This window comes from Vulpes lagopus, chromosome 6, assembly GCF_018345385.1.
Source record: "Vulpes lagopus strain Blue_001 chromosome 6, ASM1834538v1, whole genome shotgun sequence".
Lineage (NCBI taxonomy): Eukaryota > Metazoa > Chordata > Mammalia > Carnivora > Canidae > Vulpes > Vulpes lagopus.
The window spans coordinates 115,360,000-115,485,188 of NC_054829.1; the positions used below are offsets into that span (position 1 = coordinate 115,360,000).

General features: G+C 37.1%; 1 protein-coding gene and 1 non-coding gene across 3 annotated transcripts; one reads left to right on the top strand and one right to left on the bottom strand.

The window, feature by feature from the left end:
- Positions 1 to 8,519: 8,519 nt before the first annotated feature.
- On the top strand, positions 8,520 to 8,625 carry LOC121494008. The gene has a single exon (XR_005988656.1). It is a non-coding gene; the product is annotated as a U6 spliceosomal RNA (small nuclear RNA).
- A 1,895-nt stretch (positions 8,626 to 10,520) lies between these two features.
- Positions 10,521 to 61,813, bottom strand: TNIP3 (TNFAIP3 interacting protein 3). 2 transcript variants are annotated; one of them, XM_041760130.1, is made up of 12 exons: positions 61,697 to 61,813; positions 44,820 to 44,906; positions 41,079 to 41,159; positions 39,165 to 39,230; positions 37,675 to 37,806; positions 34,876 to 35,004; positions 29,838 to 29,957; positions 26,847 to 26,972; positions 23,063 to 23,113; positions 22,068 to 22,157; positions 19,135 to 19,195; positions 10,521 to 11,128 (listed from the first exon to the last, which is right to left on the bottom strand). In XM_041760130.1, exons 1-12 carry the CDS (start codon positions 61,805 to 61,807, stop codon positions 11,097 to 11,099), a joined length of 1,086 nt encoding a protein of 361 aa, XP_041616064.1. In that variant the 5' UTR covers positions 61,808 to 61,813; the 3' UTR covers positions 10,521 to 11,096. The 2 variants fall into 2 exon arrangements, with proteins under 2 accessions (XP_041616064.1, XP_041616065.1); XM_041760131.1 differs by lacking the exon at positions 61,697 to 61,813 and adding an exon at positions 45,010 to 45,122.
- Positions 61,814 to 125,189: the final 63,376 nt, after the last annotated feature.

The following is a 125,189-nucleotide window of genomic DNA, read 5'->3' on the forward strand; positions in this document are numbered from 1 at the left end:
TCTTTTTTTTCCTACCTGCACTTTTTCCTCTTCTCTCCTTCCCCTCCCTTTTTCCTTCCTTCCATCTATCCATCTAGATAGAATGAAAAATAAAATAAAAATAAGGGGATCCCTGAGTGGCTTGGGGATCCCTGGGTGGCTCAGCAGTTTAGCGCCTGCCTTCAGCCTAGGGCGTGATCCTGGAGACCAGGGATCGAGTCCCATGTCGAGCTCCCTGCATGGAGCCTGCTTCTTCCTCTGCCTGTGTCTGTGCCCCCCACGCCCCGTGTCTCTCATGAATGAATAAATAAATAAAATTTAAAAAAGAAAGAAAAAGAAAATAAAAATAAATATACAGTTTATAAGTTTTTTAAATTGAGACTGCATAAATCTTCAATTCCTTACCTATAACTTTTGTAACCACAATATGCTTAGGAACTGAGAATTGATTAGCTATGAAAAGCTAATATGTCATAAACTGTATATTATATAACACCCCTGGTGTGGTCTGGGGCAGGACCCTTTGGTTAAATACATTAATGTCGAAATGTGGGATCTTGGGTGGCTCAGTGGTTTAGTGCCTGACTTCAGCCCAGGGCATGATCCTGGAGACCTGGGATGGAGTCCCACATTGGGCTCCCTGCATGGAGTCTGCTTTCCCTCTGCCTGTGTCTCTGCCTCTTTCTGTCTTTCATGAATAAATAAAATCTTAAAAAAAAAGTTGAAATGCTTGAGGTTTACAATAAATAAGATAAATAAAGACTATAAATAGCCTTATGTGAATTCAGTTCATATTTTCCTATTAAATGAGTTACAAAGTAGTTTTTGTTACTTGGAGCTTCTAGATTTCAGAATTGTAGATAATGAATTGTGAACCAAAGTACATTTTTTAAATGGTGATTTTTCTTTACTTAAAGTTAAATTAACATTCTTCTATGTTAAATTTTTATAAATAATTTTAATAATGACAAATGGCTCTATTATGTGTTTCTTAATTTAGTTCACAACTCTCATGTAGATTTTGATTACATTTGATTACTGACTCTTTAATTTAGAGTTCTAGATTCTTAGAAGAGGACTTTACTGGATCAAAGAATAGGAGCATTATTAAAACACATGATACATGGCATAAATAGCTTTCCAGAAAAGGTAAACTCATTTATATTCTCACGAGTAGCATATGAAGATTCCAGGCTCATTTTAGATAGCATAGAATATAAGTCCTTAACAAATATTTATTAAATAAAGGTGTTTTTAAAGATTTATTAAAGCGATTTATACATTAGACATGTTAGATAATTGTCCATATTTGATACATATGCATATATGTATTTCTGGTTTATCTTTACACATTTATATTGTTTTTTAAATATTCACCTATATATTACATGTAAATACCACATATAGTATTTATAGTGTTTACCTACATGTTTCCTAGTTTATATTTACATATTTATGATTGTATTTTATAGATCAAATATATTGGTTTCAGTTGTTTTTCTTCCATTTTGTTAAACATTGCTTTTAGGGTTTTATATTTTTCTTTTTACTGTTTAATCCATGGAGAATATATTCTTGAGCTACAAAGTATCTTTAAAACATTTTTTTTAGACTTCCACATGGGTGATATATTTCCTGAGCTCCTGTATATGGGAACTCACCGTACAAGATTTTGTCAAGTACAATGGGTTGCAATAGTTCCTTTTCAATATCTTGTAAGGATTTTCTCTGACTTTTGAGAGCTTCTCTGATTCAGAGAGGTGCTCTTAGCCATGTAGAAAGCTTAGGAATGGAGCCCTAAGACCCTCTGAGGGGAGAGTCACATGGTTTAGCATGGCTGGTGCTAGGTCAATATGAGAAGGTCCTCCGTCAAATATCTTCAAAAAACAGACAGTAATTGTGAGTAGATGAAAAAGTGAAGAAAAAAGTAGCTTTCTTCTTAAGAAAGTTTGTAAAGAGTAAAAGAAGAAAATCCAATGATTGTGGTGAATGCCAGTATAGCAGAGCCAAGACAGCCACTTTCTGTTGTGGGCTATTAGAGCTGACCCGATGCTAGTAAAGAACAGAGAAATTCCTTAGACTGTGAACTATGTATACTAAGATTCAAAAACTCCAGAAAACAACATGGTGACTCATTCCATGAGCCATACAGATGGCATTTCACAGAAAAGCTATTTGTTCTGGCCTGGTTGATGGTCACGATGTAGCTTGTCATGGGTGCTTCTTTACCAGAGGACCTCAATGCTTCAAAGACTTTGGAACGGAAGTTGGCTTCTGGCTGTAATGTTCCTGGGCTTTTCAATTAAGTGAAGCTCATTGGTTTTGCTCATGGATGTGTCAGATGATAGGTGTTCATTGATGTCACCCTTCCTCAACCCTACCTATTAACCCTACATCTTCTCTTTGTCTAGCAGCTCCTTTCCCCCTTACTCCCAGAGCCTAGTAAAATCAGAAGACTGTGAGAAGAATTTTTTTAAAGCTTACTACACTCTGCATTCCGCTTCTGATTCTAGCAATTCTCTGTCCAAGAACATGCAAATGCCACACCAGCATGACTGTTTCTAACTTTTACAAGATGCATGTAACATCCTTAGCAATCGATTTAGATATCCCTTATAAAGAAGCTGAAATGGGGCACCTGGAGCCCTGAGTAGGCAGATTCTCAGCAGGGAATCTCTGCTTGAGATTCTCTCCATTTCCCTTTCCTTCTGCCCCTCCCACTGCTCTCTCTCAAATCAATCAATCAATCAATCAATCTTAAAAATTCTGAAGTGTACCAGGGGGTATGTTTATTGGTGCAAAAGAACTATCAGAAATTTACCAGAAGAAAAAAAAATTATCAAAATCTTAGTTCCTCTTTTATTGTTACATTTTTGTTAGACTATTTTAATTGTCAGGACACATGGATGGTGCAGTGGGTTAGGTGTCCCACTCTTGCTTTCAGCTCAGGTCCTGATCTCAGGGTCATGAGATCAAGCCCTGTGTCTGGCTCCATGCTCGTGGAGTCTGCTTATGGTTCTCTTTCTCCCTTTTTCTCTGCCCCTCTTGCTCATGCTCTATCTTTCCCTCTCTCTCAAATAAATAAATAAATAATAAATAAATAATAATCTTTAAAAAAGAGAATATTTTAATTGTCTAGTTTGTGCTATACCTAAAAAATATATGTAATATTTAGAATCTATATATTTAAGTTGTTTTCACAGATTAATTATAAAGGAAAAACATTTGGATTTTATGCCTTTTACCACTAATTTCCTGTTACTTAAACAAATAGCTTCAGGTATATCTATGGAGTATTTATACTTCTAATTTTTGAAATAGCCTAATTAGGAACTTGCATGCATATCCTGTTGAAACTAATCAACAATTTAATTGTATTTTGGAAATCGGAGGTACCTTGCAGACATTAATATCAAGAATGTGCCTGAAGCTGCTTTACTCTGGAATATTGTCCAAAATCTCCAAAATTCCTCTACATAAAGTGACATATGTAAGTTTGGCCTCATCAGAGTACCTACAAACTAGAAAATTATATAAAAAGCTGTAATTCTGCTAGATTGGTAACTCTATACCCACATCTGTGATTTAGTTTCTCCTTCCATGATATGATTTGTTTTTCTAAGGGAGATAAACATGAAATCTGAGTTTTACTTGAAGTTCTTCTGAATTGCAAGATAGAATAAAAATTATAAAAAGGATTTTGTGCAATGGCCAAAATGTAAAATGCTCTTAGGTTTCAAAAATAAACACTTCTTACTCAATTAGTCTTTTACTTTGAACTGTGACCTACATATTATAAAAGTAATAAAACCTTCAGATTTTCAAAATTGGAAGATAAATTCTCAGAAAGGCAGGCCCCTTGCATTGTATCATTGCTACATTCTAACTAACCATAGATATGGTAAAACAAATATATTTTTTGGAAGTGCAAAAATATATTACTAAGAAATAAGATATTTATATTTTAATTATTTAAAGATTTATTTATTTGAGAGGGAAAGAACAGGGAGGGAGGGGCAGAGGGAGAGGGAGAGAGAGAGAGAATCCCAAGCAGATCCCCTCTGAGCACAGAGCCAGACATGGGGCTTGATCTCATAACCCTGAGATCATGACCTGAGCTGAAATCAAGAGTAGGATACTCAATGAACTGAGCCACCCAGGTGCCCCAGACATGAGGCATTTATAATTGCTTATAATATGTTGTTAGGAGATTATAGAACAATTTATATAAAACTTTCATAATTTCATTGTAGTAATTCAGTATGTTATTTTACACTGATACCTGAAAAATGAATGAAAAAGTAAATGAAAAACAGTATAATGTAAAAAAAAAAAAAATGACAAGTGCTATTCCATTATCTTCCTGTATGTTGTGTTGTCCAGGATTGGTTGGTATCCCTCTATTGTTCCTTTTTTGAGCAATTTTTTTTTTTTTTAGCTTGGAAACTTTTATGAGAACTATTTCTAAATTCATAATTATTACCTTATCTTTGTAGCACATTTTTTTAAATTTTTTTTATTTATTTATGATAGTCATACAGAGAGAGAGAGAGAGGCAGAGACACAGGCAGAGGGAGAAGCAGGCTCCATGCACCGGGAGCCCGACATGGGACTCGATCCCGGGTTCCCAGGATCGCGCCCTGGGCCAAAGGCAGGCGCCAAACCGCTGCGCCACCCAGGGATCCCTGTAGCACATTTTTTTTCAGAATGTGTCCAGATATTCTATTTTGTTTCATTCTTTCTGCATCAGGATAAGCCTTTTTGATTTGCATGCTTTGATCCATTTTCAGTCAGGTTCACCTTGAACACCATTGTTACTCCACGTTGGATTTTCCCGGGACTTACATCTAAATTGATCTTCCCTTGTCACCTTTATTTGGCATATCACACCCATTCACTGGGCTGGCTTCCTCCCATCATCTGCACCTGTCTCCATCCCATCAGGGTATGTACCTCCTTTTTTGTGTACCTCCTTTTTGTTCTTCTGCCCTGTCCCATCCTACTGAAGCTAATTTTAATGATATGTGATGTGTGATATCAATGTTACCTGAGAGAAATCTCTTTAGCCATCATAATAAGCAGGACACTGATACATATTAACACAAAAGTCCAATATCACTTCTGTTTTTGGTCTAACCTCTTAATAAGCATAATACGTCTAAATTTCGTCAAGATTGAGAATTTTATGTCTCTGTTTGCAGAAGTTAATCTTGAATGCAATCTGATTTTTGTATTAATTCTATTTATGTTCTCCTTATCAACATAACATCTGAACATGTTGGGAACTATTCACAAGGTAAGTTTTACAATTTGCAATTTCACATGAAGAGATATAAGAAGTGTCCTACAGCAAAAGCTGAGTTGAACAGAACACATCTTACACTCATGGGGACAGGGAATCCTGTGCTATACAATTCTTATTTCCCACCTACCAAGCACACTTTGGGAAATGTTACCCTAGAGAAAGCTCTTTAACCATTACGATAAGCAGAAAGAAGCTAACATATACTGAACACCACCTGGTGCCAAACATTACATATTTGATATAGTTGGTTTTTACAAAAATCTTCTGATAGTGTTTTCTTATTATCCTTTTTCAGTTATGGAAGTTGAGATTCACTAATTTAGGCACACTTGTTCACATTCACAGCTGGTACAACTAGGAGCAGAATTTGTATCTGACTCCAAATCCCATGCTCTTTCTACAAAATTTTGCTATACCCATTCATTACATTCTTTTTTATTAAAGTGGATTTCTTGAAGGATTTGGGATAAAAGCTCTTAAACTATCTTGACTACTTCTATTGGAAAAAAAACAACAACAATAAACCAAAAAACCACAAAAACCCATTTTTACCTGATTATCTTTTCATTTTACTGGGAAGCAACTTAGCACATGCTGTCTCCTCAGTTTGCAGAGGAGGTGAAGGAGATAGATGTTAAATTATTTGGTGATGAAGCAATAAAGAACGTCCAAAGGAAAGTTAAAGATTTGCAAAATAGTGTTAATGATAATTTTCTTTAGGAAAACATTAATTTATGTCAGAACATTGGCTCTCCATCTGTATTTTTAAAAATCCATTTTAACTTTGAAATTTTTCTTAATAATCTATATTCTGAGATTAGCCTTTAATGTTTTATGGGGAAGAGGGATTTTTGTCATATTGCTAGAACCTTATTGAACTAAGAAAAATATAAAAAGAAATTAAAGGCTAGTTTTCCTTTTGGAGAAAATGATTCTAGATTTTGCTAATTATTGAAATAATACATTTTCATAAAAAAAACTTACAAACTTTTGCTAGAGTACTTAACTATTGTAATATTTTGTTCATTACAAATTGCCAAATTCTGACTGTCTTCTGTGCTTTACACAAAAATATGATACTTCTAAAGACATAGAAAGGCCAAAAAATATGTTGAAAATTAAAAGGAGTTTCACTTCCCCGGCTTCAGTGCATCCTCCCTACAGCTGTTAGAATACTTTTCTTTAGACAATAGAAAGAATAGAAAGTGCCTCTGTTTCTTTCACGTGACCCATCATTGCACACACAATACATTTTTATAAAATCAAAGCAAATTTCTAGTAAATGACATTGACAAATAATAATATCCAAAACAGATATTTGATCAAGATGAGAAAATACATGTAGAATTGATCAATTATCTAAAAATGTGCTGACTCAATTTTGAAGCCATTCAGGATATCAAGGTGCTCTTCCAAAAATTAAAAAAAATAAATGGAATGGGCGTTTAGAAACCAAGAAACAAACAAATCTCTCTCAAACTCATTTTTCTTCTACTTCAGCATAGCCAGATCTGCCTACAAATGTGTCTCTGAGTAGAGGTGGGGAGGAGGTGTCATTTAAAAAAAAAAGATTTATTTATTTATTTTAGGGGAGGAAGGTAGAAGGAGAGGGAGAGAGAGTCTCAAGCAGACTTCATGCGCAGCACCAAGCCCCAGGCAGGGCTTGATTTTTACAACCCAGAGACCATGACCCCAGCTGAAACTAAAAGTCAAAAGCCCAATTGACCACATCACTCAGGCACTGTAAGGGGGGGCTCATTCTTCTTGCCAGCTGTGTGTGCAAGTGTGTGTGTGTGTGTGTGTGTGTGTGTGTGTGTGTGTGGTTGACTGATGTGGGTCATCAGACTTCGGCTGCAAGTAGAGAGAGGTTCCCTCACAGATGTGCAAATTGAAATTGCTACTCCATCTAAGCACACTCCTGCCAGTCAAGAGCAGACTCAGGAAAATCAGTTAATAAGATGGATTCTCTCAGCAAATTAATTCTCAGTAATAAGTTAAGCACCTCAGGAGGCCCTAAGGGTGGGGTTTAATTTACCAAACAGTATTTCCTGAGCCTCATAAATTGTGCTCTTCCTTCTGATATTGTAATGAAATAAAATCAAAGGAGAGTAGAGAGAAGTCATTTTACAGTATATATTTATACTTACACTTAAAATAATTTGTGCAATACACAAATTAGTGAAATTCACACATTCCCACAAACATTAAAAGTCTCATATCACTCAGCAATTACTGGCAAATTAATGGGTTCTAGATCTCAGCACCATTGCTTTCTGTAGGAGGCTTAGAATGGAGTTTGTCAGTATTCTTGGCAATATATTATACACACAGGATTTGAAGTAAATTTTAAAAATAGCTTTATTATGCAGAATTTTCCATTTGAATAAATCTACCAGTCACCAGGAGAAAATGGAGGCCAGTGTGTAGGTAAGATGGTAGAGGCAGAGCGTGTTGTTTTGTGTTTGTGGTGTGTATGTGTAGCGTGTGTGGTGTGCATGTGTATGTGGAGTATGTGATACATGTGCATGTGTGGGGTATGTATGTGTGGTGTGTCTGTATGTGATGAGTATGTGTGTGTATATATGTGGTGTGTGTGGTGTGTCTGTATTTTGTATATGTGTGTGTGTGCATGTGGCATATATGTGTATGCGATGTGTGTATATGGTGTGGGTGGTTTGTATGTAAGTGTGGTGTGAATGTAGAGTGAGTGTGTGTGTGTCTGAATTGTGTGTGCTGATAGAAGTTTCCTTTTCTATAGAATCCTAAAAGCTGGGAGTATAATTTTTCCCCCAGAACACCTTTCTTCCTTGGACCAAAACACTAATGGGAGTGATGAGGTAGGTATGTAAGAAGGAAATGAGGGAAGAGAAATTATTTCTAGAATTACTAAAAGTGGGGATTATAGCAAATATTTTCTTTTCATTTGAGCTGTATAATTGGAGCTTAGGCAATTCTGAGTCAGCAAAGAATGGATTGTAGCATAGCTGCAACAGCAATGCAACAAGATTCTGTATCTCCTTTGATTCTAATATGTCGGGGTCCCTGGGAAGATGGAAAGAAAAATGGCAAAAATGAAAAAGGGGCAAAGGGAAGAATAAAAGGTGCTAAATCACTCTGCCCTCCCCTCCAAATATGGACTCAACCAAAAATAGTACATAGAGACAGAGGCAGTGTGTGATATTTTATGCTGCCTAGACATTTTTGAAAATAAGTGGGTATTCATTTAATGATTTTTGTGCTCACTTAGGCAGCACATATACTAAATTAGAATGATACAGAGAAGATTAAAGTGGCCCCTGAGTAGGGATAACACACAAATTGGTGAAGTGCTCCATATTAAAATAAAATAATAAAATAAATAAAATATAAATTGTTACATTGAATTATTGAGTAGGGAAGTCATATGTCTTTCAGATTTGATTTCACCAGTGACCGAGCTACATTAAAAGTATTGATACATGAGAGCAACCATCCAGACCCATACTTATACCACGTAATGCACTTTAACGTTAAGTGATAGACCTCAGTAAAGAAACTAAAGAAAATCACCTGGAAGTATGTTCATGCTTAATAATATTAGCAATTTAGCCTGAAATATCTTTTTGTTGATAAGTAAAATAGAGAAAAAAAATATACGCTAGTAGCAATAGAAGTTGGCCTAACTCCCAAATTTAACCAGTTCTTTTTGACTCCACGTCACAACCAAGACAAGGTGAATACACCTTTTTCTTCATGTGATGCCTTCAAGATAAAATTCTCCATGATCATCAAAAACTTAAAATGTGCCTGGGACTTACATTTCCTAGATAAAAGAGACTGTGTGATATGACTTCCTCTCCTTTCAAAGGGACACAGCTATTCCTCACATAATTTCCACAATTTGTGTGTGATAATGAAGCAAGTGCCACAGCTGAGGATCACCCTTACAATGCGCTGAGACAGAAGTCCCCAAACAAATGATTTGGGGAAAGGGACACAGGAGGGACTGGCTGGCTCTTGGGCCAGAGCTGTAGAAATCTGTCTTCTTGTAGAAATTCTGTCTTATGTTGCACTCTGATCAAGGGGTCCTCTTCCCACATTTGCAGTCACCCACTGGGAATTCAAATTAAATTAGGTCTCACTTAAATTGGAGTTTTTCCCATTACATTAGCATTTGCATAATCTTGCCAGTGTTTGCCAACTTGCTAATTAATAATAGGATGACTTCAGTAATAGTAATAGGATGGTTAAATCATGTTTTATTGCTGTTGGATTGACCTAGAATGAGTCCATCAAAGGGTACTTCTTGTATGTATGTTGTTTTTATTCCAGTAGGCACATCTCAGTTGGCAAACTGAATCCACCACTAGAAGTTGTTATTGCAATGGCTTTTCCACTAATCTGAAGAAATGGAAATTTAAAAAAAAGTTTTGATGAAACTGACTTGTAAACCCCATTGTTTTTCTGATTCACTTACGCTGAAGTATTGCTCAAGAATGATTTGTCTCTTTAATAAGTAGCAGCAAAAACAAAGCTTTAGAGAATTAATGTAACAGAAGGATAATTCTTTCTCAGGAATTATCTTTCGAGTAGCCAGACTGAGGCTGAAAGTATTTAACTTTCTAAGGCTGGTTCACCTTCCTGTTACACAAAGCTGCAAGTATACTCAGAAGTTGAGAAAGGAAAAGAGTCTGAGCTGGAATTAAGTAGTATAACTTCTGGAGGCTGGAGCTAGATAGTTTCAGCAGTATGTTGGATTGCTTTGTTTGACTGTAGGTTCAGCAGATGCTCCTGGTTTTCTTTAGGTGCTTGCAGGATTACAGATAGCTGTGGATCTCACACTCCTGCTATACATCTCCTCACAAAGAGGATCTCCAGTTGGTCCTAGCAGAAACCATATTAAATGGATGAACATAATACTTTTAAATCTGCTTAGTCTTTAGACGTCTGTCATGTCACTATAATTTAATTGCAATACAATTTGGATATTGAAATGAATGAAAAATTTCATTTTTCACTTCCATAAGTTTGAGGAGTCAGCTGTGTTATTCATCAATAATTACTCAAATCCATAGGAAGAAAAAGCAGATTTCACCACAAATCCATGTGTCTCCAAACTACTACTGTAAGCACATATGAATGCAGGAAGCCATCATCATCAGACTATGGTTTTATCTTTCATAATCTATTCCACCTAAAAATGAAGGAGGCTCACAATTTCTCACCACGTTAGAGGAATGATCTGTTCAGAGCATAGTTTTGAGGTGAACACTTTATTCAGACTGAACCATTCATTTAGTTTAAGGAAGTATATACGCCTCCTCGGCCCTATCCATAGGTTCACCAAGGCCAACAATCATGAACACAGTATCTAGTCAAACTGGCTAAAGAACCAAGCCCTACAAAAACAATGGGAGCCATGTTACACATTTACAACTGCTGAAACTTTTCCCCCAGGGAATAAATATTTCAATCAACATAGAACATCACTGCACCAAAAGTGAAGTTGCTGAAATCATGAAATAGTCTCTGTAAATCCAACAGCAATGTGCTGAAGAAAGTTTCAAATAATGGTACATAATTCATCTGCCAAATCTCATTTCGAGGAAACTGGAAGTTGTGTTTGGTTTGTAATATTGGCTTCTCAGACTTGATCAGGATCTTAGCTGTCACAAGTCTTTTCCTTTATCCATGCCAAATAACGGTCACTGTGCACAAATAACGGAGCTGATGATGTGCAGTTGTGCAGACACAAGCCACCAGCAAAAAGAAAAATGAGAGTCCTCAGCCAAGCTCTCCCTTTGCCCGTATGCTCCTCCACTTGTGTGTACTTCTACTGTTTGACTTTCTTTTCTGAAGAGAAACCTATGAAAAAGAGCAGGAAAATGTTTCAGATTAAAAATTAAAAATTCATTTCTCTTCTTCTGGCTCAGGGCTAACATAAATTTTGAGGCTAGCAAAAAAAAAAAAAAAGAAATATTTTATTCATAAGCTCCCACAAGTTTACACCGAGAAATAAAGAGGCGGGAAATGGAGGGTTATTATTTTAAGCGTTGACATATGCTTACCACTTTGTGAAATCAGCTGTGGCCTAGTTCTACTCATGCCTGAAGAGGAATATTCTGTGCTACTTCTTATCTTTGCTGGCATTTTGGTGGCTGAGGCATTTACTTATGAAGGTAAGTCATATATGTGACTATTAGGCTTAGTACTTCGTCCACAGAAAGATAACTACGACATAAACTACTTTAAGTACGGTGAAGGGTACATTATTGCCAAAGCAATAGAAAAGATCCCAGGGCTTAAGATGTGTTAATGTGCCATGAAAACCAATATGAAAACATCATACATTTCAATGAGAGTGGGATAGAATGCCACAAATGAGCACTATCGGGAAGACAAAATTGGATATCTACTCATGATGACAGATAAAATAAATTTCAAGAATAAGGTATTTTCCTATTCATGATAGCAATTTAGAATATGTAAAATGTTTTATACCTGCTGCGCTGTATTTGGTATTTTAGATACACAAACATTTAAAGTAACTGACAGTTTCCCTTCCTGGCTTAAAAAAAATACTCTTCTAAGAATGGTGGCCATTAAGATAAAAAGGTATCTAATATGGTGAGAGCATAAATTTGGATCCAGAAGCATAATCCACAGGTCTAAAGTCTAAAGTTTAGATTTAATCCATTTATGATATCTACCCATATGTATCTTAACACATCAAGAAAAGTTAATTCCTCTGTAGCTCTTAAAGCACTCTTGTGGGGATCCATGGGTGGCTTGGCGGTTTAGCACCTGCCTTTGGCCGGGGGCACGATCCTGGAGTCCCGGGATCGAGTCCCGTGTCAGGCTCCCGGCATGGAGCCTGCTTCTCCCTCTGCCTGTGTCTCTGCCTCTCTCTCTTTATGTCTATCATGAATAAATAAATAAAATATTTTTTTTTTAAAAAAGCACTCTTGTGAAATAGGTAGAGAGGTAAAGGTCATTATCCCCATGTTTTAGACAGAGAGAAGTTGTGACCCACGAGGTAATCCATGGCAGAATGGAAATGTGAACAAAAGCAAAAAAAGGTTTCAGTTCCTTGAAGGGAAGGCAGAGTGTCCCCCTGTGTAGTGAATATGGGAAGAGATTTCTGTCATCAGACTTGGCTGCACGGTTCTAATGGCAGGGCAAGAGAAGTACCACTAGGGAGTTGTGGGTTCTTGTGGTGCTAGACACAGTCCGATTTGCCTAATTGGTTGGTAAAGAATTCCACTCACTAATCATGTGCCTTATTATTTATTAATGGTGTGTGTAAAAAAAAAAGCACTCTATGCTTTTATGTTCACAAAAGTGCAGGTTAAGTACCATGTGACTAAAGTGATCTGAACAGGACCCAGAGATCTTGGTGTCAGAGGCCATCAGGGACTGTTGGAATCTGAAGTCCCCTCTTAGGGTACAGCAGAAGGGTTCAAGGGGGACCGTGCTCTCTACATGCCCACTCACCTCAGAATGTGGATGCTTATGCATCAATAGTAAGGAAATGTAGGTAAATAAACATTTTTCCCACTTGGGATGAAATATGTAATAGAAACCTCGTTTCCCTACAGATTTTTATCTTCCACTTAAGAGAAATACTGTGATTTTATCCACCTAGTGGAAATGTGAATAGTCTGGCCTTATTGCCTGCATTTTTCTCATCTAGGCTCTATCTATCTATAGAACCACAATCTACATAGAATGTTAATCAGGATGTTTAGTCTTTGCTTATCAATAGATGTCTGCTTAGGAATATATCTGCTACCTATATTTTCATATGTTCTTATACATATAAATATACATTTACATTTTATTTAATATTCCCTTAGCAAAATCTCTTAGTTTACCAATAAGCCAATCTTTTTAGCATTATAAGGTGAGGATGCATTTCTCCTGCAGCTCTTCTCTAAAAATCTAGAAATAGGCATAAAACTATCTGTCTCTTTTGACTAATATTTTTATTAACTGATGGTAAGATAATTAATGTATTTTATAAAAGAAAAAATATTCTTAATATTTTATCCATCTGTATTGAAAATCACACAAGTATAGTCTCTAAGTTTCGTCTGTTTCTTACATCTCTTAAGTAGCTTCTGCTATTTACACTGGCTCCTGTATCTCCTCATACTACCAGGTGCTGAAAAAAATCCAACTAGTCCTGCCATTTTACCAATGTAAAATTATTTGTAATGTTCAGTTATAAAGACAGTTATTGGGACTCTTGGGTGGCTCAGCGGTTGAGCATCTGCCTTTGGCTTAGGATGTGATCCCAGGGTTTGGGATTCAGTCCCACATCAGGCTGCTTGTGGGGATCCTGCTTCTCCCTCTTCCTGTGTCTCTGCCTCTCTCTCTGTGTTTCTCATGAATAAATAACTAAAATCTTAAAAAAAAATAAAGATAGTTATAAACAGACACAAACTTAGAAACAAAGATTCTGGCTTTCAGGATAGGGCCATTAGAATTTACTTAAATAAAATACATGTAAATGATGACACTCTTATATTTTAATGTATAGCATAGGTTGTATATTGCTTAGTGGTTACAGTGTGGGCTTTGGAGGTAGACTGCCTGGCTTGTTTATGTTCTAGCCAATAACCAGCTACATGGACTTGGACAGGTGACATTATCTTCTGTTCTTAAGTTTCCATAATTTTAAAACTGGAGCATCAGTAGTACTCATCTCATAGAGTTGCTATAAGGTTTTGATGAGATTATATATAAATATATACGGCACCTAAAATAGTTTCTGGCATGTGATTAGTGTTATGGGTTGAATTGTGTCCCCTCCCATCAAAAGATATGTGTATGTCTTAACGCCTGGTACCTGTGAATGTGACCTCATTTGGAAATAGGACTTTGCACACATAATCAGGTTAACATGAGATTATACCAGATTAGCCTAATCCAATGCGACTGGAGTCCCTATAAGAAGATGAAACTTTGGACACAGACGCAGACACGAGGGAAGATGGCCATGTGAAGAGTGAGGCAGAGATTGGAGCTGTGCTACCACAAGCCAAAGAACATCTGGTGCTACTAGATGCAAAAAGAGGCAAGGAAGGAGCCTTTCCTAGAGGCTCTGGAGGGAGTATGACCCTGCCAACACCTGGATTTCAGATTTCTAGCTTCCAGAGTGTGAGAGGATAAATTTCTGCTGTTTTCAAGCCACCTCATTTTTGATACTTGGTTATGGTAGCCCTAGGAAATGAATTCAGTCAGTATTCAGTTAATTAGTTATTACTAGACACTAGTAAAGGCCAATTATAATAGTTGGGCTTTGATCTTCTATATTGTAAAGAAATAATTATGTTTGCTCACAACATACTCTCACATGCCTACATTTCATGTCTTTCCAAATATGTAAGACTTGATCTCTAGCTCATTAGATGAAGTTCAATTCTGCACCATATGAAAAGTCTGGAAGGTAGAGAGGTGACTGGCGTGCCATATAGTTAGAAAACGTAGCCTTTTGACATTTCACAAAGGAAGAAATAAAACAACATGCTTTCAACGTTCTACTAATTCTACTATGCCATAATTGTCCTAGAAACATGGAAGTCATTTTGCATCCCATTCTGATAACAGATTAAATGAGATTAAAATGTTCTTCATAAAATCACCATGTTTCTAAACAGAAACTGTAACCCCTTAACATCTGTAGGCTTCGATATATAAAAATACCATTACTTAGTGCTGTGCAAAGAGAAAGCCAAGTAAGTCTTAAATGTCTTGAAAACCTTTCTTTAAATCTTCAGTGTTTGAAAGAGGAGTTAATTTCCATTGTGTCTGCAAAGCATTCTAAAATAACCAGAGATGGGATCCCTGGGTGGCGCAGCGGTTTGGCGCCTGCTTTTGGCCCAGGGCGCAATCCTGGAGACCCGGGATCGAATCCCACGTCGGGCTCCCGATGCATGGAGCCTGCTTCTCCCTCTGCCTGTGTCTCTGCCTCTCTCTCTCTCTCTCTCTCTCTCTCTGTGACTATCGTAGACTAAAAAAATAAATAAAGTTTTAAAAAATAAAATAAAATAATAAAATAAAATAAAATAACCAGAGATAGTAACTGAGAGCAAAGCTGAAAATTAGTTGACCCAAAGATTGTTTAGTAGTACTCAGTAACTATTGACTTTAATCTTTGGCCAGCAAGCTTTCATTAGGTCCCTACTTTAAGAGGACCCTGCTCTGACCCTCCTCCAGCCACCTTCCCCTCCAGTATGAGTCTGCCTTCTTCTAGAACAAGCTCTTGGTACTCACATGCAGACCCCAAAAGTCTTGCCCAAGTCACCCTGTTTCTGCTTCTAGGCCTCATGTGGTCGTCTTTATCAGGCCTGAAATCAAGGGGTGCTGTTTGTAGCATAAGGAGGGGTATATGGATGAAGTTGGGATGTGCCAACTGGGCTACACTCAAATTCACACTTCAGATCCCGCCCAGTCGAAAGATGAGAAGAGAAGGGGGTGGGCCATGGCTCAGGTCTTCCTGTGCCACTGTGTCTTGGAACAGAACTGGTTGGAATGTGAGCATTTTAAAATTTTACTCTGCCCTTCTAGGTATATTTATCAATAGGGGGATAGTCTATAATAACTTCTATGCTTGATTCATGACATTTAAATATTTAGCCTCAAGTATGCAGCTCTCCACATATTCTTGCTTCAGGCTCTAGGAATATTAAAGGAGGATCTAGTGGTATTATAGCAATTTAATCACTCATTACCCACTGTACCTTTTAAAAATCACAAGTAACCTTCATGTATAGTTGTCAGCGCCATTATCTCAGGTTAGATTACCATAAAAGGAAAAATTATAAGGATAGATACTAGGATCAAAATATAATGTGCTATATATATTGGGATCAGAAAAGTAAAATTTGTCAGGAGTCATGGGAAATTAATAAAAACTGAGAGCTAGGACAATGTATAAAGCACACATACAAATTAATATTCATTTTAATATCCATATTTATGAAAGGGTCATTTCATTTAAATACAAGTAAAATACTTCAGGACTTACTATATGAATAAAACTTATAAGAGTTTTAAAAAAACTTTCTGTTTATAATTTATCAGAAACAGAGCCTAATTTTTCCACTAATTTTTTCTTCCGTTGTTTGAGTTTGGGTTTTTAAAGCCCAAAACACAGGGTATGATGGCTAGCAGTATATTCCTAAATAGTGAAAGGTAAATATATTAGCCAAATAATAAGACAATGAGTAGTATCATAACATAAATGTCTGTATAATAAAAAGATCTCAATTCATATTTAATAATATCACAAAGTTACTTTTATGGATTCTGAGCAATTTTGTTGGATGTACAAATCAAAAGGAGCTTTTCAATTAAATGAGATAGAAGAAGAATCCACCGAAATTAAATAATGGCACATGAGAGATTCTTTTGACAGGGGTGATTTCAGAGCTTTTGTCAATTTTTATGAACTGGTTGGAACCTTGAAATAGCGTCAGCTTTGGAAGCTAGAAGAGGAGAAATAGTAATCAAAAACAGGTAGATTACTGAGTAAGGAATTTCCTTCTACAGTGGTCCCCTAGCCATGATCAGCCCTCTTCCCTGCTTCAGACAAGCCGCAGTCAGCTGCAGAGCTGTGTTGGTAGGAAGAAGGAAAGGGTTCAAATGGCAACATATCCCATCAGTTTCTACCAGGGATGCCCAAGAATGAATTCATCCATAGCATATTTATTACAAGCTTAATCTTATGTAGTACTTTGTCCTTTACCTGTGATATTCAAAATACCAAATAAGTAGCCCAAATAATATATGCTATGATTTCATAGGAAGAAAAGATTATTGAGGGTTAGAATCTAGTCATATAATTATCCAAGTTAAATCCCCCATTCTCATTATATATCTGTTATTGTAGAAAATTCTAATATAGTGAGAGGGGTAGGTTTTCGAGGGCTCTATAGGATGTGATTCAAAGCATAGGTTTTGAAGACCTGGACCTCTGGAATCTAACCCCAGGATCAAATTTTACCAACTGTGTGATTTAGGCATGTTACTTAAATTCTCAAGCCTCATTTTCCTCAACTGTAAAATGGTATAATATAATAAAATCTATTTTATAGCATTGTTGTGAGGATTAAAACAATATCTTAAAATACTCAGGTTGCTACATAATAGAGGTTTATTTTTTATTGCAATTTTACATCTGTAGACTGTTACACAGCATGTTTACACACCACAAACTTCACTGTGTTTCTTCCCAAGTAGACAAAAATCAGTGGGTCATATACACTGACTATCATATTCTATTTCTGCATATTTTATTTAGTTTATGAAGGTTATCACAATTCATTTCTACTTTATATAATTATTAGCTTCTATTACACTGGTCCAAGAAGAACCTCATAGTGATGCATAAACATCTTTATGTTATCACTAAATTCTCTACTGCATAATTATATTTTTTAGTGATTAAGCTCCAAATCAGGGAGAAAATATCTTTAATATTCATTCCAGACCAACCTAATATGAAGTGGAAAATTATTACTGGGTGGCAGCTCAGCTATTATATAACAATGGATTTCAAAAACACAGGCATTTTGCAACAATTATTATGGTTAATAGTATGCCTTTCTAATAAAAGCTCTCTATTATGGCTGGAACCCAAGAACTTCATTAAAACCAATGGTTATATTCATAGTAGAAAGAAAAGAAAAAAAGAATCTTACAGTTTTCTGATAAATGCCTAGACATTCTTTAATAGAGTTCTCACTTTTTATCTTTCTTCTCTATAATGTTTCTGTAAACTAGGCCTTTGCCACTCCTAGTGCTGCTGTGTATAGCTGTCCAGGTTGTGTATTGCACAACCCTACGAGGCTCCATTTACACAGACTACCATGAAGAATTCCTTGGACTTGTGAAGTACATAACTTGCAAAACTACATGTGTTACCCCTGGTTTTCTATTTCCTCTCCATAATGGGCTCCTTGTAGTAAAATCTAGAATTCTATGATCTCAGATCTGAACTAAATGAGATCAAGTTTCGAGAATGGCCTGAAATTGGAATATGGCTCATCTTCAGCTTTTCTAGATAGATTAAAATCTCTGGAAATTAACAACATACAGTCACAGGTGTGTGTCATATAAGATTTTTAAACATGGAGCAGACATGGCTGACTTTTGATCATATGTGATGAGAATAGAGGTGGGATTGTGGTTATAGTCCATTCCTGGGTGGCCTCATGAGACCACAGAAACAAAGCAGTAGAGAGTATAGCAGATTCTGGAAAGAAGAGAAGAATGGTAAACCAAAGAAAAATAAGATAAAAGAGTACTTAGTTGTGAGTACTTTATCAGTGAATTTTTAGGTTTGTTTTTTTTTTTTTTTTCCCCAGCATACTTAGAAGCGGGTGTTGTGGGCTACCTTGGCCTAAACTTGGAGTCTGACATTTAGTCATTAGGGAATACAGTTCTGAGTCTTTGGTTTCCTCTGTCTGTCTGCCAGTGACATTTAAAACATCTGTCTAGCAAACTCAACCTGGAATAGTGGATGTGCATCTGCCCTTTGTAGTGGAATCCCAGAGCTTTGTTGTTGTTGTTACAGTATAGCTCTACTTGAAGTTTTCATTTCTAGCCCCAGATGGAATACTGACTCTGAGACTGGAATAGGAGCAGAAGCCAGAGCTGAGATCCCGCAATTCTGCATTGAACATTTTCTTTTTTCTTAAGGAGTTCAAGTTAACCCCAGGTGCATCAAATTAGAGTTGTGTATGCAACACAACTTTATTGAAGGCCCTCCCCAAGTACAAATGAATGTATGTTGAGTAAACATCCCAAAAAGACCCCATTAAAATGTAAACATGAAAGAATGCTCGATACAGCTGTGGTCTTACCATTTGCCTTGTGCTGCACATCTGGCGGAAACTGGTCAGGAGCATACCACTGATAGTCTGGCTGTGTGGAACAATAAAACATTATTATAGCAATATGGACTTCAAACAAAACATAGTGGCATATTAAAAATATAATTATACTATGTGGCTTTTATTACGCAGGCAACACAAAAGTCGTTTCTATCCAAACCTGTTGCCAATCATGTTCATGTCTCTTACCTCCTTCATCACTATCCCCATCTCCCAACACTCCCCCACCATCCACTCTGTGTTGGCCAGAATTTCTCCTACTTTGGGGTTGTGGCATTCTTTTTTAAGCAGATGTGTTTTGGATATCTGCAGAAGTATAAACACTTCTGTAAAGCTTACTATAGCTCATAAATAAAACAAAGCAGATTACCATCAATAAATACTATGTTTAAAGTCCTCACACAGGAGGCAACAGAAAGACCAAGAGAACAATGACAAGTTTAGTCATTGTACCAGAAACCTCGTCCTCTGGTATGAGGAAGAAATCTAAGCCATTAGGTGCGGACATGGCAGGAATGGCAAAGTAGGGCAGATCTTTTTCCCTTCCTACTGTTCCTCCACAGAAAGTACTCTCTAGATTGTTCAGATGGTTTAGACTAGAGAGGCAGTGAGAGGTAAGGGCAGACTTGGATTTTTCTTGTGGGATTTTCTTCTAGGCTTCACCAGTTAAGAACACCTAGATATTGAACATCAGGGAACATGTAAGATAAACTGCTGTGAATAAATCATGAGCTACAGGCCCACATTTCAAGATACAGTTCCAAGATGAGTACCTCTGTATTTAACCACTTGGAAGAGAGCAATCTCAGCTTCACCTGCCCATGAGGATGGTCTGTCTTCCTGCTCCCAATGCTCACTCCTACCTCCTCCTTCCCCCCAACACACAGAGAATACAGACCTTTTGTTCTATTAATCAATTACCTACTGAAAATAACTCAGGGAAAATGTCTCTACCAATGAGCCAACAGGGAGCATTTACAGGGCTGCCAGACCACTGAAAGTAGCCTTAAAGTTCAATTATCTGACAAGACACTAAGAAATGCTGCAGTTAGTACAGTGTGACCCCACTTTACCCCCACTCAGACACCTAGGCTCTTGGCTCCTTTTGGTCCATGAAAAAGCTAAAAGAGGAAATGAGATCACCTCTGTTTTTTATCTCCTCGTTTATTTTTAGATGTCTCAAATAACACATAGGATAAGTGACGTGAGCCTCAGTTTTAGATTCCAGGAGAGTTGCCAAAAGAAGGCAAATATACTGTAATTTTACAAACACCACTGCTTGTGCTTTAATTCAGGCTTAGAAATAAGCATAAAACATGAAATATTCTTTAAAAATGAACTCCGAGAGTTAAATTCTACTGTTATACCAAGATTCTTTTTAACTGAATACTGCTTAAAAATGTAGGACATTGTACATGGCTTGGAACCTTTTCAAATACAGACCTTTATTTGGTGATAATTTTACATGGTCTGGACCACTTTACTTCTTATAATTGATCAGGAAAGTTTGATGAGCTTTTATAGTAGGTAAATTTCTGCCTTCTTTCCATAAATGAGAATTTGAAGAAAATAGTCATTTTTACTTCTAGATAAACTTGCATGACTCATTGGTTTTACAGTTAACCTTTCACAAGAATATTTCTCCATTTCCCCAACCTGTAGGAGCTAACTCCAAAGTAAACTTCTATCTCTTTATGTTCCCCACAATATTAATTTAGTTTTACATTCTGAAAAAGAAACTTAAGGAATGATAGCTGTATTTGGGGATTCCCAGAAACGTTTCTGGTAAAGACTGAAAAGTAAGCAAACAGGTAAAGAAAAAAGGAAATGGGACGGGTGAGCAGACACAAGTGACAATGGACAACAACACAAAAAGAACCAAATTCTCAGCTGTGTGCTGTGTCACACCAGGGTCAAATAAGCGATGCTCATTAAATTCTGACATCCCTCTGCCACCCAGAGAGTCATTACCTCCTCCCTTGGGAAAAGGGCTTTGAGTCACACTCAAATACAAAAGTATGGCAACCAAGAGAATCATGATCTCCATAGTGCTCTGCTAGGAAAAATCCCAGTTAAAATCTCAAGATTCTTTGCATAATTAAAAACACAGTTAATAAAAATTGAGGGGTAGGAGAGTTGTCTGAGCATTTCCAAAATGCAGAAAAACACAATATTTTATTTTCGTATAAGGCTTCTATGTAGCCAAAACACAAAGTAGAGACCAGTATTCTAGACAGTGGGGGAGGGTGGATGAAATAGTGCTATGGAGAAAGGAAGGAAGGTTGCTTTGGTGCTGACTTATTCAGGTTGACTGTCCAAATCAATTCCACTCACAAATAATTGCTCCACTGTTCATTTCATTTTGCCTGGCTAGACAGAGCCACAGAGAGCAACTTAAGTGGGTCACTTTTTCTTGGATCCTTTAAGAATATCCTTTTAATTGGAAGATGTCAAACACTATATTGCACAGATGTACCAATATCCATAGTAGTTCAATATAAGTTTACAACCGAAAAAGGCGTCTCTCAGACTTGCTATATTCGTTTTGCTTTTCCCTACACACAAAAATGCCCTTTTGGAAGGGTCAGGTACGCCATCTAAAAAGGCCCATATAAAATGTTGTATGTTCGTTCAAGGAATTACAGCTCCATTTGATACTGTTCAGTTAATTTATTTGTATCCATGTGTGTCCTGTGAGTGCGTGTCCCAAAAAAGATAATTATAGTGTACATTGACCACTGCAACTCTGTAAATTTGAGGCTGAGATAGAAAGAGGCTCCTTCTGTGGACAATAGTATGTGCACAAATTATAGAGACAGCATTTCTACCAAAATGGAAAAAAAATACTAGTATTTATTAGATAATATAAGGACTTCTATGTCACAATGCAAGCTCTTACTTACTGGGTGCTTCTGTGGATCCTGGGCAGTCCCCGGGCCTGCTGGTGCACATGGGTGGAAATTCAAGCTGCAGCTACAGATTGGGAAATACACCTGAGGAGGATAATGTTGTCAGTTCACTGGAAGTGGGTGAAACTGGAGAGTCACCTGACACTTGCTTTATACAACCACAGACAGGTTTGGCTTCATTCTCCAGGTTCAGTCTAACTCTCATGTAATCCCAGCTCAACATAGTGGGCTTGTGGGTGTAGACTCGATACTGGCAGAGATGAGGCTAACTGGGCATATTTCACTTAAGGTGAAACTCTAATTAGCTCTTCGTGTTGAAGACATTAGAAACACTTACAAGGTATAAGGTTCACTTTATGTTTCTGAGTTATCTTCACAGAGGGTCCCTCCCTTAAGAAGAACCAGCCACTAAGCCATAAGACAAGTTTTCTTAAATTGTAGTCAGAGACTCCTACAGCATAACTTAAGTCCAGAGAGAGCATTAAGAATTCAGAGAAATTAATATTCATTTCTGAAGGCTACTAGAGAACCAATGGGATGGAACACTGCTGTGCCCAAGAAGATACTGTATCTTCTCAAAAGAGGCTCAAATCTTTGATGCAATTTTCCACTGTAAATTGTGTAAGCAACTGCAAGAAATACCAAGAAAATCTATTTCCCAGTTGTTCCTGGGTCTATGAAGAAATCTCCACTTGCGTGAGCACACACTAAGGCTTGCGCTACTGGTAACATGTTCTGGGAAACATGTGTTTTTCGTGTTAGGGCAGAGAAGCATTGGTGGTACCTAAGCATTACCTATCCACTGGCATTTTAGTCCATGATGCAAAGTGCCGGTTTGTCCTGAGCCATCTGTAGCAGAGCTTTAAATACACCTTTAATTGGATCCATGGGGAATTGCTGTGCTTGGGAATAAATGTAAGGGTGGAACTAAAAATTGCCCTTTCAACTATGACAAGAAGTTTGATGAATTTAGGTCAGGAACAACATACCTGTTTTAATTGCTTTTCGAGTTTTTCTTTCTCCATCTGACAAGCTTTTATCTATGGACAAAACAAAGGCAATTGTTTATCGAAAGAGTTCACATGATTCGTTCCAAAGTTACACTCAACCTAGCTGTCAGTGGCCTGCTCAGAAACCGCAGGGGTGAAGCACTGATGGCAGTTGAGCCAGTGAAAACAGTCACGTTTTAGATTTTCCAGACTTGCATTCGTTCTATCTTGAAATGCCCAAGTGCAGTTTGGAAAGTGGAATAGTTTTAAACTGTTATTCCAATTTGTTGAAAGGACTGTAATTCTCAGTTGTAGGTTGATATACTGAGACATAGATATAAATATAGAGACATAGGAGTAGATGGAGATACAGAAACAGCTTTCACTGCTTAATGAATATAATTGCAATTGGCCAACTGTACATTCGAAGGCTGCCATCATAAATGTTAGAAGTTGTACATGTATTTCCGCGCCAGACACTGACCTAAGTGCTTTACATATAATAACTTGGCGATTCCTCCCAATGCCTCTGTGATACTGAATGTCATTATCCCTATTTTACAGATGAGGACATGGAGACATGAGATACTGTGTAACATGTTCAAAGTCACACTGCTATACTTTATAGCTTCTCCCTATTGAAGACCCAACCTCATCTAGCAGAGTCACCCACCCCGGATTCCTTCCACCTCTGACACAACTAGAGAAAGCTATTTTCTCTTGACTCATGAGTCATGCTACTCTCATTCCTATACACCCTGGTGCACATCCCTGTAAGGCATATATCCCTATTGAATGCTACTGTTCCAAGTGCCACCTATCAGAAGGATCCTCTCCTTCCTCTGCCCTCCCATCTGGCCTTATACATGTGACTTTTTATAGTCCAATGTGTACTGTGTACTGTCAGTTTGCATTATCTGCGTAGTTATATTCTGTGAAGTCAGCATGAACACTGAGGGGGAGAACAGTACCACTGCTCCTCGGGAAATGCAGGGTTAGGTTCCCATGAACCTCTGGTCATACCATTTTCATTAACTGATCAATATAAAATCTTGTTTTATGTCTGTTTCTGTTAAAGGCATCTTATTTAATATTGTTGGTCCATTAACAGTGAATTCTTGACCTATCGCACTATGGTAATCCATGAATGAAGCTTATCTCACACGCCTTTTCTCTGTAAGGCCCAGGATGGTCTCCCTGTGCTAAGGAACATGAGGGAGCACCTCGACACTATGGGGGATATTTTAAACACTGCAATAACCAATAAAAAACAAAAATGAGAAAACGTGGCACTAAGTAAACCACAAAAAGGACATCTGTTGCAGTCTGAGAGCCAGAACAAGGAGGTAAGGCCTCATTACACCTCAAAAAGGAACAAGTATGTCAGGTGACTCAAGTCTTTTTCTGCTCTGTAAATGTTCACAGATAGCCTTAGATGGGACCAGTATTGATTCTGGGGTGACAAATACATTTCAGTGAGTAGGCAAATTCATAGATACAGAATCCACAAACGATAAGGATACACTATGTATGTCCCCTTCATTATATTGTGAGTTTTTAATAGCAAGGATCATTTTTTTTTTTAGTTCTTTACAGTATATAACAAATGCCTTGCAGAAAGAAAGCATCAAAATTAAATTACAAGGAACTAAGTGTGGCATGTTAATTATACAACTAAATGACTCTTATTTAAAACCCTCCTTCCAACAGACTAAAGTCATTTGTGAAATACCTGTGAGCCATGACCTGAGCTAGATGTTTTTGTATAGATTTTTTTTTTTTTCATTTCACCCTGAGAACAACTTTGTGAAGTCATGAGGGGGAAACCACCACCCATATTTCACAGGTGAGTATACTGAGAGATCTGGTAACTCGTTTTTAGAGACAGAGGTTTTAGAATGATAAGAAATATTTTAGAGACCACCTGGTTCAACTTTGCCATTTTACAGAGGAAGAAAAGGAAGCACAGAAAAGTAGAACTTGCTCAGTGTCATTCCTGATTGTCAAAGCAGGCACAAACACGATGATTTACCCCTACTCCTACTCCTAAGTATCTCTAAGTATCCTGCTCTTTACCACACTTCTATTTTACCAGTCATTGTCTTAAAACATCCTTAGCAATAGAATCAATAAACTCTGGTATGTAAGCAGAATGACTTGACCTAAGTATTCCTTTTTTTTTTTTTGGACCACAGATAATATGCCATTCAAATAACATCATGCCAATTCTATTACATTATGGCATTAAATCTGCTGTTAATATATTTAACATAAATTGTTAAGCCATTTACTACATCTCTTTGTGAATTCTATAATCCTTTGACCAGGGTGAATGAAGCTCCTGAAAAATAAATGCCTCAACTATCGTTATTTAAAGAAAAATGTTTGGTAGTTTTAAGATATCACCAAGATTATCCCTTAGTTCATTTATTAAATTATACTCTCTGCAGACAATGCATTATTTTGTTAGTATCAATCAAAATTAGTTTACAGATGACAGAGAAATGAAAATTACTTGTGGATTATAGCCTCTAGAATATTTAGATGGTCATGTATTCCTGGATGCACTAGAACATCTACAATGGCAAAGATATTGCCCATCTTAGACACAAATTTATCATCAATCTGAACTGAATATAGTAGAATTAAAAAATGTCTGGAAGTAAAATAATTTGTGCAGTGACCACTTAGAAAAGATTAAGGGAGCTTTGCATGTGAGACATACAAATGGAGAGTGATTTCCTCACCGAGAGTAGTCAGAGTAGTAAGTTGCATGAATTATTTTTAGAAAAGCATTTTGTTATGCTTTTGCAACTATTTTATTTCTTTTAATTTCTTAGAAAATGGTTCTGCCGAATAATTTTTGCACGTAAAATTAGAAATTTCAAGCAAATCCTTGAAAAAAATCAGAAAAGAAATTAAATTTAATTCACAGTATATTGTGTATTAGGAAGAAGAGGATTACAAATAGTTAAACATTTCTTTTGAGACCAAGAATCTTGCTGCTCCAGAGCTGTCACAGCATGTCCCACAACAATTTCCTATTTACTGAAAAGCATTGGATGATTTTGTAAATCAAAAATTCTGTGGTTCATTTTCTTTTCTTAGGCCAAAGTTGTGTTAGCTACGTTTTCCTCATTAACATCAATATTTGCCCATCATGCAACTTCCTGAGCCTACTTTTAATATATCCTATTACATCTAATTGTAATATGCTTACATTTAATGTATTCTATTCCAATAAACTGGCTAACGTTATGTGGCTTCCTTGAGAGAGCTCCAGTTACATTTAATTGGGGAGCCCACTGAACAAATTCTTGGTTTCACTGTGTTTTATATATATAAATGACATTTAGAAATATGTATGTTTTTGGAAGACGGGAACATTCCAACATAGCCCAACATAGCCCTCAAAGAAAATGACAAGAGTTTAGAAACAACTTCACTGTGCTGGAGTGTTTTGGATTTGAATTTTGAGTATTAGGTAGTTCAACTCCCATTCTACCAAGATAAATATTATGAGAAAAAGATCAAAAGAATTAGATTTTATAAAAGACTTTGGAATCCAATTTCTTAGGTAACCTCTTAATAGACTTAAGTTAAAAGAAATCTCTAGTCATTTTCATCTCTTTACAAGATAGTTTAAGAATGATTTCATCCCAGGTGCTTACCTCTCAAAGAAAACCAATGTCAATTAAAAGGAGCCAAAGTCTTGATTTTTTTAATGAAAAAAATTAAAAAAATACACATATGCTGGAAAAGATTATTTTGTTTTGACTTATACCTGAGAATTCAGCCTGTTTAACTGGGACTGAGAAGTTTGATTGATTTGCTGTAGCTCCTCTTTCTCTTGATTAAGTCTTTCTCGGTCTGATCGCTCCTTTTTGAAGTCTTCTTCATATATTTGCACCTAGGAAATATTGACTTGCTGTTACTGTTAGCATCCTTTTCTCTAAGCCATTTAAATGATTTCAGAAGAGGTGCTACCTGGGGTTGTTCAATCTGAATAATTCCTATCCTCTTTCCATGAATATTTCTTCATGGTGAGACTCTATCCTAAAGGATATGGTCATAATTCTATCTCTTGCTTTGTTTAGAATGGCAGTTCTCAACTTTGCCTCCTTGAGTATGTGTCAGGAATTTAGAAGTAAAGTAACAACATGGATAGTTTGAGAAAAAAGTGCCCTCACCCATTATTCTGCTGCATATTTCTTTATTGTGATGAGCACCCGTTCCCCCCTTGCCTACTGTTAAGTATCACTATTTTGAAGCAAGTCATCCATCCCCAACACAAGGCTTTGATGTAGGAATAGTGCTTGAAGTTCTAAAAGACAGTTTACTGACAATAGCTGTTAAGTGAAGTCACTAAATATTGGCCTGCCAGTTTCCAAATATAAATAATAAGTTGAATACAAAATAGAATGAAAGTTTCATGTTTGTGGGAGAGCAAAATGTTACTGTTGAAAGGTATTCATTCAAAATTTGCCCCAGTAATTCTGGTGATACATCACTTAAAAAAAAAAGTAACAATATTTTAGTGGAACACCTCTCAAGAAATATTCCAAGTATTCCAAAAAGCAATCAAACCAAAAGAAAAACGGATTTAATCATCATTGTTTTTAACTGACATAGTGTTGACTGATGGCTTGGGGACTAGTATGTGGAACTATGAAAATAAATGAAGCTTAGGGAATGGGATACAGGAATTCCTTTCCAACAATGAGTTAAATTACAACTTACATGGGAACCTAGTAGCTAGATTTTTGTCTATTAATACTAAGATACTCTGCACTTTCACCACCAATAATGCAACACGTTTTAACTAGAGGCTTATTGAAGTCAGTAATAATACAGCAAAATGTAATAGGCAAGAGAGGATAAAATTAAACATGTTATACAGACCTAGATGCAGATGTACATTTTTAATTTTTAAGGTTTTACTCACCAGAAGCATCGAAAGGGAACTACACCCAGCTAAGCTTACATTTTGTTTTGGTTTTGGTTTTGGTTAAGATCTGAGGCTCAATTCCAGACATAGTCAAACTAATGCTCTGTAAACAATTACCAGAGGCATTTGAAATGAGAGAAGCTCATCTGATCAGAACTGAACACTTTATCAAACACAACACTGATAGCAATGTCATCACTTCAGTCATGTGGCCAAGATTCTAGCTCAATTTCTTTGTGAATTTAAATCCTATAGTGTATGTATCATGTAACACTCGGTGGTGATATAGTGATTGTGGGTGTCAAATTAAAAATGTGCACACTTAAAATATGTATGCAAAAAGTTAGCAAAAGAGCCACACAAAAACTAAGGAGATGGATTCTGGACCTCTTGGGAATAATGAAAAAAAGGATACCTGTCATTGTCTGCATCCAATATGAGCTAAGCCATTGCTGTAAACTCTATGCATGTGTAAGAGTGACTCTCTTGCATGTGGGATGCATTATATGAAAGCATCAAAGATGATTCAAGTGTCTGAACATAAGAAGTAGTTTTGTTTTGTTTTGTTTTTTTTCAGAGGAATCCTGTCTAGTGGCAATGATACTTTAGGGGTTGAGAATTTGGCAGAGCTTTAACACTCTGAATACTACCCTTATTCTCTTCATAGGCTTATTTTTGAACTATGTATTTGATCCTGAATGTAATGAGGCAGATTATTCAAATGGGGTTGATAGAAGAGAACATGCAACTTTAGCATCCAATGCTCTGAATTTTCTACACTTACAGATAGGTTACCTCCCATGAAGTGATAACAATAAACAACAACAGCAATAATACAATTGCTTAATTCTTTGGTGTATTGCATCAAAAATCCTTGTAGTTGGCCTTGCTCAAGAGCAAAACAGCCAACAAATCAGTTCCAGGGACATACTTCCCAGCCCTTTGTTCTATAACATCCTCTCCCCCACCGTTAATGTATTACTGACAATGTGTGCTTCAGAGATAGGATTCCTATACTTATCCTATATTTATTGACATCGCCATGAACTGTTCCAGCCCTTTACCTTCATTAGTTTATTTAACCTCTTACAGGAAAAGAGATGTGATATGCATGGGTGGCCCCTCAGCTAAGCCAGCTCCAGCTGGCTGAACTAAATTTAGACCCAAATAGTTTAGGCAGTGCTATGTGCCTATAACTCTATGTTGCTGATACATGCAGAAGCTTACTCCTTTACTCTTCTGTCCACTTGGTGACATGGCGTTGAGGTTGGATGAGGGGGCAGGGGAGCAAGGTGTGGTAGAACAATAAATTGCTAGATAGTGCCATCCATATGTGGCTGTAGATGAAAAGATCTGGCTCTTCAGTCATTGTGATCAATGCAGAATATTCCCTTTAAAAATGCCCTCATGGCCCAAAGGCCTGGAAGCCAGCTGCTACAGAATAACAGCCTAGTTGCTACCATTTTCTGAAAAGGTCCAGGGTTTGGGGTGGTAGTGTTTTCAAAATAAATTGTGTCTACGTGAAACTCTCTAGACCAGTGCTAATAAAATCTCAGCAAAAGGTTAATTAGTAAGCTGTTCCTTTAACTGCATGATCTTGGACAAGCCATTTAACCCATTTGAAACTCGATTCCCTCTGTTAAAAAGTGGGTGTTGGGCTAGCTGTCTATAGTCTCTCATCAAGCTTTAAAATTAGATAATTCTACTGGAAATAAATGCAAAAACTTTGGACACATCTTGAATAGAAAGGTTTCCACATACGTTCAAAGGAGCATGAACAATAGGCCCTGTGTTCTCTACGTGATCATGCCACTTTCAACCTCTCACCTGCTGTTTGAGAACTTCCATTTCTGTTCGCATCTCCTCATGCCTGCACTCCATCTCATACTTTCCCAAATAGTCCTCAGGAAATGAAGAACTCTCGATTTTCAAGGCATCCTGAAGAGCCTGTGTTATAGGATAAGCACGTGGTTGAGCTAAGAGTTACCTATGAATTCTTCTGTAATTGTTACAATGACTCAGATGCCCCCGGGGCAAGACAGAACTCCATTTTTGCTGCTCCTTTTATGACTGAATAACTTCTTTCTCCTTTTTTAGCATACGATTTTTTTTTCATAATCTCTGTCTTTTCTCCGTGACGATCTTATGTTATTCAACTGTCATTGTTATTTAGAAGGGCTTTTGACGTTGATGTCTGGGATCCCCTCCACCAAGTCAACCATGAAAAGAAAACATATCTATAGCATTTCTCCAGATTCTCTGCTTCAATCAAACACATGCTTTATCAATAATGCTCAAACTTTAGAGAGCATCAGAATCACCTAGAGAGGTAGCAAACATGCCCATCCCTGGGCACTCTCCCTAGAGATCCTGAATCAGTAGATCTGAGAGAGGGTCTGAGAATCTGCATTCCTCAAAAGCTGATGTGGCTGGTCCCAGATGACACTGTGATATTTTTGCCATCCAGCCCTGCCCTCGAAAGGAGAGAGGAAACCCACAGAAATGTGAACCCATGCAGATCACTATTCCTTAGATCTATTGTACTGCTGCTCCTCTGTCCTGTCCTCAGTATATAATGCCCTGGCCTAGCCACAGTCATAGTAATTCTCTAATAAAACATTCACTAACTCACTACAGGCTGCAGAGAGTGCCCTGTTCTCTTTTCTTTTTTTTTTTTTTTTTTTTTCTTTAAGAGAGAGAGAGAGCACAAAAGTGTGCAAGTGGGGGTGGCAGGGAGGGGCAGAGGGAGAGGAGAGAGAGAGAAAATCTCAAACAGGCTCCATGCTCAGTATGGAACCCAATGCATGGTTTGATCTCATGACTATGAGACCATGACCTGAGCTGAAACCAAGAGTTGGACACTTAACCAACTGAACCACCCAAGTGCTCCACACTTTCTTGACCTCCAGTACAACTTAGTGATTTCACTGTAGGGTGAGGAGGTGAAGGAAACAAGAGACACTTAGATTTGCCAATAAGATTATCATCATTATTCACTAGACCATGACCTCTTACATACACTATACTTTGTCAGATCATATAAAAGACATTGCCTCTATTCTGAAGACCTTGGTTCATGATGAGTTCAATAACATACCTGCCAAAATTGAGACACAACACACCTCATCCTGGTGTGGTCTAGGAGCCCACATACAATATGACTACTTGCTCATTATCAAATGAGTCCTTTATACAAATAGAAAAGTTTCACTTTCAGAGCTCCAGGATTTCACTTCCTCTGAATTTCTTTGGTAGTTTCAATGATGTTCATTTGATGATAACATTAGTAACTTACTTTCTTGCATTACTGTACAATATGGTCATATAGGTAAGAAAAAAAAAGCATAAGTTACTGTCTTAAATATGTATAGACAGGCTAAGAATTTCCTAATGGATTATCTTTAAACTCTATGGATACTGTGTGGCCTGATGTAGGTATGTATCATTTTTCAGGAAGTTGTAAGAGAAACAAGAACTTTTTTCTTCCTCCAAGAAGAATTTAAAGAAGCAACAAATGTTGTTTAATAACTAACGTTTTGTTAGAATTTGTTGCTAAGCTACAGAATTTTAGGAAGTATCATATTAGTTGAAACTTTTAAAAATGTGTTAGTAGTAATGGAGAGGATCTAGTTTGGGGTGAACCAAATGAGTTAAGATTTGAATTAAAAATGCCGATTTCATATCCTACACCTATGAACAGACTGTTTTTGTGGGTCTTGCTCTATCTGAATTTCCTGGTCTACCTTTCATGTTACTCAGGCTTCTAGAAATTTTGCAAATGAGTCATAAAAGAAAGGTGAGTTTAATCAACATTTATTCCATCTTGGGGTTTTCCAACTGCCTTGAACAAACACCTGTAATCTATTCTAGAATAGTAATTTACTATCAGCACAGGCATACTAAACAGATCTACCCATCCCACCATGGTGAGAATGTTGGACAAATCAACTTTGCCCATGGGTGGCACTGGCTGCCTCACCTCAGGTAATTTCTCTTACTATGGTTAAACATCTGGATTCTCTTCAAGAACTCAATGAAAACAATGCCCCTGGGTATTTCCTTCAAAGCAAATAAGTTGAACTAAGTACACATAGTTGTGTGAACTTCTGAAAAACATATGTTAATTACTAAGCTGACACGCTACAAATTTCTGCTGAGTGAATGGGTCAGCAGACGGTCTGATTGTGCAAGTAGGATGGGCCCCAAATTCCATGCTGCGATGGATGGTATGCACAATCAGCTACCCAAATCAACATTTGGAGTAACTTCTATTTATTACATTGGTTAGGAGAGGAAATAAAAGAAAAAGAAAAGAGAAGAAAAATCTACAGTGTAAAATTCAATAGTAATTTGTAACATTTCATTAGACTGATACATGAACTAAATGAGAAAAAAAACTTTTCATAGCTCATCACTTTATATCTATGCTTTTGAAATTACACTTTAAGGTATAGATGTGGTGGGCAAAATCTTTTCTGGCCTGAAGTACTCTTTTATTTTTATCTGTTTTCACTAGTCATAAATAATGCATTATGCCTGTTAAAGCAGGAAACTCGGGACCAGAATTGGCTATTGAACATATTATGTACTAGCGAAATTATTTAATTAATTCATCCACTCAATAAATATTTAAGAACATATTGTGAAAAAGGCCCTGTTGCTGGCATTTGAAACAGAACAATGAAAAAAGCAGGAAAACTTAGGCCATACTATGACTGTTGTATTTGTGAATCCATGCCTCCAAATAAATACATAATAAAATTGTTTTATAACTGCACTCTTGAGGCACTTGGGTGGCTCAATGGTTGAGCGTCTGCCTTTGGCTCAGGTCCTAGTCCCACATCGGGCTACGTGGAAGGAACCTGCTTATCCCTCTGCCTATGTGTCTGCCTCTCTCTCTGTGTCTCTCATGAATAAATAAAATCTTTTTATAAAAAAACCTGCATTCTTATTAAGGTGAATAAACTAATGAAAACGTTTTTTCAACCCAGAGTTCCATTTTTTTCCTGATTTTAAGAGAAATTAAACATATTAATAGGCCATTAGAAATATCATGAGCCTTCAATACTGTGCCTATTATCCTAACAGGGAAGTCAGTTCTGCAAAAACTCCTACCCCCATGGAATTTACAATCCAGACTTGGAGACAGGGAACAAATCTGATGATAAGAGACACTGAACATATATTGGATATCAATAAATTCCAAAGAAACATTAAATAGGAAATATGCTGGAGTATGTAATTTTAATTAGAATGGCCAGAAAAATCCTCTGAGAAGGTGACATTTATATAAAGACCTGGATTTTGCTTAAATTAATTGTTCTCATTTTCTCCATTTTATTATAATCAGAAGGGTTAAAAAAATTTCCTGACTTTTAAAACATTCTGTTGACTATAGATACAGATACACAAAAAATGAAGGGTACACATAGACATGGGCAAAAACTAGAGTCCAGAGTTCTTGGCTGTTCTAATTTCTACAGGGCTTATATTCATGTGCCAATGTTTACAGAAATGAATTAGAGAACAGAAGAAAACTTATCAAATAATACATCGTAAGTGGGAAAGATTTCACATGTAATCTCAATGCTAGTTCTTGTAATTCATCTGTTGAGGATTTCCAACAGAGAATAAAAGGGAAAAGTTATTTGCCCTAAATTTGTATCTGAACATTGTTTCCTCTCTTAGAGGATAGAGAAGTACATTGTTTATGAAGTCTCTACTTTTCTACTTTCTCCTGACCAGTAACTTGCCTCACAAACAGATCAAATATAGCATCACATTTGTAAAGCATCCTGTCAACTACACAGGCACATTACTTAACGTTAACTTTGAGGATCTTTAAATGATCCTCTGAACACAGGTTACCTACAAGATGCACAGTCCAAAATACAGGCACTGAGCACTTTTTCAAGGCCAGTCACCTATGCTTGTTTTAGAAGGCAATTTCTGTTACTTTGGTCAAGAAATATCTAACATGAGAGACGAGTATCTTGATCTAAACATGTACTAGAAATATTCCTATGATCCACATCTGTTATGACTGTCTGAAAAATCAACAGCAAAGGATTTAATTGCTTCTTTAAGTCAGAAATCCCTTTCCCAGGAAAATTAAGCTATTAGTCCATAAAACTCTCACAGACACACACACACACACACACACACACACACACACACACACACACACAAACTCTCCCTAGTCATCCTTTGGCAGCAATTCACAGGTAGCCCCTTTGATTAGCTAAGTTGAAGCAAAGGCATTTAACCACTTGTGTTTTTCTAACAGAATTGTTCCTCCAACCCCTTCCCCAACCCCAGACCCCACACCCCAATTAAAAGTGAATTTTAGGCTTATTCTATGTTAGGCCACAATCTCAGCCTTGGGCTTGGCATTTAGCATGATTCCATATAGACTGCATCACAGCCAGTTCCATAGCGATGATTTTAAAGAGCAGCCTGTTTCCTCAGGAAACTTTTGTGGTTGACCAAGAGGTCTGCTATTGTTCACAAACACCCACTTGCTTTATGTGGTTCTCGAACTAAAAAAAAAAAAAAAAAAAAAAAGTTCTTTCTGTCTTCTAAATTTTCTCCTTGTTTCTCTTTATCATGCTTATTTGCAAGGACACTAATTTCTTAAAGCCTCCTTAGCCATGTATGCCTGAAAGATGCAGATAGGAGTGTTCTATAAAATTACAGAGAAGCTCTTGTGTAAGCTCCCAAGACTAGTTGCTGCACTGCAGCACAGATTTCGTTGTGACTCTCCATTAGGAATGTGCTTTTTTTTTTTTTTTTTTAAGAAAAAAAAGGAATGTGCTTTTTAGAAGGGATCTCTCCTTCCATCTCCCCAGTCCGACCTGGCTGATACCTTATTGAGGCGTTTTATTTCACATTCGTAATGTTCCTTCTTCTTGCTTACGAGAGCATTTTTTTCCTTCAAAAGCTTATTTTCTTTCTTCAATTCATGTAATTCTTCATTTAGGCTCTCCTTTTCCTTCTGAAGTAAACAAGAAGACAAAATCGAAATCAATAAAATTCAGATGAGATAATATTATAGGAATACTTCCGAAATACAACAAAAACAGGACCTGCTAGATTTCCATTTAATGCTCCATGTAAGCAATATTCTCTGGGTGGAGGGCAGGGTTCAGATAGAGAAAATCTTTCTTTAATCCGTAGTTTTTAATACTAAATTTTATGATGCCAGAAAAAGCTCAAAATCCCCAATCCTCACTTTCAAGGGTCAAATGCGTCCACAGAATAAGTTAGTTCCAATGTACTGTTACAAAGTGACAGTAAGTGACTTAGTAAAAGTAATTAAAGTTCTAAAAAGAAAGAAAAGTGTCATTGCAACAAAAAATAGGAAATATCTCAAAGCTCAATCCTGCCTGCATCATTCTGGACTGAAGACAGGGAGAAGAGGATAAAACTTGAAGCAAATGAGAGCCTTCACTACAGATAATTATTCACCGTATTGTCGTGATTACTACTTTTAAAGGGTAGAGATTTAAAAAAAAAAAAAAAAAGTAGAGATCAATCAGTCCAAAGGCCATCACTCCTGCATGTTCCAGATAACCTTCAGGAAGTCCTGTGTTTTAAAAAACTGAAGCAAGGTCAGTTGCTTTGACACAAGTGGGCTCTGGATTCAGACAACATCTGTCTTCTAATTCTTAATTTTATATTTTACTAAAGATTTTATTTATTTATTCATGAGAGACAGAGGGGGCGGGGGACAGAGACGCAGGCAGAGGGAGAAGCAGGCTCCATGCAGGGAGCCCCACGTGGGACTCGACCCCGGGGACTCCAAGATCACACCTTGGGCCAAAGGCAGGCGCTAAACTGCTGAGCCACCCGGGGATCCCCAATTTTATATTTTAGATAGCAAACTTTTTGTAGAGTGAATTGGATCCTTAACGTCATTCAGATTTTAACCTAATAAGTATTCCAGAATGTAGGTAAATCAAGATGAGAAAATAGCTAATATATATGTTAAAGTATACTATTTTAGTAATTAGTATTTCCCAATATAATTATCAGATTTAAGATATCTAGCTTAGGTGATTCATTTTTTTAAAAAGTGATAACATGTCTATTTGCTTTTCCTTAGAATGGGCTCATACACACTTAGAAAAGGAACTGATCATTTTCTAACTTGGTATAATTTATTTTTTTTTAATATTTATTTATTTATTTATGATAGTCACACAGAGAGAGAGAGGGGCAGAGACACAGGCAGAGGGAGAAGCAGGCTCCATGCACCGGGAGCCCGACGTGGGATTCGATCCCGGGTCTCCAGGATCGCGCCCTGGGCCAAAGGCAGGCGCCAAACCACTGCGCCACCCAGGGATCCCTAACTTGGCATAATTTAAAAGAAAAGGACTTCAACTAGAATATGGTTCCTTCCAAGGGCATGAGGCAACGATTGCCATGATTCCTGATCAGAGTCTAAATGGAAAAGGAAGGGACTGCTCCAGGACCTGAAGGCATTGCTAAACCTTGTTTGCTTTCCTCCCACCCCCTGAGCCCGAGATGCCCTTCCCAAAATAAGAAAATCTACACTGAGGACTGTCTGCACTGATTTTAGGCATTGCCTGAGGATTGGTGTAGGTGTTAAAATACAGCCAATGCCTCACAATATCAGTCACAGGACTTCACCTGAGGAAGCTACCGTTCTTGTTTTATCTTAACATACATAAAAAATGAGAGGCCACTAGAGCTTAAGGTTTTTCTCCCATTTTCTAAGCCCCATAACTAATAATAAAACCAAGAGCATTTTAGGAGAGAAGCCTGTGGCCTTCAGGACCACCATCTTGCTCTCAGCAGGATTAATAAAGACAGAATCTGGGGATCCCGGGGTGGCTCAGCGGTTTAGCGCCTCCTTCAGCCCAGCCCAGGGCGTGACCCTGGAGACCTGGGATCGAGTCCCGCGTCGGGCTCCCTGCATGGAGCCTGCTTCTCCCTCTGCCTGTGTCTCTTCCTCTCTCTCTGATGTGTCTTTCATGAATGAATGAATGAATGAATGAATAAATAAATAAATAAATAAATAAATACAGATAATCTGGAGACAGGGTTCAAGTCCCATGTTCCCAGGTACTAGGTTGGCAAGGTTGGCAGGTCATGCGACCTCTTCACATCTCAGCTTTCTCATCTTTAAAATGGCAAAAAGAGTATTTTCCTCACAGACGGGCCGAGCTAGTTCAATGAGGTGATGAGGGCGAGGCCGTCCCCCAAGTGTATTTCTTATGATCCCAGACGCAAGATCTATCTGTAAAACTGTACGCTGAAAAGCAGCTGTGCGAAGGCAAGAGACTGCCCATCATTATTAACACCCGTAATAGAATAATATACACGAGTCCCAGCAGGGTTGATTCTCTAGGCTGAAATGCTCTAGAAAGGCAGCGCCACGTCCCCGGATCGCCCCCCCCCCCCCCCGCCCGCAGAGCCCCCCCACACGAACGCCCGTCCGCGCGGGCCGCACGGAACAGCCCAGCAGCCCGGGCCTCCCGCTCCGACCGCCGCGCACGCGCGCTGCTCCGCGGCTCCGGGGCCCCGGCGCCCCCCGTGGGCCCCGCCCCAGTGCGCAGTGCGCATGCTCAGCCTTGGGGCGGGGGCGGGGGCGGGGGCGGGGGCGGGGGCGGGGGAGGTCCGCTGCGCGCGCCCCGCCCACCTCCTGGCGCTGCAGCCGCTGGCGGGTCTGGTCGCGCAGCCTGTCGCTGTCCCTCTGACTCTGCTCCCTCTCCTTCTCCTGCGTGCTGAGGAATCTTTCTGCCGTGTCCAGTTTCGTTTTCAGCTCTGCGACCTGGAGAAGTCGTGTACAGAGAGTGGCAGACGCGCCTGCTGAAAGTCACACCCGAGCCCAAGGCCCCCGGTGCCCTCGGGGACAGACGCGCCCCGCTCCTGGGCGGCCCCTCTCGGCAGGTTCCGCTTCCCACCAGCCTTGGATCCGGACAAGTGCAGCTTGAAAAGAGCTTCCTCGGGGCGGGGTGGGGTGGGGGTGGGGGTGGGGGGGGGGATGCAAACCTTGTAACCAGCCTTCAGCCCCTTCCCTCCTTTTCTCCAAACCACACCGCTTCCGAGGGGATAAGGATTTAGACCTTAGGCCGGGACACTTCTGGACCTGCCCTTCTAAACCTAACTCTCAGTATGTGCCTTTTCCTGGCCTGAAAAGGGTCGTAAGTGAGCAAACAGGTCTGCACCAGAAAAAAAAAAACCAAAAACAAAAAACAAAAAACCACCAGACGTGGCTTTTCACTCATCAGTCCTGTGCGATGCTTATGCCGCTACGAAATGCTAAGTTAGTCTTCAAAAGTGATGCGGGTCCAGCAGAGAAGCCTCGGGAAAGGGTGAAGGCCAAAGCTGCGCCCCACTGAACAGAACAGGTGGCCTGACCAACGTGGCCCTGGTGCAGTGGGAACTGTATCCTGCACTTGCTAAATACTTCTGCCTATCAAAATGGGGAAGAAAAGAGCAATATTACTATGTTACTCACTTGTGGTCAGGTTTCTTAATTCTGAATTATTTAGGGAAATTTACTTTTTCTTTTTCTCCCTCTTTGAACGTGGGATAATTTAAAATGATAAATTGACTTTTATCTATTCAGAGGTACGCTCTCCAAAAGGTTTCTCACCAAAGCAAAAGATGCTTGATAGAGAACATACGTTAGGGGAAAAGGGGATGTCCCACTTCCCCTCATACTTTCACTGTTACCATTGTTTATTTCTTTTTCTGTGGAAATAGCTTGTGCTCTCTAGTTAAAGATTTAGAGAACTAGCCTTATATAAAACAGTCTGAACTTTGAACCATCTCTCATGTCACTTGTAACCTTGTGTGTTCCTGGCTGCTAGGAGCAAAGCCAAAGCCAGGATTTTCTGTGAGCTCTGATAAATGTGTGCATAAGAACTCTAGAGACATCTCCAGAGGCTATTTTTAGTACTTTTTAAAAAAAATTTTGCCATGCTCAAGATAATTCACTGATATCTTTCATTAATCTTCAGTACCAAGAGGCCAATAATACACTCAACACCTTTCCCCCACCCGCATCATTTTTCAACAGTTGGCTAGCCACAAATCTCCTTCAGCTGAAATCAGTGAGAATCTTTACAGACTTGGTCCCCAGCTAATTGATTTAAAGCAAATACTAAACAGAGAGGTATTTACCTTTTTTTCATATGACTCTTTCATGCTTCTAAATTGCTGATCCCATTGCTGGTTAACTTCCAGGAGCTGAAATTATTAAAGTTTGGTAAATCAATATGAATCTTTGGCCATTCGGAAATTTGGCCAAAATGGAATCACTTTTTGAGGTTACTAAGATTTCGCAAGCCATGGGTGAAGACAGTATTCCTTCCACCAAATACTGGTAGGGCTGGGATGATTTAATTCAGTACAATCTCCCCATTTTCATAACTGGCTCATATATGAAAAACTATTAGGTACTCAGTATATCTTGCCTAGTCAGCTGAACCATTTATTAGCAGCTTTCAACTCTGCTTAGTTATTTGAATTTTCATCTTTGTTTAACCCAATCAAAATCCTGTAAAAATTTGTGAGTGTTGATGGCTTTATGTAAGATTTATTAATATGTAAAGGGTCTTTTTTTCAAATCTTTCCATATTTTTCTATGTGCTTACATTGATTATTATAATGAAGTATTTCTTTAGCTTTTAAAAACAGAATTTATATTAACAAATTCCAAATCCCAATAACTGATCATGTGCTTAGAATATTATGCTTTTAAAAATCAACACATGATTTGTAATGCATGCGCAATGAATGGATAATACCACCTTTAAATGATTTAGGCTGCAATTTGGAAGCTTTAAAATTATGTACTAGTTAAAAGGAAGAAAAAACACTGTGACCCACGTTTTACTTTTCTTGTAAGGGAAGTCTGTAATTTCCTACATTAAGAGAAATTCCAACACTTTCAATATGGGACAGAGATCAAGAAGATAGTCACAATGACTAAAAAGAAGCAAGATATTCTCCTAATTATAAAATAAAATATATAATTCAGACAGGCAGTCACTAGATAAGTCCTATGCTGGAAATAGATATAGGTATTTAGTAGAGACTATGTAATATTATTATATAAGGATATCTGATCTGTTGGCATCTTAAGGATTAAGGTTAACATTTCTATGTTATAGTACTATTACTCTGCTATTGTTCAGTAATTTTCCAGAATGGCACAATATTTTATGCAGTATCGAAGAGGAGTAGACCTCACCACAGAGAAAACCATGAGGGATGTAACATTTATAATGGTTAAGAAAAGGAATTTAAAAATTGACAAAATACACAGTGCTAAAATTGTTAACACATTTCACCTCTTCATCTGTCAAGAAGAATAGTTTCTAACATTCATTAAACTCAGAAAAATAGAACTCAAAATAGCATCCATCACATCCCTAATGGCATTTTTGAAACAAGCAGGTTTTTTTTATGATAATTACCCCTAACCCCTATGTGGTTGGATGTCCAGCTCATGAAGTCATAGCCCCTAAATCAATTACACTTTAGGCCTTTAACAGTTTGAGTTTCAAGTTGTGTTCAAGTTGCAAGGCATATTGGCACAGATGATAAGCTCACATAGTCCATGTGGAGGAAACATCTAAGTTCTGAGAAAATTTAAGATTATAATTATTGGATTTATGACTTTGTCATTTTTTTTAAAGATCTTATTTATTTATTCATGAGAGACACAAAGAGAGAGAGAAAGAGGCAGAGACACAGGCAGAGGGAGAAGCAGGCTCCATGTAGGGAGCCCGATGCAGGACTCGATCCCGGGGCTCCAGGATCACACCCTGGGTCAAAGGCAGGCACTAAACCACTGAGCCACCCGGGCTGCCCAACTTTGTCATTTTTCACTCATTTACAGACACTGAGAGACTGAGTAAGAGAAATATAGGCGAATAAGAAAAAGCACTCACTTTCAAAATAATGTCATGCAATATCCTAGAGATAAATACTGTGACCCAATAACAAAAATAAGACTCAAGATACACATTCTATTTTATTCTTAGCATTAAATCATGGTACAAGTTGCTTCAACTAGTATTTTTTAATTACCTCTTTTCTCTGTTTTTCCAAGCACCTTATCTTCTGTTCAAGAGAATTTGTCAAGTTCTTTCTGCTTGATGATTGATCACACTTAAAAAATAAAAACAGTGAAACAAAACTCTATAACATAAAGAGTAGAAATGCATTTGGCCAACTCTCCTGCTGCGATTCGTAAAAAAATATCTTATTGTAGTGGTAACAGTCCTCACACCATAGTCCCTCATAGAGACCTATTGATGGATAAGCTTTATATTATGTTTCAGATTCCTTTATATGAAGTAATTGAGAAAATAATTCTCTAATAAATTACAAATGTTATCTATTCAATAGACAAATGAGAAATCAGGATTTAATGAGTTTGGATTTCAATCTCCCTCCACCCCACCACCAAAAAAAGAAAACTAAGAGTACAGTTCTTATGGAAATCAGGTTAAGTTTCATGGATATATTTTGGATATTTACATTAAGTAATAAACATTTCTTAAAAAAAGTCACTTCTGTAGATGTGTCCATATCTGAAGAGCTGCCCTGGTAAAAGTCAGAGGAATGATAGAACTGTCAAGAAAAAAAAGACGAATAGATATAACTTAAAGGCAGCAAATTGATTCTAAGACTATAATAAATTAGTTACCTCAATATCCATCATATAATTATGTTATAGAGAGGTTGGCATCGAGGTTGGTTATCTGGTGTATTGCAATTTTAACCAGCCCTTTGAATAAAGCCAGTAGGTTATACATTTAGATAAATAATAAATCATTGGCACAGCAAAAAAGTTAACCACCTTTCTCTTCAGCTTTTTTTTTTTTTTCTTCCAGCATTGGGGGTATTTATTTAAAGAAAGCACAAAAGCTCTGGAAACTGTGGGCCATCTGTCTAAATGGACCACCAACAAAGTTCACTTAAGTGCTGTTTTCTCTATACTAACTCAATAGTCTTGTTACCATCTCATTTCTGAGTCATATAAACAATACAATGAATCTGGTGATGAGGATACTCCTAAGTCTGCTATTCAGTTTTAGGCCCCATAGTTATATGTAAATTGATTACAGATATTCACGAACAATTAAATCTTTTTAAAATGTGTTGGCTTTCATCAAAAACATGTATAGGAAGTGTTCTTTTACAATCACCATGGGATTTCAAGGCCTTTTTTTCATTAGAAATGATTTATAAAACTATTTTTCTATCTTTTCCTTACTTATCTATGTCTCACTCAATGTTTTAGGACTGGATGATACTTTATATCTTTATAAATTCTGTTCTCAGTTTTCTTAGCTTCTTCTTATTCAGACCCATGTACAATTAGGACCACATTTTAAAAGAGAAAATCTTCTGTGGGTCAATAAATTCAGAATTATTATACTTACTTCTGACCTTAAAAAGCTGATTTGGCTGAGTTCTGAAAGTAACATCAAAATCTAGGTGACAGGGGCACCTGGGTTGCTCAGTTGGTTGTTTGCCTTTGGCTCGGGTCATGATCTTGGGGGTCCTGGGATCATGGCTCAGGTCATAATCTCTGGGGTCTTGAGATGGAGCCTTGCATCAGGCTCCCTGCTCAGGGGGAAGCCTGCTTCTCCTTCTGCCTCTCTTCCTGCTCACACTCTCTCAAATAAACAAATAAATAAAATCTCAAAAAAAAAAAAAAAAAAGTCCAGGTGATAATATATTGGGTCTTATAAGGGCTTTCCATTTTTTATGTAGTCTAGACTCGTTCTGCATCAGAACAGGCTATTAGGTACTTTGACATGAAAAATGCTATGAGCCAACTGTATTTAGGGTGGCCTGAGCTCAGCAAAGCAGAGGTACAGTGAGAAGATTCCAATCCAGTGGTTCTTAGTACAAGAACACAGAAAAGTCACTGTGGGATCTTGCTAAACACACGGCACCATGAATACTGAAACAGAATTTCTGAAAAGGGAATCATAGCACCTCCATTTTCTTCTTAATAGACATTTTTTTAGAGCAGTTTTAGGTTCACAGCAAAATCTACTGGAAGAAGGGGCAGAGATTTCCCATATGCCTGCTGCCCCCATACCTATTTACACATTATTGACATCTCCTACCAGAGCCCTGCATTTGTTGTATTTGATGAACCTTTATGGACACGTCACCCAAATCTGTAGTTTACATCAGGGTTCATTCTTGGTGTTGTACATTCTATGAGTCTGAACAAATGTATAATGACATTGTAATATCAGAATAATTTCACTGCCCTAAAAATCCTTTGTGCTCTGCCTATTTATCCCACCTATTTTTAATAAATTTCAGAAGTTATAGTAATTCTATACTAAAGTTCAAGTTTCTCCTATTCCAGGCTATGCTTGGAAACACAGACTTGGGGTCCTCAGAAAGTCTCCTTTCTATTTGTGATATAGACAAAAAAAAAAAATCTGTGACCAATAAATATTTGTATGACCCAGCCTTCCAGGAATCCTGATTAAGAGTAATTAGAGTGTGTTTTTTTGGCATATAAGATTTTCTCTGGAAAGAAATTGTAAAACATTTGGACTTTGTTTTTTATTTTGTAAATAAGAGTTACTGAAAAGCTAGATACTAAATCTGTGTGTGAGAGAAAAGCACAGTAATAGGAATTGCTTATAAGCAGTAAATATATCACAAGGGGTTTCTCTGGAGATTAATTAACGTGTTACCATATGTCTCGGGTATGTATTAAAATGAAGCAAAGTCAATCAAACACAAAGTTTTGGCAGAATTTTCCATTTGTATTTGCTTTATCTACCAGCTGCTAATGGAGGCATCTGATGTTTCAATAAATACAAAGATTTTTAGTCATTGGTTCTACTAAGGGCCCACTTACACAACAATTATTCTTTGTGTAGTGGAATCTGTGCTTAAAGTATCTGTGTATTTCTTTCTCACTTACCGGAACACCTGGACAAACTTCTAGGATATTCAAATTCTGATCCTGCTAAATTAGGTATCTAAATGAACCAAAGAGTTCCACTTAGTTTGCTATTATTATACCTCAGTAATCTCTAAAAAGAACCTTATTTATTTTTTAAAATGATTTGATTTATTTGGGAGAGAGAGAAAGAGAGAGAGAGAGAGAAAGCAGGGGGAAGGGCAGGGAGAGGGAGAAGCAGATTCCCCACGAAGCAGAGACCCTAATGCAAGGCTCCATCCCAGGGCACAGGGATCATGACCTGAGCCAAAGGCAGACACTTAACCGACTGAGCCACCCAGGCTCTCCTGAAAAGAACTTTAAGAAAGCACATTCATTCATTCGTTCATTTGATAACTATCTCTGGCAGTAACCAGTAACCCAACAAAAACCATGGTATTAATTGTACATTAATTAATTAACCATGGTTAATTACATGTATACATGTATGTACAAACATACATGTTTTACTACGGCTACTCTTTTGCTCTATGTTCTATTTCCAACTACACCACTATTCTTTTTTAAAATTTACATTGAACCAAATTTCTCTACATCAAGAGCAAAATATGGAGCCCACTGAACTGGGGAGCTGAAAGGACTTTGGACAGGACTTAATCTCACTTTGCAAAACAAGAAATATAGCTTAGAGGGATCAAAGGAAATCCAATGGACACCAAATATTTTTTCCTTGTTAAATAACATTGATCAAAATTACACTGCAGGTATTATCTAAAGAAAGCAAACTAGCCATTTCTACTCCTATTTGTCATTGCATAATTAACTATTAGAAATGCAATCGATGTTAGATATGGTCAATTCATCCCCTAGAAATGTGTTCTTACCTCTGCATGCTCCATAGAACCTTCTGCAGCACTCACTTTAGTTGTGCCCTGTACAAAATGTGCCAGGGAAGCTGTTTTTCCTGGAATCTTGGAAGACAGGGAGAAAAAGAGAAAGAAAATGTCTCCTGCGGTATCTTTTAAAATGAGATCAAATATACAAAATTTTAAAAAGACCACACAGTTAACTCACGATAGAGAATAACAGCAATAGTTTTTCGTTAAAAATAAACAGAAGTGACTCTGTATATGATTTACAGAGAATAAGGTCATAAGCACAGCATCTGTGATTTTAACTTTTCTTCTCTTCCAGCTAGGGATTTCCCAGGATGTCTCAAGGTCACAGGCTGTGACTAAGACAGTCTTATTAGCCTTGCCTATGGTACGTAAATTGTCATTCTTCCTTTACTGGCAGTTTCTCCCACTGGAGGAGGAAGTTACCACAGTAAGCCTGGGCAAACCAAGTCTTTCTTCAGTAGCCAAACTGCCATAACTTCATTGTATTTCCCAGAGAATTAGGTAACTGTTGACTTTTTTGACAACTCGGTTACTTGCTTCCCTAAAGGCAAGATTTTCTGGCAATGCTTTCTTACTGTGAGCTTAGCCCTGTGGAACTTAATGAATCATATGCAATTCTGTAAGTGCTACTAATTCCTATGGATCTAAAAAAGAAAATTCATTACAACAAAAACGGGCATTGTTTGCAAAGCTAATCTTTTATATTGGCAGAAAGTTTAAACTCAGTTCTCAAGTCTAAGACTGTCTTTTCCACAGGTCAAATCCAGATTTTCTCCATGATCCATTTGTGGTTCAAGCTTTTCCTCTGCACTAACATTTTAGTGTTAACTAGTTGACTCATCATTTTACCAGGCATTGAGGTAATGGAATACTGGGTAGTCAGATAAAAGCATGAAATGACGGATGCTTGGAGCTACACAAATGGGTCATGGTAGACCAGAAGACCTCAGTCTGGTCTTGTTAGAGAGGAAGGAAAAAAGAGCCAAGAATATAGAAAAAAAAAAAAAGAACGTATTGCTGAAGAAAGACAAGAATTTATAGTCAATCACTTAATTTACATTTTTCTTTATACCTTCCTATGACATAGCCTCTTGTATGTGGGATAAATCCTAAAACTCCTGAAGTTCAAACTCTCTCAAAGAGAAAGGTGGCCAAGATTTGGTTGTCTTTTTTTCTCTTTCATATCTTCCACTACTTCCCAACTCTTCCTGTGCTCCAGCCATCCTGAATCCCTTTCATTTCCTGAGAAAGTCGTTTGTCTAACACATGCTGCTTTCTCTGCCCAGAACATTCCCTCCTCTGAGCTCCCTCCAACCAGTTGACCTGGAAAACTTGGCTAATGCTTCCCTTGCCCATGGCCTTATTTGACCTCTTTCTACCAACCAAGCAGAGCCCTTACTTAGCATTTGTAATAGTTTATTTACATGTTTGCAGGGTCACCTCTGTACCTACAGTACCCTGACACGCAGCAGGTGTTCAACGCATTCTCCTGAATGAATAAATTGGTGTATATCCGCGTGCCGAATGTATAGATTTTTTTGCTGTGTGTGTGTGCGTGTGTACATGGTTTTGTTTTCTGCTGGTCTCCTGATCTGTTTTGGAGGTCCACTTGAGTGAAATGGAGTGATGTTTCCTTAAGGCAAGCTCCAAAAAATGCAGGTGGGAATCAAATTGTTCAGATTTCTAAAAGTAAAAGTTATGACGCACATATGATCTGATTTTAGGGTATATAAGCAGAGATTTCCTGGAGACTGACACTTCATTAACACTGAAACCTCATCAAAAAAGGAAAAAGAAAAACTATAACATGAAAATATTTTCTTCTGATCCTCCTCCCCACATACATATATATATAGAGAGATAGATAGATACAGATATTTTATATTTATCTGTATTATTCAAGGTTCCATTCAGCTTTATCTGTATATTTGGTAATAATAAACCCAGTGGGTGTGGTAACATTAACATAGAGGAGTGACTGGAAAGAACATTTTTTGCCAGAAAGTACTGTCCTTGGCCTTGGTGTCTTTTGGGTCTCTTCTGTACGGGTTTCCTGATGCACACTCATTATTGCAGCACAGCATGGTGTGATGGCTTCTACTGAATGGAAATCCTCTACTTTTGCATTTTCATGAAAATTCCTCTGCCTCTTCTGCTGTGTAGTTTTACAGTAGACAGATTTTCTATTAGCTCCAGAGAACCGTGTGGTAATTTATGAATTAGCAATAACTCTTCTGGAGAGCCCCAAGTTTGGTTTGAGAAAAGAGGAACTTGCACTAGGGCCAGTCTGAGAAATGTACTGCATATTTTCTGTTACACATGCCCTCCTCACCTCACCTCCCGCCCTCTCGCATGTGCTACATACATTAGAGTCTGGCTTTTCATTAAGCTTTGTTTCGTGAGAAGTCTTACTAGCAGCAATAACCCTCAGAGAAAAAGGCATGCCACTCCATGTTTCCAAAAGGATCCTGAAGAGTCCTCATTCTCAAGTGATTAAAATATTACACAGAGGAAAATAATGAACAAAGAAGAGATATAGTGAAGAAAAAGGAATGAGGAACAACCAGTCACGGGTCTGTAACTGTCACTTGAGTTGATAATTCTTTCAAAACTAGTTTAAGACAGATAATCACATTTCTATAAATGCCTGGGAGCATTCTTTGCCAGGTAAAATAAACATTTTTTTTTTTCTATCCTTTAGAATGAGGGTTGAAACCCTCCTTTGCTTCCTGAACCTGCTTTAGCATGAGGGTTGAAACCTTCCTTTGCTTCTTGAGCCTGCTTGCACAAAATTTTAAGGGAGTGTGCTATCCAGGGGATGCAAAGGTCTGAATGGAGTCAGCTCATTTGGATTCATAACTTGGCTGTACCATTCACTACCTGTGACTGTGGGCATGAGGCTTCAGACTTCTGAGGGTCGACTTCCACATTTGTAAGATAAGAGTAGTAACAGTGTCCTCCTCCTGGGGACACAATGGTATCCTCCTTGCTCTCTGTGATAACACATATAAAAGCTTAGATATTAATAACAATATGATCTTAAAGATAGGGGTAGTGACAAATTATTTGTGCAACAAATACTACCAATCATTTGTGTTTCCTTTGGCACTGGGTAGATGCCAAAGGATAATAAGCAAAAGTCCCTGTTTCTAATGAAGTTAATGTATACACACATATGTGCACATGCACACACACACCTTCGTGGAAGGATTCAGAGGAGAGAGAGCTCATTCTCAGCCTTGTTATGGAAGGAGCTTCAGTTCCCACTGGGCATTGAAAGGTGGATGGAATTTTGATAGATGGTGAAAGCTGAAGTATGTTGTTATAATGTGAGCAACATAAACAGAACAGAAGTGGACAAACCTAAGTATAAAGGATTCTAACAAGCTCAATGTGACTAAGTAGAGCTCATCTAAAGTTGATTTGGATCAAACTGTGAAAGGCTTTACATTGCACATTAAGAAATTTTGGCTTTATTGCATAAGCCATGGGGAGCCACTGAAGACCCCTGAGAGAAGGAACTTTACGTGATCAACGTGTCTTTTTCCGAAAAAGGAACCTGGATATATGCATTATATACCATATGAGTGAGGTTGACAACCACTTGATAGATATTATCAAAAATAGTATTTGAAATACTTAACGGCTTGTGGTCCTCCAAATATTTAATGGTCAATTCATTTAGGACACTCAGAATGAATCAGCCAGACTCCGCTATTAATCACACTCTTGTCATCTCTATTTGGATGCATCTCCTTCTCCACTTGTATAAGACGTATTTCCTGTTCTTCCCCATAAAACTTGTCTTCCTCATCACAGTCAATGGCAACTTTCATGATCTATAGTTTATAAATCTTGGAGTTGATATATTTGATTCCTTTTCCTCTCATAACCTGTATCCAATTTATCTGAATATTTTGTAGGCATTTTGAAAACATACAAGAAGGGAGAGCAGCGCATTGGCACTAGACCCTAGAGGCTTCCTCGGTTCAATGAGGGAGTGGCAGGGTCCAATAGACAGACCTTTTTACAACTTTTTTTTTTGAAATGGGAACTTTAGTGTTTGTGTCCTAATTTCACTCATATGAACATTTTTAGAGAACATCCAGTAATGGCTGAAATCTGTCTCTGTGTCATATCCTCCTTTTATGTGACCTTGGGTAAGATGCTTCATATCTTTGCACTGATCAAGCCCCCCTCAGCCCTTAGGTGCAATCATCTAATAGCCTCTGTGCTTCCACTCATGCTCCTCCCCCCACCCCCATCCCACCATCTATTATTAATATAGGAGCTATCGTGAGTCTTTAAAAATATGCCATTTAGGGTCATCCCTCTGCACAAAACCTTTCAGAGACTTCTCATCTCACTCAGAGCGAAAGTAGAACTCCATAGATCGCCCACAAGGCCCTCGCCTGTGCTTCCCTGACTTCTTTCTCACTCCTCTTCCCTTTGCTCACTCTGCTTTCTGTCTTGTCCACACTGCTGCTCCACAAACCTGCTGTGCACCTCCTAGAACTGTTTTTCCCTTAGATACCTCCATGGCTCACCCCCTCACCTTCAACAGGGGATTGCTTAAATGGCACCTGTTTCTTGATTTTAAGTTGCTCTCCACTCCAGCACTTTCTATCTTTGTTGCCATTTTTTTCTGTAGTGCCATATATAACACCATAGATTTTTCTCCTTTGTTACCTCGCACCATTAGAATGTAACCTCCACTGATAATAATTTTTGTCTGTTATCTTCATTCCATATTCCTCAAATCTAAGATAATGTCTATTATTTTAGTGCCTACTCAAGTACACAAAATGCTCAGGACACCCATAAAGCCTCCCCTCTACCCAAAACTAAATCAAGAATATTCCTGAATCAGCTATCTTCTTAAGATATTATAAAAGATCTAAGGATAAAAACCTTCAACTTTTTGGGCTCCAAACTAGGAAATCACCTGTCCTTCAGACTCCAAGTTTGGGCTTGGACCAGGAGAGTCAGGTGAGAGAAGTGTCCCAAATTCTATAACATCATGGGAGATATAAGCTTTTGTCCCCCCAGCTTAAAACTCTGAAGCAATTCCTTCAGGAAATTTAGAAATGTTGCTTGAAGTCTGTCCCCACTATTCACTTTTAGTTTTTAGTGCATATCAAATATATCATAGGGCAAATTGGTTTTTGCTGACTAGTCTGTAGTCTTAATGAAACTGAAGACTTCATGCAACTTCCACGTCTGAAGATTTCTCAGGGTTTCACAAAGCAGCAAACACTCTGAGCCAGCTAGACTATCAGCCCCTGCTTTGAAGGCTCCCCTAGTTCTTCAGAGCAGATAGTTCCTCCTTTATGATCCCAGAGTGCTTTGTGAAGCATCGATTCCAGCATTTACAGTAAAACAGTCATTAGTTTTATGTACCTTTCTCTTCTGAGAAGCTGTAAGCTTCTTGAAGGTAGGAGCCAACATAATACCTTCAGGGTTCAGAGGAGTGATACCATTCTTTTATTGAAAAAATCAGTTTATGCATGAATCATCAGTAGGAAATCATAGCACACCTCCACTTCTAAGAATATGGCCCAGAGGAGAATGATCACAGTGACACACAAAGCTATATATATATTGTCTCCAAATCAGAAAAGATCAAGTACGAGTATCAACCCATTTTTAAAACACTGCTCTAATTCAGTGTGTTTTTTTTAATTCATTTTATAGGTAAATATTTTAGGTAAATATCCCATCCTTTCCTATTTCCTGTATATATTTGCCTCCATACAAATCCTGATTTAAATTTTTTTTCTCTTAACCTTGGTTACTGTTTAATAAATAAACAATATAAATGATTGCACATGCTATGGGAGGATTTTTAAAAGGCATAAATGTGGTCTTCAATAACATTTCCTTTATTTTTACAGTGTTTTATTGCATCTTATAAGTTAATATCTTGATGCATTAACTGATGATCCCTCCAAATAGGCATTGCTCTTTGTTTTAGGTAACTAATCCTTTCTTTGCTTGGTTAATGATATCTTTTGCCTCCAGGGTTGATTAAGTTTGCCATTGAATGCAAAAGAAAAAACAGTCCGTGTTCAATCTTTGATTTTTCAAAATAGACTCTCCAAACTCTAGGGGCCATCGTGAAAACCAAAGCCTTGAATTGTAAAAGCTAATTTTTTTCCTGAAAACTATGATTAATTTATTTAAGACTAATTCCTCTTTTGCAGTTTATTTTGAAATGCCTCAAAAAATTACATGGATTGATGCATGCAAAGAAGGGTGAGTAGGTGGACAGATGCATGGTAAACAAGCAGAGTAGAAGGTTGGTGGCAACATTTAGGTGGTTGGACATACAGGTATATACCATAAAATCCTTTCAACTTGGCTATATATTTGAAACTTTCAGAACAAAATGTTTGAGAAAAAGTCAGAATCCAGGCCTAAATTTTATGCCATTAACAACTGATAGAAACAATGGTAGATGGAAAAGTCAATATAACTTTTTCCTTATCTCCTCCACCCCCCACTCCCTCATCAAAGAATAGATAAGGTTTCATGGCCTGAGGGAAAATGAGACAAGATCAGGGAAGAAGAGTATTTGGATGGTTGTGAGGGCTTGTGAAAAAACGGAACTCTACTCTCCTACTTCTAGGGACTCATCCATCATCTATCCAACTGCCCAGATTGAACAGCAAAGAGCAGAAACAGCTCCAGCCTCACCCTCTGGGTTAAGCCTGGGGAAGGGGCAAGTCTTGAAGAGAATTTCTCCATACCACCACGGTACCTAGCTAGACTTTGTGGCATGTCTATGTCCTGAGACAGCTCAACCCCAGAGTGCTGTGGAAGCAGAAGCAGAAATTTCCTACATTTCCGGAGAAGAATGCAAAAATGATTAACTGAGAAGGATGCAGTATTTACCATGTGGAATAGGAGGTAAAATGAATGACATAGAAGCTTCAGTGACTGCCAGTGAAGATATAGGCCAGTGAAAAGAGCTTAAGGAGTGGTTTACATTAGTGCATTGATTGCTGCAACCTAAAATGCCTTTACCGTAAAGTTGCCAGAAAAATGTAGATAAATTTGGATTCCAGGTATACATTTTCTTTTTTTTTGTATAGGTAAGACCCATGTAATATTTCATTGTTTGTCTGAAATTCAAAGTTAACTGGGTATCCTATATTCTTATTTGCTACATCTGACAATCCTACTCCACCTGGATTACTTCACAAAATATGCTTCACAGATCCTATGTGCCATTATGGGAAGAAGGAGGGAGAGAAGAAAAGTCCTGCAGTATAAATTGCCTGAGAAACCAATAAAGTAGCTGACATCTCTGGTAGCCAACCAGATTAAATTATCTTCTAAGAGACAGGATGGGAGTCCTAGTCCTAAATTCAGTTTAGAAAAATATATAATATTTTTATATATTTTAAATAATAATCTTGCACACATGAGTTCTGTGGTTTGGAGAATTTTATTTGCTTTAATTTGAACTTCATAACAGTCCTATATGGTTGTCAGGAGAGTGTCTTTGACAGCAACAAGGATTTAGTTGAAATTCAGACATGTTCAGTTCCTAGCTCATGGTCATTACATGACAAGCAGGTAGCTGCACCCCTACCAGAGTTCACTTAGTCCCCCAGGTTGATTCCCTGCAAAGAACCTTTTACCTAGATGGGAGAGATAGGAATAACACAGTTGGAAATTACTGGACCTCCTGTGCTTATCATGTACTTATTTGATGCAGGAGCCTGAGCCATTAAGGAATAGAATTCAGGAAAGTTTCAAAGGTGTGGAGCTTTCTTAAAGGCTAGATATTAATTGCTTGACCTCAGGGGTCATATCCAAACAAAAATCTTACCAATTTATACCACTCAATGCCTAGAGATTAATTTCTACAAGGAATAACTAGTCATCAGCAAAGAGAAATTTAGCTGCCAAAAACTATAATCCTATCTGAATTAAAAATTTTGTTTTCTCTTTTCAGTAAGGACATTAATTCCTTATCACTATATCAATGCAGATAATTTTATTTTTCTCATACTTTGCTCATGTGTTGACCTCACCTGCATTCATGTATGCATTCTTATAATAAGTATCTATTGATTATGGATATGATCGGGCACTGCGCTAAGTATGGGGATATAAAAACAAACAAAACAGACGTGACTTTCACACATTTTCTGGTTTTTGAATATAAATCTAAAGATCAGAGGGACTACTCCATTGCTGATGGAACTGTTTCTGCAGCATTTCATGATCAACAAACTTGGACATTTCCTGTAAAAGAGATTACTTTCTTCCTTAGACAATACATACCAACATCATATGCATGGATTTGGATACTATTTTAAAACAAAAAATTATAACTATGTATAATTATGGAAAAGCAAGTGTACATAAAGATGATGCTGGAGGGGTTCCTGGGAAGCTCAGTGAGTTAAGTATCTGACTCTTAGTTTCAGGTCAGGTCATGATATCAGGGTCATGGGATCAAGTCCTGGGATGGGCTCTGCACTCAACGTGGAGTCTGCTTGTCCCTCTTTCTCTGTTCCTATCCCCTGCTCATGCTCTCTCTGTGTCTCTCTCTCTCAAATAAATAAATAAATAAATAAAGTCTAAAAAAAAAGATGACGCTGGAATAAAGAGGACCTATGGTGATGATGCAGCAGAAACACAGGTGATGCAGAGTGCATATCGGGAATATTTTGTCTGAAAATGAGCCTGATTCAAAAGAAAATCTCTCAATATGCTAGTCTAAAAAATTGCAAACATTTCCTAACTGATCTTTAATGATCTAAAGAAAATTTATTTTAAAAAGTAAGCTTCCTCACTGGAAGAAAAAAAAAATAATTATTTTGTTTTTGCCGCTTATCCCAGATTCCTATTGAAAAAGAAATCTATAAACTTTATGAGTCAAGCCGGTGTGCCAACAGAACCAAGACAGGCCTTCTTGTTGCCTAAGAACATGCAGGCAGAGCTTTTCTAGCCAACCGTTCAGATATTTCCTAATGAAAACTAAACAAATACAATACATTTTTTTTTCTGTTAGAAAAAAAAAGAGAATCAAAATATTCCACAGGGACACTTGGGTGGGTCATTTGGTGGAGAATCTGACCTTTGGTTTCTATGCAGGTCCATAATTTCAGGGTCATGGGATCGAGCTCCACATCAGGCTCCATGCTTAGTGAGGAGTCTGCTTGAGATTCTCTCCCTCTCCCATCGCACCTACCCCCCCCCTTAAATAAATAAATATATCTTTTAGAAAAATATTACACAGCCACTAATGCTGAAACTAGATAATGAGATTCAAGAAAGAAGCTAGTCATTATATGAGAAAAATGTAAAAAAAAATTCGGGGGTCTCAAGCTCAATCTACTAGCATAAAAATAATGAAGAAGATGATGATGGTAATGATGGCAATAGCCCTTCATACTTACAAAATGCTTTCACTGTTTCACTCACTTTATGTTTTTATCGCAATCCATTTTACAAATTAGAGAATAATATTTTGATCATAAAAAATTCATTTTGATAAAGAATACTAGCTTAGCTTTCAAAAAAGGGAAATAAGGAAAGGGAAACTAGTTCCTTTTTTTTTTTTTTTTCAACAATGTGGTTACAGAAAACGTGTGTCAACTTACTGTAGTTTGCAGGAAGTTTTTCCTTTATAATCTTTCCAAGTGTCATAAGTTTATATTACTCTCTGAATCATCAAAAGAATTTTCCCAGGGCTTTTTATGTTGGGAAGAATGTCCAGATCTAGAATTTGTCCTCAGTTACTGGGAAATCCTCCCTTCACTTGTGCCAAAGTTATTAAAAGCCAATTTCAGGTACTGCCTCTAAGTTAAAAACAGAAAGAAAAAAAAAAAGAATCCAAAGACAAGACAAACTTAAGCAAATTCAATTCTAGTGGCTCTTCTTAAAATTTGGATACTTTTCCTTCTTACTTCCAGGTTGGATCCTTATTTCCAAGAATTACTGGAAATGTATTTGTCCAAAAAAAAAAAAAATACATTTCAATTCTCCTCTCACTTTCTTTTGTATTTCAAGACCTACAATTACAGGTCACAAATTCATGTTCATATATTAGTTTTTTCATAGTAGTAGGACCATGTCAACTTCTATTTAACATTCATTTTGGATTTTGAATATTATTCTCACTTAGACAATTCTGTTTTAAAGATTTATTTATTTATTTGAGAGAAAAAGTGTGTGCATGTACATATGAGTTGAGGGCAGGGCTGAGGGAGAGAATCTCAAGTACACTCCCCACGGAGCACAGAGCCCCCTGCCCACTTGGGGCTTGATCTCATGACCTATGAGATCACGACCTCAGCTGAAACCAAGAGTTGGAGGCTTAACTGACTGAGCCACCTAAGCGCCCCTCATTTAGGCAACTATTTTTCTTCTGTCTATAAGACTTTTAATGCTCTTTGTTTGCCAACAGTCTGCTTCAACTCTCCCAGAGTCTTAAAGAATGCTCTCCTACTGATGGAGTTCCTCATGTTCATCAATAATCTCTTCCATTTCCTCACACCAATGAGTCAGTTTGTTCATTTTCTCTTATAGTATTTCTCCCTCTTTACTTATTCTTGGCAAAAGTGGTTGAGCAAAAAAGGGAACTTGACATGTCTCAGGCCCTTTCATTAAATCATATCTCTTTCATTCAGCTACACTTTTCCCATCTCATTAAGTTATAAAGAAATTAATTTTCTGCTCCTGGAAAGGGAGTCTACTGTACCGTTCTTATGGTTACTTCATTCAGTGGAGAACGAAAGACACTTCCCACAGTCTCTCTGTCATTGGCTCACTTTTCACTTTTGTCTTACACCAAAAAGAAATTTTATTATACTTTTTTTTCAGTTCTATCAATATGTCAATGAGAATGTAAAGGTTTTTGTTTTGTTTTGAATGTAGGATTCCCTCCTCTAGACTGCTATTGGGTAAATAGTAATTCAGCTGAGGTTTCCAACTGGAAACTACACTGTGTTCACTCAAGCAATCAAATATTTGAAGATACCTTTAGACGACAATTGAGGGAATAATGCTTGAAGTCTACTGGGATACAGAGAGATTCCCAGGGGTTGTTCCTGGGAAACTTTTTCTCAGAGAGTAAAGCACAGGGGTTTTTGGGTTTGTTTGTTTGTTTTGTTTTGTTTGTCTTTGTCAAATATTTTATTGGGGAAGGTTCACACATTCTGACCCTGTGTTAGGCCAGAGAATGACAAAAAGGTGACAGGAGTGCTGGGACCCTGAAGTGGTTCAGATAGAATCTGCAAGAACTGTGTCCAAAGTTCTGCTCTTTGATATCTCAGTTTCCCGTTCATGAAATGGGAGTGTTATGCTCCCTTCTGTGTCTGAAACACTGTTTGAGAAGATAAAAGTGAGGTGAAAGCCACAAGAAAGAGTTTCCCCACTCCCAAACCCTGCTCTGCAGCTCCTCCCTCAAAGCATGGAGCCAGAAAAAGGGAATTTGCTCAAGAAACCATGTTGTCCAGTGGCCCCTGCAGTAGGAGGAGGGGAGTGCAGCTCTTTCTGAATACCTAGAAACTGGGGCAGGAAAAAGGGGGATTCTTGTCTGGACAACATCTTGGTTTTCCAAAGGAAAAATGACTTTCCTGAGCCCTCAGGGCAGAGGCAGGTAGAACCCCCAGCTTTGCTTTATAACAGTAGCTCCATACAAGGATGATGCTTTCAGCCCAGAGAGGAGGGGTTGCCCTGACAATAACATCACTCTTGATACCAACTTGAGCTATGTCTCAGTTGCCAAATGACTCTTATGTGAGGGAGAGGGAATCAAGAGGAGAAGGTGCAACTCAAGTCAGAACTGGGTTTAGGTCCAATTTTAAGACCATGAGAAAGTCCTTTAGACTCACTGAACCTCAGTTTTCCCATCTACACAAGGGTAAAGATTAAATGGGCTAATGTATAGAAATGCTTTTCAAAGTGCTAGTCCAAAATGGTCACTCAGTAGATGGTAGCTAAAACCCCAAAAGTGGGAATCAAAGACTATTACATATATCTCTGTGAAACACTGGATGTGTAAGGTAGCATTGGAAACGAGTATAGCTAAAATTGGGAAAGAAAACGTTTCTCCACTCAAGTAGAGACAGCAGTAGTGTTTATGTGAATTTGGGGCCCTGGGGGACACATCCCATATTAGACATACACAACACAGTGAGTAGTACCACAACGGCATTGCCAAGGGTGATACAACTGACATCTGGAAGCTGCAGCGATAGGTAACCATCTGACAATCATTAACAATCAATAGTTTTAGGTGACCCTAATGAACAAAAACAAATGGTGCTTTCCACACAACAGATGAGACTCTGGGTTTATGAGTATACATTCAAGATTCCCCCACAAACTTTGGGAATTACTTGTGGAGGGATACTAGAGATAATCTGATTGTAAATCTAGCTTTACCATAGATCAAACATGTTGTTTAATATAGGTGCCTTCTAAAAAATCCCTATATTGTGACACTTCATACCTTTATGTGACATTTTATATCCCATCCGTAAGAAGTCCATGACTGGTGGTGATGACATATCTATACATAAAGGATTATAAAACCAACATGATAAAGCCTATGAATGAACTGTTAAGAAGGTAAAGGTTTAGGACAGAGCAGAAGGGGCTTGAGCTATTCTGTGGGACTAGAGAGGGAGATGAAAAGTATCATGAAAGGTTTGAATTGGCATAACAGACAGTTCATCAAATAGGAGGTGAAGGTTTCCACAAAAAATAAACAGCATGTAGGAGCACTGGATGTTATTCTGTATGTTGGCAAATTGAACACCAATAAAAAATACATTTATTATTAAAAAATAAATAAACAGCATGTGAAAATTCATAGCATATGAAACTACATGGTCTGCTAAGAGATTATGGGGTGGCTAGAGCACAAAGTGCATTTTAGAAAGTGGCAGGAGATGCAGAAGGCAGCATGACACTGTAAGAAAAATATGCACAAGCTTGGCTTCCTATTTTAAGACTAGAACTTTACAACTTTGTGAATTAGGTAACATTTTAAAATTTTTATAACCTTAGTTCCTTCATTTGGAAAATGAGGATAAAGACAGTCATATGTAAGTGTTGTTACAGATATCAAACATAATGTAAAATACCTCCATACTTGTTATGTTAGTTGATCAATAAATATTAGATTCTCTTCCTACTGTTTTATTTTAAATGTAGGCAGAGAGGCAGAGACTAGACTCTGGAGGATTTTATTTTTATTTTTATTTTTTTTAATAAATTAATTTTTATTGGTGTTCAATTTACCAACATACAGAAAAACACCCAGTGCTCATCCCGTCAAGTGTCCCCCTCAGTGCCCGTCACCCATTCACCCCCACCCCCCGCCCTCCTCCCCTTCCACCACCCCTAGTTCGTTTCCCAGAGTTAGGAGTCTTTACGCTCTGTCTCCCTTCCTGATATTTCCCACACATTTCTTCTCCCTTCCCTTATATTCCCTTTCACTATTATTTATATTCACCAAATGAATGAAAACATACACTGTTTGTCCTTCTCTGGAGGATTTTAAATATCAAGCCAAGGCATTTGGACTTTATGATGTAAGTAAGGGAGTCTATGCTTAAGTTCTAAGCACTTGTACATCAAACAAGATCCATATTGGTAAATATGAGTTGGTGTGGAGGAAAACTTAAGATGGGCAACCAGTTAGGCACCTCCCAGCAATAGTCTAGGGAAGAGATAATAAGTCTAAACCACAGCACGATAGTAAGAATGAAGGGAAAGAAATGAAGTCCAAAGATTTTATGAAGGTAGAAGAGGCAAGAACCTGAAGGTTGGCATTGTTCTATGAATGCCTCCTGGACTTAAGCAGCTTGACAGCCCTGGAGAAATCAAGGATTATACCCAAATTTGGATCACTGGGTGAATAATGATCCATTAACTAATGTAGGAAATGTAGAAGGGAAGAAAAAAGCAGTTTTAGCAGGAAAGATGTTGAATTCACTTTTGAAACTACTGAGCACTAGGTATTATACTGTATGTTGGCAAATCGAACTCCAATAAAAAAAAATATACAAGAAAAGGAAAAGAAACTACTGAGTTAAATTGATGTGCATGTAGAAAAGAACTCCACGTTACAGGAACTTACAGTGAAAGTTAGAGCTATTGGCATATATTTTGTAGTTAAATAAGACAAGGAATACAGTAGATGCCTGGGTTACACTGATAAGACACAGGCATGTTACGTAAATGAAGCCAGTGAAGGTGAATAGGAAAGATCAGAGAAAAAAAAGTGTGTATGAGGCAGGGGGAGGATGAAGGATGAAAGATTGATTTTATAGCTGTTGATGGAGACATTTTTAAAAGGTTAGTAAATAGCATCAAATTCATATGAGAGGACAAGTGAAAAATCAGCTGCAAAATGACTGTTGGATTTATCAAGGTAGAGCTTATTAGTGATGTGATAAGCAGGCAAAAAGCTTTGGATGCCCTGACCAATAAACTTGGCTGTGATGTGCAAGAATAAGTTAGAACATTAACCATAAAATAATGTGGGATCTCACATATGTTTAAAAGTGGAGGAGTGCTGAACACATTTTAAGCTGGCAAGTGGCGATGACGATATTGAAGACATAGCTGCCCAAATACCATGTAGGGATTGGTCTTATCATCAAGAGGTGGTGGTCAAGCTCAATGCTGTTCTCACAGGTCTTAAGAACTCATTGGAATTTCATTCCTTTCTTCTGTCTCCCACTGCCCATGCCATATCTTCTCCAACTTCCTTAAACATGGGATCTCATGTCACTTTTTTTAGATGTTTTTTATCTCACACTTCACAAGGAAATGTGCAATCCTTTACCTAGATGTGTGGTGTGTAGGAAAATGAGCAAATTTCATCAGGGAAATGCAGTATCTTAAAGACAGATCAAGTTTTGGTTAAGTCCCCCAAATAGAGGAAATTAATTACCAAGAGGATGACAATGGGGATGTAGAAGACGTTTTTATCATCTAAGGAGGAATCCAGAAGACAAAATGAACAGAGTTGGGAAGAAGTCAGTCATGAGCAAATGGGTCTTGGGGGCTAAGATCAGAACATATGAGGATCAGAGTACTGGAGGGGATTCAAAGTCCCATTGTTAGGTAGACAAGAAGGCCACTTGAGAAAAGCATACAGTTCCATGAAAGAGGAAGGACTTAACTGGGAGTTAGAGGTGTGTATATGAGGGTTGGGAGGAGGGGATGAGATGAGAAGTGGAGAAATAAGCCCTCCGTGGCTCTAATCATCCACAGACATTCTCACCTTAAAAATAGATACTACTTGTGGCATCTTGGTGACTCAGTTGGTTAAGTGTCTGACTTTTGATTTAGGCTCAAGTCGTGATCTCAGGCTTGTGAGATTGAACCTCACTTCAGCGGAGTGTCCCCTTGAGGATTCTCCTTCTGCCCTTCCCCCCACTTGTGCTCTCTCTCTCTCTTTCTCTCTCTAAAATAAATAAAGAAATCTTTTAAAAAAATAGATACTATTTTTTCAGGAAGAAGTGAGTTTCTAAACAGGAAAACATATGTAGATATCGAACACACACAATTCTGTGTTTATTAAATGTATTATTAAATGCCTCTTATTAAAAGAGGCATAAGGATATCTGCAACATATTTTTAAAGTGAAAAAAGGTAGGTTCAACAAAATGAGTATGTGCTGGTGGGTGTGTGTGTGTGACAAAAAGAGAGACACAGAGAAACCTCAAATGCCTAGAGATGCTCTCTGGGACTGGTGGGCCAAGAGGAGATTTCAGAGAGAGATCTATGTTGAGTGGGGTTTGAAGTTTATACCTTATTCAATTCCAGGGCCTCCATTAAGAGAAAAAGATATAAGTGTATGAATGCAACATAGGTACATAAGTGAATATTTGTTTATGGGATTCAAGCTTCATTAACTCCACAGGAAATCTGTCTCTACAGGGTTTTTATAGTTGTCTCTGCTTAGTATAACTTTTCCACAATGAACATGAATTACTTTAGAAATAAGAAATGAAGTAGAAGTTATGTACATTTTTTAAATTGTCAGCCATACTCTCAAAATTATTTATATTTAGATTTTTTGGAAAAGATCATTAGAGATGGTTTGTAATCAGGGGGGCTACAGAGCTTGAATTCATGTTGTTATTTATGATGCGTTTCAAGAAAGTCATCCACAAAATTCCTAGCTTAACCTTATCTTTGTATTTTATTTGCTTCCATGAAGCACCATAGACAAATATCCCGAAACAAAAACTCAAAGTCAGATAGCTCCTTTTATCTGGAAAGCCTGTTTTTTCTTTAAAAAATGGACAATGTGGGGTCCCTGGGCAGCTCAGTCAAGTTCAGGTCACGATACCAGGGTCCTGGGATCAAGCCCCACATTGGACTCCCTCCCTCCTTCTCCCTCTCCCTCTGCCATTCCTCCTGCTTGTGCTCTCTCACTCAAATAAATAAAATCTTAATAAATGAATGAATGAATGAATGAATGAATGAATGAATAAGTAAATAACAATGAATTGTACTGATTTTATACCGCAAGGTAAGACAGTTTACACAAATTGGATGATTCCCTCCCCCACAAAAGAGATGTTGCTCTATTTAACATTCTTTTTCACAGCATGAGTGTGTCCTCACTTCCCTATAGCAACACTTGCCTGCCTGGTATCACACTTTGAATGGGAAAGTGTTTCTGCTGAAGGGTTTCCTCAGTAACAGGAAGTGACTGTGTAAGAGAGGTTTTATAGTGGTTGACTTTATCCTCTCAGTCATCAAGGAAGTACATTACTGTAAATGATTTAGGGACTGTCCCCATAAATTCTTCTGGGTGAACACACTGTTGAAGGGTGTTTTGAGAAAATGTAGAAAGAAGGGTGGTTTCTTACCTTTAGAGAACATGAATTTCTTTGACCTGCTGTGGCTCCTGGGGTGGCCCCTTTATGATTGGGAGAAGCATTCCTCTCGATCAGATCTCGGATTTTATTATCCAACTCCATGCTCTCACATCTGCCCAGGGGGAAATGGGAAAGGCACATTTTACAAAGCCAATTAAAAATTGTTTAAGGGCACAATGAGTTTTCAATGGCATGGACGTGTTATCCCTATAGAGTACCTCTCTAGAATCTTCGGATCTCTAATCTCATTTTGTATTCATTAGTCCATGCCATTAGAGCACTTTAAGGAATACTGGAGTTTAATTTTCACCTCCTTGCACATTTTTACAAAGTGATATAGTTTAAGACAAATTTAAGCATTTTCACAGCCTGATAACAATGACCAGAATTGAGCACTCATGGTGAACTCGGGTGACTTGCAATTTCTTATTCAGTGGCACAACAATCTATTAAAGTAATCACCCATACCTGCATTTTACAGATAAGCAAACTTGGGTTTAGGAAATTAACTAAAATACTAATTTATGCAAAGTCAAACATTAGCAAGGTCAAGAGCAAACACAAATGTATAGCGTCTATGGGTGTGTGTGTGTGTGTGTGTGTGTGTGTGTTTTGTTTTTTGCCCCTCCAGTTCTATTGAGAAATGATTGGCATATATTACTGTATACGTTTAGGGCATACGGCATGAAGGTTTGATTTACATATGTTGTGCAACGATTACCACAATAGGGTCAACTAACATCCATCTTCTCATATAGATGCAATAAAAAGAAAAAGAAACGTTTCTCCTTGTGATGAGAACTCTTAGGATCACTCTTAACTTTCCCATATACCCTACAGCAGTGTTGGCTCTAGTCGTCTTGCTGTACATCATATCTCTAGTACTTATTTATCTCATAACTGAAGGTTTGTATCTTTCGACCACCTTCCTCCAATTGGTGCTCCCCTCCCCCCTGAGGTAACCACAAATCTGATCTCTTTTTCGGAGAGTTTGGTGGGGGTTTTCTCGTTTTGTGTTTTTTTTTGTTTTGTTGTTAGATTGCATATATAAGTAAGACAGTACATACAGTGTTTTTCTCTGTTTGACTTATTTCACTTAGCAATAATGTTTTAAGGTCCATCCATGTTGTCACAAGTGGATGCATTTCCTTTTTTATGGCTGAATTATATTCTAATATATATATATTATATATATGCCACGACTTCTTTGTCTGTTCATCACTGATGGACAGTTAGGTAGTTTCCATGTCTTGGCTATTATAAACGATGACGTAGAATTTGTCTCTTAGCCATTTTTGCTGTATGTTTGTAATTAACCTGAGAACAAATGCTTAAGCAATTATTTGCTACCAAATGGAAATACAATGTTAGAGTCAAAGAGTATCTACCTTAAGAAGAATCTAGTCCAACTGCATCATTTATCTGAAAATGAGAATGAATTACTCACATCCCCACAACCATTAGTTAATAATGCCAAGATTTAAATCAGATTTTCTGACTTAAGTCCATTTTTCTGTCCTGTTGCATCATAGTGACATGATAGAGAAATTTTCTCACTAAAAACATAATTCATAAGAAAAATGCATACATTGCGTGACTTTTCTTTACATATATTTTTGCCTGCCTTATCATTTTTCATCCCTTAAAAATAACTCCTTGGATTAGGGTAGGAGATCTTTTAGGAGTACTTTCCCAAGTCGTCTGCACATAAAATAAACATATAGATGGATAATCTAATTGTAGACCAATGTGGCAGAGGTTGCATGGCTTGCTTGCCCAACCCACTACCTTTTTTGAGAGTGACTTTCAGGAGCAGGGTCTGAAACAAGCTATGCTTGTTGTCATTTCTTGACTTCACTTCTTTGGATATAACTGATTGGATCATGAGAAAACAACTGATTCCAGCCAAGAGATTCTCTTCTATGTGCAGAGTTAAGAATGAAGCATATGGGTAGGAAAATGCAGGGCTGTGAGATGAAGAGAGTCTTGACAAGTTTCCATTCCTGAATAATTCCTTTCTAAGGCATCCTGCCTTCCTACTCTTATATTCTGGGAGCCACTCCATGTCTTTATAATGAACTACCTCAATCTTTTTTTTTTTTTTTTAATATGATCTAGCTTTGCTTGGTTCCTGTTATTTGTGATATAAAATCCCTAAATAATATACCTTGACCTTCATATTTATATTTATTCATTATTTCAGGCTGCAAAATGTCTGTACCTCATGCTCCGCCCCCCCCCCATATGATGTCACTGTGTGTTACAAGCTATACGGTGTACTGTAAAATTCTTCATGGCCCAAACTGTTGCATATGCATGACATTGAGTCTGTTATGGCTTCCCACAATCCTCTGAGAAGACTTGCAAAATTCCTTTGAAAATTGCCTCAACTCCTTCAGATTAACTAGGTTTTTAATTAGCCCTGTGATTGGAATAGACCACTTTTTCTGAAACAGACTTGCCTGCCACAGGCTCACAATAATTTCTGGTACAACATCTGTCTGTGGCAAACATGTTACTGAGCTATTTCAAACCCCAGACAGGATCACCACTTTGGTATGACCCATTACAACTTCCAAACCCCAAGATGATCTAGCTCTCTCGCTATGCTTCTGAGCTCACCTTCTATTTCCCTCCTGCTTGTTTTTTTTTTTTTTTTCCTTCTGGGCACACTTGCTCCATCACGGTATACAGAACATGCTAAGCATGATGCCCACTCTGGGGCCTTGGTGTTTGCTATTACCTCCATATGACCTGCTCCACACTGTCCTGCCTCAAATGTCACTTTATCAAGAAAGCCTCTGGGGATCCCTGGGTGGCTCAGCAGTTTAGCTCCTGCCTTTGGCCCAGGATGTGATCCTGGAGTCCTGGGATCGAGTCTTGCATCGGGCTTCCTGCATGGAGCCTGCTTCTCCCTCTGCCTGTGTCTCTGCCTCTCTCTCTCTCTCTCTCTCTCTCTCTCTGTGTCTGTGTGTCTCTCATGAATAAATAAATAAAATCTTTAAAAAGGCAAAAAGAAAGAAAGCCTCTACTGACTAACACATCTGAAATAGCTTTTTCATACCCATCAGTAGTGTCCCTTAATTCTGTTTTATTTTCTTAGAATTTTCTATTATTTTGATTTCTTTTGTTTACTGTCTCTTTGTTTTTATTCACTGTTCTGCTCCTTGGCACATAGTACGAACTTAATAAATATTTGTCATTAAATAAATGTGACTCCATGATGAAATTTAACTCAAATCTAACCATTAAATTAGATGCTTATTTAAAGTGTATGCAAATAACCTCAAACTCATAAGACTGATAAAATTGAGACATAAATCATAAAGCAAGGAAACAGTAATGGCAGCCTTAAAGTGGACACATGAGTTTAGTTACTATTGTTTTCATGGTCGCCTTGTTTTTTGTTTGTTTGTTTTTGATTTTGTTTTTTATGTAGGCTCCACATTGGGACTTTAGCTTACAACCCTGAGATTGAGACCTGAGTTGAGATCAAAAGTTAGACGCTTAACTGACTGAGCCACCCAGGCACTCCTGCCTTGTTCTTTTATAGTTGAATTATGTGCATTCTTCAATGTTCAACAAGAATTCAGTGAGTATTCACTATTGCAGGGTATTCACTTTTCACAAAAACAATCATATGCCATGATCATTCTCATACTGTCTCAACTTTAATGGTGAACATGCTTAAAGGTCAATAGCCACCCTTTCCTTTTTCATTTGGACAAGTGAGTAAAAGTTTTGCTTCTGAGCAGGGACCCTGTTCCCTCTCTTAAGAGTGGGATTCAGAACAAGTCCACACTGTGGTGACTTTGACCACTGAAAGAAGAAGAGACGTGACAGCAAAGAGGAAGAGAACCATGTGGTGGTGACTAGAGGCAAGGAGCTTCTAGTCACTTATATGGAGACAGTGGGTGTCAGTGTTGATCACTGTGGCAGGAACAGGGCTTGAGCGCTCAGGACCCCAGCAGGGAACTGAAAAACACAGGAGGGGTGGAACTCCAAAGATCATACCTCCCTGAGGACTTGAGCTCATTTCTCATTGTCATTGTTATGGCATTGTTGTCACTATAATTAGTATGCCTCAGAACTTACGTATGAAGCATTAGATGCAGTGGAAAGTAGAAAATAAGCCTTAAGAATTGAAACTAATGATGGCACTTAGGGTAAGTCCCTTAACTTATATGAACCTTATTGGTGTGGCTTTATAAAAAGAGAGAAATACTATTACATTGTGACACTATGGGTAGGATTTGTGATAACATATGTACAAGCATTAGCACAGTGCAAGACATGCTATATAATTGAGAGCACTGTTATTATTCTGAGAGTCTGGCCCACTTACTAAACATCCTAATAAATGATTTTGGAAAGTAGTATATATAGTATATTAGTATATTGCTAAAAAGAAAAATAATTTAAAAAACACCCAAAAAATTCAGTTTGGTTCCTAAAATAAGCAAAAAGTTTAGTCACACTTTGGGTAAAAAAGATAGCCAAGTTGCCTATTTGGGTTTACAATATTCTTAGCAAATCTCTTATTCTTTAATATAAGAATTTCCTGGACAAATATTTTTATATTGTTTTTAATTAGTGAAATTTATTATAGTTCATGAATTTCAACCAGCCTTAGATTAATTCCACAAAAGAGAATAGTACTTACCAGGGTTTATTTCTTTTCTATAAAGCTCAACAATCTGACAATGGAGAGGCATACAACATAGACTGACTCTTGGTTTCAGCTTGAGTCGTGATCTCAAGGTCTTGAGACTGAGCCCAGTGTCTGACTCTGCACTCAGTGCAGACTCTACTTGAGATTTTTCTGCCTCTCCCTCTCCCAGTACGCCTCCCCCTACTCACGTGCTCTCTTTTTCTCTCTAAAATAAACAAATGAAATCTTGAAAGAAAAGAAGAGAAAGAGAAAGAAGAAAGAAAAGAAAGAAAGAAAGAAAGAAAGAAAGAAAGAAAGAAAGAAAGAAAAGAAAGAAAAGAAAGAAAGAAAGAAAAAAAGAAGAAAGAAAGAAGAAAGAAAGAAAGAAAGAAAGAAAGAAAGAAAGAAAGAAAGAAAGAACGAGCCTTTCTAAGGTCTTTTGACTTATAAGAAGCAGAATAAGGATGCACTCTGAAATCCATTTGGCTGCTCATGATTTTAGGAATTGTCAATACAGCAAGACTAGATGAGTGCTATGTTATCCTCAAATAATCGGGTTTAGGTTTCCCATCTTGCTGGGAAAGTATGTCTGCTTCAGCTTCAAAGAAAACAACCTACTGGTATCCAAACTGAAATGTAGCTGATTTATAAAGTCAGATCTTAGGAGAGCCTTAGAAGGAAAGCTATGAGGATCAGGTGTCTCACCTATGGCCTTTTGTGTGGTTCCTTATTTTTCTAAGTTGTGAGTTCTTTTTTTTTTTTTTAATTTTATTTATTTATTTGAGAGAGTGAGAGAGACAGAGACAGAGATAGTGAAAGAGCTAGTGAGAGAGAGCAAGAGCAGGGAGGAGAGGAAGAAGCAGGCTCCCCACAGCAGGAGCCCGTCGTCGGCTCAATCCCAGGGTCCTTGGCAAACGCTTAGCCAACTGAGCCACTCAGGTGCCCCTAAGTTGTGAATTCATCCCCTACATGGATGGGATGCAGAGGTCACGGATCATCCCAAACAAAATTAAATATAAAATAATATATGTGTTATATGCTCACTGTCTTTTCCTAAGGAGGGACCTATAGTTTTTAGTAAGTTCTTGACTTCCCCCAAAAGCTGAAAATCACTGACCCAACTTAAATTATTGTCATGAGTGACCATTGTAAAATGAAATCTCAGCATGGCTTTCTCTAAGGGGACGCTTTAATTGCTTTTTTTAATCATGAAGAAATTACAGAAATTCATAAACGCCTCTTTCACTTAAACCCTATTACTAAACATTTTTTTGACTTGGTCTCCCTACCAAATTGCAAGTGAGCAGAGAATTACAGAGACAATATTATTAAAATCAGAGTTCTCTGAGGTGAGCACGACAGAACTCAGTGAAGTCTAATAAATCCCTGCTAGGCCTCGACTTCTATTCATAGTTTATTTTAAAATTACATGAATATAAATCTCCTACATTTTTATCCCTCATTCCTACCTTTCACTTACAAAAACAAACGAGCATAGAAAGTAAATAGAAATGGTATTCGTATGAATTCGATTTTACCAGTAGGATAATAAGTTAATTCAATGTGACAATGAAGTTTTTTTAAAAAAAAAAATTTCCCTAAATTATGTATGTCGTGTGAGTTGATTTTCCCTAGGTTACCATCAGGAAATAATGATTCACCCAGTGGGCAATCAGAGCAAATAGGGAGAGAGGTGAATGAGTTTCAGGTATATTTGGAGCTGTCAGACTTCTGTTACATATTTGAGAGTCTCCAGTACAGAAGCCTTCAAAAAATTATCCAATAAAACAAAGGATGTAGCATGTCTTTGAATGCCATGGTATAATAGGCTCATCAAAGAATTATTTATTTAAATTTTAATATTTGATTAGCGCCTAGATATTTTTCATTTGTAGAATCCTCTCTAGTAGAGAAGATAGTCTCAAAGATTATGGTTTCCTTCCTTATAGGGTATTAACTAGTGTTTAATCTAACCATCTTATTCTGGCATTCCTTTATTAAATTGCCCGTAATTACCCAGGTCCTCAAATGTTCTTTGAATGTGCCTTCTTAACTTTTTGGATATCATTAATTAATGAGTTGAATTAAAACCATGAACAGAGGGATCCCTGGGTGGCGCAGCGGTTTGGCGCCTGCCTTTGGCCCGGGGCGCGATCCTGGAGACCCGGGACCGAATCCCACGTGGGCTCCCGGTGCATGGAGCCTGCTTCTCCCTCTGTCTGTGTCTCTGCCTCTCTCTCTCTCTGTGACTATAATAAATAAATAAAAATTAAAAAAAAAATTAAATAAAAAAAATAAATAAAAAAACAAACAAACCATGAACAGAGGTTCATTTTATATTAAATGGTGGTCATGTTTTTAACTTTTTGTGCAATGACGTTAACATCACTGCATATTTATACTCTAAAACTATCAAATTTCTAGTTGCTGATAATGATTCATGGTGAGCATGCAACCCATCAGACTTGGTTTTTATGGTTACATGCTATGGATGCATCATTGGTATTGGCTAGTAGTGTAAATTCCCGAAGAACATAATTTTACTCAATGGACAAGACAAATTCATTTAATTCATCTCCTGCATTAGAACAGAGAAAAATGAGGCTCAGAGGGGTTAAATGACAGATTGCAAAGCCAGGGCAAGAATTAATGTTCTTCCTTCCTCCACACACTCGCCCACTTCAAATGTCCACATTTCCTCCCAGCCTGCTGCCAAGGTCACATTTTATGCTTTGATCTTACATCCTAAGCCAAGACCTTTTAGGGAAGATTTTGGAGAACAAAGCACATTTGCAAATATAAGACAAGGAAAAATCGATAGCTGGTTCTTCTATAATAGAAATGCTTCCAGATGTTCAAAGTCCAGGAATTATAATCTTTGGTGACCCAAAAAAGAGACATGTTGTCTAAAAGACTATAATCAAGGAGAAACTTTTTAGGTTTTACTTTTTGTTATTATGATTAGTACTCTACTTATGTTCGTGGCCAATTTGGAGAGAAACAAATACCTCAATAAAGAAATTACCTTGTGTATATGTGTTTTAGATGAATAAGTCATGGTGTCTTGATTATTTTAGTAATTGGGAACTTTAATAGTTGTGGCTTAAGAAGGTAATAGAAGAGAAAAGTTTTGCTCAGAGAATTTTTAAAGTTGTATTGGCCTGAGGCAAGAGTGAATATTTTTAAAGTTTTACCCAAAACTGTGTGGTTTAATAATTTAACTAAGTGTCCAAAAATGGTCTTGGAATATCTGATACGAAAGCCCAGAGGATGGGGTTATTTCTTATACACATGGACTCTGTTACAGCCCTCAATTTGCATTCCTGGCTGAGTCCTTGTCCTTCTCCTCTCTGCTTTTGAAATATGCCAGGTTGCTGAACTGTTGTGTCACATACCCAAGCCAAAGCTCCTGTGGCTGCACCTGGGAGGAACATGCGGGCAGAGGAGCCAGGTTGGAGCAGAGCTACAGAGCAGCTGCAGGTGCTGGTCAGGCCACAAAAGGGTACCAGTGAGTGAAGCTATGCAGAAACCACATCCTCCTACAGTTATCCTACTGAGCTGGCCTCTTCACTGGAGCTGTTCCGCAACACTCTCGTTCACAAGGGCAGAATGACAGACCAAGATGGGATGATGTAGTGTCAGAAGATATTCTAACACATGCATACATTGGCCCTTTGCTTGGCTTAATGTTAGCCACTCGATGGTTCTCACCTTAAACATGGGACAGAAACTGAATCCTAGATTGCATGAGATAGTCCAACTATGTATCTCCTTAGCAACCTGTATTTCTCTGATTACAAAGCTCATTATGCTTTATTGTTATTGTGTGCTTACTTGCATGTATTCTCCGTCAGATTATAAACCTCTGGAGGCAGGGACAGGTTTAGCTTGCTTATCCTTCTATGTCCAGATCCTGGCCAGGATTATTAAAATATTAGATAAGAGAACAACTACGACTAAAGTCAACAAAGGTAAAAGATAGTCCTGAAGATGGGGCTTATATTATAAAGTCATGTGCAGGCTGTTTCTCTGTCTTTTTTTTAGATGCATTTTTTTCCCCCGTGATATCTGTTACTTCTTCCCTTTTCATGTCAATACATCTGCCTCTGAGAAAAGGAGCTGACAAAAGCTTAACGGCTAGGAGTATCTTGACAGGGACACACCTTTCTGCTACAAAGTGTGGTTTCAGGTATCAGTAGGCAGGGCTCAGGAGGTATTTCTGAGTTGGGAAGTCCCTTCCAGTTCCCTGGAATTAAACTCACCGTCAGACCAATACTTGAGAAGAAATACAAATAAGGATAAAACCTTATCTGAAGGCAAGTATTAAGCACAATTGTCTCCTAACTCTCTCTCTGAGTTTTAATATAAGAGGAAAATGACACCCTCTTAGATCTCATCATGAGCAGGCTTAGCCCAGAAGAGCACAGCACGTCAAAATGTGAGTTTCTCTACTCCAGGGAGCAAAGATCCTAGGAGAGGAAAGGGAGAAAGATGAAGAAGTTATGCAAACATTGCTATTCTGTCTATCATTTATTGCAGAGTTTTAAATAACCCAAAATGTACCCTTTGACAGGGATACAGGAAGAAGCTAGCTTAATAGCTTTGTGAATCAATAAGGGGGTAAATTCCTTGGTATTTTTGTTGTTCTTTTTGTTTTAATATAGGATACTATCACCAAGGTTGTGTTCTGTTTGTTTAAAATTTCATTCTCCTGAAGAATCAGACTATAAAAATGAATAATCTTAAAGGTTGAGATGATAGGAGGGACGCCTGGGTGGCTCAGCAGTTGAACGTCTCTCCCCTAGGCTCAGGGCAGTGATCCAGGGATCGGGCTCCCTGTGGGGAGCCTGCTTCTCCCTCTGCCTATGTCTCTGCCTCTCTCTGTGTCTCTCATGAATAAATAAATAAAATCTTAAAAAAAAGATTGAAGTGATAGGAAACATAGTTCCTAACCATCATTACGAACAAGTTAAGCCTTCCTTTTTAAGTCAAGAAAAACTTGGCACTTATTCCAACATTTGCATCACCTAGTCAGTGCTTTGGAACCAGGTGTTCTGTAGTATAAATCTATTCATATTGATTTATTGATAAACATCAGGAAGAGAATAAAATTAAACTAGCTATACATGCACAGAAAAAGTATATATTTTATTGTTAATGCTGAAGAGTGGGCGACTATTCCATTCCAAAATATGCCACTTCAGCATAAGGATTACTTTTGAGTTAAATTCACTTGAAAAACAGCAGATGTAAGAAAAGCATCCAGATCTTTTCTCTTCCTGAAAACAGGAGATAAGACTCCATTTGAAAGATGTCCTCCTTCTACTAGGAGAAAGGAACATTCTTATTACCAAGGACAGGAAGACTGAGAGAATTCTGCACAAACAGATCTTGCTGAAATAATTCTGATTTTCCTTTAGCCTCACCATACATTTTACATTTCCCAAAACAGCTTCTCTCTGTTCCACCTAGTAGAAAAGCATTTAGGCTTTGCCATTTCTTTGGATCGTCCTTTCCACACAAGTGCTCCCATATCACAGAAACATTTGTATGTTTTCCTCTTGCAAGCAGTCTTTTGTGACAGAGACCCAGCCAAGACCTAAAATGGTCAGCAGAAAGAATTTTCCTCCCTTATAATGTTCTTGGAAGTAAGAATTTCAACAGGAACATTAAATGATATATTGTACTCTTGAGTCTGTCTCAAAAAAGCAAAGGAGAAAAGTTAGGCCTGGTATTTTCATCTGATGTAACCAGTCTTGCATTGACTCTCATTTTCCTTTAACTTCTGAAAATGTATCTCTCAAATCTCTACACAATACCAATGTGTGACTAGGAAGACTGGAAGACTAAATTTGGAGTCATATCTAATAATTATAATATTCTTCTTTGTATCTCAATGATGTTTCTTGACTATGTATTTAGGTAAGAGTGACCACCAAACAATAAAACAATGTCATCTTAAAACTATTCTCTTAAATCCATATTATTAGAGCTGAATTTCATTGGGACACATATTTGAAAGGACTTTCTATTTTAAAGGAACAGCTTGGGCAGCTCGGGTGGCTCAGTGGCTTAGTGCCGCCTTCAGCCCAGGGCGTGATCCTGGAGACCTGGGATTGAGTCCTGTGTCAGGTTCCCTGCATGGGGCCTGCTTCTCCCTCTGCCTGTGTCTCTGCCTCGCTCTCTCTCTCTCTCTCTCTCTCTCATGAATACATAAATAAAATCTTAAAAAAAAAAAAAAAAAAGAACAGCTATTGGTAAAATTATTTCAGTAAAATTCTTTTAAATTATAGCAAAGAAGATGAGAAAGACATGCTTTTAATATCTGTATATGAGGTAGGCTGCCTGGGTGGCTCAGATGGTTAAAGTCTGCTCTGGCTCAGGTCATTATTCCGGGGTCCTGGGAGGGAGCCTCACATCAGTCTCCCTGCTTAGCGGGGACCCTGCTTCTCCCTCTGCACTTTTCTCCTGTTTTTGATCTCTCTCTCTCTCTCTCTCTCTCTCTCTCTCTCGGAAATAAATAAATAAAATATTTTTTTAAAAATCTATATCTGAAGTATTAAATAATTTAGACACTGTAAACTCAAGAGCCATATAAAAACTTTATAATAAAATAATTTACCTTTCTACTTAATTGGCCATTAAATAATATCTATGTAAACTATATCAGCTTAAATGTGATTTTTTTTTTTCACATCTGTTTTGGAGTTTCAAGACATGGTTGCCATTCTTGGTCTTAGTTTATGAGCAGTCTGTGGGTTTGCAGTAGCAAACAGCACAAAGGAGATGCAGAGCCAAGCGAAGACTGGCAAGTGAGGCAGATGGCTCACTGGAATCCACGCTGGTCTGTCTACGGATGTTGAGGAAATAATGGAATAAGCTACTAACATTCATTGTGTGAGAAATTTGAGATTTCGTAACAGTGTTACCAAAGGTCTCAAACTGATCCCTTGCATTAGTTTTCTTGCAGGCAGTACCCAATATGCTGAATCAACTCATAGTCAGTTATTATTACGTATAGAATGATCCTAAGTATTTAATGAGAACTGTGTCTGAAAACCAATAGAAATTTAAGAAGGTTCCTCCGCTGTTGGAAATACTGCACTGATTGAATGAAGCCTCTAGAGGGCACTCTGCATTCAGTTCAGGTAGAAACTAGTTTCTGAGGTTGCTCACATTTTCATTTTGAATTTTGAGGAAGAGAGTTGGAGAGAGAGAGAGGAGAGGTGTAGTGTACGCATGTGTAATAATCGTAGTTCATTTCTGTTTATTTTCTTTAAAAATTTTTAAATTAAAATTGTGTTTCTTTTTTAGTAAATTTGGGGTTTTTTTTGGGGGGGGGTTGTTTTTTAAGTTGCAGTCATTGTTTAACATTTATGTAACAGATTTACACCAAATAGATTTCTTCCTATACTAGTAAGTTGGTTTATTAAAGATTGCAATAGTCCATATTCACTTTTTTTTTTTTTTGGTAATGTTCATACGAATGTAAAATTGATGAACCTGTAATTCCTTTTTGTGCCAGAAATTAGGAAGTATTCAAAAGATTGCTTAAAAATGGGACAGTTTTGAGGGGCTCCTAGGTGGCTCAGTCAGTTGAACGTCCTACTCTTGATTTTGTCTCAGGTCATGATCTCAAGGTCAAGGGATCAAGCCCTGCACTGAGCTCTGCATTCAGCATGGAGTCTGCTTGTCTCTCTCCCTCTGTTCCTCCCTTAGCTCTCTCTCTCTCAAATAAATAAATAAATAAAAATCTTTAAAAAACAAGTAGGACAATTTTAGCATTAAATAAATAATGATAAGAATGCATTACAACTCATTAAATAAAATAGAAACTTATTAATTTATACTTATACAAATTTTAAAATAAACATGAATGGGGACAGCAGAAGTGTTTACACTGGAATGCCTACTAATAAATATAGACGAAATTATGGTATTAGAAAACCAATATTTGGCAGTCATCACAGTAACAATTCAAATAAATATCAATGGATGCTAAAACTCGTGGCTAAAATTTTTATGAAGGATGGAATATTTGTATAATTTTATGAGATCTCCTTCCCCAATATTTAGTGACTACTGGAGGAAATACTAAAGAATAACTTTACATTAGAGAATTTTGGCAAGCACCACCTTAGTCAAATTATCAAGGTTGAAATTACCTGTAATGAGAAAAATCCAAACTGTGACCATCTGATGGGATACATTAAAAGCATACAACTTTACACCTGTGCCATTATTGTCCAAAATGCATAACCTGAATCTAATTATGAGGGACATTAGCTGAAAGCCAACTGAGAGACATTCTATTGAATATCAAGCCTAGAAAGTGTCAAGTCATGAACTTGACAAGCAAATATTGGGGAACTATCTCAGATTGAAAGAGGCTTAAAATCATGAAAAATAAATGCAATGTATGATCCTGGATTGCATCCTTTTTTCTATGAGAGGGGTATGAAGAGGACAATTGGCAAAAAACTGAATGGGTTTGAGGATTAGATGGTAGTATTGTGCCAATGTTCATTTTCTGATTCTGATGTGTGGCATTTTATATCACTTTGACATAGGATGATTTTAAGCTGAAGGCAATTTAGTGGAGACAAACACAGGAAGACTTCTCTGCCCTCCCCTGATCTCCCTAAAAAGACAGCATACATTTCCCTTTGTGAAGGTGGCATAAATTTCATCCCTCTCCTGTACCAGGATGAGAAGAGAGACTTTTATCCACAGTGATGGAGAGCTAGCATGGAGATTAATCAGCATAAACAAATGTGAATAAATTGGACCTTATACCATTGGTTCCCCCTTATATTTCCTACTCACTTCTCTACAATTTATCTTCCCCTGATGCTCACACCCTCTTGCCTTTGTTAAGAAGTATAGATAGGCTCACAAATCTAACTGCTTCTTTAAGTTTCACTCACTTCTGTGAACCACTGTGTTAATAAAAAGATTAATAAATGTATATTACTTTTTTTCCTGTTAAGCAGCCTTTGTCAGTTAAATTAGCAGGCCCCTGATACTGAGCCTAAATGGGTAGAGGAAAAGGTTTTCTTCCTGGATAGGTGATTATCTTGTAGTTACCTAGAAGAATGTCCTTGGTTGTAAGAAATGCACGCTAAATCATCCAGTGGTAATTCATTTCTGAATGACACAGGAGTAGAAAGAACTTTGTATACTTATAAATGTTTGGCAAGTTTGAAATTATTTTAAAATAAAATAAAAATAAAATCTGATTTGACACATATCTTATGCTCAGTGTTGGAATCATTTTATAAAAATGAAATTAGCATTTCATTATGTAGCAGACACTAAGACATAGGCCAATAAATCTTTGAGATTTGTGAAATTAGTGCAAACCGAAACAAAGCAAAGATGATTAGGTGTCTTCTTTTACTGTTGTAAAAAGAATACAGAGGAAGAACATTTGTACGAGTCATATTACTTTGATGGTCTGTTCCAGCCCTTCCAGAAAAACAAATGAGCTATTTTCACCATAATATTTAAAACCTAGTTAGGAAACAAACACACAAACAAACAAACAACAACAACAAAAAACAAAAACAAACAAACACACAATCAACAAAACCAAACGAAACCACCAAACTTTGAATTTCTTCACCTTTGCTCTGTAATAGCTGGCATTTGACCTCCATGTAGACTTAGAATAAATACACAGGTTCTGTTGAACTTCTCATATTGTAGAATCCTACTTTTGGAAATGTGTAGAAGTAGGCTTCTATAATATGAGAAATCTCAGAAAGACTTTTTTCTCATTTAATTCCACAAATATTTCTGTAAAACTTCTTTGTGTAAGGCCCGATAACCTTCAAAATCAACCAAGACTGCCCTCATCATTTTGGATGAGTTTTGAAAAGAAAGAAATGTGCCTAAAAGGGATTTTGTTCTTTCATTAATTACATTTTTTTCTACACAAGGATATGACCTTTGACATCAGAGAATATTACAGGTGCTTAAAATGAATTTTTATCACAGTATTATTTTTAGATGTAAAAGCTCTAAAATTATATGGACCTTGTCTACTCATTTCTGAGTATCGAGAATGGATTATTTATCTGTAGGTGAAATGGAAAAAAAAACCCAACACTGGCTTCTCTTCTCTTTGTTTTTACAAAGTATCAAACTATTGAATTAGGATGGGAATCATCAAGGGTCGTGATTATGTGGGAAACCAGCAAAGCAAACCAATTTTATTATTTGATATAAAATTGGTTTTTGTTCTTCACACTTCTTTTCAGGATTGACATTAGAGCAACTCTAGTATTTGTATAAATGCAACTACACACACACACACACACACACACACACACACGAGACCAGAATAGGAATTACTAAAACTGAGTAGGTCAGAATATACATGGCAGCAGGAGTAAATCTTGCAGACAGCTGGTGTTTCAGAGATCCAGTGGAAAAAGGAAAATCTTCAAAGGCAAGGTAGCATTCTGCAGTAAAAAGAGGGACAAAAGGGTAGGTGAGGTGACTGTTTTTATGAGTGATGACAGGAAGGATGAGAAACAGTAGCATTCCACTAAAGACATGACATTCACCCTCACTCAGGGACACCTGTTGAAATAAGACAAACATAAAGTCGGCCTGGCTGGGCTAGTCATGGGGATGATGGTGTATATCGAGCCCGGCATTGCACTCAACACTGTATATGCTTTATCTCATTCAATCCATAGAAGTCCCTCCTGAGTTCAGAACTGCCTTCCTTGTCTTACAGCTGAGGAAACTAAGGTTCACAGAGATGAAATCATTTGCCCGAGATGAAATTTTAACTCTTACTTTCCATTGAGCAAGGATTATGTGTATCAAAGGTAAAGATTAGAATAGATCATAGTGACACTGGTAGAGGTAGATCTTTCTAAAAAGTAGTTCTTTTTTCCCATAACAAATAAGATTTAAAAGGGGGAAAAAAAAACAATAAGAAAAGAAAGGGACATATACAAGATGAGGTCCTGAAGAACTAAAAAATCAGGAACTGGTATAGGAAGTAATTGTGTGTGGTTGACTGTGTAATGGAGATCACAACACAAGTAGATTCAGAATTCCAGTGAGATTTGGAAAATCAAAAAATTGGTCAGACTATTTTTAGAAAGATGAAATCATATATCTCCAGGGGAAAGAATTAAGTTTTGTAAATGAAAAAAAATTGTTTAAAAATACACATTCATGCTAAAAAAGTATGAATAGCTAATGAAGTCAAGTCCCAACAATGCTGAAGAAATAAATATGAATAACGAGTACTTTAATCTTTGTAATAAGTATTTTTTATAATAATTATTTAAGACTACAACTTTAATGCAGAAAACTTAGAATAGACTTTGGAATAAATATCTTCTTTATACACAATTTTTTTTTGTCAATTGGGTTTAGGGGTATATGAACTTTTATATTTTGCTTTTGCTGTTTAACGTATCATCAGAGTATAAGGTCTTTTCCTTTAGTAAAGATATCCATGGGTACAATAGGAACTCAATTTAAAGCATTCAAGAATAAACATGAGCCAACTTGGCCCAAATTATGAGGCTTAATAAATGATAATAATATACAATGTATTTAAGTATCCGACAGGCAAAAACCAGCTAGACAGCAGTGAGACTATCGGTGCAATGCAAAAGCTGATGTATGGAAGTGTTGAATCACTATATCGTACAACTGAAACTAATATAACACCATATGTTAACAAACTGGAATTAAAATAAAAACTTAAAAAATTAAAAGAACAAGCAGATGGCTGTTCAGAGTTAAGAAACTTGATTTTCGACTTTCGTGTTAAAGACTTTGGGTGTTTCTTAACACCTAAGTCCAAGTGCAGGCACACGGAGGATCTATTCTAAGTCTGGCTGTACATAAACAAAAAAACTGGGATTCACCCAAAGATTCTGAAGGAATTTGAGGGAAAATTTAGGGATCTTCTTCAAAATATGTTCGCCATGATGAAAGAGACATGTGGATTACTAATCATATGTTAATTAACAAAGAGCCATATAAGAAAGTCAAAGACTTTATCTGTCATTAGTGGAATTTCATGATATAGATCCACTAGTATGAAAGTAAATTTAAACTGTAGAAAGAAAACTTTCTGTACGGACAAATCTTGCTTCCCTGAATAAAGACACGTGTGAAAACTTGACTAAGAGTATAGGTAGGTAAAAGCAACTTTAAAAATTGAGAAGCAACAAAAATGTTTTGTCATGTTCTAAAAATCAGTTTCTAGAAAAGAACTGAAGGATATAGATAATAGATATATTTCTGGATCAGTATAAATATTTGGTTTCTCTTAGGGATCTAGGCTAGGAAAGATTTGGGGGTTTGCTTTTGTTTTTGTTTCTGGTAAATTACCGAAAAGAAAAAGTAAGCAATGATGATGACATTTTTAAAGCCTTTTCAAGCCAAAATTCTAAAGCAAAAGCAATTAACTCCAGGAAAGATACACAAGCTCATGGGTAGCTTTGAAAAGTAGTACATGACTTTCATTGTAAGGCATTGCATTCAGAGAAAAAAAATAACCCAAAACATATCGTTTGCTTGTGAAACCATCCTCACAGCTCTGCAGAGGTTAAAAAAAAAAAAAGCAAAATAAAGAAAGAATGACTAGATTTTATTATTCATCCATTTAGCAAATAATTATTGAAAACCTACTATGTGTCAGACGCTTTTCTGGATGGCTGGCACATTATATCAATAAACAAAAAAGAAAAAGAAAATTCTATTGTGGAAATTACACTTTAGGATTTCTTAAAAACAACAATAATTATCTGGCCTCAAAACAAACCTACAGTGAATCTGCTGCCAGGTTCATTAATAAACATGGCTCAGAAGATCTAGTCAGGGCCTGGAACACTGATCAAGAAGATTAATTGCTCTCAAATAAGTAAAATTTTAGTATATGTGTTTGAAAAACATAAATAGGTTCAAGGAGAATGTTAACAAAATCATAAATTATGTTATAAGAACTATCCCTCCTCTCCCCAGCGACTATGGTCTGCATTATGACCCTAGAGTTTATGTCATAAAATACACATAGTTCTGAAGTATTACATTTTTAAAATAAAAATGAGCAATTAGGGAGGTTTCTAAGAAAGATAATATCTTTAACATGTAAAACTTCTCAAAAATTCTCTTGAAAAGGGTCCAGATCCCCTATGATGGCTAGAGACACAGAGTTGTGTGAAAATCTGGAGGGGTGGTTTGATGAAACCTTCCAACAAAATTTAAAAAAAAACAACAAAAAACTCCCAGGAGTCCCAAGATGCAGCATAGCAGCCCCAAGCGAGAGCACTGTGCAAGGATGAGAGAGAGGAGACAGACATTTCAAGCCAAAATCAAAACAGAGAAAGAAAATCGAGACACTCTCTGGAGGATGGGAAAGCTGGGAGGTGCTCATGGGCACCCAAGGTGGCACAACCGCAGGGAGCCAGCAAGGGCAAGAGCTAGGGGAAGTTCAGGAAGGTGTTTGTAATAGCTCCTGACAGCAGCTTTTCTTCAAAAGTGAAATAGGATGGCCATGAAGCCTGTGAGAAAAGAATGGAGCTCCTCTTGCAGCTTGCCAAGGCCTCTGCCCAGCAGAGGGAAACGGGCAGGGCACACACAGACTCCACAGGTCCTGGCCAGGAGCTAGGGGTCAATGGACTAGAAGAGTGGCAACTGGCAACCATCGATTAAAAATTTCGACCCATGACAAGTTGAGAGATGTGAGATTAAACTTACAACAGAACTGATTTTTATCTGCCCAATTCTCCCACACTCAGCTGGAACACATGGTGTGTGCCAAGCTGCAACGCCTAGAGAGGAATGTTCCAGGGAAGAGAAAACAGATCGTGGAAGGAAACCCAAATTCACAACGTCCAGACATGAAGCATCCCTTTGGTTACCCCCCAATAAGACAAGAAGCAGAGGGAGCTTGATCTCTTAGAGGTGACTTTGGTGCAGAGTAACTCACAGAGTGCAGTTGTCCTGGCTGCTGTGCAAGAGCTGGTGACGTAGGAGGCAGGGCAGGCTGGGATGTCCCCATGTCCCCTTGCCACACTAAGAGCTCTGGGGTGGGCTGCCTGTACCCAGCCCCTGTTTCTCAATTACACGAAGGCACTGCAACGGGCTAGTGGTGCCCAGGCAACTGTGTCCCCTCTCAAAAACCACAGTCAGAGGCAGAGCCCTTACCTGGCAACGCTGGGGTGGCATTGGGCATCTCCTCTGTTTGTAGGTTGAGGCATGGTGACCACTCTGAATCAGCCTCCTTACTGCCCCCACCTGGATACAGACAGGCTAAAGGAACCTCCTCTTGCCTCTTCTCACCCAAGCAGGCAACACCATCGCACCTGGGAGTGCTAAGCAATGGCAGGGGGTGACTAGGACAACTGCAGAAGAAATTTTACAAAGAAGACACTACGAAAATTACAAATTCCCTTTGCATAATCTTAAATTAAGAATAGGACACTTTGCAGTCCAAGATTTCTCAAAAACGTTATAGTAGGGCCCTCAGCAGTCTTTATTTAGACCCAATTTCTCAAAACTATACCTAGTTAGAACTTGTCAGGCTGAGGGGATTTTCCACGCTTCTGAGCAACGTTTTTCATCTTTACACAGAGTTTTGACAGTTGGCAGCTGCAGAGCCACTGGCAGTCTCTGGATGCATAAAGAGATCCCTGGGCGTACATGCCCTGACCAGCAGGCTTCCAGCTCGCATGGTGCTTTTGGTAACCACCAACGAACCGCTGATTAGAAAACTTCCTTTGCCCATGACTGAACAATATAATTCAAAAAAAAATAAATAAAAAAAAAACCAAAAAAAAAAAACCACCTCTGCCTGACACTTACTGCATGATTGATTTAATGACCAGGGAAATACTGCCAGCAAACAAGCACGCTGGGTATCCCTTCTTAAACAGATTGTGTGTGTGTGTGTGTGTGTTGTGTATGTGTTGCTTTTATTTCCTCAGAGAGCTTTTTGTTTCTTTTCATCCATTGGATTTCTGGACTCCAGTCTAGCTGGCCATTCCAAGTCCTCTGCTCAGACTCAAAAGAAAAAGCAGAACTGTACAGGACAATCATATATCTTAGGTAAAACTAACCCAGAGGAGATTGTCACAAAGTGAAACTGTTCTTTGGATATGCTAGGTGAGAGTGAAAGTAAAGGTCACTTTTTGGTAAGAGACTCTAAATATTAGTGAGAATGGAACTGTGCGTTGGGGAAGAGAGTAGGAGTTGAAGGTCAAGGGGGAAATTTGGTGGCTGCAGTAACTATGGTTGATTTATGAATGGACTCTAAGCTACGTCAGTGCATGCTTCTGAGGAGCCTGAATGAGTAGGGGGCAAGAGAGGAAGTTTTGGGGTGTGAGGAAAGTCCAGAAAAGGTGCTAATCAAATGTTCCACAAAAAGGAACAACCGGGTAGCTGTATTAAGGCTTTATTTAATGCTCAGAAAGGACCACAGGAGGACTCACAGAAAAAACCATGCGAGATGGCTTGTGGTCACTGGCCGGGGTCTGACAGAGCAGCAGGCTCCAGGCTAGAACATCTGGTGATTAGGTGTTGTTTTATGTCTCATGTGTTTAATATTAATTTCTAAGCATTATTTTGCAAGCTTCAAAAAACGAAGCACAAAAGCAAAACACCCAAAACAGAAAATAACAAGCTTTCTAAGAGGAGAATATAATGAATGGTTCTTTGCTGTGATTTTTGCCTTAGGTAAATATAGAGCTTGAATATTTATAAGGGTTTTCTGGATAAGTCTATCATTGCTTCAGGCAATACATTTTTCTCCCTGCTGCTCTTCCAAACTTATGTGGTCATGGAAAGAGCCCTGGACCTGGAATTGGAAGATCTGGATTCTAGATGTAACTCTATCACTACCTACCTGTGATGTGGGCAAGTACTTAGCTCATTCTTGGCCTATTAATGAGTGCATCTATTCTATTTATTCGATGGCCATATGCCAAGAAACTGCTATGTGCGCAAGGATCCCATTTTCCTCATATGTAGCTAAAGGGAATACCCTAGATCAATTCAATGTTGAAATCACATGGTTGATTTAAAAATGTCACTTTTTTCTTGTTGAGAATTGAGGTAAAAATCTAGGTCCTCTTATATGATACATAAACTCATGTATTTATCAAAGTATTGGGCTATGTATTTTCAAACAATAAACTATTTTTTTCTTTATTTTTACATCATAAAAGCACATCCATTTTAACAAGCAAACATCAGAGAAGATAAAAAAGAAAATGTTAATGATATTTATATTCTTCCCTGAGTTTTACCTTACTGTGATAATTAGTATATATACATATAAAATAATATTTATGTGATATTTTTTCTTCCTTTCTTTTTTAAAATAAAAATATGCCCTATTATACATTACTCTGGTAATTATTTGAATATTTTGTATTACTCTGAACATTATTTCAGATTCATATATCTAGCATTAACCAATTATTTTTATTTTTATTTTTTATTTTTATTTGTTTTTTAACCAATTATTTTTAATGGCCAAATATTATTTCAAAGTTATGAATGGACCAAATTTATGTAGTCATTTCCCTATATTGGAATATCAAGTAGTTTCTAATAATTTTTCCTTTTTAATTTCACTAAAATCAATCTGTAATAGAAATACTTGTGTAGGGGCACCTGGGTGGCTCAGTCAGGTAAGCGTCTTTCTTGGGCTCAGGTCATGATCCTGGGAGTCCTGAGATCAAGCTCCATGGGCTTCCTGCTCAGTAGAGAGTCTGTTTCTCCCTCTCCCCTCCCCTCTGCTTGTGCTCTCTTTCATGCTCTCTCTTGAATAAATAAAACATTTTAAAAAAAGAAAAAGATTATCTAGATATTGTCTTACATACTGATACTTTATTTATATTTAATAGATTTACCAAAGTTAGATTGTTGGGTCAAAGGATATGAATGTTCAAACTTTTAATAATGCTTCTTGGTTATTTTTCAGATTGGTTATAGTAATTTTCATTTCTATCATCTATGTGTAAGACTTCTTATTTTCCTATTACTGAAGGCAGCTCTACATATATTAATATCTTTACCAAAATGGGTATCCCATTGTTGCTTTAATTTGTACTTTCCTAATTATCGATGATATTGATCATATTTCAGTATGGTTATTATTTATTTGCTTGTTTATTCTATAATTGCTAGTTCTGGTTCTTGACTGGCTTTCCCTTATGGGTGTCTTTTTCCTTTCCCATCTGCAATAGTACCTTGTTTGTGAGCATTTTTACAGGAATAGGGGTTATAGAAAAAACACAAAGCAAGATAAATGGGATCAGGACTACGGATGTTGTTTTGGGGAGGTAAAAAGTACACTTTTATATAAATGATCAAAGGTAGGGCTCATTGAGAAGGTGACATTTCAGCAATCCCTGCAGGAGGTGTAGGAGTGAGCCATGTAACTTGCCAGGGAACAGTATTCCCCCTCAAGGTAGCCACTGCCAAGACTCTAAGGCTAGAACTTGTTTGGTATGTCTAACAAACAGCAGAGTGGAAGGTATGACTAGAGTAGAGGGAGCTGGAAGGGGGAACATAGCTGATAATATTAGAAATAAAAGGGAGGCAACTCAAGGAGGGCTTGTGGGTATTAAAAAATCTTGGCTTTTTTTTTGTGGTGAGCATAACATAATGTATAGTTGTTGAATCTCTATGTTGCACATATGAAACTGATGTAACACTGTGTGTCAATCTACTTCAACTAAAGAAAAGAATCTTGGCTTTTATTCTGAGGAGATGAGGATTTTGAGCAAGGGAGTGACATGATGTGATATATTTTAGAAAGATCACTTGGTTGCTGGGGTTTAGGGAAGTAATGGAAAAAGCATAGACCTTTTTAGAAGATCATTGCAGTGATCCAGGTAGAGGCACTAGTGGTTTGGACAGAGTAGTAGTGGGGATATAGAAAGAAAAGGTTGGGATTCTAGATGTAACTTGAATTTAACTGGGAGGAGGGGAAAGGAGGAGAGGGAGAGAGAAAGAAAATAAGCAACTGAAAATTAAATGGAGTCATCCTTTATTGAGACAGAGAAGACTGCGGGAAGAGCAAATTTGGAATACTGAGAGAAGGAGTTTTTTTGAGCCTCTTATTTCGGATGTCTTTTAGACATCTCTACAAAGACATCGCTGTAGATATGTTGATTAAGCAGATGAATAAGATTTGACCAAATTTAATCCTCACCTTAACACAACAAGGAAGTTGTGGTTATTGCCCGATTTGTAGGTAAGTTAAACCATGATCAACTTGTTTCTTAAAAGTAATTTACAAATTATTCATAATTTCAGAGGTATTTTATGATAGACATACTACTGTTTTGATCTTTTAAATACAAATGTATTTAAAGGTGTTGAAACATTAGGCTTGGATCTATTCTCATTTTTTTTTCTTGTACTAAGCCCCTGAGGGTACAAAACTATCTAATTTTGTATTTCTGGGGTTGCCTCTTGACATTTTGACTCACAGTAGAAATAGATTTAAGTATTGGCTCCAAAGGGCAAAGAGCTAAGAACAAAACAAGATGGTCAGGTAGAGGAAAATCTTGTTGGAAAAGAATAGTCATGGAGGGTCATATTAGTGAGAATATATAATGTATGTGGTCTGGGTTTTTTTTTTTCTTCTTCTTCTTCTTCTGTTTTTTAGTATTATTGTTAACTACTGGCAATTGAAAAAAATGACGCTGAATATTCAGATATTTGTCCAAAAGTACAAAGAAAACAAGCACAAGATGAGTAAAAAACAATGGTCAATGATGTATTTTAACCTAGAGTATAAAGAAGACAAATTCTGATTATAGAGCAGAGATTTCTAAATCACAAAGAGAAATTAACAAGTCTCAGAAAAATCAGAGAATTTAATTAAGGTTAAATCTATTCAAGTGTGGTAGGATACACCAATACGTGATTTATGATAGTTAAATGTCAATGACTTAAGCAACTAATTCTGTAGGTGCTATATTTCTTTAGATCTTACTCTCTATTTCATAAATCAGGTGATTTTTAAGTGTCTTTTTTAGGTGTTTTATTTAACTATTCTAATATTGAGTTAATATATTAGTCAATGAAAACTATAACAGCAAACGTGCAGATTTTGGGCATAATTGATCACACAGCAGAGCAGAGGAATTTAGACAAGGAGGCCAAAAACTGGGTGTGATATAATTAAAAATATACTTAGTCTTGCAGCACCTGGGTAGTTAAGCATCTGCTTTCAGCTCAGGTCATAATCCTGGGGTCCTGGGACTGAGCCTGCCTTAGGCTCCCTGTTCCGTGGAGAGTCTTCTCCTTCTCCCTCTGTCCCTCCCTACTGCATGTGCACTCTCTCTCTCTCTCAAATAAATAAAATGTTAAAAAAAAAAAAAAGTATATGCACACACACTTGGTCTTTGTCCCTTGTTCTTAGCAGACCTCCTAATACCCTTAGAATTTCCTGAGTGATAGGAGTGTTTTCTTAATCACAGGGAGCTCCTTCTGACAACACCTGTTTTTGTTTTGTTTTGGTTTTTTAAAGATTTTATTTATTTATTCATGAGAGACACAGAGAGAGAGAGAGAGAGAGGCAGGGACACAGACAGAGGAGAAGCAGGCTCCATGCAGGAAACCTGATGTGGTAATCCATCCCAGGACTCCAGGATCATACCCTGGGTGGAAGGCAGGCACCAAAGCGCTGAGCCACCCAGGGATCCCCTGACCACACCTGTTTATGCTAATGAGGTGAGTCAGGGTGGGACTCCTAGAGAGCTTCAGGTTGGTGCCAGAGAGGGCAAGGAAACTGAGCACCAGCTCCCCTACCATCCTATACCTTACCTGGATGTCTCTTCCTTTTGGATATTTCTGAGTTGTATGCTTTATAATAAACTGGTAAATGTAAGTAAAATGTTTTGGTTGAGTTCTGTGAGCCATTCTAATGAATTATTGAACCTGAAGAGGGAATTATAGAGCTCCCCAATTAATAGCTGGTCAGTCAGAAGCATAGGTGGCCCATTGGGGCTTGTGACTGGAGTTCAAAGTGGGGTCAGTCTTGCAGCACTAAACCATTAACTTGTGGCATCTGTGCTAACTCTAGGGAGCTAGTGTCAGAATTGAATTGAATTGTCAGATACCCAGCTGGTGTTTGGAGAATTTGGTGTGCAAAAGTCTTACTGCATGATTGATTTAATGACCAGGGAAATACTGCCAGCAAACAAGCACGCTGGGTATCCCTTCTTAAACAGATTGTGTGTGTGTGTGTGTGTGTTGTGTATGTGTTGCTTTTATTTCCTCAGAGAGCTTTTTGTTTCTTTTCATCCATTGGATTTCTGGACTCCAGTCTAGCTGGCCATTCCAAGTCCTCTGCTCAGACTCAAAAGAAAAAGCAGAACTGTACAGGACAATCATATATCTTAGGTAAAACTAACCCAGAGGAGATTGTCACAAAGTGAAACTGTTCTTTGGATATGCTAGGTGAGAGTGAAAGTAAAGGTCACTTTTTGGTAAGAGACTCTAAATATTAGTGAGAATGGAACTGTGCGTTGGGGAAGAGAGTAGGAGTTGAAGGTCAAGGGGGAAATTTGGTGGCTGCAGTAACTATGGTTGATTTATGAATGGACTCTAAGCTACGTCAGTGCATGCTTCTGAGGAGCCTGAATGAGTAGGGGGCAAGAGAGGAAGTTTTGGGGTGTGAGGAAAGTCCAGAAAAGGTGCTAATCAAATGTTCCACAAAAAGGAACAACCGGGTAGCTGTATTAAGGCTTTATTTAATGCTCAGAAAGGACCACAGGAGGACTCACAGAAAAAACCATGCGAGATGGCTTGTGGTCACTGGCCGGGGTCTGACAGAGCAGCAGGCTCCAGGCTAGAACATCTGGTGATTAGGTGTTGTTTTATGTCTCATGTGTTTAATATTAATTTCTAAGCATTATTTTGCAAGCTTCAAAAAACGAAGCACAAAAGCAAAACACCCAAAACAGAAAATAACAAGCTTTCTAAGAGGAGAATATAATGAATGGTTCTTTGCTGTGATTTTTGCCTTAGGTAAATATAGAGCTTGAATATTTATAAGGGTTTTCTGGATAAGTCTATCATTGCTTCAGGCAATACATTTTTCTCCCTGCTGCTCTTCCAAACTTATGTGGTCATGGAAAGAGCCCTGGACCTGGAATTGGAAGATCTGGATTCTAGATGTAACTCTATCACTACCTACCTGTGATGTGGGCAAGTACTTAGCTCATTCTTGGCCTATTAATGAGTGCATCTATTCTATTTATTCGATGGCCATATGCCAAGAAACTGCTATGTGCGCAAGGATCCCATTTTCCTCATATGTAGCTAAAGGGAATACCCTAGATCAATTCAATGTTGAAATCACATGGTTGATTTAAAAATGTCACTTTTTTCTTGTTGAGAATTGAGGTAAAAATCTAGGTCCTCTTATATGATACATAAACTCATGTATTTATCAAAGTATTGGGCTATGTATTTTCAAACAATAAACTATTTTTTTCTTTATTTTTACATCATAAAAGCACATCCATTTTAACAAGCAAACATCAGAGAAGATAAAAAAGAAAATGTTAATGATATTTATATTCTTCCCTGAGTTTTACCTTACTGTGATAATTAGTATATATACATATAAAATAATATTTATGTGATATTTTTTCTTCCTTTCTTTTTTAAAATAAAAATATGCCCTATTATACATTACTCTGGTAATTATTTGAATATTTTGTATTACTCTGAACATTATTTCAGATTCATATATCTAGCATTAACCAATTATTTTTATTTTTATTTTTTATTTTTATTTGTTTTTTAACCAATTATTTTTAATGGCCAAATATTATTTCAAAGTTATGAATGGACCAAATTTATGTAGTCATTTCCCTATATTGGAATATCAAGTAGTTTCTAATAATTTTTCCTTTTTAATTTCACTAAAATCAATCTGTAATAGAAATACTTGTGTAGGGGCACCTGGGTGGCTCAGTCAGGTAAGCGTCTTTCTTGGGCTCAGGTCATGATCCTGGGAGTCCTGAGATCAAGCTCCATGGGCTTCCTGCTCAGTAGAGAGTCTGTTTCTCCCTCTCCCCTCCCCTCTGCTTGTGCTCTCTTTCATGCTCTCTCTTGAATAAATAAAACATTTTAAAAAAAGAAAAAGATTATCTAGATATTGTCTTACATACTGATACTTTATTTATATTTAATAGATTTACCAAAGTTAGATTGTTGGGTCAAAGGATATGAATGTTCAAACTTTTAATAATGCTTCTTGGTTATTTTTCAGATTGGTTATAGTAATTTTCATTTCTATCATCTATGTGTAAGACTTCTTATTTTCCTATTACTGAAGGCAGCTCTACATATATTAATATCTTTACCAAAATGGGTATCCCATTGTTGCTTTAATTTGTACTTTCCTAATTATCGATGATATTGATCATATTTCAGTATGGTTATTATTTATTTGCTTGTTTATTCTATAATTGCTAGTTCTGGTTCTTGACTGGCTTTCCCTTATGGGTGTCTTTTTCCTTTCCCATCTGCAATAGTACCTTGTTTGTGAGCATTTTTACAGGAATAGGGGTTATAGAAAAAACACAAAGCAAGATAAATGGGATCAGGACTACGGATGTTGTTTTGGGGAGGTAAAAAGTACACTTTTATATAAATGATCAAAGGTAGGGCTCATTGAGAAGGTGACATTTCAGCAATCCCTGCAGGAGGTGTAGGAGTGAGCCATGTAACTTGCCAGGGAACAGTATTCCCCCTCAAGGTAGCCACTGCCAAGACTCTAAGGCTAGAACTTGTTTGGTATGTCTAACAAACAGCAGAGTGGAAGGTATGACTAGAGTAGAGGGAGCTGGAAGGGGGAACATAGCTGATAATATTAGAAATAAAAGGGAGGCAACTCAAGGAGGGCTTGTGGGTATTAAAAAATCTTGGCTTTTTTTTTTGTGGTGAGCATAACATAATGTATAGTTGTTGAATCTCTATGTTGCACATATGAAACTGATGTAACACTGTGTGTCAATCTACTTCAACTAAAGAAAAGAATCTTGGCTTTTATTCTGAGGAGATGAGGATTTTGAGCAAGGGAGTGACATGATGTGATATATTTTAGAAAGATCACTTGGTTGCTGGGGTTTAGGGAAGTAATGGAAAAAGCATAGACCTTTTTAGAAGATCATTGCAGTGATCCAGGTAGAGGCACTAGTGGTTTGGACAGAGTAGTAGTGGGGATATAGAAAGAAAAGGTTGGGATTCTAGATGTAACTTGAATTTAACTGGGAGGAGGGGAAAGGAGGAGAGGGAGAGAGAAAGAAAATAAGCAACTGAAAATTAAATGGAGTCATCCTTTATTGAGACAGAGAAGACTGCGGGAAGAGCAAATTTGGAATACTGAGAGAAGGAGTTTTTTTGAGCCTCTTATTTCGGATGTATTTTAGACATCTCTACAAAGACATCTCTGTAGATATGTTGATTAAGCAGATGAATAAGATTTGACCAAATTTAATCCTCACCTTAACACAACAAGGAAGTTGTGGTTATTGCCCGATTTGTAGGTAAGTTAAACCATGATCAACTTGTTTCTTAAAAGTAATTTACAAATTATTCATAATTTCAGAGGTATTTTATGATAGACATACTACTGTTTTGATCTTTTAAATACAAATGTATTCAAAGGTGTTGAAACATTAGGCTTGGATCTATTCTCATTTTTTTTTCTTGTACTAAGCCCCTGAGGGTACAAAACTATCTAATTTTGTATTTCTGGGGTTGCCTCTTGACATTTTGACTCACAGTAGAAATAGATTTAAGTATTGGCTCCAAAGGGCAAAGAGCTAAGAACAAAACAAGATGGTCAGGTAGAGGAAAATCTTGTTGGAAAAGAATAGTCATGGAGGGTCATATTAGTGAGAATATATAATGTATGTGGTCTGGGTTTTTTTTTTTCTTCTTCTTCTTCTTCTGTTTTTTAGTATTATTGTTAACTACTGGCAATTGAAAAAAATGACGCTGAATATTCAGATATTTGTCCAAAAGTACAAAGAAAACAAGCACAAGATGAGTAAAAAACAATGGTCAATGATGTATTTTAACCTAGAGTATAAAGAAGACAAATTCTGATTATAGAGCAGAGATTTCTAAATCACAAAGAGAAATTAACAAGTCTCAGAAAAATCAGAGAATTTAATTAAGGTTAAATCTATTCAAGTGTGGTAGGATACACCAATACGTGATTTATGATAGTTAAATGTCAATGACTTAAGCAACTAATTCTGTAGGTGCTATATTTCTTTAGATCTTACTCTCTATTTCATAAATCAGGTGATTTTTAAGTGTCTTTTTTAGGTGTTTTATTTAACTATTCTAATATTGAGTTAATATATTAGTCAATGAAAACTATAACAGCAAAGGTGCAGATTTTGGGCATAATTGATCACACAGCAGAGCAGAGGAATTTAGACAAGGAGGCCAAAAACTGGGTGTGATATAATTAAAAATATACTTAGTCTTGCAGCACCTGGGTAGTTAAGCATCTGCTTTCAGCTCAGGTCATAATCCTGGGGTCCTGGGACTGAGCCTGCCTTAGGCTCCCTGTTCCGTGGAGAGTCTTCTCCTTCTCCCTCTGTCCCTCCCTACTGCATGTGCACTCTCTCTCTCTCTCAAATAAATAAAATGTTAAAAAAAAAAAAAAGTATATGCACACACACTTGGTCTTTGTCCCTTGTTCTTAGCAGACCTCCTAATACCCTTAGAATTTCCTGAGTGATAGGAGTGTTTTCTTAATCACAGGGAGCTCCTTCTGACAACACCTGTTTTTGTTTTGTTTTGGTTTTTTAAAGATTTTATTTATTTATTCATGAGAGACACAGAGAGAGAGAGAGAGAGAGGCAGGGACACAGACAGAGGAGAAGCAGGCTCCATGCAGGAAACCTGATGTGGTAATCCATCCCAGGACTCCAGGATCATACCCTGGGTGGAAGGCAGGCACCAAAGCGCTGAGCCACCCAGGGATCCCCTGACCACACCTGTTTATGCTAATGAGGTGAGTCAGGGTGGGACTCCTAGAGAGCTTCAGGTTGGTGCCAGAGAGGGCAAGGAAACTGAGCACCAGCTCCCCTACCATCCTATACCTTACCTGGATGTCTCTTCCTTTTGGATATTTCTGAGTTGTATGCTTTATAATAAACTGGTAAATGTAAGTAAAATGTTTTGGTTGAGTTCTGTGAGCCATTCTAATGAATTATTGAACCTGAAGAGGGAATTATAGAGCTCCCCAATTAATAGCTGGTCAGTCAGAAGCATAGGTGGCCCATTGGGGCTTGTGACTGGAGTTCAAAGTGGGGTCAGTCTTGCAGCACTAAACCATTAACTTGTGGCATCTGTGCTAACTCTAGGGAGCTAGTGTCAGAATTGAATTGAATTGTCAGATACCCAGCTGGTGTTGGAGAATTTGGTGTGCAAAAGTCACTCATTTGTTATCAGAAAGAAAGATATCACAATGAGTATAAGTGATGTTTATATTGACCCAAATATCATTATATATATATAGAAATAGTAGTGAGCTCAGAGGAAATAACAAGTCTCCAGATGAGCTTTGTAAATTCAGATCAATCAAATTATGGCAAATCTCACATATATTTATTTGTAGCTCCTAGGCTCTACAAAATAACTGCAAAAGAGTCAAGATCCTCTATTCTTTGATCCCAAATGGGGTGAGATAAATATCAGTTATATCATTTTGTTGTGTGATTTTTATTTACTCATTCAACAAATATTTATTAAAGTTTACTATGGGCCAAGAACTTAGATATTTCTTATATTTGTTATTATAAGGGATCCCTGGGTGGCGCAGCGGTTTGGCGCCTGCCTTTGGCCCAGGGTGCGATCCTGGGGACCCGGGATCGAATCCCATGTCAGGCTCCCGGTGCATGGAGCCTGCTTCTCCCTCTGCCTTTATCTCTGCCTTGTCTCTGCCTCTCTCTATATATATATGACTATCATAAATAAATAATAAAAAAAAAAATCAAATGAAAAAAAAAAAAAACAAGCCAGTGATACATTTTTGGGTACTACATATAACTATACCTAATTTTACATGACTGCTTCTAAGAAAATTACTGAAATTTGGAAGTGTTTTTAAGCAAACTATTTTCTATACCATAGCCTAATTTGGTTGCTAAGTAGTTGTTTTAAATATATCTGCATGGTGATTGAATGCTTATTATGGGTCAGAAGCTTTATATGTATTATCTTATTTAATCCGCACAGTAATGATTATCCCCATCAGTAAGATGAAAAAATGAAGATTTTAAAGAGATTAAGTAATTTACTTAAAAAGTGTGATTTGAACTCAGGCAGTCTGACTCAAGAAACCACATTCTTAACCACACTACTGTTTTTAAGTGGTGTTATCGAAATAGTGAATGCCCTTTACTTGTCAGTAAATAAGAACTTTGGCTATCAGCTTTGCTCTAAAAGGTAGGTGTGAGTGACCCTGAACCATTGATGAAAAGGGGTTTCACCATCTTCTAATAAATTATACCATGTAAAAATTAAACAAAGATTAACACTATATAGAGATGAAATAATTCCTTGTATTCTAGAACATTTCTAATAGTCTTAAACTGAACTAGGTTTGGGGATCACATGGCTGATAAGTTCTTGTGGTTCTCTAAGGAATTCAAATTGCCAGGACTTCTAGATGCCTATTAGATATTAGCAACTGCTAATCCAAATTGCTCTACACATGCTCCCAAATTCTTACAGATCAACAAGAATGGCAAATAAAATCCATGACAGGCACCTGCAGCATAGACAAGTGTCTTAGGCTTCTCGGGCTTCCATAACAAAATACTGCAAATGAGTTGCTTAAACAGAAGAAATGTATTTCTCACCATTCTGGAGGCTGGAAACCCAAGATTTCTTAACAAGGGCAACCTGGGGGGAAGGTATGAGTGGGAAAGGGAGGATGAGGCTTGGAAAGAAGGAGTATCCTATGGAATTTGGTGGTGAAAGGATAGAAGCAAGCAAGCTGTGGAATTGAATGCTATGGAAATAAAATCAGAATATATGTCAACTTTGAATACATCAACCACCCAAGGAAAAACATTTATATTTATCAACAGAAGAGGGTTCTCTTGAATTAAGAAACCTAGTAAGACACACGCATCATATCTACATAGAAAGATCTCCTATTCCTAATCCAGAAAAAATGATTATAGAATGATGGGCAGCATCCATGAAAAACTGAAAGAAGAAAATAGGAAATGGGAATCAAAAGATTTTAGCTGATGAAACTATTCTTTAGAAACACAAACAGGAGACAGAGGAAAACTGCACACCCATCCACGAGTGTTAAACATCTCTGAGCATTTTTAGATATAAAAGAAGGCCTTAAATCATAAATACAGAAAACTCAGGACAGAAGTGGACAAAAAGCACAATTTAAAAGGAGAATGATCAAATTCAGGAAAGAAATTGAAAGAAAAGATAAAAATCATCTTATAGGTGAAGTGTAAATTACAAAGTATCTAAAGGAGAGTAGATCTGACTGCAAGTCTAATTAAGAGATTTTGAGTAGAGGAACAAAAAATAAAAGGGTCAGATAAAAGTGCTAGATACAGAACAGCAAAAAAGATCATATATACATTGGATCTTTCTCAATAAGAAAAATAAAACTATGGAGTAGAACTACTATTAAAACTATAACCAAAGAGAAAGTAAAACTTTAAACTTATTGTTGAAAGTGCCCACCATATACCTTGGAAATTAGAAGACAGAGTCTAGCAAAACTATTTACTTCTAAAGAATCAGAAAAAAATATGATTGGGGGAAAAATACCAAGAAACTTACAAAGTTTCTTGATGGAAACATACAAAAACAAGACAAAAATGACTTTTTTTTTTAACTTAGGGAAGTATGGGTAAAGAATTTTGTATCTTGGGTATGTATCAAAACTAAAGGAAATGTTGGCAAATGGACTGTTGATGAATATTAAAATAGTAGATCTAAGAATATATCCAGGATTAAAACAAAGGTGAGAACAAGTATGAAAAAGTATTATGCAAAATTTATGCATTCTGACAAAGTAACTTAAAAAATTGACGAAGGGAAAAAGTAGAAATTAGAATAAGCTCATTGGTTGCTGCATAGATTATAGACAGACAGCAAATAATATGTAAGTCTAACAAATTGTAGAAACCTGATTAAGGGGGAAAAAGGATAAAGGGAATTCTAAGACTTATTAGCAAAGAGTTAGTCAACTACTAAAACAAAAATACAAGCTTTCCTAAATGCAAAAATAAGTACCAAATAAGCAAAGAAGACAGATCAATAAGAGGAAGAAACAAAGTAAATCTAATATTAATATTGACATCAAATAATAAGACAGAATTGACAACAATCATACTGGTCACATCAACAAATGTAAATGGGATTAAGTCTGCTATTTGATAAGCAGGATTTTCAATGTGATTTACAAAGCAAAACAAATCTTGGCTGAAGAAAAGACATTCCAAAACCAAGTGATTCAGAGATGCTGAAAGTAAAGGACCGGGCTAAGTCATAGCAGATAAATGAAGGCAGCAAGAATGCTGGGGTTGAGATCAGTGGGGTAAAATTCAAATGTGAAGTATTAAATGAGACAAGTTAACACTCTATGAAATTAAATAGAAGTAAATACATTTGATAATTTACCTATCTGGCAATTACTTTGAAAATGTCAGAAAACATTAAGTCTCAGTATTAAAACACTTAGTCTCACTTATAAATATATATACATTTATATATAGAAAGAGAGAAAATGAACAGGGAGAAATGTAGAGGGGGAAGAAGAGGGAGGAGAAAAGAATATCAAGCAAATTCCACGCTGAGCACAGAGCCCAACACTGGGCTTGAACTCAGGAACCTGAAATAATAACCCTGAGATCATGACCTGATCCAAAACCAAGTGTCTGACGCTTAACAGACTCAGCCATCCAGATGCCCCTATCAAATAATTCTTAAAAGTAATCTTGCCATACTCTGTTTCAGTAATAGTCAGGTAAGTATTATATCAATATGATAGATAGTATGGAGCACCTGGGTGGCTCAGTTGGTTAGGCATCTGGCTCTTCATTTTGGCACCGGTCATGATCTCAGGGCCCTGGGATGGAGCCCTGAGTCCGCCTCCCTGCCCCTCCCCCTGCTTGTTCTCTCTCTCTCTCTCTCTCTTTCTCAAATAAATAAACAAAAACTTTAACAAAATCAAGTAGATAGTACGCATCAGTTTAACTCTTCTTTTTCTTGAAGCTCTGATAAAAATCCCAAGAAGTGAATTCTTTAAGCTATCATTAACCCATGAGGATAAAGAGAATTGAGACAGCAGCTACCAGGAGACGAGGCTTTTCTCAATTGATTTAGAAGAAGAAGAACAGCAGTTGCAACTGAATTAGTGGGACACAGGAAGTTAAAGCCAGTGTTTTTAAAGATAAAAAGCCACCAAGAAGCGAAGACAATTTGCCCCAAAGAGGCTAAGCACTTGAAAGGGCTGAAGAAAAAGTTGAAAACAAGGGAATTGATTTGGTGTCTGATTCTGGTGCATTTAAATCCCTGAGGTCCCTTCCCGACTGAGCCTGTGCAGCCTGGCAACTATCTTTAACACCCTTTGTGTAGCCAGAGGCTGATTGTTTTGGAAAAATCAAATCCAAAGCCTCTGGATTCAGGGCCAGAAGGCACAGAGGAGGACACAGAGGGGTGGGGGTGAGAGGTTGCATAAAAATTGACATTCGATTCTAGTAGTCTGAGATCTCTTCCCCACTTTTGCTCTAAATGCCTATTAACCAGTCCTGTGTCTCCAGAATTCATATCTGGAAAAATTCTCACTAGAAAACCTGAACGGCCATAAAAGAACCAACGATCAGAAATTGTGAGGTGGTGAAGAAAATTCTAGGGAAAAATCTGCACTGTAGGCCAAGGAGTAACAATCCAGATTAGAGAGCTGAACAGAGTTCAAGAACTGAGGGTGTTAGAAAAAACAGTAACTGATGGGATTTAGTGACAAGGACTTCTAGAAAACCAACCAACTGAAGTAACAGAGCAATTTTTTTTAGTTCAAGTAAGGGATAGCATTCTTAGGGAAGAAACTTTGATCAGAGTGAGGTACTTAGTGAATAATATTTGCAGCAATAACAATACTGCAGAGAAATACTCTATTCTTGCAGGGAAGGTAAATGTGTTATTTTTCTCAAGAGCATTGTGAAGTACATATCAAAAGTCTTAAGTTTTTCTAAACTTTCACTCAACAATCTAATTTTAGGAATTTGTCCAAAGGGGTGCCTGGGTGGCTCAGTCAGTTTAGCTTCCAATTCTTGATTTTTTCAGCTCAGATCATGATATCTGAATCATTGAGATCAAGCCTGCCTCAGACTCCATGCTCAGCAGGAAGTCTGCTTGAGATTCTTTTTTCCCTCTTCTCCCTCTCTCTCAAAAATTAGTTAATTAATAAGTAATTAATTATTGACTATAAGTGATTATTTATTATATTATTATAATTAATTAATTATTTATTATTAAAATAAATACTTAATTATTAATTGATTTTACCCAAAGAAAGCAAAAGTGAATGTGCACAAAAATTTTGTTTGTTGTAGCATTTTACTTAATAGTAAATGGTTGAATTCAACCTAAATGTCTCAAAAAAGGAATTAGTTAAATATTGAAACAGTTGAATAGCTGTATACTACTGAAATAAATATTTACTTGGGAAAATATTTATAATATAGCTACCAAAAAAAGTTTCAAAAACAACTTTTTGCTATGATCCTATTTTTAAAGAACAAAATGGAGAGGTAGATATCTGAAAAATTCTATCAGTAGTTATCTGGGATAGTGGGTTTAAACCTGACTTTTATTTTCTTTCTTTTTGTCTGTATTTTAAATCATAAAGCCTTTTGCATAAATACAGCAACTCTTAGAGTTGCCACACCAAAAGAACCGACTTAGAGCTCCTGTTTTAATGTTGTAATTAGAAAACAAAAACTAGTTTCCAAAAGAAAGAGAGAGACAAGGAGGATAAGAAGATGACAGGTTAATTTGTAATGACCAGAAAATGGTTCTTCTTAGCATAAGTGTAGAGCAAATTTACAGACTACATTAATCTCCACTGTATCGCCTCATTTAACAAACATTTTCAGGGCACTTACATGTTCTACTCACTGTGATCAGCACTTCCTCTTATAAAAAACAACTAACTATTCAGCAGATAAGACATGGAAACAATTGGAAGTAACCAAGAATCACATACTGAAGCTGACTTTTCCATTTGGCTTGTAACCTACTCTAAATTTAGATATCAATGTGAAAAGACTTTCCAAGATGTGTGAAACAGTAAGCAAATGTAAGTTTGATTATGAATAATAGCACCACAACAATGTCATATTCAAATATTTCAAGTACTAATAATGACAGTAGAGGGTGTGAAACTTAAGTTTTGGTGCTAATATTTACATTTCCTTTCTTGCTTATGTTCTAAAATAAAGTCTGATATGGTATAGAGTAAAATGAAAAATTTTTTTAAAGGCAAATAAGCAAAATGGTTTCAACCTTAAAATAAATTTTATTTTTGGGCGCTTGGGTAGCTCAGTTGGTCAAGCAGCTGGCTCTTGAATTTGGCTCAGGTCATGATCTCAGAGTCCTGGGATGAGCCCAGTGTTGGGCTCTAGGCTCAGTGGGGAGCCTGGTTAAGGATTCTTTCTGTCTCTCCCTCCCTCTCTGTCCCTTCCCCCATCAAATAAATAAATAAATCTTTAAAACAAATAAGTTAATTTTTTTTAATGTGCTGGTATTTTCTACAATAACTGAAAACACTGATCTGGTAATCCTTTAAAGAGAATAATGGAACTTACATGGTTAAAAGAATGGAGGTAATCATGTTTGAAAAGCAGATGTCCCTGGCTTAGAAATATTTTCTAGATGTGAAAAGGATAAATAAATCTGTAGTCCAGTTGCCTTGGAGATTGAGGTGATGTGTGATGTAAGTAATTACAATCCAAACAGAACAATATATTCTGAATATGGTGACAGCTAGAATACTATATCAAGATAAAAATTAGCAAATGATATAAATGACTAAAGAGTGGGGAATAAAAATTTATATCAGACAAGTTCTGAACACAACCTGTCTACTCTCTAAAGTAAACTTATGTTTGTACAGACATAGATAGTTTTTGAAGCAAAAGCCTACCAAAGATGAAAAAACCCAGCTTGCTGAGGGTATTAAATTTTCAATGTATATTAAGATATAAAAGAGAAAGAACTAAACCAAAACCAAATTGAATTTTCCAAACTTGAGTTCCTTCGTTTTTTTCATTATTTCATCACATAGTATAGTTTCATGACTTTCTGCCCAAACAGAACAGAGAGTCATGAATTTGTTATTTCCAAATTGCCCTGAAAACTTAAATTTTGCTAATGCAGTATCTTCCATCATGTTACTTGGCTCAAACTGTATCAAGTTTGAGCCATGAAAACTGACTGCACTGCCTTAGAAGGGTCTGTGTATTTAATTAACACATTGGAGGAGATGCCTTTAGCTTAAATTCTGAAGCCTTCAACAAAAAAGGCAACTCTTAAGTGTTGGTACACACAGAAAGAGAAGACTTCTATATAACTCATTCAGCTGACTGCATGTTGTCTGTGACCTGCCCAGCAAGCTCTGTCCCACCACAGTTCATATCAAAGACATTTCTATTGAGATAAAAGCTGGCAGATACAGCCTCCAGATACACAAATTTCATGCTGAGAGGCAGAACCAGTCCTTCCCAGAAAACTGATAAGCAGATGCTTTGGAGAATTTTAATTTGGTATTCTTTCCACCAACATCTCCCCACCACTTCTTAGCACATAGTAGGAATTTTACAAGTGACTGTTGCATTGAATCAAAGAGTTTGTGCAGGCATCAAGTATTAAAAACAGACAGAACAAAAGATCTACTCTAGATATCTTTTTAGGTATTCTGTGTAAGTGAGGCCTCAGAAAATGAAGTCTGTGTTTATCCCATGGGTGTTGTTTACATGGAAGAGGCTTTTCTGAGATGTGCTTGCTTTACAGAGTCTGGCTGAGAACACAAGTTTTCCAAAAATTCCCTGTCTTAAATCTCTGTGACTTAATCCACCTAATAAAAATTAATTTTATTTAATGTATTACACATAAACACATCATTGAGATGCCACGTTCTTCTTTCGGAAAGAGAAAACACTTAATTAGACTATTGTCCAGATGTCCAATATGACTTTGATGTTTATTAGTTTGAATATCTATAATTTATGAAAAACTGACAAATTTGTTTCATGAACTTTAATATTGAAACTACTTAAATCATGACTAAGAATTAGTAAAACTTATAAGAAAAAATTATGATGATCTGTGATGTTCTGTGAGTCATTAGAAATACTCAGCACTTCAAAATCAATTTCTCTTCTAGCTGAGGAAACAATCTAAATGGACAGAAAATAATTTTTGTCTGAGAAAGTAGATGGTACCATTAACTTCTCTACAACGTGGACAGCAACTATATAAACGGCCTTTTAGTCCGCCTTTCCAAAATAGTTTAAGGTCAGGTAAGAAAGAAGTTAAAAACAAAGAGGCCAAAAGAATTGTAAAAATGCTGATGATATCATAAAAGAGATCACTTTAGTTTTCTCTTACCACATACACAGTCTTGCTCCAACAAAAACATCTGCCTGTCACCCCATAAACGTCCCTACACTTTTCTTCCCTTTATGAGCAAAAAATGGAACTTTAAGGGACATTTAATAGCCAGCAGCTGTTTGGCTGCCAAATACTGCATCTGGATGGAAGTGTACTATTCATATAGAAAAAAAAAAAAAAAAAAACAAACCCAGCAACTATTGCTTTATTTTCTTAAAGTACACCAATGTTTTGCGTAAAGACATTTGAGTACTTTGAATATGGGGAAAGACACAGGAGCTCCTGAAATGCATCTAAAACCAGTACATTGTTCCCAGAAGGCAATGAATGACTGAGATTGTATTCAATCATGTTTAATACATAAGTTGAATGAATAAGTTGAATGAATAAGTGGTATCATGAATAAGTTTAATGTTAGGTAAAAGAGGCACTTCATGAGAACTTAACATTCATTCTATCCTTCTGAGATTACCTCTACTTGAGGCTACAATGAATCATAGTATTTTCTTTGCTAGGTTATAATTTTCTGAACACATAATTCACTTAAAAATACTCATATTTCTTAAAATAAATGTTAAGACAGGAAAACATCCACATTAGAAGAATTAAGATGAGGAGCTAGCATTCAAAACAAGGATGACCCCAGGATCATAACATATTGAATGGGACTGCTTTTAAACAATATGCTTTGAGATGTTGTTAAAGAAGGATATAAAAACCATCAAATACTGTATTTACTTTGATAATCCCTTCCTGGGCTCAGAGTTGTTTCCACTATTCTTTACTCCTACATTGCAAAGAAGCTTGGTATAATATCCATAATATCATTACATACTTCTTCAAGAGATGGCAAATTTTACCCATGCGGGACCTAAAATGGTTCAATTAAAAAGGAGACTGGTCAGGAGAGCAAGAAGGAAAGATGACTCAGTACTCACTATTCTGTTGCTGCCCTGTTGCCTCTCATCTCCCTTTTTCCTTCTTTCTTTCTCACCTCCCCTGAGACAAAGATGCAGACTGCAGTAACTGCTTCATCCATTCACACTTCTTCTGGGCCCCAAGTCATATACACCTTAAAAGGTTAACCTGAAAACTATCTCTTGAACATTTCAAATTACTGTTAAAGACCTATCTCTCTCTCTCTTTCTCTCAGAAACACAGATTTTTTTTACTACTTAGAAAAAAAAAATATGTTAACTACTAAATTCTGTGTAATTTTCATCATTTAGTAAACAGAGAGAATCTTAACATTACTGTTCATTGCAGGAAGAAACAACAGAGTAAGACCTTATAATTCTCCATGTGAAGAAAATGGTGCGTGTGGGGTTGAGGGGTGGGTGAGGTTAATCCCCACCTCCTCACAGAGTGGGTACCTTGAAGAAAAAGCTAAGGATGTATGTATCTTCAAAACACAGAAACAATGGATTTGACTGCCTTCTTTCCTTCCCCCTTTCCCTCTTCCCCCCCTTTCCCTCTTCCCCTCCTTCCTCCTTTCCTTGCTTCACTTTTCTTTTTTCTCTTTTAAACTGGTAAAATTTGGCAAATATTGACCTCTCCCGAAGGAGAATGGGGTATCACTTTCTAGAAATCGTTCAACATTGTAAACTGTATTCTATGCCTCTACAATATCTATAGTATCTTAGAGATTGTTAATATAATCGGTTAATCCCCAGAGTACTCCTGTGATATAAATCTATATTTGACCTACATTTTATAAAACTCTATATGAAATAGATCAATGCTTATCGTAGACCAACTATTAAAGTGGGTTATACTGTTGTTGGCTAAGTTCCTTCTCTTGAAGTGGGTTAAATCTTATCAAGGAGACAAGACTGATACACCCAACACAGTTATAGAATAAGAAAAAGTAGTACAAAATAAAATGCTAAATTTATACAATTAAAGGCTAAAATGCTTGATATAGATACTGGTTGAAAGGAATGGGAGAAATTGACATTTCTCTATTTGTTCAAGTTTCTAATCTTCCTCCTTGCCAGTTGTAAACACTGTTGCCAGATTAGCCTATTGTCAATCCCCTGTTCAAAATTTATAATGGCTCCCTTTTGCATGGTCATGATTCTCATACTGAAAGTACATACAGACCTCTTTTCATGAACAGGTTTCCACAGACCAAGAACCCTGAACATATGTCTACAACCCTATGGGTTATAAGAACACTAGTGTGAGAAACACTGATTTAAGAACCTGAGTCTTACTACTTCTTGTTAACTTTTACTTGAAAGTTTTGTCTTTATAGACAGAGAAACACTGCTCTGCAGAATAAGTTCTTGGTTATTTAGTCTCTCGTTAAAGATGTGTTTTGTATTATATGCCAGATGTGGGAGCCAAAATGAACTGCTCCCTGGTCCCCCTACACAAGTCCTCAACTTTTCTTTGAGGACATTTTTTGTGCACATTCTGCCTTCAGCATGCAACATTCCTTCCTTTACTTTTTTCTTCATTTCTCTCCCATCTTCTTTTTGCCAGAAGTTAGGCCAAACAAATCCTTCTTCATGCATTTTTTTATGTCCACAACTTGATTCTCACCTTCTTCTGATTTCTCAGAACAGTGAATATGTGTCTTACTTATGAGGCAAACGCTGAACGTATATTATACTGAGGTATGTGGCTTTTTACATCTGAACAGCAAGCAGCTGGAGGATGGGGTCTGTATCTGATTCATCTTCTGCAAGCAGCTAGCAAAATATCTTGCACCCAAGAGGTGCTGAACAAAAAGTCAGAGAAATACCTATGTGGGTCAATGAATAGAATGAGGCTTGAGAAAAGCCATAAAGGGTTGACACAATGCAGAAAGTGACTGAAGTTGGGATACTTTGATAAAGGATTTAGTAAATTTCTCACCCTATCCCTGAGCTAAGGATTTAATAACTCAGGAGGGAAGATGTAGCTACCACCTCGCCTTATTAATGAAATAGAGTTGTTTTCTAGGAGATCATATCTGCTATTCAAGAGAAATTATCTTAAGATCCAAACTTGTGAAGGGAAATTTACCAAATACTTAAAAAAAAATAGATAAAAATCTCCATCATCTACCATGATTCTTGCTCCTGAGATAGCAACAAGAGAAAATATATTCAAATAGTCCACATTGCTATCCACCCCCTTTTCCTTATCTACTTTATATGGTTTGATCCAGATAGGTTCTCATCTACTCTTAACAGACTCATCATCTTTGTTGGACAGCAGAAGTCCTCTGGTTAGGACGTTATTATTAGAGGCACACATCCTCTAAATGAAAATGTCATTATTACCTTTCAGAATCCTCTGGCTGGTTGGTGAACATTACCAGTTTCTCTTCGTGTTTCTCGTTTTTGTTTATGCGTCGTCCACATGGAATCTAAAAGAAAAAAAAATATGAAGGACGTGAGGCTTGGATGTGTCTCAAGGGAAGATAACCATGTCAGTGACTGGAGGAGAAAACCACCTGTTAAATGCATTTTTTCATCAAAAGTCATGTTTTTATTCTCATGTCTTGTTTTCAGCACTGCCAGTTATGAGAAAACAGACCACAAAGTCGCCTTCTGCCTACTTTCAGCCCAAGGTAAAACACTGGGTATAAACATAAAGACTCAACCTTTCAGTTATAGAAGAGTCTCATGACAGCAAGAAACTGTCCAGGAGCAAGTAAATGAAAGCTGGACATATCAACATACGAGTCATAAACTGTTAACGTCGTCAGACTGACATGTTTGTAGTTCAATTAGCCACAGTCTGGAAATGAGTTTTCCAGGAGTCCTAAAGACCCAAGGACACCAAGAACTTTCTTTTCAGAACAGCTTTCATTCCAGCTTTTTCTCCAATGAAAGTTGATCATTATTTCTGTGATTTTCAGATAACAAGGGAACTGATTATGTGACCATTAAAAGAGAAGAAGGAAGTAAAAAGAAAACAGAATTTTTTTCATTTCTCCCTTTTTTTCTATTAATTGCAACTGAAGCACCCAACTTTGGTCCAACATGACATAGACGTCATAGTATTTCAGGGGCTTATGGTAGATTCCTGAGATTGAAGCATTTGAAGACTCGTGTATGCTTTAAAAGCCAACTTCTGCAGGCACTTAACACATTTTAAATGCATCTGGAAACCACTAATTGCTGTGATCCCATTAGAAAATTCAGGCAGTTCAGGCCTGTGGGAAACATGAAGCCAGCTTGTCTGAATTTTATGAGTTTCTATTTAATTGTAACAATAAGCAAAAAAAAAAAAGTTTGTTTGTTAAAATGATCTTAGGATTAGTTTCAGCTATTGGCAAGCTGTCTGTACATAGTGTGGGAGGGTGGCTTTTTTATTTTGTTTTGTTTTCAGCTTGTGACAGCTGTTTAAAAGTCATCTGTTACCACCATCGTAGCCAGTTACTAGATGAAAGCAAATGCCTTTCAGGACTGTTGTAGGAATTGGACCACCAACTAGTAAGGCTATCTTTTAACTATGCAATATTGCAAAAGTGCCCAGTTTCTTTATATGGCACTCTGGAAATATTACACAAGCCTGCAGATGCATCGAAGGGGGAGGCAAATGAGGTACTACCTGATAAAGAATGACTTGCAGTAAGTGCCTGTACTGTAATTCCTGGAAGATTTTTAAAATTTTAATTAATTAATTAAAATAAATTTGTAGCAAAGTTTTTTCATTTTTTTATTTTTTAAAAGATTTTATTTATTTATGCATGAGAGACAGAGAGAGAGAGAGAGAGAGAGAAAGGCAGAGACACAGGCAGAGGGAGAAACAGGCTCCTCGCAGGGAGCCTGACGTGGAACTCAATCCCAGGTCTCCAGGATCACACCTTGGGTTGAAGGTGGTGCTAAACCACTGAGCAACCAGGCTTCCCCTAGAAAAGTTTTAAAAAAATGTTTTCAGTGCCTTCATTATTCTTAAAATTACTTTTTAAAAAGTACTAATTTCACAGAAGTTCTGAAATGACACATGGAGTCCTGGAGTATCAGAGAATCATAGGATTTGGGACCTTGGAGAATAATCCAAGATTATGGAACCATCATTTTACAAGAGAAAAAAATCAGAAGCCAGAAGAGGACAAATGATTTGGCTAATTAATGGTTCATCCAGGGTTAGATACCAAACAATCTGAATTCCCAGTCCATGATTTTCTATTGTTGTTATCTATCCAAACATTATACAGACAAAATTTCAAGTTTGAAATGAGGGGAGATCTCATTTTAATGCTAAAATATTGTAAGAGTAACATACAAAAATTTTACATGATGAGTGAAAACTCATTAAAGTATCATCTATTTTTTCTTCCTTTCTTCCTTTTTTTTTTTTTTTGAGGGAGAGAGAGAGAGAGAGAGAGAGAGAGAGAGAACACACATGAACAGGAGGAGAAGCAGAGGGAGAGGGAGAGAGAGAATTGCAAGCAGGCTCCTCACTCATCATAGAGCCTGACTCAGGGCTCAATCTTAGGATCCTGAGATCATGACCTGAGCTGAAATCAAGATCTGGACACTTAACTAACTGAGCCACCCAGATGCCCCCAACCTCAAAACTCATAAAAGTATATATTTCTTAGGTAAGGACATTGTATTAATTGAACTAACTATGGTGGTAAACAAAACAGCATATGGAGAGGGAAATCTCCAGATTTAGAATTTTATAGTTGGAGTTTCAGAGAGAAAACCTCTGAGGTAGTGAAAACACACAAGCTGGTATTATCTCAAAGGCATTAGCTTACTGAATGTTGTATTTCCTTTCTAAACAGCCTTTTTACATGCTGAGATTTTGCACTTATTATTATTCTACATAGAAGTCAAATTATTAAATAGTGATAATCAGAAAAGCCAATAGCCAGGCATATTATAACTTCCAATAGCTTATCCATTTCCACTGATAGAGATATTTTTCCAATGGAGCGTTGACGAAGAAGACAACCAGAAAAGGACACTGGGCAGTTAAAGGACGTCTCTTTCAAGTAGAAGCAAAGAAAATCAAGCCAAGGACACAGGGCCTTGCTTAATACCAGAGCCTCATTTGTTTTAATCATAGGCAAAATGAACAACCTCAGAAGTCTCATAAGACTTAGCAAATATTTGCGTGTCTCTGAACATTATTTCCACTAATTACAAGTCAGGGTGACATGAAACTGTAAGATAAGAAATTCTCCTGAAATCCTCTCATTAATAGTTTTTCAGTGAGCAAAAGCACAAAATCAGTCTAAAAGGGAAGGAATGGATTGTGAGAATTTGTATTAGGTGGTGTAGAGACATGAAAACAGGCAGGAGCGAAGTCGCTACAACAAACCAGCAGACGCTGCGGTTAGAAATGCCAATTCCAGCAGCACACTGCAGTTACCTTTGGTTGTGGTTCATTAAATCTTATAAAATGTGTAATTCAAACATTTTTACCTTGCTAACCATTGTAAGTATTTGAAACAGATTATAAATAGGACAATCAATTTAGACACAGAACATGACAACTCTTCATTATAGCAAACTGTATCTGAATACCGAACAATAAAAAGATAAAGGAAAGATAGGGTACCTCACCCCTCTCAACCTTAAGATTTAGGATTTAAATCATAACAGAAAGATTTGCAATTAAAGACTGTAGAAGTAAAAAAAAATAAAAAAATAAAATAAAATAAAAAAAAAAGACTGTAGAAGTTAGAGTACCTGACTGGCTGACAGCATCCTCTAAGCTAAAAGCAAATATATTTCTTTGTTTCCATCATTTGGCTACTTTCTTCTTCCTCTTCCTTTCTAAAAACTTCCTTTCCTCCTCTTTTTTCCCTCTTTTTAAAGAGCTTGTTTTGTTGTTGTTGTTGTTGTTGTTTTTCTGCCCAAGAAACAGCTGTTGCTTTCTGTTTAACTTAACCAAAAGATGTCCTGGATTCTTGGATGGATTTCAGTAAATCAATGAAGATCATAAACTGTTGATTGTTTAAGCAGAAGTTTACACAATCCACAGTTCCAAAATAACCCAACTTTAGAGGGTAAATTTACTTTTGGAAGTAAACCAAGTTTTATGAGCTTTTGGCCATTTGTGGTGACAGCTTTTAATACACTTGGATTTCTAAAGTCAGATTCAAGGACGTAGACATGAGTATTACCAGCCGTAGTCAACTCTGCAAAAATAGATTTTACAGACCTTGAAAACTTCATGTTAAAAATTACCGAAGAATTCTTCTACCGTTGTCTAAGTTTTAGTGTTGATCAAGCTTATGCTATAGCATTGGGAGGTACCAAAATATATGTGTAATCAAAGGCACGAAAACTCTACTCAAAAGAGAAAGAACTTCAAGCTGACAAGGAATTTTTATCTATATAAGGGGCTCTTTTCTCTGGGACATATAATTTGGAACTTATTTTTTTTTTTTTAAGATTCTATTCATTTATTCATGAGAGACAGAGAGAGAGAGGCAGAGGGAGAAGCAGGCTCTATGCAGGGAGCCCGATGCGGGACTCGATCCTGTAATCGCGGGATCATGCCCTGAGCCAAAGGCAGATGCTCAACCGCTGAGTCACCCAGGTGTCCCTAATTTAGAACTTATAATTCTTACCTAGAAACTCTGTTAAAAACAAGCAAATAAAAAAACAAACAAACAAAAAAACAGACCTCTGTTTAATTCCAGTATCCACCTATACTAAATTCAAAATCAATGAACCAGATTCAAAACATTTTAGATGGAATGTTCTAGGTAAGTACTAAACCATTATGAAAATTATTATTCTTATAACATATATATGGGTATAAGATAAATGTTTTAAATATTTATTTAAAAATAAATATTTTATAAGACAATATGCTTCCATACATACTTATGCTTTCATTTAAGGAGATTTTATTGATTTTTTTAAAGAAATGATATTTTGGTGTCTAATACATTAAAAGAAAAGCTTTCTTATCATTCACATAAGAAACCTATAGATAGTGAGTTGATCAAGAAACTGGTTAAAGCTGGGACTCACGAAGAATAGTATATTAATACTTTATTTTAACTTAAAATACCCAGGTGCACATCAAGTGGCAAACTCTCTTTTCCAAGTAGGAGTCTACTGAGGTACTCTCCATGGCTTTCTGGCCCACAATGAATCCTCTGTGAATTCTAGTTTTAGTTTCTTTACAAGGGAATTGGAATTTTAAGCCATTTTAGGAAACTATCTGAAAACAATGCTTTTCGATCTCTATACAGTTCGTCCAGTCTTTCATATTTGCCTCACCCACATCCAATTTAAGTTTGGCAACTCACCTTTATTGGATGTTTCAAAGGAACTCAAATAAACTTGTTTATAAAAAGCAATTCTTTTATCTTTTTTTGTTCTCATGCATCATCAGCTTTTATAAATTATATTTAGAGTGTGTAATTGGAAGAAAAATAAAATTGTCATGAATTATTTGGGGGAACGATAAAGGCCGATTCTTGGTGTAACATACCACTCAACTTTGGAGGCAGAAATAAGTGAATGTCCTTAGCTGCAAGCATTCAGTGTGCCTTGAGTACCAGTCTGTATGTTTTACAGAGAGAGCGGTCAGCATGGTTCATCTATGCTGAGTTGGTTAAGTGGAGGTTAGAAAAAGAGCAATAGTTCAGTCAGGAATGCGAAAACCCTGCAGGGTCAGGAAGCTAACATAAATTGGTGGCTCTTGGTGGTAGGACCTCTGAAGAACAAGTTAATGCATGTCCTACCTAAAGGCTTTAAAATTCATTGAAAAAAAAAAGAGTAAAGTGAACAAACAAAACACAATCCTCTCTAAATATTTCTATTTACTTCCAGCAATTATAGAGTATATTTTTCATAACTTTTTGTAACTTCCAAAGTCTGAGCTTCTTTGATGTCAATATGCAGATAATAATACATCAACAGTTTTGAGTTCCTTGTTATTATTCATAAGAAAGAAACATATATAAAAAAAAGCACCAGATTAGAAACTTTTTTTTCTGGGCCCAATTCCTAAATTAACTAGATGTGAAATCTTCAGCATAGTAATTATTTTCTCTAGGTTTCAGTCCTCTTCTGCAGAATCGAGGCCCAATTAGATTATATCTAATATTCCTTGAATTCTAAAATTCTATGACTATCACTGCCAAATATTTACTGTCAGCATGGGGTGGTGACCAGAATCACTATTGGATTAATGCTTAAGGCAGAAGTCTAACATGGATGCTATTGCCTCCATGGTTGGCTCTCCTTAAAGTAGAATTAGGTGGCTCACACAAAACTTGAGAATGAATTGGGGAGCTAAAGGGCCAAAGAAAGTGTTCTTTATGCTTAACGGTCTACTATATTGGCCAGTAAGAAATAACTTCAACCATTTTATAGGTTTTTTCCAATGCTTGCAAAACACTAGCAATAAATACTGTTCCTTCTTACCTGGACCACTGGAGCAGCATCCTAACATGTGCCTCTTTCCCTTGGCTCCCTTCAATTTGCCCTCCACATTGTAGGCATAGGTTTTTCTTCTTCTTCTTCTTCTTCTTCTTCTTCTTCTTCTTCTTCTTCTTCTTCTTCTTCTTCTTCTTCTTCTTCTTCTTCTTCTTCTTCTTCTTCTTCTTCTTCTTCTTCTTCTTCTTCTTCTTTTCTTCTTCTTCTTTTCAAAACCTTGTCATCTCTCCTCTCTCCACCCCCACAAAAAAACACCTTCATGGTTTTCCATTACAGTGACCAAAGTTCTTGTCATAGATGAAGGGCTCTGCGTGTCTTAAATGGGTTACTTACTGGATATAGGAAGCGATTGTTCTTTGTCATGTGGGAACACTTCTGGTATTATAAGATGTTTAACACCACAGGCCCCCAGTCATCATGATAACCAAAATTGCTCCCTCCTCCTCATTGATCCAGAAGCAACTTCCAGCCTCTTCTCTATCACCCATAAGGTAATTTTGTTAGTTTCTTGAAGGAGCCATGTGCCCTTCTGCTATAATCTTTGAAGCAGTTGTTCCTTTTTAGATTGTTCTTCCTCCTAAACTAAATCTTTCCTGACTTACCATTTTCTACAAATTCCTTTAATATATATTCTTAGAACCATATGCACCTTCCTTTTGTAGTATTTATCATAATTGTAATTTCCCTATTTTGGTGCGTGAATGATTATATGCTTAAGACCATTCTTCTCCACTAGACTGCAAATTCTGTGATTTTACACCTGTTTCATTCAATACTGAATCTCTAGCACCAAGTACAGTGCCTGTAATATGCTAAATGTTCCACGAACATTCAGTGAATTAACTGAAGACTATTAATTATGCCAGCAATTAGTTGTACGTGGAACTGTAACATTTTTTTTAAGACTTATTTATTTTCGAGAGAGAGAGAAAGAGAGAGCAGGGATAGGATCAGAGGAATAGGGAGAGAGAATCTTAAGCAGGCTCTGTGTTCAGTGCACAGCCTGACTTGGGGCTTGATCTCAGGACCCTGAGATCATGACCTGAGCCAAAACCAAGAGTCAGACGCTCAACAAAACTGAGCCACCCGGGTACCCCAAGAACTGCAACATTTTTAACAGAAAACCTTGAATATGGTTTCCTAATAATACAGCAGCTTTGCCTAATTACTCTTTATACCAGTTTCTATGTTCAAGAAGCTTTAGGCTCACAGATCCTTATCAAAGTTATTGTACCTTCAAAAATTTTTTAAAAGAAAAGAAATCCACTTAGCCTAAAAACAGGAACTGTAAAATACCTCAGGTGATTATAAAACAACCTAAATTTACAAGCACAAAGCTAAGATTCAATTAAAATACTTCAGATAATTTCTAGTCAAAATTAGGCAAATGTTCAAGGGTTTTAAGAATATGATAATGTCATACAAATTAAGCATATATTCTAGGTTTTCATTCATTTATGTCCTCTAGCAGGTAAGATTCCTGTATCTCACAGACACTTAAGACCCTTTGATTGCAGTGTGGAAGAAATTGGAGGAGACAAAAATTACACACCACTCTCATTTACAGTAATGGCTTGAGGGAAATTAAGAATTAGAAAGATTTTTGGCTATACATCGTTTGGCTAAACCAAAAGAAAGAAATACCCAAAAGAACTGCCGTTGTTTTTTTTTTTTTTCCATTTCATATTTCTGAGAAAGGTGTCAAATGAGGGGACTTTTATCATCTATTTCCTTCTAAGAAGTCTTGTTTTATAGCAATAAACTAAAATTCTTTGCCATCACAGAATCTCTATTGCTTAATCATATCAGGCCACCTGCACCACTACTATATGGAAAGCTGACATCTGAAGATTGAAACTGGGGAAGTTCCTGAACCAGGAGTCAGGAGACCAAGAGTCTGACCAAGGGCTGTCACAAAACATGTTTGTTTCTGGATGAAGTGTTTAACATGATTTCTGAAATGAGCCAGGATTGGACATTATAATGGCTAAGATCCCTTCCAGTATGTTGGTACTATGGAATTGGTCATCCTAGGATTATATACATTGCAATATCACTCATGATGCACATATCTCATAAATTCACCAAATACAACCAAAAGCCAATTCTTAGCCTATAGAGAGGATTTTGTTGTCCATATAATAGTCCCTTATTTTGCAGCAAGACAAGCATGTGCTTACTCTGGGTATTTATCCAGCTTAGTTTGGGGAACTATTCTTAGAGTGTGGATTTCTACTGAAGAACCTCACTGAGGTTCCCTAAATGATGACTTCACCTTTCTTAACATGTGTATTATAAAGAGGATTGGATTAAGAGTCGAGAGATGTGGGTTCAACTCTGTCTCTTACACTCAACTAGCTTTGTGACTTCTGGCAAATTATTTAAATTCTCTGAGCCCCCAATATCTTCATCTGTGAAGTAGGATAATGCTTCCCGTTTTCAAAGGGAAGAACATATGGATTAAACAAGAGATTGGATATGAAACCCTTTACAATTTACCTGCACTTCAAGGACACTTGCCTAGAGCTGCCTATTCCATACTTTTAGAATTGCCTATTTAGTACTATAGTAACAATCAGATTGACTATCAGTATGCTCTAAATAAATATGGTGAATTTTAAATCTTGATTAATATCTAATACTCACTGAAAGCCTATAAAGAAAGTGATTTTTTATGGAACCTAAATGTTATTATATATGTTATTATTTGTGAATATTGATTGTTCTGATAATCATGAAAATGTGAGTTTAAGCATGTGTTTTCATTTTTAAGAAAATACGCTTCAGGTGACTGTATTCTGACCTACACTAAAATTTTTAACAATGGAAGCCATATCAGAGATTATACTGTCAAAATATTATTATTGTTTGTTATTATTAAAAGTAAGCAATTGAAAGATAAAAGGGATTAAGAGTACACTTAGAGTGATGAGCCCTGATTAATGTATGGAAATGTTGAATCATTATATTGTACACCTGAATCTAGCATAACACTGTTAATTATGCTTCAGCTTAAAAAAATAAAATATAAAAAAAAAATCAAGCAGTTGCAATAAATCTAAATACTCTTGACCACAAAGAAATTACCTTGGAATTTTAACAGGCGATTATCTCCAGATTAACAAACATATGTAAAGAACTATGCTATCTCAAGATGACTCAAACAAAAATAAGTGAAAGGCTTTAGTTATAATAAAAATTAATTAATAATAACTGAACTCAGCCTTGGGATTTTAATAAATGCTTTCTGTTGGTAATGAAAAATTGAGATGACACTTGACCCCTGGGGGTTCAGCTAACCCCCAGGGGGTTCAGAATCTGTGCTTTGATTTTTGCCTTAAAATTCAAGATCCTCTCAGACTAATCTTAGTCTGATCTTACTGTTAATGTTTTTGGTTATATTTTTTGATATTTCTTTCTCATTTTTAGATGAGCAACAGAACAACCTCTAATTAGAAAGTCATCTTATTTTTTGACACATATTTAGGTAGGATGAAATCTGTCTATATCGAAGACCTTAAAGTTGAAAATCTTCTTACCCATTTTTTTGCATTTATAACTCAAATTTGATAGTTTTCAGGCAGTTCAAATGTTTTATGTTCCTCTCTACAAGAAAAATTCAAAAGGGAAGTACATTTTCCTTTTGTTTAGGCTGAACACTTTTTTTTGGCTTAATTTAGTATCCCCAGCTGTTTTGCCTTTTGTAATTCAAAAAATGTAAGTTATCTTCCCAGAAGACTTTTGAACACCTTCTTCTAGGAAAGAGTTTGTGAAAATTGATGATGTATTCTCTAAAGTTGAAGGATAAAAAGTGAATATGGCAATCTATTGAAAAATATACTGATATAAACTGTAAGTGTATACTTTGTTAGTCACCAGAACATAATCTATTCCATGTGTCAATACTTACTCGCATCAAAAGGAAACATTTCACCATATTTGTGATTTAAGATTTAATCTAAAACTATTAAAGGGATAATTTACCTCCAAACATATTTCATGAATAATGCTGCTTAGTAGATTTCTTCTTGCAGAATTTATACAAAAGCATAGAATAATCAACTTTGATTACTTATCATAATAATCTATTAACTGTGCACTCACTGCCCACTGTGACTACTTCTCTGTCATCCAGAGTTTTTTTGCCTTCCTAGATCAATCAAAGGATCCATTTGTTGAAACTGTGTTTTGTGACCACTAGAATAATTTTCACCCATAGGTTGTCTTAATTTTAAAACCGTAGGGATATTTAATCTTGGCAGTGTTTTCAAATAAAAGTAATTTTTTACTCATGCTCTGCGCAATTTCAGTAGAAGGACATTTTAAATTTTTGCCTCTTTCTTAGAGACTTGAGGACGTATGTGTGTAAAGTACGTTTCTTTTAGTCTAAGTCCTTCATCCTACATGAAAATGATATTTGAAAGGTCCAAACTGTCCCAGCTCTAACAGATGGGAAAACAGCTGTAACCCACAGGTTTTCCTGTGAGGGATCCTCATTATCTATTCTGAATGAGGATACAAAGTTTAGAAAATGGTAGTTAAAGTGCTAAAAATCGAGCATTAAAAAACACTTTTTAAAAGTTAACAGTGAAAATGAGGCCTAAGGTTTTATCCTCAGCAGGAAGTATTCAGCTGACAGATAACTTAGTAAGCATCTTTGCTCTCCTCCCTGCCCTGACCCCCACTGGGCCTCACTGGTTGGATTAGGAGTCCTAACCCCACGGAGTCCATCAGTCAGGGGCCAAGGATCTTGACACACTAGGCATAGAGATGCCTGTCTCTCCTGTATTATTCCTATATTATTCCTTTAGGCCTATATGCTTCAGATTCCTTTAACAGGAGGAGCTCAGCTTAATATTCAATTTCCCATGTTCAAAAACTATTATTTCTTCTTCATTCATGTGTCATTTACCTCGTTTAAATTGGGAAGTGATACAGTGGACACAAATTTCATTGGAAAAGTTACACTGGAAGCTAATAATATACTGATTAAAATGTAGATTTAATGGAGAGAGAGAGTAGAAGCAAGTGGAGACAGAGAGACAGAGAGAAATAAAGAGGGGGGGTAGAAAGGGAAAGGTGAAAATGAGAAGATAGGTTTCCCCTTATTTTCTGGGCTTTAGAAATATTTACAATTCTGATTTTTCTAAAATTGCCTCAAAAAAAAAAAAAATAAAGATTGCCTCAAAAAACTGAGGAGAGCATATCTGAAAACTGAATTCACATTGACCCGTCCTACATGTACTTACTTCTCACACATACTGTTGAGGCCCTGCTCAAGCCTTACACTACCAGGGCTAGGTATGTGGATGCTGTGCTGTTTAGAAGAGGGCTTTTGGAGTTTCTACAACAGGGCATGACCTTGATTCCTAAGAATGAAGTCCCTTAGCATTCCACAGCAAGAAATTTTGTGGCCAAGACAGAAATTTCATGTTGCTAGATTAATGAAACCTGGTCCTTATGCTCAGACACTTAGCCTACCTTTGTCCATCCCTGACTCTTAAAATGAACTTTCCTTAGATGTCACTTTGATTATTTACACTTAAAATACCCCCAAAGAAGTTTATTTTTCTCTTTCCTTTGGAACATTTGACTATTTGACTAAAGCAGTCCAGTGAGTTTATATCTAGAAATATACTTTTTAAGACCTTTTGATGCTTCTCAATATGATTACATGGCACCATGAAGGATATGATGACTCTCTGCACTGATTATTCCTCAGTCAAGATTGCTCACCCCCGTAAGAGATGGAAAGGATAGTTAAATTATTCATACAAGTACTTCAATTTAGTTACTATTGACAGAATTTCTAGAAATAATAAAGTAAATAGGATAACATTCATATAGTTAAAGGCGTCATTTCAAAAGCTTGTTTATATGATGTGGACAAAGAAGCTATCTGGTAAAAGCTATAAAAATGTTAAAGGAGAACATCACACATTATTACATTTCATAAGTTCTATCTTCCCACCTGGAATACACGAAACCATATGTTAATTGCTATTATCAAACTTATAATCAATCACACATGCCATTTTAATATGAAAACTTTAGGTATTTAAAAAAGAAATTAAGGTACAGCGAACTCTGGTAAGCAAGCAAAATGAAAGTAAAGGCACCCGGCATGTTACTCACCATGTTCTACACTGAAAGTCCCTCTCAGATCTAGGTAAGCATACTACAAGGTCTAACAGAGATGTGGAGAGGTTGTCTTTATGACTCTTTGAATCAAACAGTAACTAAGTGGTTTAAGTAGAAACATATATTTTGAAAGGTTAATCCACCCATACACAGGGAAACCCCTTTTTTTTAAGAAAGTCACTCTGCTGCCAAGAGGCTATTAATATTCATCTCTCCGATACAAATACAACCACCAGATAAAAGATTCATAACCTATGTGAAAATACCACAGAGGATTCCCTCTTAGTCTCAATGTTGTAATGGAAACACAAGAAAACAACACACCTCTTCAAGCAATCAGGAGTACTACAGGAAATCAACCTGCCCACTTAATGGAAAAGTTCTATCAGCTTAATAGGATCACAACACACAAACATAAAAGTAGAATTAGTATAATTTACTGTAAGGACCACATAGGTCACACACTCATTTCTAGGAATGTTCCTCTGTTTCATCTTCCTATTTCTTTCCCTGAGAGAGCTAGCACCCAGGTTAACATTTAAATACTCATCCTTCAAAGTAATTTAGAAATATGCCCACTACCTTAAAAAAAAAGTTGCTGAATGTTTTTTTTATGTAGAGGGGAAATTGTATTTATAGTCTCTATATTGTTTCACTGGCACAACAGAATAGGAATTATGTATATTTTTCTCACCATACAAGAAAATAGTCTATATAATTATTAGCAGTGGCAAACCTTTGTAAAATGATGAAAACATTTGTGCCAGTTCAGGAACTAGATCATGGCTGATGAAGTACCCAATAGTAATCACTAGTGGTTATTTGCACCATTTTTTTTATGTTGAAGTATTCATTCTTCAGGTAATCATGATGAGCATAAGTAAACAGCAAAGAGCATATTGGCAATATGCTGGAGAGAACATGGGTATATCAATTTGCCTGTTTGACTCCAGCTCTCATCACAAGGCATCAAGCTTCAGGAAAACAGACTTGACAATGTGAGTTAATGAGGATCCCTCTTCTGTAATTCCAATTCTACAAACACACTTTTCAAAGTCAATGAATCACAATGGGACCTTCAGCATTATCTTTTTTATGACAAAATGCTATAAGTATCAGTCTTAGGTGGTAAATCATAAATGTTCATTACATTTTTCTTTATGCCTACTTTGAAAAAATTTTCAAAAGAAAAAATAGGCCATAATGCCATGTAACTTGTACATATACTCGACCTAAAAAAAAATTAAAAATCTAATCAAAACTGGGAAGTCAACAATCTGTACTTAATCTGAGTTATTAAACATTTGATACAAAAATATCATTGTTACAAGGTCTCCTAAAGTCTTTTGAGTATTATCTTTAAAAAGTATTTTGAGGCAGCCCGGGTGGCTCGGCAGTTTAGTGCTTGCCTTTGGCCGCGGGGTGTGATCCTGGAGTCCCGGGATCGAGTTCCATGTCAGGCTCCCTGCATGGAGCCTGCTTCTCCCCCTGCCTGTGCCTCTGCCTCTTTCTCTCTCCCCTTTGCCTCTCATGAATGAATAAACAAAATCTTTAAAAAAAGTTAATTAAAAAAATAAAAAGTATTTTTAAATTACACAAAATGACATTTACCCTGTTAGTTTCTTTCCATGTGAAAAAAATAATGTTTCACAAGAATATGACATTTTAGTGTGATACCAAAAAAGCAAGATGTTTATTAACAAATAGCAAAAGGTGATGAAGTCAATAAGGTTGATGAAGTCATTCTTACAGGACTGGAAACTTTAGATCTAATTAATGTCTTCCTTTGCTGAAATTCTTTTACAATGACAGAGTGCTATACAAATGCACAATGTAAAAACTGTCATTAAAACCTTCAAGTGTTCACAAAGTGTGTCCAATGTTGTTTGAAGCTATGCACCTCTTCATTTGATGACCACATAAATTATAGAATGTAGAAAAAGCACAGAAGTTTGTTTCAGAGTATACTGAAGTTTATGCAGGAAGGTTATTTCCATTAAAGACTATGGAATGGACAGTGGGGATGGTGATGCTAGTCAGTGGAAAATGATATAAGACATGATTTTCATTTACCCCATGAAATGTTGGAGAAAAAAGAGTTCATAAAACACAAAGACAGATCTTGTTATCTCCACCTGCACTGGAACTGTAAGAAGGACGCTAGACTCTGTAGAACACCACCGTGAAACAAAGGTGTTACTCGTCCACAAAGCATTGTATTGCTTCTGGTGTACCTCTAGGCCACTTAAAATCAACGGGAAGAAAAAGCTGCTATTTGCTGACCAAATTATTTTTACAGTTCACAAAGAGTGTTTTGTTTAGTGATTTACCTTTAGGGAAAAACAAGGAAATGAGTTGAAAAACATTTTAATAAAACTTGAAGACTAGTGTCTAAAGTGATTGATCCAAAATTAATTTCACATGGCTTGAGGGTACAAGTGTCTGAGGGAAAAGGGGAAAGAAGGGGAAAATGAAACTAGTGAAGTGAGACAAGGCTATTGAGAGTTGAGTTGAGGGGGAAAAAGTCATATTCAGTGTTTTTTCCTTTATCCAGAAATAATACCAAGAGTATTTAAGAGTCTAAGGGAAGGAGGTTTCCACGCTCTGGGCTTGGGAAAGGGCAAATCCAATCTGCTGGAAAGATGAGCAGAATGTGTCACCTGGTAACGAGGCTCCCCAGACCTCAGCTGCGCCTTCTGGGCCAGCCCCAGGTGTCCTGGAAGATCAGCAAAGTGCTTCCACGTGCTTGCTTTCAGGACCATTCCAGGCCTGCCCCTCACCCTCTCTGCCACCACCTCAATTTCCCAACATCCCAGATTCCATTCCATGGGTGAGAATGGAAGTTGAATGAAGACAATGTAAATCTTACATTTGAAGAATTCACTAAAAAGGCTTCACCACCATAAGGTTTTCTAAGAAATATGATAAAGCCGACCTGGCAATGTTAGTCCTATTAAAGTAGAGTTTCTTTGGGAGTTGTTCAAGCTGGTTTGTCTCTATTCAGTCAGAGTTTTCTGTGGATTAGGGACATTTGATGGCTCTCCAGAGTCCTTCAAGGGGAGGCCATGGCCTCTTGCCAAACTTTGGTCCTTATTGTTTCCCTGAGAGTCAAAGCAGAGAGTGTATTTTTATTTTAACTTAAGAACCTCACCTGTAATGTTACTTAAAGGAGAGAGATGGTTGTGCCAGGAGCTTCAGCTGGATGGATACCAAACTAGAAGGGTAATATGGCCTAAACCTTACTGTCTCCCATCCCAGTTTATTGGTAATAAAACTTAGTGTTTAATTTGGTCTTTTTACTTCATAAAAAATGTTTTTTTTTTCTCTCTTGGATTTAAATTGTCATAACAATCAGGAGCATAGCTGACTTTGCCATTTGATGAAACCTCATCTGGATGAAAACTGACATAAAGAACAGATAATTTGTCATCATTTTGCAAACTGAATAGTCATTCATAAAACTTTGGAAACTGTTATACTTATGATATAATGGTTAAATTTGATTTTTTTCTCTGTTCTTTTTTTCCCCAATAGAACTATTGTTTTAAGGAATTTAGTAATTCTATACAATTTTGCTGAGTTTTCCCTCCTTACTGTGAGTGTGAATGCTTTTAAAAAATTCCAGTTATGGATAATCAGGGGCTAAACAACATATGATTTAAACCACTAAATTATCATATTTCTGCTTTTTCCAAAGGACTGGAACCAACTTTTCTCTGAAAAATTCTGCCAAAAAGAAGATATATCAGGCAAACAATTAGGATGGACAAGGGGCATAAATCTCCTTTCTAAAGAGGATGAAAGAATGGATGAGAATCACGGATGTAGATAAATCAGAAATGCAGCTGTTTGGGACCGAAGTCCAGTTATCACTGTACGCCAGGCCCAAAGATGTGCTGATCTTTAAAAGACAACCCGAGGTGTTGACAAGTAGAGACGTCCCAGGAGAACTCTGACACTCAACCCCTTTGACTTTTACCCTCACCACAACTGCATCCCATCCTGTTTTCAATACACATAAGTGTATTTTCTCAGCCAAATTCAGGAACCATACCTGTTTTCAACATTAAATTTGCTTTTGATCATTTCTATCTTACAGGAATTACCACCCAAAGAGCATTAACTTAGAAGTCAGGCATTCTGGATCAAATTCTATAAGATCAGCATTAAATAATTTACACATTCCTCATCTGTGTAAAAATTTAGTTTGGGTATTGGAAGCCCTACACATCCTATTTGAAGGGATATTTTTCTTCTAGCAGTTTCTTGTTTTTAGATGAAAATCTAAAATGGGGAAATAACTTTTGATCTTAAGCTGTGATTTCCACCTTCTGTGACCCTTCTTTACAGCCAAGTGCCTTCATGTGATCTTCAGATCTTAACTCCACATCTACAGCATTGTGGGGTTTGTGCACTCGGGAATACACAGGAACTTTGAAACTGTAAAAACAGTTACTAAAATGATTAGCTTTATGGTTATTTTAAGGAAAAGTCATTTACCATGCTGAAGTTTGGGAGGGGTCCTCATTGTTTTATCCCAAAGGACTCAGAAGATTATATAACAAATGTAAAACTTTACCTCCAGCACTGAAACACAAAATCATTTTAAAACTTGTATTGGAAATCATTTTATACACTAAGGAAAAAAATGCTGAGATCTGCCCATAAAAGTTTAAACCAATTCATTATTCTCCAGTGGCATTCATTCTAACAGCATTATTACAAATTAGATTCATTTTACCCCTAAAGGCTTCTATTCTTTTACCTAAGATTTGGACAAGGTAATGCCTAAAATCCCATCCCAGGTCAAAGATTCTATAATTTGGTATCACCCCAAATAACAAACAGCACATTTCCGTTTTGATTGGCTTTATGGTTTTTAAGGTCCCTTGTATAGTTGAGGAGAAAAAATATCAAAAATACGATCCTCTCTGTCTACAAGTGTGTCTACTTTTAGTTAATTCTACTTGTGGAATTATATTAACTCATTCAGCTCTTAAACCTAGCATTAAAGACCTAGAAGAGCTGAACTCTTAGCAAAATTGAAAAGTTATATACTTGAATGCCAAATTTACTGTCAAGAAGTAAGTAGGCCTTAGGAAAAACTGATCTCATCATGTTCTTCACTGTTCTGTGAAAATGTTTGACAGTAAGGGGAAGTACTTCTCTCTTAAGAAAATTTTGTCTATTTTACAAATGCTCAGGCTCCAGAAAGTCAAGCACACCCAAGGACTAAACATAATAATAAATTTTCAATTAATTTTTTAGGGATTTAATTTATGCATTTGACAGAGAGAGAGAGAGAGAGAGAGTATAAGCAGGAGGAATGTCAGAGGGAGAGGGAGAAGCAGGGAGCCTGAGGAGCTCAATGCCAGGACCTTGGGATCATGACCTGAGCCAAAGGCAGACACTTAACTGACTGAACCACCTAGGCACCCCTCCTTTAAGTTTTTAATTACAAGTTTCAAACATGAGAATTATGCCAAGTTTAAGAGTTATAAAACTATATTACATAGATTGAGAAAAAAATGGAGAAATAATTTCTGATATTAAGCGGTGATTTCCTATGAAAACACCATTTTCAGGTAATTTGCTGCATATTCCTCCAGTTTTTTTCTTCTCTATACATGTAATAATTATATTATTATTAGGTATAATATTTTGTTACTGAATGAAGATAACAAGTATTACTATTACTGGCAATAATATTTCTGATTGGATGATACTAAGAACACTTCTTATAATTTAATAAATTATATAGTCACTCCTTTCTCTACTTAAAATGGAGGGAAAAAACAAAAAAAATAACATATATTGAAGAGGTTTTTATGGTCATTCTCTTTGGTTTTTCAAACTATGAATAAATGATCCATGTAATATAAAGAATAAACACATATGGGCAGAGCCCATTGCTGAAATTAAGGCAATTTCATTATAAAAATTAGCTTGGATAAATTTTAATAACTTATATTATCATTGTTGTGTTGCATGGTAATTATAAATTGAGGCAATTCGCATACATGAATTTGATGATGATGATGACTGGGAATAATGACTAGCAATAATTTCTGATCATCTATTGTATATCAGATGATTTACAAACATTATCTCCTGGCTACTTAAAGTGAAGTCTTTGGACCAGCAGAAAACTTGTTAGAATGTCAGACCTCACCCCAGATTTACTGAATCAAAATCTATGTTTTAATAAGATCTCCAGATATGAGAGGGAATCTCATTAATGGATACTGAAGTTTGAGAAGCATTGAATTATATCATGTGTTCTTTATAGTGACTAGTAAACAACATATCACTAGTTCCCTATTCCCATGAGGAAAATGAAACTCAGAGATGCAGAAGTGATATTCAAAATATTTGACAACTGGGGCTGGGTCAACATAATTATCAGCCAATGAGAGGGGAGACCTGAACGAGAGTAGGGGGAGACATCCAATATCAGTCCTGCCAAGCAAGGGCTGAAGTATCATCTAAGTAATCAGCATAGCTAGGATTCAGACCCTGGTTTGTGTGTCTCAGAAACATACTTTTCTCACTATCCGACACAGATTATTGATTGTTTCACAAATCAACCAAGAGTTTCTAAGGTCAGCTGGGATAAGAGGTAAATCCAAAACTAACCTGACTCCTTCACCATTTCCAATTCCCCTCTGCCCATTTATCATTTCAATCCCTTTTGCCCTACCTCTCTGCTTGAATACATCCAAGAGAGTCAAATGGTGTGGCGCCTCAGTCAAACAAACTCCAGTTCCCTTGAGGATGGATAAGGCATGACATTTACCTGCAAAGACCTTCTATGATATTGTGATTTATAATAAGTGTATGTTTGGACTTTGTCCTCCTCTCAGGCACAGAGCTCTGGAAACCCTTGAAATTTCCTGAAGGATGAGAGCCATAAAGCTACCCTGTGTCAGTTAACAGAGTGAGCTTTGGACCTTACCTAAGCTTGCCTGGAGAACCAGTGGAATTTTTCCTTTCTAGCCTTGACCTCCAGGGAGGGGAGTGGGGCTGGAGGCTGATTCAATCAACAACAGCCAATGATTTAATCAATTATGCCTCTATAATGAAGGTTCCATTAAAAACCCATTAAAACTCCATTAAAAAGGATTGGTTTGGGAGAGCTTCTGTGCTGGTAAATGTGTGATGATTTGGGGAAAGTGGTATGTTGTGAGAGATCATGGAAGCTCCACTGTCTTTCTCCATACCTTGCCCTATGCATTTCTTCTATCTGACTCTTCCTGAGTCAGAGCCTTTTATAATAAACCAGCAATCTAGTAAAATGTTCCTCTGAGTTCTATAAACTACTCTAGCAAATAAACCAAGGTTGACGTGGTGGGAACTTCCCATTTATAGTGTCAATCAGAAAGACAGGTAAAAACCTGGACTTGTGACTGATGAATGAAGTCCAAGGAGGGTATTTTTGGAACTCCCGATCTATAACCTGTCTTTCAGAAGCCTATGTGGCTATCTGGATTTGCAACTGGCCTCTGAAGTTGGAAGTAGGCGGTCTTGTGGGACAGAGCCCTTTACTTGTGGGATATGACACTATCTCTGGGCAGATAGTGTCAGATATGAGCTGAATTAGAGGACACATTGCTGGTATGACAGAGAATTGCTTGTTGTGGAAGAAAGCCTCCACACATTTGGTGACCAGATGTGCCAGAAGTGAAATGTCCTGTGTGAGCGTGGTAGTAATATAAAAGTAAAGGAGATACAACACGAGAAAGACTCACAGGTGGACAAATGGGGTGTTCTCTATTACACCTTCCAAAAATGTAATGATTTTGTCCTTCTGACTGCTCTTCTCACAATAAATGGTTATGGAACATTTCCAGTGACATGCTGGTAAAATCTATGTCACCTCTGTAATGTGGAGGTCCATATTCATTTTGATCCCATAGTCTATTCACAATCTAGCAGGAACCCAAAGTTCCTTATTCACTGGTCAGTGTCACCAATGAATAAGAGCCAGCACCCTGTGCCAGGCTCACCCAGGAGTGTCTGTGTGATTCCTTCTTTCATCTCAAAATTGTGACCATAGGTAATGTGTGTGAAAAGGAGAATTCATTTCTCTGTAAAGTATCATGGTTACAACCTGTGTCTACATGTTTCTTCTCAACACAGTCAAAGCAAAGTCCATACCTCAAGGTTAGGAGAATTTAGGAGGTAGGTGTTTTTTTTTTTTTTTTGATTGCTAATTTATGTATACCATTTAGAAATAGTGCATTTATCATAAATATTTGGCTTGGTGAATTTTCAAAAACTGAATATACCTGTATAAACAATACCCACTTCAAAAAACAGAGATTCCCAAGGAGATGGCCCTCTAATTGCCTAGCCATGGCAGGGTTTGTGAATTGCCAGAGGTAAGTATTTCTCTAGTTTGTGAGGCATCTCATCCTGATGACGTCTGATCAGTTAATGGAGCCTATAAACTGAGGTTCAGATTAACAGGCAAATGTAGAGTCAGAATAAATTGCAGATGGGATGTTTGCTGATTATAATTGGAGAACCTGGTTATTTCCACTACTGAATTCTTATTTGTTGGGTCCAACTTCAGAATCTATGGCCTTATTTTTAACTCTCAAAGTTCACTGGGCTTTCAGAATTCGATCTCTCTCTTTTCCCTGCTCCTATAGGACCTCTGGAGACTCATCTTTTCCTTCTTCCTCTCAGTGTGGGAATATCAAAATGGTTCAGACATCTTTAGCTATAAATATATTCCACTCGTATTCCACTTATACCTTTGCCAAGCATCTTCCTGTCATTTCTCCCAACTGATCTGTGTGGTTGCCTTCCAATTGGGATGGGAAGCCATAGGAATTCTCCTAGTCACTGTCTGTTCTGGATTTGTTCTTGAGTTGTGAGGTAATTCTACCTGGTTTTTCTGTCTGAGGTCACGAACCACCCCAGAAATATCTCCTTTGGCTGTTGAGTTATGTCAGTTCTGAGGCTTCCATTCTGTCTTGTGTCACCGGTAACAAGACTCAAAGTCTTTCTCTTAGGATTTTAGAGGAGTGGTCTCTGTGAATTTCTTCAGTTTATGCTAGAAATTCCTTATGCCCATAATTCAAAGCCTGTTTGATTACAAGTCACATAGTAATAGCCACCTGCATAAGGAATCTGCACATAAGGTAGAACAATAAGCCTGCAATAATCAAAGCAAGAAGGATATCAACCTAAACGCCTGCCATTTTTCAAGAAATGTACTTCATGGATGTCATATGAAAAGTGAGATAGTAAGTTTTCCTAAGTTATTGAAGCAACAAAATATTTTGTAAGTTTGATTCTGTACCTGAAATAGCCAGTTTCAGACCACACGTTCTCATCCAGATTGCAATTCACATTTCAGTGATATTACATTAATGTTTCATTGGCAACTGGTAGAGTTCTGAAAAGGAGGAGCAGAAACAAGCATGCCTCTTGGGGTCTAGGCTCAGAAATTCCTTTCCACCTGTATATATTGGCCAAAGTAAGCTATAAGGCCAGCCCAGATTCAGGGAATAGAGAAATAGATTCTGTTTCCTTGATGGGAGAAGCAATGTGACTTTTCAGTTTTTCTCATCAAGAGGAGAGACATGTATCCCGGGTGCTCCCTCTCCTTCCACCTAGTTTAATGGCCAGCCAA

What these genes read in the sequence shown, in the direction of transcription:
- TNIP3 (XM_041760130.1), bottom strand. Translation starts at nt 61,807, where the DNA reads ATGGAGTTGGATAATAAAATCCGAGATCTGATCGAGAGGAATGCTTCT. An exon ending in AGGATCCACAGAAGCACCCA is followed by an intron (nt 19,196 to 22,067) that starts GTAAGTAAGAGC and finishes TGTTCCACACAG; the next exon opens with CCAGACTATCAGTGGTATGC. An exon ending in TGTGCAGCACAAGGCAAATG is followed by an intron (nt 11,129 to 19,134) that starts GTAAGACCACAG and finishes TCTTTTTCATAG; the next exon opens with GTTTCTCTTCAGAAAAGAAA.